This window comes from Alosa alosa, chromosome 19, assembly GCF_017589495.1.
Source record: "Alosa alosa isolate M-15738 ecotype Scorff River chromosome 19, AALO_Geno_1.1, whole genome shotgun sequence".
Taxonomy (NCBI): domain Eukaryota; kingdom Metazoa; phylum Chordata; class Actinopteri; order Clupeiformes; family Clupeidae; genus Alosa; species Alosa alosa.
The window spans coordinates 21,178,588-21,322,766 of NC_063207.1; the positions used below are offsets into that span (position 1 = coordinate 21,178,588).

A 144,179-nucleotide genomic window follows, 5' to 3' on the forward strand; every position below is an offset into this window, starting at 1 on the left:
GCAAAGCGCGCACGCCGCACCTCAACGAGTCGGTGCTGAACGAGAAGCTGATCTCCAGTCTGCAGCAGTCGCTGCAGGGTCGGAGCCAGAGCGTGTCGCTGGCCGGCGAGAGTCCCTCGGCCGGCGGCGGCCATTTCGAGGACCCCTGGGTGCTGCGGCCCAGGACCCACAGCAACGTCAGCGCGGCGAGCAGCGGAATGTCCGCTCCGGCCGCCATGTGTCCGGTCACGCCGCCCCCTCACAGCGATAACAGCAGCCAGCGCTCCGACTACACCGAGTCATGGGATTTCTGCTCGGAGAAAGGGCTCCCTCAATCGTCCAGCAACGGCATGACCGATGAAAGCTTGCCCAATGGTGCTGCCGTGACCAATGGCATGATGAGCAGTGATGGTATGACGAATGGCTCTTCACAGAACGGTCACAAGATGTGCCTGCCTCTGGTTCATGTCAACACGGTCAACGGGCCGAGATCAAAGACCACCTCGCCTGAAAAGATGCACCGCCTGACGTCTCCCTCTAGTGGCTACTCGAGCCAGTCCAACACCCCGACAACAGGGACCCCCACCACTTCGGGAATGAGGGCCAAGTCTCCAGGGAAGCCCCCCAAGCCCAAGCCCAAGCCCAAAGTGCCAGAGAGGTCATCCTCGCTGTTGTCCTCTCTCTCTGTGTCGTCTTCGTCCACTTCTCTGTCCTCCACCACCTCTGATACGGGCAAGCTCCCCATGCCTCCCCCTCCTCCACCTCTACCTGGTCCCACTCCACCTGCCTCGCCCTCAGCCACCTCTGACTCTCCCCCTCCAACCATGGAAAGCCCAAAATGTGACACAACTCTGTCACCTCCTCTCACCCCTCAGGCATCGGTCATCGACAACGACCAGACGTCTCCACCAGCTACTCCAACAGTAGCAGAGATCAGTATGGAGACTTTACACTCATCGCCTGGCTTTCCTTCCCCCCCACCGCCAGTAGAGGTCACCCTGGAGTCTCTGTTGCAGTGCAGCAACACCTCCCTACTCCCACCTCCCCCTCCACCTCCTCCTCTCCCTCCCAGCCCCTCCTCGCCATCTGGCCTGCCGACGCCCCCTCCTCTGCCACCTTTGTTGGGCATAAGACCTCCGTCTGCCCCCGTTTTCAAGCTCCCCCCCAGATCTGTGCAGCAGGCAGTGGACATGGAGAAGGTGACCACACCGCCAAGCCCAGGGCACCATGAGGAGACTGCGATGTGGCCGAGGCCGCTGATTACGGCGGAGGCTTTGCAGATGGTCCAGCTGCGGTCCGTCAAGAACCTCAAGGTGCAGGAAGGCCAAGACGAAGAACCGACAGCTTCGCCTAGCGCAGAGGAACAAGTGCAGGAACTGGATCATGATGAAAAGATTCTGGAGTCGGAGGAACTGAAAAAGTCGATCATCCCTGTTCACCTATCGCTGACCACATGCTCGAGTCCAATTGAGAATGGAATGGAATTTCCTCCTTCCCCACTGAGGGAACGCCTGCTGATTCCAGACAGAGAGAACACTCTGGTGATACCACACAGAGAGAACCCTTTGGTGATACCAGACAGAGAGAACCCTCTGATGATTCCAGACAAAGAGAACCCTCTGATGATTCCAGACAGAGAGAACCTTGTGGTGATTCCAGACAGAGAGAACCCTTTGGTGATACCAGACAGAGAGAATGCTTTGGTGATATCAGACAGAGAGAACCCTCTGATGATTCTAGACAGAGAGAACCCTCTGGTGATTCCAGAGAGTCTCAGTGGCCCTGAGGCTATGGAAAAGGGCACAATTTGCAATGGAAAATCCGACGATCACATTTCAGAAACTCACGATGAGCCTACTGGAGAGCCATCAGTGCAGCCAGATGACAAACCGATGTCACTGGAGAGTCAGAGTCCATTAATGGCCTCCCCTGTCACCCCTCGAAAGCAAAAGCCCCCCGTTTCTCCCAACAAGCCCAAGCTCTCATTGATCGTCCCTCCACTCCCCTCTCTGTCATGCTTGGAGGTGGAGTGTGTCCAGGTGCCGAACACTGACAGCCCCGTCGCCTCCAGCCCAGACGTCCCCCCTCTGTTCGAGGTCACTGGCGGCCAGTGCTTCACCCTGCACCAGGAGGATGGAGAGGACACCGACTCGGGGAGCTCCACCCCCATGCTGCTCACGCAGAGGAGGGACTCGCTGAGCAGCGAGCTGTCCTCCGAGGGCCTGCCCCCAGGGATGCACATCCAGGACCTGATCATCCAGGAGCAGGACCTCGGCCTGAGCGACGAGAGGAGCACATCGGACGAGGATGACCTGGCCGCAAGCTCAGGATCGTCTAGCTTCAGAGAGGAGGAACAGAGTGAGTTAAACTCCTGGGTGTGTTGTTTTTAGGAGAAGGGGAAAGAAAAGTGCAACACTGCTTTCTTCATGGAGCATCACATTTATTGAACTGACGTTTCTGACGTCAGTCAGACTTTTACCATCACTTTGAAATGTCAGTGCAATAAATGTGACACTGTGGAGGAAGCAGGATTGCGCTTGTCTTCCCTCTTCTCCTGAGTTATTTTGGTGAAATAGCTGCCCCTGCAGTACAGTCCATCAAGGTGTGCAGACTCCTCTTATGAAAAGCAAGTCTATCAAATTAAACAAATCCCTGAATATGAAAATACACAAAAAGTGATTATGAACACATATTGAACTTTCATATTTGGAAAGGATATTTAGGTGCAATATACATTCATTTTAGAGTTATAAAGTTATTATAAATCTTAGAGTTATGAAGAGTTATTATAAATCTTTCATTTGTCTATATATATAAGACTATATTTGATCCTTTCCCCACTGATTTTTAGTCTGACTCTGGTTTTCACCCTAGTTACCATATCAACACTAAAACTAGAGGAAGGTAGCAAATACAGAACTATTTCATGCCGACCAACTAGGAGATCACATCAGATGACAACTTCACACAATAAAGCACAATGCAGACTTTTATCAGATGCGTCCTCGTTAGAATGTAAATGACACTGGAGGTCCCCCAGTCGTTATGTACAAAGCAACTGTAGCTCTTGTTGCCACAGTAAGTGGGTGGGTGGTCAGACAGAGGGTCATAAATAGCGAGCTGCGAGCTGAAGCTCTCTCTGTGGGCTGCTGTGACCCCTCCCCTCCTCCCCGTCCTCCTTATGGTCAGTGATGATACACAGCTTATTGTACTTTACTGTAGCCACTAAGATACAGCAACATCCTCCCCCACAGCTCAGTACAGGCAAGCAAGCCATCTTCCTCCAGCATAGCTATATGAGGGTCTCTCTCTTCATCTCTCTCTCTCTCTCTCTCTCTCTCTCTCTCTCTTTCTCTGTCTCTTATTCTAGCTGTTGTTAGTTTGCGTGCTGATTGGTCAGTGTTCAGTGTTCACTTGACTGTATGAATTTAAGGAGTGAGAGAGGAACGTAGAGAGAGGAGGAAGCGAGAGATGGAATATGCCCCAGTAGCCTCTGGGACTTCCTAAGTACAGATGCTGAGAGAAAGAGAGGAAGGGAGAGAGAAATAAAGAGAAAGAGAAGGAGGGATCAAGAGAGGAATAAGAAGAGGGAGTGAGTGAGAAATATAGGGAGGGAGTGAGGGGGGGGTTGAGCAAGACACATGCGTAATCGCAAAAGCCGAATGAATAAATAATTTAAAGCATGGAAGAGTTGGGGAGCCTTCTGCAGGCTTCTGTGTGTGTGTGTGTGCGCGCGCACTGGTGGCGAACTGCAGCTGACATGCATCTCTCTGTCCCCCGGCTGTCGTAGGCGTTGTGGCGGACTCACACCACAGCAGCCCCGCACCGGACGCCAGCACCAACGGTGAGGCGCACGGAGACATGGTGACCCCGACACGCCCCCGCACCACAGAGGATCTCTTCGCCGTCATTCACAGGTACAACACTGTTTTTATGGTTAACCTTACACACTCATGTTGGATCTTTCCTCTGCAGTCTCTTATGTTGTGTAATGTTATCATCTCCAAGATCAGATTTTGTGTTGCCATTCCAGATTTGAGTGTGATGTTTTTTTTTATTTATCATGATAGAATAGGTCAGTTTCTAACTGTTTTTGAAGCTGTCTTGCTCACATCTAGATGTCTAATACCTCAGGGTATTTTAACTACTATGGAGAAAACTAATTGACTTATGCATGTTTATTATTTAGATAATGAACAATTTATTACCTTGCTGTGGATGCCCTGGTGAAGTTAATTGCTTTATGTAAATTAAACTGGAAAGATACTTTCCTTGGCGAGGTCAATATGCACATTTCACTTCAAACATGTCCCCACTGAGTTGTGACAGCATGTACAGTATTTGCCATGTTTGAAAACTGGTACTGTTACATTCAAATCCCACATTCCTGCTCTGCGTTTTCATAGTCTGTGACATGGTTTCATCATTAGAGGTGTTCATATTTCTGCGTTGACATATCCTGTCCAGTCCTGTCCATGTCTGCTCATGTACTCTTCTGTCCATTCTCTGTAACGTTCTTGTCCCGCTGGAGCAGTGCCAGACGTCAGACCGTGAACGCCCGCATACAGGCATGGAATGAGCTGGCTAATAACCGGGTAATTGGCTGGTGATTGTGTCCCTTTACTAGTGTAAAGGAGACTGCAGAGACTAGTGGCTATTAGCACCCCGGACACAAAACTCCCCCCAAGTCCCCTGTACTATCCTGTAGTATTGGATAGCTGTGTTTGTGCTGTTGGTGTGACTATAGATCGTAGATGTGTTCCAGATTGATGGTGTGGATGAAACGTGAGAAATTTGGAGTTGTACTTCACAGGCTTGTGTAACGGCACAGAGATACAGCTCTGTACCCTGGAGGGCTTACACTGCGCAGTTTTATTCTTAGCACTTTTTGACACAGTCAATATGCATTAATCAAAGTTTAATATCCCGCATAGAAATTTACATGCTTTAGTGCCTGCCGGCTAACGCTTGCTATTTCTATCCTGACTGAAATGGAATAAGTGGCGTACCTGGACCGCAGCTTTTAGTAGTTCTCTCTCCAACGTAGGAGCAGCATAAATATTTGAATCAAAGCGTCACCATGCAAGTTAATACCTGCATGGCAGTCTCACCTCTGAGTCTCTGTTTTGGATTTAGGCTGAACTCTTAACCTGTCTGATGAACTCTAGCCAGCTGGAGGTAGTTCACTTCAGATAAACATGATTTATGTGTTTTTCCTAGACGATAAACAGTACATCAAATCTCTGTGTTCAGGGAAAGAGCTAAGTAACTTTGAAGTGTTCCTAAGAGTGTGGATGAATATCACTACATATGACAATCCAAAAATACATCTGTTCTAAACCATTTAAAGCATACATGTGTATTTAAAGCATGAATTAATGCCTTTTCATTCAAAGAAGTAACCAACCCATCTACTATGTGGAGAATCAAAGAACCTCTCTCAGTTGAGGTTCATTATTATTGCTCTCTGGTGTCCACTTGTTCTCTGGTGTGTTGTTTTTTTATGTCCAGCAGTCATGTCATTGACCTCATTATTATTCACTTAATTTCACTTCTCGCTTAATTACAAGCGCCTAGTGACCTCTTGAGTAGGACTGTGTGTCTGTCAGGTTTATGACAGTAGAGAGCTGTGAGGAAAGCCCTTTATAGCCACTAAAGATGTTTCTGTGTTTGGGGAAAGAGCACATAGAAGCTTTTTCTACGGCTATGAAACAAATGAGGATGGAGGTGACGTAGCTGCAGTGTCTTACCACTCCCCTCTGCTCTTCTCCACTCACCAGGTCAAAGAGGAAAGTTCTGGGTCGTGGCGACTGTGAGGAGCTGCTCCTCTCCTCCCCGTCCCCTCCGGTGACCCCGACGGGTGTGTCTCCCGGCGGGCCCCCCCACCCCCACCCGTCCCTCTCCCTCCCGCGCCAGCCGGGCTCCATCCAGCGCAGCCTGCGTCGCTCCAGCACCAGCAGCGACAGCTTCAAGGCCCTGCTGCTCAAGAAAGGCAGTCGCACGGAGGGCAGCTTCCGCATGTCCGCCGCCGAGATGCTCAAGTGCACCGACCCACGCAAGCAGAGGCCGCAGCGGACGGACGCCACTTCCTCTTCCTCCACGTCCCCGTCGGTGTCCTCTCAGTGGCCCTCGTCCTCCTCCTTGCCCTCGCCCTCCCACGTGGCACCGCCCGATCCGGTAGAGAACGGCGTCGACTCGTCCTGCCTGTCCCCCGGACGTAGTCGCCGCGCCGTGGCGGATGAGTGGGCTCGGAGTGAGGGTCTCGTCCCTCGCCTCTCCCCCGGCCTCTGCTCCTCCTCCTTCTCGTTGTCCCCCACCTCCGCCGCTGCCGCCATGCCGCCCGGCAAGTACGCTCGCTCCCGCACGCCCCCGTCGGCCGCCAGCAGCCGCTACAACGCCCGCAGCCGCATCCCCAGCAGCCCCATGACGGCCATCTGCGAGCGGGAGGGCGAGATGAGCGACGGCTACGAGGACCAGTGGGAGTCCAGCGCCAGGACAATCGGGCAGCACCGGAGCCCCTTCAGCCTGGCCATGAGCCCCAGCCCCACACTCTGCAAGGGGGGCAGCGCTTAGGGACGGAACAACCTCCCTGGACTGCACTGCGCCCACAGCAAGGGTGCTTTTAAAGACTCTTTAGGATTTAACCACGACTTCACTCTGGACCTCTAAAATCACCTCATTTTTATTTTTGTCCCTTTGAGAAATGGCGTGTGCTAGCCCACACTTGAACATACTCACGCCAACTCTTTACTGTCAACCCTATTTGTTCAACTGCTTTTCTTTTCCTTCCATTTTCATCTCCAATAATTGCCTCACCTCAAAGGAAGTTATAACCATTCCCCCCTGTGACATTAACACTGTCTGACTTTTTTCCATGTGTAATGTCTCTCATACGTTTATGCTTGTTTTGCAGGTTAGGGTGTTTTGGTACTTTTTAGGCTTCCTTTTGGCTGTGATGAGTTGGACTATTGAAGAGGTTATACGAGTGAGACCAGGGAATGAGGGAGTTGAGTGGTTTGGATTGGAATGTTGTAGCAGGGATATATTATATGCATATACAGTTTGACTGGAGTTAGCTCTTGGCTAGCTAAAAGTGAGTGGGTGGTGGCATTCTTCACAGTAATCCAAATGTCACAATCATGTGCTAACGAGTTGAACTCAGAGTAGGTGTCAAGAGTGGAATACTCTATGCTGTGAGAAGATGGTGATAGGTGGGAGGTGAATGTTCATTTGCTGGAAAAAAGAATGTGAATGACAGAAACAAGAAAGGACTTAAAAGGGGGTTGGTGGAGAAGCTTGTAGAGCTTTCGTTTCAGATTGTAGATTTGCACTATATTACTGTTTCTTTTCTGATGTGTGCCGTTGTGTTCAGCAGTCCTTGATTCGAGTGGGGATCCAGTTAAGCAATTGAGCTTCTGAATACCATTGAGTTTTATTAAAGGTATTTAGTAGCCATGTCTGAAAGTAAAAAAACAAAATGACATGCAGTTAAAACTTATGCTGTATATATTACCAATAATATTAAGCCCTATTATACTGTAAGTCTTAGACTTATTTTCTATCATTGCCCAAAGTCAGTGCTTTGATTTATGATAGCATGTGGTTGCTATGGACATAACTATGAATAAAGATAAGCATTTTTAAAAATGAAATTACTGGGCCATACCTTGTAAAAACAATCAACGCTTTAATGAGATTCAAGCCCCCCACACACACACACACACACACACACACACACACACACACACACCTGACATCCAATTTTATTACAGGTGGTTTTGTAAATGAGTAAGACAATGTCAATATCAATGTCAAGCAACACCCACGTCCTTTGTAATGGGCCTTGGAGAAGAAGAAAAAAATTCCAACTTTGTACATTTTTTATAATTTTTATTTTTAACATGGGGATTACTTTCTAGTGTTTAGCACACTGAGATCCCAGACAATCCCAGTTCTATAGAGAGTACCTAGGTAAGGCGGTCTGGGTGCAGAGATAGAAGGTAGTGAGACCGAGAGGTGAAGGCTGTATGCTGATCTGAAGTTTATCTGTAATAAACAACATGGTGGTATTGATGTGTCGTGTGTCCTCTGCTGCCTCGCTTACAGTGTGAACATCAAACATACCATACCGTACCCCCCCATCCCAACCGCATGGCACAATGATTGAATCATATCCTGTTTTTGACTAAAAAATAGAGACAGATTTATATATAGATAGATTGTCTCTATAGCTGCTCAGGCTTCTCACTGTGTAGTTTTATGACACGAAAAACACAGCAACATAATTTTGAAAAGTATATACTGTATAGGACATCATTAAATATCACTGAAATACATGAGGTAATAAGAATGCTAGCTTTTATATACAGCAATTGTCGGTATCTGCTAATCAAGTGTGTTCATTGTTTGCTAGTCATGTTGCTACTTTTAGACTTTTAGACAACCACAATGATGTCTCCAAAACACATCAGTAATGGTGACCTTCCACCTTTAGCTGAAGGTGCAGAGATTTGATTATTTGTATCTGTCCACTCTTGTATGCTTTTGCATTCCTAAAAAAATGGTGTGATTTGAGTGTATTTGAGTACAACATAGATGTCTTTTCGTAGACCTCTCGAAATACACAGTTGCCTAAAAACATCTCTTTCATAATATAGTACATGCACCCCAGATTTTTAAAGATAACACTACACATGTAAGGACTGAGTTCTCCCCTGTGTGGTCTGTGGTGTTTATCTTGAGGTGGTGGGACTGAGGAAGGAGGAGCTCACATGAGTGTTGATTGCTGGCCACGCTCCTCAGACGATAAGTAGGAATTTCCTGCATTTCCAGTCGCTGGGGTTGGGAGTAAGTGATGCATGGCTGTACACACTACTAGACCGAGAAGGACCTGAGAAGCACTTCCTGACCCGTGGTGAAATCAACACTTCAATATTTTACAGGAAACTGTCTGAAAAGGGATACATACCCAAACCAGTCAAGACAGCTCAAGCAGCAGAGCAACACATACACTTATACTGATACTCTCACATTTGTGGTGACTATGAGGGAAAAATAAAATAAACATCTATTCCTTGTGCTGTCTTAACATTCTATATACTCCCTTTTAGGGATCGACCGATATGGTTTGTTGTTTTTTTCAGGGCCGATACCGATATCAATTATTACCAAAACAGGAGGCCGATAACCGATATGTAAAACCGATATGTCAGTTGTCAAAAAGGGGGGTAGATAGTAAAGGCTTAAGGTCTGCAAATGCTGCAAAAATTTAATTAAAAATAGTTTAATTATGCAAACTTTTCTTTCTTCTTTTGATACACAATTGTCTATCAACTTGCATCACTTTGCAAGTGTAAATCCTGTGTATCATATTAACCCTTAAAGGAGTACCGTCACACCGGTGTGACGGGAATGTTGGGAAATTAACATTCTAAAGAATATCTGGGTTCATTGAATTCAACATAAAATTTTAGAACCTTCAATTGTTGCGGAACTTAGAATGTTCAAAAACCTACACCTTTAAGGGTTAATCCAAGAGCTGAGTGATAGCAATTATTTTCATAGAGTAGGCCTGCACAATGGGCTATGTGCTTGTTAAGGGACCTGTCACAAAGAGGATGCTTTGCCATCGTGTGTGTGAGTGCACGAGAGAGGGAGAGGGAGAGGTGCATGCGTGATGGCAAGTGTTACGGTTGAATAGTTTAACAAAACAGTTTTAAAATAGTTCTTAGGCTATTTAAGCGTGCAATTTGTGTCCATGTGTAGGCTATAAGCTACACTTTTGAGAGCCTAAAAGGCACGTTAATAGCCAGCTCATGACGCGATTTTGTTATTCGCAATTAACGAACGAGGCGGAGGCAGAGAACTCCCGACGCGCAGCACCCGAGTTTGTGGGCTAACTAGTAAACAGCATCAGTAACGTGCATCAAATCGGGAATTCGCTAAATGAAGGAAGTGGGTGCTTTACTTATTGATCCGGATCAAAGAGACAATAGCTTACAAAGTGGTGTTTTTGTAACTTCAGTGTAGATGATTGTGATTCACTGCAACTTCAGCAATGTAGGCCAGGGGTTCCCAAACTTTTCCACGACAAGGCCCCCCAAATACCACTAGGTTCTGGCCAAGGACCCCCTTGATGTTTTATTAATTAAACCCATCGACAATACTACGGCAAATGTAAAAATACATTAAGCTAATCTAATAATTATTTTAGCCACAACCACATCGCGATGGAGCATACAGTGTGTAAAAATTTAATTTGGGGCTTTCTGCTATCACTCTACTATTATTCCCAGTCATTATCATGGGAAATATGTTCAGATATGCGTCACATTATACTATAATGGCATTGTATAACAACCCTCATAGTATATTTTAAATGTTTCAAATGTATTTATTTCTTGCTTTTATTTTTCCCTCCAACTTGCTGAGGGGCCCCGGCCCCCACTTTGAAAACCACTGATGTAGGCTACCTTCCTCGAAAAATAGCTCCGTAGGCTACAACTGAAGCCCAGTCTGCCGCAGTGAGAATCCTAAACTTTGTCTGTGTTCAGTCTTCGATCCTGATTGGCTGCATTCGTGCTAACTAACAAATCAGACGGTGTAGTGGGCGGGACAATGCTCTTGACCACAGAGTAGCAAATGCAAGGAGTGAGAGACGCTTTACAGACAAAATAGCGCGTTTCATTCTTTATCCATTTCAATATCGGCTTATCGGTGGAAAACATTACCGATAGCGATTATTAAAAAAATTCTAAATATCGGCCCTAATAATCGTGCAGGCCAATAATTGGTCGACCCCTACTCCCTTTGTCCTAAGGGTAAAAAGTGACCCGATTTCACTAAACCACTGAAAGAAGGCAGCTGAATTTTAAACTGCAAATCTATTTTGCATGAAGAAAAAACTGTCAATCATGAAGTTAACATAAAACTGGTTTCCCCCTATTTTCTGTATAGGCCTACAAATACTCAAATGGACAACATTTAGCTTCCTCCACAAAATGCTAGTTTGTCAAGAGTTCAGGCAGTAGTACATTTTATCGCACAATTTCAGTGTGGGATTGAGTGTGTGAATGTTTGTGGGGGGTCTGGGTACAGTATGTGTGTAGGTGTATGTTGGATGTACTAAATACAAAGGAAATCAACGCAAGTCATGTGTAGCTTTGTTCAAGACAAGCGGCAACATTCAATACCAACAATGAAGCCAACATGGAAGGTCCATAACCTGCAGTACCTTGAAGGCCCATCAGGGGTTGGTTCCAAGAGTGAGTCCATTTCCATAGACCCCCTAGTTAAAATGTCCAACTTCACAGCAGAAATGCATATATTTACAGTCTGGTACCAAACACGGTTTTGGATTCAAAAATGAGTTTCCTTGTTAATGACAACTGTTACCAACTGTTTAAATGGTAAATTTCATTTAAATTACATTTACCATGAATGAGCTGAAAGTTCAAAACGAGATAAACAAAAGCAAAGATGGCGGACCAATCACGTCACTTACGACTATGTTGATATGTTATCTGTTAGACTTTCAACCGGTTTGATTTTTCAAATGTTAGCGAGAAAGAGACGCTGTTCTACCCAATTGTGCAGTTATTGTAACAAGCAATAATTTCTTGTGTGAATTATGAGTTGCCTGTCAGCCCCCTTAACCTGCTAGCTTTCATCAGCCAGCATAACAAACATGGCGGCACCATAGGGCGGTACGTGATATTTATCACGTTATTACATGAAATTACACGTTATTTCATGATACTGATATTTTCACGTTATAACGTGAAAATATCATATTATTTCAAGATATGATATTTTTACGTTTTTACAAGATATATACCACGTTATTACATGAAATTATCACGTTATTCAAGATAATGAAACTAAACGAAATGAGAGGCAAGAATAGGATATGCTCGTTTACACGACTCAATCAAATTCTATTTTAAGTTCGCAAGACATTCTCATTGTGGCAATCAGGAGAGTCGGGAGGATTCCCGGTGGGGCCGGGCTGATTACTGTGATCTCAAAAAGCGCATGCTATTGCTGCTTGAATATTTTCTTTGCTGTGCTCTCCAGCAGCCTGCACTGTGCGCCTGCAGCGCTTCACTTCTCACTCCCCGTGTCCCTTCCCCACAGCCTTAGAAATGACAGCGATGACCTGACAGGCTACACTGTATTCCCCAACAGTGTTCTAAACTCAATAAAATTGCAGAGCTGTACTCAAAGCTGCCATATTGTTCAGGCACCACAAAAGTTTTAAGTTCACTCAACTAGTTTCCCAGTTATTGATTATTTTGACAAGATTAGCTCTTAGTATATGAGTAGAACTGACCCCCAAACTCATTTCTTTCAAGAGTGGATTGAAATGACGTCTGACGTAATAAAGACGTGCAACTTCATTGGTTAGGTTCATATCAACATGGCAAATAACCTCATAACCTACACAAACCAACATAAACCAATAAAAAATCGAAATCCCAATGAATGGTGAATGTTGGAGCTAATCTTGTTTGTTTGTTATTGTTAAAATAATCAATAACTGGGAAACTAGTTGAGTGAACTTAAAACTTTTGTGGTGCCTGAACAATATGGCAACTTTGAGTACAGCTCTGCAATTTTATTGAGTTTAGAACACTGTTGGGGAATACAGTAGCCTAGAAATCTAGACGCGCCCTAGCTGCCAGGGCTAGTCTACCAACTCTCCGTTGGCTTGTGAGCTCCAGAAATCGAAACTCAATCAGGCCAATGAAATCGTGTATAGAGTCGTTAGGTGGGCTTAACATAATGATTGATGGCAGAGTTGCAACGGTTTGGCTTGAATTCCCTGCTACTTGAAAACAAATAAGATGGATGTTGCTGCTGGCGAACAGTGTGACACGAGTTAAGCTTTTATTAAGTTGGCAAACGTTTGAACTAGCCAACTAGCTCCGCTGGTGGGAAACGCGGACTCATAGCGCTGCCGCTGTCCTATTGCGTGCAGAGGGAATTTGAAAGACAACTGATTATCCCGCCCCTGCGCACTGCCCACTGAGCACTGCGAACGGTGAGTGCCCAGACCCTACATTTTAATGTGGGTCTGGCTCGTCAGGCTAATGAATATGAATGAATGAATGAATAATTCCTACAGTGTAAAAAAAATATACTAACGTCTTAGAAACGTTGTAAAATGATTGAAATGAAAGCCACCGCTATGGTGATTTCTAATGGTAGATTGATTTGTTTAGATCCAGTGATATCGCTGCCTTGACAACGCTACAGTATGTCATGGCTTCGATACTCTATAACAGAGCCCGTCTACGGAGAGCCTTGCCACTCCGTATTAAGTCCCATTGTACTGAATTTTGGATGCAGTTCCACCAGAGTTCCACTGGGGGCGATCGCCATGAGTGCAGAATGAATGGAGTCAATGGAGCTAGACGGCTAAATTTGTCTCTTTCACCTGATTGTCGTTGACAAATCTCAGATTTGATTGTAGTTTGTATAACTTCAACATGGGTTATAGGTCAAAAGTTGAATGAACGAGTACTTATGTCCTTTTGATTTCTTACAGGTTGGGTCGTTGTTGCACATAACACGCTAGCATTGTGCTAATGAATTACGTCATTGACACATTTGAAAGGCTTTTTAGAACAATTAAGTGACTTTAAAAAATATAACACTCAACCAAGTGTATTTTATTTGCCTCCCCTTTCGAATACAATACTCAAATTACTTGAAAAAAAATATATATCCCGAGAAAAGTGGATTTTGAGGGGTACAGCTCCACAGACCTCCATGCATTCTGCACTCGTGGACGAGAGCCCTCATGTGGAACTACAGAAGGAACTGCAACCAGTTCAGAAACCGGAAGTTTTCCGAGAGTGGCAGTTCTCCCCTTATTAGACATTCTCTGTCTATAACTTGATTATGTTGAGCATAGAATTACACATCGTCACAATGTGGTAAACGCATTGCCCATCAACACCTGCTCTTCATGTAACCTATAGGTGATGTCACAAACGGTATGTCCACTTATGGTTCAAGACAACTCAAAGCCTACATAATTTCACTTGGCTCCTTGTGGGTCAGTTTGGCAGAGACAGGAGATGTGTGGTTAGCTGGCGACCATGAAGTGGTTGTTCAATGGTATTAGCCTTATCACTACTGGATTAATTCATTTATCAAAAACCCAAATAGAACATTTCTCACCAAGATACCAGCATTATATAGCTTCTGTACTAAAATGATGTGTTTTTTTTTACAGCACACTCAGAGTACATTTCACTCCTCAACACATTGCCTTAGATTTGAGTGCAAGAGTAGTTTTAAAAAAAAAAACAGAGAGGAAGCATGTTTGGTATCATTTCTTTCCTTTATAAAAAGAAAGTAAAAAGATGAAACTATATGCAGCATTAAAAAAAATCATATTTACATTTTCAAAAACATTCTGAGAGTAACTTGATTACATCAGAGATATGTTCCATATGAATACCAAACAACTATTGAGGATCTGGGGGTGAAAGGGTGAAATCTTATTGATATTCAGGCAAAGAGATTGTGTCAGACAGTCACACTCAAACATCTTACTGTCCCTTGATATAAAACGTTAAAATCCCCATAAAAAGCAAAGCGTAAATGTGCTGCCTCAGGCACGTTCCAGGCCCCAGAAGAGGGAATTAGAGGGTTTCTTTGGACAGAGCAGCTCTCTTGTACTCGGACTCCAGAGCCAGCTTTTCATTTAGGTCTGTATCTTCACCCTCTGTTGGCCGATCATTGGGGCGTCTTTTGAGGGGAAATAAGAAAGTTGTTTTGTTTTATGATAAGAAGCAAATATGGGACAACTGCAGTATAACTGCATTATATAAAATCACAATTAATTAAAATATAGTTAGATTATAGTATATTAATCTAATTTCAAATGTGAACTTCCATTCATAGCCTGGAAGCCAGCCTGAATTTATACTACCCACAATATTAGGTGCAGTCGTGGCCTACTGGTTAGGGCTTCGGGCTTGTAACCGGGAGGCTGCCGGTTTGATCCCTGACCAGTAGGAACGGCTGAAGTGCCCTTGAGAAGTGCCCCCTCACTGCTCCCCGAGCGCCGCTGCGGCAGGCAGCTCACTGCATCGGGATTAGTGTGTGCTTCACCTCACTGTGTGTTCACTGTGTGCTGAGTGTGTTTCACTAATTCACGGATAGATGCAGAGACCAAATTTCCCTCACGGGATCAAAAGAGTATACTTATACTATATTTGAGGTCGGAAAATTTGGTTTGGACTCCACTGAGAAGCCTTTATGCTCGTACAAGAACTGTTTGCACCAATAAAATCATCTGGGTGGGCTTTATAATGGTGGGCAGTTGAGCAACAGTGACTAGTCATTCAGCGTGTTTGAATTGATATAGTTAACAACATAAAGCCTGTCGCTAGAGATTGGTTAAGTTTATCCAATTGTGTGCAGAGGCATTTTCCCCATGTATTGGTTGAAACACGCCCCATAATCACACGGCGGTGCAGTACCAGACTCAAATTCTGAATAGAGTTGAGTCTGGCTTCGTCAGGCTAGTTCAAACATAAATTGCTGTTAGGAATGCATGTACATACAGTATGTCAATGAAATATATTAATAAACACACACACATAATATACAGCAAATATATGTGTGTATCTTTTTATGTATGTCTACAGCAGGGCCAGTTCTAGCCTACTACAATTGGGTGGGCTGGTAGAAATTTTGGGTGGGCAACATAGCAAAGCGGTCAAATTGGATAAAAATGGACATAAACTCAAAACACAAAAAATAAGTACTACCTAGCTCAAGTTGCTGGAGCCAACCGCCAGGGATGGGCAGTATTTCTGATACATTTATTTAAAATAAAAATAGTATTTTGTCATGGTATGTTATTTTGTTGAAGAAAATGGCTTCGTATTTTGTATCAAAATACTTTAAAGGTGTGTATTTTTGTAGGTTAAAAATACTGACAAATATTTTTGGTAAAACCAATAGCCTATGTTTAGTGATGTGAGGACATCATAAAAGTGTAAAACAATGAATGAATGTAACCTCTGACTGGTGCTGACTTAGTGACTTAGTGATTCAGGTTGATCCAGTGCAAGATGAGTAACTTGTACATTGTTCACACACAATACAGTAAGTTTCCTGGGAACTTTAATCAGTTGTTTTAAGAACTTAAGTCATCCAATCATAACATAGAGAACTGGTTATGTGGTAGCCTTGCAACACTGCTCAATCTGGTGATGTATTGACAATGTCAGAGACTTGTCTTCACTTTGTACCGCATGACCGCTTCAGTAGTGACTTTGATTGAGTGATGATTGAGTGCATCTCTGATACAGTATTTAGGCGATGAGATGTAACAGGCAGGTCAGCATAGTTGATCTGTTGACTGTTTGCAGGTTATGGCACGTCTCGTAGGCAGAGAAAAGCTGTTGCTCTCAAACACTGTCCACTTAATCAACAGTCAGTGTACTGATGAAGCAATAGATTAAATAGACAGATATGGAAGATTTGCAAAGTGATATCATGCTCCATTTAAAGACTATTTTTAGTACTTTCAAAATACAAAAATACAGTATTTTATTGATACATGGTGTGGCTAATGTATTTTGTAGTTTATTTTGATACACTTAAAATTATGGTATTTGATATTCTATTTTAAAATACTTTTTGATGTATTTGTGCTCATCTCAGAGCAGCAAGGCAGCTACAATGCTACACTCTGGGGGCATCTTTAAAATCATGCCCCCCCAGAGTGTAGCACTGTAGCTGCCTTGCTGCTCTAGCTGTTGGCTACAGCAACTCGAGCTACTGTAGGTAGCACTGATTGTTTGCCACAGGTAAAGCAACTCAAATTAGTCTATATACATACCTGGCAGCATCAGAACAACAGATATAGATAGAGATGCTGTAGAGATGCTGTTTGACTTGGTTCTGATGTCGCAATACATCATACTTTCATAAAATCACACAACATACTCTACCTTGTCTGTGGACATCGTTATTTCCAAACCCGGTGCTGGATAAACAAATAGCGTGCGTGCTATATAGGAAAAGTGCTTTGGTGTTGCTTTAATAATGTTAACGTTAACATTATTATTATATAATAATAAATGTTAAAGCTATTTTTGATGTCCTACTGGTCCACAATTTTACAGTAACAATTTCTACTTTTAAGCATGTAAACTATCACATAAGCAGCAGTCACGTTTGGTTCCTTGACACTAATGTTTTCAAACACATGCTCATAGCATTTTATTTATTTAGTGCCTTTCATGCACAATACAACATGCTTAATCAAAATATTGCAGAACATTCCAGAAATGCTTGAGTTTATGAAAGCAAAATAAAAGAACAGAATAAAGTACTGTAACAAAAACGTGCAGTCTCTCACCTGGAGCATGGCAGGCATCAACGCAAGTCATGTGTAGTTTTGTTCAAGACAAGCGGCAACATTCAATACCAACAATGAAGCCAACATGGAAGGTCCATAACCTGCAGTACCTTGAAGGCCCATCAGGGGTTGGTTCCAAGAGTGAGTCCATTTCCATAGACCCCCTAGTTAAAATGTCCAACTTCACAGCAGAAATGCATATATTTACAGTCTGGTACCAAACACGGTTTTGGATTCAAAAATGAGTTTCCTTGTTAATGACAACTGTTACCAACTGTTTAAATGGTAAATTTCATTTAAATTACATTTACCATGAATGAGCTGAAAGTTCAAAACGAGATAAACAAAAGCAAAGATGGCGGACCAATCACGTCACTTACGACTATGTTGATATGTTATCTGTTAGACTTTCAACCGGTTTGATTTTTCAAATGTTAGCGAGAAAGAGACGCTGTTCTACCCAATTGTGCAGTTATTGTAACAAGCAATAATTTCTTGTGTGAATTATGAGTTGCCTGTCAGCCCCCTTAACCTGCTAGCTTTCATCAGCCAGCATAACAAACATGGCGGCACCATAGGGCGGTACGTGATATTTATCACGTTATTACATGAAATTACACGTTATTTCATGATACTGATATTTTCACGTTATAACGTGAAAATATCATATTATTTCAAGATATGATATTTTTACGTTTTTACAAGATATATACCACGTTATTACATGAAATTATCACGTTATTCAAGATAATGAAACTAAACGAAATGAGAGGCAAGAATAGGATATGCTCGCTTTTACCGACTCAATCAAATTCTATTTTAAGTTCGCAAGACATTCTCATTGTGGCAATCAGGAGAGTCGGGAGGATTCCCGGTGGGGCCGGGCTGATTACTGTGATCTCAAAAAGCGCATGCTATTGCTGCTTGAATATTTTCTTTGCTGTGCTCTCCAGCAGCCTGCACTGTGCGCCTGCAGCGCTTCACTTCTCACTCCCCGTGTCCCTTCCCCACAGCCTTAGAAATGACAGCGATGACCTGACAGGCTACACTGTATTCCCCAACAGTGTTCTAAACTCAATAAAATTGCAGAGCTGTACTCAAAGCTGCCATATTGTTCAGGCACCACAAAAGTTTTAAGTTCACTCAACTAGTTTCCCAGTTATTGATTATTTTGACAAGATTAGCTCTTAGTATATGAGTAGAACTGACCCCCAAACTCATTTCTTTCAAGAGTGGATTGAAATGACGTCTGACGTAATAAAGACGTGCAACTTCATTGGTTAGGTTCATATCAACATGGCAAATAACCTCATAACCTACACAAACCAACATAAACCAATAAAAAAATCGGAAATCCCAATGAATGGTGAATGTTGGAGCTAATCTTGTTTGTTTGTTATTGTTAAAATAATCAATAACTGGGAAACTAGTTGAGTGAACTTAAAACTTTTGTGGTGCCTGAACAATATGGCAACTTTGAGTACAGCTCTGCAATTTTATTGAGTTTAGAACACTGTTGGGGAATACAGTAGCCTAGAAATCTAGACGCGCCCTAGCTGCCAGGGCTAGTCTACCAACTCTCCGTTGGCTTGTGAGCTCCAGAAATCAAAAACTCAATCAGGCCAATGAAATCGTGTATAGAGTCGTTAGGTGGGCTTAACATAATGATTGATGGCAGAGTTGCAACGGTTTGGCTTGAATTCCCTGCTACTTGAAAACAAATAAGATGGATGTTGCTGCTGGCGAACAGTGTGACACGAGTTAAGCTTTTATTAAGTTGGCAAACGTTTGAACTAGCCAACTAGCTCCGCTGGTGGGAAACGCGGACTCATAGCGCTGCCGCTGTCCTATTGCGTGCAGAGGGAATTTGAAAGACAACTGATTATCCCGCCCCTGCGCACTGCCCACTGAGCACTGCGAACGGTGGAGTGCCCAGACCCTACATTTTAATGTGGGTCTGGCAATCAGGCTAATGAATATGAATGAATGAATGAATAATTCCTACAGTGTAAAAAAAATATACTAACGTCTTAGAAACGTTGTAAAATGATTGAAATGAAAGCCACCGCTATGGTGATTTCTAATGGTAGATTGATTTGTTTAGATCCAGTGATATCGCTGCCTTGACAACGCTACAGTATGTCATGGCTTCGATACTCTATAACAGAGCCCGTCTACGGAGAGCCTTGCCACTCCGTATTAAGTCCCATTGTACTGAATTTTGGATGCAGTTCCACCAGAGTTCCACTGGGGGCGATCGCCATGAGTGCAGAATGAATGGAGTCAATGGAGCTAGACGGCTAAATTTGTCTCTTTCACCTGATTGTCGTTGACAAATCTCAGATTTGATTGTAGTTTGTATAACTTCAACATGGGTTATAGGTCAAAAGTTGAATGAACGAGTACTTATGTCCTTTTGATTTCTTACAGGTTGGGTCGTTGTTGCACATAACACGCTAGCATTGTGCTAATGAATTACGTCATTGACACATTTGAAAGGCTTTTTAGAACAATTAAGTGACTTTAAAAAATATAACACTCAACCAAGTGTATTTTATTTGCCTCCCCTTTCGAATACAATACTCAAATTACTTGAAAAAAAATATATATCCCGAGAAAAGTGGATTTTGAGGGGTACAGCTCCACAGACCTCCATGCATTCTGCACTCGTGGACGAGCGCCCTCATGTGGAACTACAGAAGGAACTGCAACCAGTTCAGAAACCGGAAGTTTTCCGAGAGTGGCAGTTCTCCCCTTATTAGACATTCTCTGTCTATAACTTGATTATGTTGAGCATAGAATTACACATCGTCACAATGTGGTAAACGCATTGCCCATCAACACCTGCTCTTCATGTAACCTATAGGTGATGTCACAAACGGTATGTCCACTTATGGTTCAAGACAACTCAAAGCCTACATAATTTCACTTGGCTCCTTGTGGGTCAGTTTGGCAGAGACAGGAGATGTGTGGTTAGCTGGCGACCATGAAGTGGTTGTTCAATGGTATTAGCCTTATCACTACTGGATTAATTCATTTATCAAAAACCCAAATAGAACATTTCTCACCAAGATACCAGCATTATATAGCTTCTGTACTAAAATGATGTGTTTTTTTTACAGCACACTCAGAGTACATTTCACTCCTCAACACATTGCCTTAGATTTGAGTGCAAGAGTAGTTTTAAAAAAAAAAAACAGAGAGGAAGCATGTTTGGTATCATTTCTTTCCTTTATAAAAGAAAGTAAAAAAGATGAAACTATATGCAGCATTAAAAAAAATCATATTTACATTTTCAAAAACATTCTGAGAGTAACTTGATTACATCAGAGATATGTTCCATATGAATACCAAACAACTATTGAGGATCTGGGGGTGAAAGGGTGAAATCTTATTGATATTCAGGCAAAGAGATTGTGTCAGACAGTCACACTCAAACATCTTACTGTCCCTTGATATAAAACGTTAAAATCCCCATAAAAAGCAAAGCGTAAATGTGCTGCCTCAGGCACGTTCCAGGCCCCAGAAGAGGGAATTAGAGGGTTTCTTTGGACAGAGCAGCTCTCTTGTACTCGGACTCCAGAGCCAGCTTTTCATTTAGGTCTGTATCTTCACCCTCTGTTGGCCGATCATTGGGGCGTCTTTTGAGGGGAAATAAGAAAGTTGTTTTGTTTTATGATAAGAAGCAAATATGGGACAACTGCAGTATAACTGCATTATATAAAATCACAATTAATTAAAATATAGTTAGATTATAGTATATTAATCTAATTTCAAATGTGAACTTCCATTCATAGCCTGGAAGCCAGCCTGAATTTATACTACCCACAATATTAGGTGCAGTCGTGGCCTACTGGTTAGGGCTTCGGGCTTGTAACCGGGAGGCTGCCGGTTTGATCCCTGACCAGTAGGAACGGCTGAAGTGCCCTTGAGAAGTGCCCCCTCACTGCTCCCCGAGCGCCGCTGCGGCAGGCAGCTCGCTGCGTCAGGCAGCTCACTGCATCGGGATTAGTGTGTGCTTCACCTCACTGTGTGTTCACTGTGTGCTGAGTGTGTTTCACTAATTCACGGATAGATGCAGAGACCAAATTTCCCTCACGGGATCAAAAGAGTATACTTATACTATATTTGAGGTCGGAAAATTTGGTTTGGACTCCACTGAGAAGCCTTTATGCTCGTACAAGAACTGTTTGCACCAATAAAATCATCTGGGTGGGCTTTATAATGGTGGGCAGTTGAGCAACAGTGACTAGTCATTCAGCGTGTTTGAATTGATATAGTTAACAACATAAAGCCTGTCGCTAGAGATTGGTTAAGTTTATCCAATTGTGTGCAGAGGCATTTTCCCCATGTATTGGTTGAAACACGCCCCATAATCACACGGCGGTGCAGTACCAGACTCAAATTCTGAATAGAGTTGAGTCTGGCTTCGTCAGGCTAGTTCAAACATAAATTGCTGTTAGGAATGCATGTACATACAGTATGTCAATGAAATATATTAATAAACACACACACATAATATACAGCAAATATATGTGTGTATCTTTTTATGTATGTCTACAGCAGGGCCAGTTCTAGCCTACTACAATTGGGTGGGCTGGTAGAAATTTTGGGTGGGCAACATAGCAAAGCGGTCAAATTGGATAAAAATGGACATAAACTCAAAACACAAAAAATAAGTACTACCTAGCTCAAGTTGCTGGAGCCAACCGCCAGGGATGGGCAGTATTTCTGATACATTTATTTAAAATAAAAATAGTATTTTGTCATGGTATGTTATTTTGTTGAAGAAAATGGCTTCAGATTTTGTATCAAAATACTTTAAAGGTGTGTATTTTTGTAGGTTAAAAATACTGACAAATATTTTTGGTAAAACCAATAGCCTATGTTTAGTGATGTGAGGACATCATAAAAGTGTAAAACAATGAATGAATGTAACCTCTGACTGGTGCTGACTTAGTGACTTAGTGATTCAGGTTGATCCAGTGCAAGATGAGTAACTTGTACATTGTTCACACACAATACAGTAAGTTTCCTGGGAACTTTAATCAGTTGTTTTAAGAACTTAAGTCATCCAATCATAACATAGAGAACTGGTTATGTGGTAGCCTTGCAACACTGCTCAATCTGGTGATGTATTGACAATGTCAGAGACTTGTCTTCACTTTGTACCGCATGACCGCTTCAGTAGTGACTTTGATTGAGTGATGATTGAGTGCATCTCTGATACAGTATTTAGGCGATGAGATGTAACAGGCAGGTCAGCATAGTTGATCTGTTGACTGTTTGCAGGTTATGGCACGTCTCGTAGGCAGAGAAAAGCTGTTGCTCTCAAACACTGTCCACTTAATCAACAGTCAGTGTACTGATGAAGCAATAGATTAAATAGACAGATATGGAAGATTTGCAAAGTGATATCATGCTCCATTTAAAGACTATTTTTTAGTACTTTCAAAATACAAAAATACAGTATTTTATTGATACATGGTGTGGCTAATGTATTTTGTAGTTTATTTTGATACACTTAAAATTATGGTATTTGATATTCTATTTTAAAATACTTTTGATGTATTTGTGCTCATTCAGAGCAGCAAGGCAGCTACAATGCTACACTCTGGGGGCATCTTTAAAATCATGCCCCCCCAGAGTGTAGCACTGTAGCTGCCTTGCTGCTCTAGCTGTTGGCTACAGCAACTCGAGCTACTGTAGGTAGCACTGATTGTTTGCCACAGGTAAAGCAACTCAAATTAGTCTATATACATACCTGGCAGCATCAGAACAACAGATATAGATAGAGATGCTGTAGAGATGCTGTTTGACTTGGTTCTGATGTCGCAATACATCATACTTTCATAAAATCACACAACATACTCTACCTTGTCTGTGGACATCGTTATTTCCAAACCCGGTGCTGGATAAACAAATAGCGTGCGTGCTATATAGGAAAAGTGCTTTGGTGTTGCTTTAATAATGTTAACGTTAACATTATTATTATATAATAATAAATGTTAAAGCTATTTTTGATGTCCTACTGGTCCACAATTTTACAGTAACAATTTACGAAGTATGTAAACTATCACATAAGCAGCAGTCACGTTTGGTTCCTTGACACTAATGTTTTCAAACACATGCTCATAGCATTTTATTTATTTAGTGCCTTTCATGCACAATACAACATGCTTAATCAAAATATTGCAGAACATTCCAGAAATGCTTGAGTTTATGAAAGCAAAATAAAAGAACAGAATAAAGTACTGTAACAAAAACGTGCAGTCTCTCACCTGGAGCATGGCAGGCACTGGAACTGGAGTCGGGGCTGCTTCTCGCAGTCCAGCACAGTGTCGGGGAGTGGGATGCCACTGGTCTCCGGCAGCAGTAGGCACAGGGCCGTGCCCAGGAAGGGCCCGCTGCTGTAGCAGATCATGGCGGGCAGCGGGATCTCTCCGCGTGGTGCCACGAGTGCGTTGACTATGCTTCCAATGCGGTAGCACACATTCACCATCCCAAAACATTTCTGTCTTTGAGGGGGACAAAAGGAAGGCAAATGATGCTGATGGTCTCAGGGTTAGGAAGTGGGCCATCTTCACAACACACAGGACAGGAAAACCTGTATCATACATAGGCAGACACTCCTGATTCACAAGTGTTTAGAGTGCTATTGTGTCATATGTTGATGCCAATATATCACTGGTAATAACATGACATGAAAAATAGATACAGAAAAGAAAGCACAGCTATAGCAGAGGTTTTCTTCTTCATATCTGGACGTCCAAGTGGGAAGGCAGGATGCTCTGGCAAAACAAACGTTCTCTTGTATACTGTACATCTATCATCTCATACAAGAGCATGTCATTCAGGATGAATACACGCTTGGCATGTGGTCCACACTGTGTCCAAGAAGGCTGAATGCTTTCCTTCCTTGAGTTATCTGACCCCTTCACTGAATTATCCCATTTGTAATGGCTTCAGATGGTTGCTGAATGCTTTCTGCTCCAATCGTAACATTCATTAGTAACAGATACCATGATGGTGGTGTTTCTCAGTACAGAAGCTTCTCTGATACTCTAGTATAAACAGACACATCCTTTTAAATTGTATAAGAAAGAATCACTTTAACCATGCTGATTAGGGTGCAAAAGGTTACTCTTACAAACTTTTGCAGATGATCTTCTGTACATGCTGAGTTACAAAAAGTACAAAAGTTGCTCATCAAACCACAAACTACATCAAATAGATTACTATTTAGATTATTACTCCTGCTGGAGGCCTGCCAACAGTTAACTTGACAAAATGGCAGATTTAATTTGGCACTGAATTGTCATTCTTAAACGAAAAATCATGGGACATGTGTCAATGACAAGCCAACGTTGTCAATGGCAAACTTACCTTATCACTGTTGGGAAAAGCTCTATTCCATAGAGCAGGGACACACAGGTTGTGGACTGCATACACAGTTTGGCCATGAGGGCCAGAGTCATCACCAACCAAGGCAAGTCTGGGACCAGAGAAGGAACCGGAAGTCATGTCTGACAATCTTACAAAGTTTACAGATATTACCCTTTACAAGTTCAACAGGGTAGTAAAACACTGAATGTATACAGAATCTATGCCATAAACCACTTATGTCTCAAATACGTCTGCTAAACTAACACTAAACTAAAACCTGTACCTTAAACTAAACTGTTAATACTAAAGGAGTAGTATTAAATGTACAAGTAGAGCTAATGCCATGTAAAAGATACAGAAGAGCTGTGGTTTAGCAATTTAGGAATGTGACTAGGCAATTTCAAACTGGCAGTCTGCAAGAGTTCTTCTTCTAAGGCAGCTTGTTTACAGAGTACCAAATGAGGCATGGCTTGGCAGGATCACAGCTTAGTCAGATGGCAAAGAGAGAGTTAGCTATTCAAGAACTCATGTGAATTCAGCTACTGTAGATTCCAGCTCGTTGTGCATGCGCTGGAAAGTTGCATGATGCAGTATGCCACGTGTAAGGCATTGCCCTCTCAATTATACAGTAAAACCCATTTCAGGGTTTCAATCAGCCTATTGTACCAGAGCTAAAACAAATATGTGTACAGTCTACACACATTACAAAGTTAATATTATCTAAATTATTCACTTGTATGTTTAATTTAACCACAGTATTGTAAACTTTGAAAGTGTACAGAGAAGTTATAATAAGACCTGTATCTAAAGGAAGAAAATTGCCTGGCTTCGTGTTCCAGTAGCGTCAAATCAGCGGGTGCATTCGATCTTGCAGATCTGGCTGAATTTTACAATACAAACATGCCTTACTGATTTGACGCTACCGGAACACAAAGCCCATTTAGTGTTAATGCAAAAAACAGTCTTGCTCAAAACTTGGTCTCATTCAAAAGTTTGTACTTGTTAACTACCGTAAAATAGACCCTAGGTTGTTTTTACTCCGGAGTTACGCTTTAAATTGCACTGCATTCTGTTGCTTTAAAGGAGAATTCTGCCGTTTTTTTACATAGATCTCTGTTTCTCAAGGTCAACGAGTACTGCAGGCAGCTACAGTGCTTCACTTTGGGGGCATGTTTATGAGTCCCCATGTTCATACCCCCATATTCAAGAGCCCCCATGTTGATGTCCCCAGAGTGTAGCACTATAGCTGCCCAGCTCTAGCTGCAGCAACTTGAGCTAGGTAAAACCAATTGTTTTCAGGGTGGCACCGACAGTAGCCTTCTCGGTGACCTCGAGAAATAGAGATCTATGTGAAAAATTGCCGGAATTTTCCTTTAAGGTGGCACCAAAGACACAGATACAAATAAACCCCCACACTCTTCAAATGTATCTTGTTGCTTTTATTGAGTTAAGTTATGTGTATGTGTAGAGTGTACTTATCTTTTCTCTCTTTATGTATGTGTAGTGTCAAGGTACTGTAGAGTGTACTTATCTTTTCTCTCTTTTTTTTCAAACTTACCACAGAACCTGGAGACCAGCAGCGATAGGAGGCTGGAGATGCCGCTGACCAGGAGAGATATCATGGTGAACGGCCTACGTCCACATCGGGCCAGCAGCAGGGGCAACCCCAGCAAGGGCGCCTCGGAAAGCCCTGAGAAGAACTGCGCCAGGTAGATATTTACCCCAAAGTGCCCCACGCTGTAGGAGATGCCGTAGTAGGTAAGCGCCGAGGCCAGCCTGTGACCGAGGGAAAGTGAAGTGAAGACAGACAGACAGACAGACAGACAGACAGATAGATAGATAGATAGATAGATAGATAGATAGATAGATAGATAGATATTTTATTCATGTCAGGGGGAATCTTGTGACAGAGGGAGCACTGTAAACCCCAACAGTTAAATAATGATTTAAGACCCATAACTTAAATAATGATTTAAGACAATTTAAAGAAGAAATCCGGTGAAAATCCGGCGAAATCCGGTGCCTGTGTCTGGCGCATCCCTATTTATTTGTTGTTGTAGTGTATGTCGTACTGTGCCCTGTCTTAAGTGTCAACTGTCCTACTGATGTATGATGTTGTGTGTGGTTGCCAGGTAGCAAAATAATTTCTCCCTTGGGGATTAATAAAGTGCAATCAATCAATCAGTCAATCAATCAATCAATCAATCAAGTGGCCCTTGGTCTGAAAAAGTTTGAGAAATACTGATCTAGGTTATGTCTTCCCTGCTTTATTGGCCAACTGTGTTCTACATCTAGGTTATGTCTTCCCTGCTGATGGCAGCTCAATGTACTGTCCATTGTTTGCAAAATGCTCTATAGTTTCATGCACAGTGAACTTTACTGAATTTATATTATTGACTTAATTGCCACCTTAAATATAAATACTTGAGTTACTGGTACTCAAATCTCAAATATTTGTTTTTCCTTAAAGGAATGATCCAGAGAATAAACAACTAGGGTCTATTTATGGATGATAAAAAGTTTAAACTTATGTTATTTGGAGGACTTTTTCATTAACAATGAAAAAGCTTTATAGTGAAGGTACAATTAATGCAATAACACCCTCATAATGTCTAGCTCAAAACTCCTCCGATTATTATATTCTTGCTCCAAAATGAAAGTATGAGCTTACACATAAATAGACCCTACGTTGTTTTCACTCCGGATCATTCCTTTAAAATTGATTGAGTAAATAAATTAGAAATGTTAAGGTAATTAGTTTCCTCGAATATTTTCAGTTAGTTTGACTGGGTTTACAGAAAAAATGAAGGAGGAGGTCTTCACATGAAGAGCGAATGAATGCATGAATACATGACCTCACTGACACTCCAGTCAGTAGAGGAGACAACTGATTCCACTTCATTTCAATGGTCCAACATAAACAATAGACAATGATGTGTCGGCAATGATGAATAAAATCCCCTTAGGGTGTTTTCGCACTTGGTCCCTTTCAACCACCGAAACAAAGACATATCAATGACTCAGCATTTATTGAACATATATGAACATTCCAAATGTACAACGACCCCTCTTAAACAAACCAAACCCAATTTCAGAGGGGTATTTCACAAAAGCAGAATTAAGAAATCCAAGATAAGAGATAAAGTGAGGCTTGACCTAGCGTTGTCGGGTCATCCGAGTTCGACACGTTTCATGAACGGCAAGCCAGGATGAATAGGAGCAACGAGGTCAAGCCTGGTGTAGGCTAAGTAATTCAGGATACGTGCATGTTCTAGACTTTCCTCAAAAGAACTCATGGTTGGAAAAGAAATGACGCAAAAAAATAGGCTCGATTGCACAAAGTGAACAGCCGCTTTTGATATAGGCTAACAAGGAAGTGAAGTATTTCCTTTTTGAGGAAAAACATGGCTGGTTTTGTGAAACAGTGAAAGTGGGCTTGGTGGACCAAGACACAGACATGCCCAAGAAAATGACAGAAATGATGGAAGTGTATTTTCAGGGAGAGAGACTACATGGAAAGTGGGTGAGGGTTAAAAGTTAATGTTAAAGATGTGTGTGTCAGTGTTGTGCAGGTTGCCCGAAATTGAGCATTCGTGTTACGTCCTAAATAGTCCTAAAACCTAATAAAAAGTCGCTCAGTAAAATAATGCTGATACTTAAACACCTCGCCTACCGGTATTTATGATCCAACATACAGTAGGCCATGTGTAGCCCTCGTTAAACGTTTAGCCTACAGCAGGTGTTCGTGAGCATTTCATAAGGGATATCATGGGTAAAGGGTGCCTGCAGAAATAAATGTTATGGTACACAGACTACGCACAGCCATCTATGCATAGGTTATGGTAGGTTCAAACATTGATACTGTATAAAGTTACCTTATTTCATTGTGTCTGGGACTTTAAACAGTGTATGTGCTTTAACACGGCATGGGCAGAATTTTAATTAGATGTATTTGAAATACGTATTTAATTACTTTAGCGTGTTTTGTAGTTTGTATTTTGCAGGATTGGAAAAAAAAGTTTGTAACAAAAGACTTTGTATTTAGAGTATTTCAAATACTTATACTTTAGAAAAATCTGTTATTTTCCCCCTCAAATAAGCCAAATACATTACCTATAACCACAACAATATACTGTATGCTTATTATAGTCCAGGAGCCAAAGGCCAGACCTGGTGACGGTTAAAGTGTGACATTGTGACCAACTTAAAAGTGTTAGATCCAACTGTTCTCTTCTACTCTCCCTTCTGGACATGTCTGAAGTTGAAAAAAATGAAAAGAAAAGTCAACTTGTGGTGTTTTTATGAAAAGATATTCTTTAGTTTTATGAAAAGATATTCTTTAAATTGGGAAAACTGTCTGAGGTTGATGTGGTGAAACAGCAGGGGTAATTTTAGCTAAACATAAATACAGGTGCGCGGGAACCTATTTTTGACCAGGGGTGCTGAATAACAAAAATAATGGATGTCCCCCCTCCCCTGGACATGTTTAGGATTTTGACTGCTAAATACGTCATTTTAGTGCGGTGTGCGGGTGATAGCGAGAAGTTTTAGAAAAGTCCTGGGCAGCCACAAATTCCAATGTTTCGCGACGGCACTCCGAATCCACTGTGCCCACCCTAACCCCACAGAAGACCACTTGACATTAGCCTATTTCAGTATAGCTAAGGAAAATTACTTTTCTGATCATCAAAACCACACCAGAGATGTTAGGCTTTAAATATAGGCTAATAATCAGGCTGCAATGATCTCGCAAATAATTTCTGAATAGCCTAAAGTGTGTCGTCTTCACAGCAAGTATGTGTCCTAACAATTTCTATCTTAGCGACTAGGATAGTGAATTGATTTCACTAGCTGTGCATTTATTATTTTTGCAAAACTGTAAAACACAATTAAAGTTTCTTTCAGCTTATCCATGGTTTTTTTGAACGTGTAAATCGCATAGAATATGTAAGCCTATATCAACCGTAGGCCTACACACTTGATCGCTATCACTGTTGATGAAACCACGCTACGGTTCTTACAGTAACTGACTCACGTTCACGTTGATCTCTATAACTGTTCATTTTTAGTAGCCTATATTCGAACCTATCCATAACCCTTTTTTGCTGTTTGATTCATCATTTCACATACAAAAATATAAATAATGTCAGACAGCGAATTAGAAATTATTTAAACATATATATTTTTTTTCTTTAAATCTATCTCCTGCCAGCAGGGGGCGCTGCAGCATCCTCAGCACCCCCCTTCCCGCGCCCTTGCATAAATAGGCTTGGCGCCATGAGTATACCTCCACTAGCAGATAGGAACTGGTCATCCAAAGCATTTGGTCAGTGGAGTCAGAGGTCATTAGAAGGAAAGTACCTACAGTAGGCACATATGTACTGTCTAATGTGGCAAAGACACAGGAGATGTTTTCTATTCTGAGTTCACACACAAACAAGTGACGACATGAGAAGGAAGGGTGTAATACAGAGCTTCAAGAACCAATGCTCTTGAATGAATTAAAGCTACACATCGTAAAGTATCCTTTCACTTTGTCTTTGAGTTTGAATCAGTTAATTACAATTCGACACCACAAACTGAGGGAGCCAAAATGGTCAACTTGGTCAATGGTGTAAACCCAATTGTTGTTTTTTTTGTACCAATTTTATGTCACCCTGTAGACAACTTAAAAGCATTAGATCTGTCTTTTCTGTTTCATCATCCCCTGAGAACATGTCTGAAAGCTGAAAAAAATTAAGAAGTAATTAACTTCAGGAGCTTGAATTGTCAGGTGTGTCAAGTGCTACAAGACTAAAACTTGAAAATGATACAGGTAAGAGATACTGTGGGAGAATATTAGGACATGAACTCCATATGACCGTGACCTTGAGTACCCAATAGCTGATGTTAATTCTCACTACAGGACAGTATTAAAACCACTTAATGGATTAGACATGAGGATTTATGTAAACAGGGAAAACATCCACCGAGGTTTCCTGATATGCGGAAATAATGGAGGAGACGGAACAGAGTGGAGTTTTCTCCACCAAATTAATTCATTCTGTGTATCATGACACTTGACAGGATGTTATTGTATGGGGTGTATTGTAACCCACCCCTGGCTTTAACTTCAGTAACGCTTTGTGCTTCATTCAGCCTGATAATCCAGTTCCTCACCAAAAGCGCACGTTTTGTAAATAAGCGGGTCGGATCGTGGGTCAGGTATCATTTTGTCTGATTTAAATATCGGGTGAGTGCAGACCGCATGTGACTGGACCGGCGCACCACTGGTGTGTGTGTGTGTGTGTGTGTGTGTGTGTGTGTGTGTTTGTGGTTAAGGGTAAAGGTTGAGAGGTGACACCTGAAATTGGATGGAATGTGTCCTTTTAAAACTTTTAACTTTGGATATGGTTTAACTTTTAAACCATATCCAAAGTTAAAAGTTTTAAAAGGATTAAGTTTAGGGTTAAGTTAGGGAAAAATAGGATCTTGGGAGTGATAATATTGTCTTTCTGTGCACTGGCCTATTGTAAGTTACACTCAACCCCTACAGTTAGTTTTTGATCACGTTATGGACCATGTGTTATGAATGATAAACAATAAAACCATAAAACAATAAACAATAAAAAGACAATACCAGCAATACGTGCAGCAATATGTTCAAATACAGATACTCCTTCCAGGTTAGTTGTATTTTAAATTGCCAACCACCACGCTCACATCACAATATTTCATAAATGTGTTATTCAATATTAGGAAATGCATAGCAATGCACCTTCAATGACAGCTGTGTCACTCAATAACAGTGCATGGTAAAGTCACAGTAATATGTGATGTAACAACTCTTCACTCCTGCAGAGTGTGTTGATGTAACAAGTATGGGTGTGACCTTTGTTATGGCACAACTGCAAGGGTTCCAAAGTGCAATTTACGTGTAACTTATACAGCAGCAGTAGGTTGACGTCAATACATTTATTTGGATATTAAAATAGATAATCATATCAACAGAGATTCTTGTGGAGTATAGGATTCACGTTATGTGTGATTTAATCCGTAGATAGATAGATAGGTTGATTGATTCATTAATTTATTCACTGATTGGTCAATTGATTAGTAAACTGATTGATTGGTTGATTCATTTATTCAGTCAGAGTTTACTGGCTATTTAAGTTTGAGCAACTTGAGAGCATGTTCACTTACCTACCCAATAAACCCCATGACCAGTAGTCGCAGTACGATAGTGGGAGATCTGAACTGTGCAATGTGGAAGTCTGGGTCATCCTGACTCTTCTTGCCTCTCCCAATCTCACTCTCCAAGGAATCTAACAGCTGGAAGGGCAGGGAGATGGACATATTTGAGTCACCACATCAACATTAGAACCACCAGTGTCGATGGATCTGATTTGACTTATGGCTAAGCAACAGACATCAAAACCACACCCAAACTAAATGAATACAGTATGCTACAGCAGGGTGAGCTCATGTATCTTGATCTGCATAACCAGTGCAGAGTTCAAAATGTAGCCTAAGCGACCTGTCAGTGTGTTACCTGGTCCAGCCATTTATTGTCCTCGGGGCTTCTGGCACGATACACATTAATCACATCTGCTCCTTTGTTCAATAGCAGCCATCTGGGGGATTCTGGTATGGAACTAATCAATACAGAAAAATCTGAGATATTTCTCTAAGAAGCCATACACACACGTGTTTGTACATTGAACCAAGATCAGTAACATGTAAATTTTCATTGCACTATTGTTTCAGAGATTCACACAGATATTACATTACTAAAAGCAGTGGTTAAAACTCAATGTCATTTTTTTGCACCCCATTTCAATATATGGCAACAAGTGAAAAGACCATATTAACTTGTAGAAAGCGGTGAGACGCACAAGTAAAGTGGAAGGCAGATAATCTGCGGAAAGGCCAGCATGAGGTGGAACTGCATCCATCCTCGCACAACATATGCCACGGCAGCCAAGCACATCATGCCGACGCTAAAGCTGAAGGACAGAAGCGTCGGTGGCCAAATCCGACCATCAGGAAGACTCCACTCCACCCCTGTGGAGACAATATTGTAACTGACATTTATTGTTAAGTGACAATATCATAAAATAATCTCTTTGCGCATGTTTGCACAGCACTGCAAGACATGGTTATTTTCAGTATTTTTTAAACAGGTTACAAATGGAGCTTTCAATAACACAACAGCCCTACCCAAACTAAAGCAGCACATGTGGATGCCGCAACAGGTGATCCCGGTGATGCACCGGGCAACGAGGTAGAAGGTTGAGTAAGGTAGAAGTGCTGTCGCCAGCGGCACAGCTGCCTGGACACAGCAGCAACCCAGGAGAAGGATTCTTTTACCATATCTAATTTTGAAATAAACAGATTAATATCCAACATAATGCATGTGAGATACTATCAATGTATTGCAGGGTAGGCGATATTTATTATTTCAGTTAGGGACTGAGAAAGTCATACACAAAACATTTTGCTAAGCACTTTTTTAAAAGCCAAAGCTGGACGTCATACCTGTCGGAGAGCACACCAGAAAATGCCGATCCAATCAAAAGTCCTATCATGAACATGGTCTGTCCATAGGCCATGATATGGGCATCCAAACAAGATGTTGAATTCTGCGGCACAACACATCGATGAGCAAATCAATTGAATCCATAAGAGCACATTGGTTGACAGTGATGTTGTATGAAGCATGAAGGAGACTTGAATGAACACAAAAAGTGTGTTTTTGAAACTATGCGTCATTTTCGTAATGCATTATGTGGGAAAAACTGGCGTTATGGATGTGACGGTTTCACGTTATGGATGTGACGTGTCTGAACCAGTCCTCGACAAACTACATTAAACACATAATTAAGTAGTGAATTTTGATATGAAACAATTGAAATAGTAATCATGAAAAACTAACGATGAAATTATTGCTTCCTCGGTGCCCACTAAGATCCACAGGAAAAATCAGGACAACAAGTCATTTAAAATATAAAAAATAAATTATTTTTTTTCTTTTACCGTCATCAATTTTGGTCAGTGATTCCCGGGTTACTGAAACACCAGGGAACATGAAACTTGGTGGCCACTCCCCTAAATAACTGGCCCTACCTCTTGAATTTCCCCTTGGGGATCAATGAAGGATCTATCTATCTATCTATCTACCTGAACCGTTGCACCCAAGATGACAAAATATTTATGGTATGTTAGTCTCAACCTAACATACCATAAATATCAACCTAACCCGCATCAACCTAACCCATATCACTCATTTGTGATTTGCACTCATAAAGTACATGCACGCGCACGTGCACACATCCGCACACACGCACATGCACACACACACACGCACGCACGCACAGTTGCACACATACAGACAGGCAAGCACACACACATAAACACATACAGACGGGCAAGCACACACACACACACATGCACAAACACCCACCCAGACACATAAACACACACACACAGGCACGCATACGCGCATGCAAACACACACACACACACACACACACACTCTTATAAACGAAAGCAAACTCACATATGCACACATTAATTACATGCACATGAGTTGCAGGAGTAGGAGATGGAGACAAATTGACAAGCGTGATTTATTTTTGCGAAGAGAAAATGCAGGACTGAGAGGCGGTCATATTTTGTAGCGCTATGCGGTACATCTAGTTTATTGCTGCCGTTACTCATGTTACTCTGTGGGCTACAGAGGACCTGACACTTCAAATACTGGCATATCGCGTCACATTTAAAATTAGCAGACGTGAACGGCAGGCTGAACAGATCTGCAACAGAAGGAGGTTGCTATGTTAACTCCAGCTGCAAAGTCAGCCATCTTCACCAGCTAACACGATAATACAGTTACTGTACAACAACAGTATGACAGTTACAGGAAGATAATCGCTCAGATAGTCGTTATTAGGCCACTTGAAAATAGGCTATGGCTAGGCTAATCACTGGAGGTATTTTAATATTATGTTTGTTTTGCTAATGGTTAGGCAAGGCCTCCCTGTGGTTTTGATCAACCTAATAATCTTTGAAATGTCAATTGTAAACACTAAGGTGAAATGCGTTGAAACAGACATGCCACCACAACAGACGTTTTATCGGTTTTGAGGTATAATAAAGTCTCCAGTCTTGTAAATTCACATTATGTAACATCCATAACGTCACATCCATAACGCACCAAAGGTTTTAAAAGTAAGAAAGGGGTACAATTTGGTCATCACACTTTACATTGATATAAATCAGCTTTGCACAGACACTATGGACATTGTCGCATCAACACTGTATGTGTAGCATAAACTTTTCCTATAAAACGTTATGGATGTGACATGGCCATGGAATTTGCTGACTTAAAAACAAAAGCCTTACAAATGTAAGGAGTTGTGCTCTTAAAGGCAAGCTGAGCATACACATTGCTCTACCATTCCCTTGTCAATCTGGAATTTGTCAAATTACACAATTAGTTTGAACCTTGGGTCCATTTATCCACTTTTTAAATATGTATAATATTACCATGTGAAAAATGTTGTTTCTGTATGGTTGCACACCATATTTATGATGTAAAAAGAGTGTACTTCTCCATCAAATTTAATCAGACCAGTTACAAACAATAAAATATAGACCTAAATGAAGATTTTAACAACAGTTCTATTTGCGTATTAGTTTTTTTGAAAATGAACTAAAATAAAATACATTTTAATTAAATACTCATTAATATTTTCAAAAGCTGAGCCGCATCAGAGGGATCAAAGAGCCGCATGCGGCCGCGGGTTGCCGACCCCTGCCCTAGGGTATTCTGTGTTGTTAACACAATAACCTACATTTAAATGTGAAACAATGCCAAGTTGTGAATCGTTTGTAAGTAGCCTAGTCTTGGTTAAAGTTAACACCTGACAAAGGTACATAGGCTACAAGCATGAATTTAACATATTCGCATAGTATTTCAACTCACTTGTGTATCTTCACTGCTGATGTTAACTGGCCAGATTTTATGTGACACGTTTTCTTGAGACTCCTGGTTGAAATCTAGATGCCTGATATCATCCACAGCAATACACAAACTGCTATGAGTTGCGAACACATCCAAGAAAAAAAGAAATGCCGTGAAAAATATGATCAGACTCAACTTCCAGCAGACGGTCCTTTCTAATGTCCTCATGGGAAAGCAACGGGTTGTGAGCGAATGCATTACTGAAGCGTTATGACATTACTCAGAGGCAGAAATACACTTTCTCAGATTCTTATTATATTAGCCTTCTGTGCTCTGTGTTTAAATATATATACAGACAGATATATATGGGGTACAGACACAGTGTCAACCCCAGACCTTTCAGAATAAGATATGGTAACCTATCAGTTCAGTTGGTAGACCCAACAGTTTGCTGCACATGTCTACAGGCACGCCCCTCTGTTACGTAAAACACTTCTAATTCGTTGATACAAAGAAAGGTCTCTGTAGCAGCGAGACACATGATTAACATGGTAGGTATTTCACATGGTTATGGTTATGGCTATGGGATTTGGCAGACGCCTTTGTCCAAAGCGACACACAAATACAAAACAATATAATACTTGAAATTTAACAGGGAACAATTTATAATGTTAGACTACATTAAATGTTGTATCAGCGATAGTGGGGGATATGTCACTTCTGTTGATGTTCAAACAAAACAGATAGCTAGCCCCTCCCTCCCGTGCAATTAAAACTCTCCTAAACGCGCATCTCATCGATTATTGGTTAAAACAGTGGGGGGGGCTTAAGCACATTTTCGCGCAAATTCATCTAAAAGCGCCAAATTTGGCACAGATGTAGCTCAGGTCATACTGAAATTATTTAGCTAGATAGAGCCAGCGACCCTTGGGGCCAAGATGGCAGCCAAATCCAATATGGCCTCTGCCAGAAAAGGGTTCTGGCTATAACTTTTGAACCACATGAGTTACAAATAGTGTTGGGCAAGTTACTTCAAAATCTTAATGTATTATGTATTACTTATTAGCCTACTGTCATTTCGAAGTAATTCATTACATTACAATATTACTGTCTCTGGATTGTAAGGCATTACACTACTATTGTATTACTTTTAAGTTACTTTTACCAAAATATCTAGAAATATGGATTTGGCATTCTAAATGCAGTTTATTATGCTCAATACAGCTCATTGCACTTCCAATGGAGGGTGATGTGGTATAGCATGACTGAGCTAATAGTCCAGGCAAACTAACTAATTTTGAAGCCAAAAATAGAAGTAATTGTAAAATATTTTTTGCAGCATAGATCATTTCTATGAGGTGTCCAGAGCAACATACTAAAAGTCCTAAGAAATCCTAGTTGATCAATCTAAGATGTGTGCCAGTAAGGCCAGGCAACAACACCCCAGTGGGGCTATTTTTATTACTTTACTCCTATCAAAATAAACCTTTCTACAATGAACGTATCCATGAAAAGTAACATTTTTTGTATTACACAAGTTTCTTTGAAAATGAATTTGAATATCCAAATGAGCTATACACTAATCCAATATAGGCTACCCAAAATATACCCGCATAGGCTTATTTTTTTTCTTTACTCATATCACAATCAAACCTCACACAGTGAAAGTATACATGAAAAGTAATGAATACGTTTCTTGGAAAAATCCATTTTAAATATGCAAATGAGCTCAACACTAGGCCTTTTTTGACTTATGGCAAGTAGAAAAAACACAAGTAGAAAAAAAAGTTACAAAGATGAAAAATACATAGCCGCTTTGTCCTAGACCTACGTTACAAAGTTTGAATAAAGTTTCCACGTTAAACGGTTCAAGCTGAATAGCAAAAACCAAAAGTGATCAGCGAAAGAAGAAGAACAGAACAGTGCATTTTCATGCACTGTAAAAACAGGGGCCAAATACTGTAACTAACACATTCATGTCACAACACGATAAATTTGAAGTCTCTTGCCACACTTACCTGGGTCACATGCCACTAAAAGACGTATAGTGACCTTAAAAATTGATTGCACAATCTTGCCTCCAGTTGCTTTCTAATTTTTATTTTATTTGCGAACGAGCCTTGTCTAATGACATTCCCCCACAGACAACATCAGAAGAAAGTCAGAATAGCCATCCCATCTTAGTCATTAGTAACGTGGTGAGATTACATTTTGCTGGTAGATTTACAAATGATTGGCACCACTTCTGGGCTGGATTCTCATACATATTATTTTTACGTGGAGATGGTTGGCCTCAGACACTGGAAACAGATACAGTGTGTGTGCGTGTGTGAGTGAGTGTATGCATGTGCGTGTGTGTGTGTGTGTGTGTGTGTGTAAAACCAGAAATACTAGATTAAGTCTGCTGTAGTTGCAAGAAAGACTACAGCACAAAGAGATGCACATGCTACAAGGAAGGGAATTCAAACACACTCAACACCTTACCATCTATTGTAGTCATTGTGGTTCAATGAGATATCTGTCATTTTTTCTGTTAAAGATTGGCATAGAGACAATAGGACATGGTTGCCTTCATGTCCCTTGCTCTGTGAACTTGCTCATCTTTACTTGCGTACGACTTTACACCAGTGCTTCAGACCAGAGCTGATGCTTCAGCAATAGCCGTCACAGAGACGGTTGATAAAGCGAGACGATTCACAGAAGGGTTCTTCCTTTTCCCAGACATGTTAGACATGTTAATGCATTTTCTGTAATTCACATGTGTTCCTTACATTCTGAGACCGACATGGCGTTTTTTAAATTAACAATTAAGGAGAAAAATGACTTTGTTTGCCACTTGTCTGTCTGTTTCTGTAACCCACTGGCACGCGATCTACTAGGTAGCCGAAGGTTCTCTGGAAGTTACCGTTGCTTACCACTTCGATGTTGATCGCTCAATCACGAAAATGCCTAAACTTTGGGTGCATAAACAGACACCTTTCTGTATCCTCCTTCCCTAAGGACGCAGACATGTACGTACCGTCATATCAGCATCATTTTTGATGTCTGGATTGCGTTCAAATAGGCTGTATCGCAGACGGCCTTACACATAAACTAGGGCAGTGGTTTCTCATTCTCAACCTTTTTTCAGTGATGTACCCCCTGTGAAATATTTTTTCAGCCAAGTACCCCCTAACCAGCGCAAAGCATTTTTAGTTGAGAAAAAAGACTTAAAACAGAGCACTGCGCCATCATTAAACTTTGGAACTGATAAACACATACAAAATTCAAACAGTTGGAAAAAAACTATTTTGAACATTTTAAATTTTAATAATCCATGACTAAATTTATTGCAAATGATTGTATATTTTGTACCCCCATTTGAGAACCACTGTACTATAGGCTACTATTGCATATTATTGTTGAACGAGTAAATCATATCACATAATCTGGACAGCCAGGGGTGTTTCCCAAAACCATAGTTTGCATTGCAACCAACAAAGTAGCTAAATTAGTTAGCAACTATGGTTATGGGAAACGCGCCCCTGGTTAACAAGTTACTAACTAGCACACCTAACCAGACGTCTGCTTTCTCAATTAGCCTTACCTCTGATGTTTGATAAAGTAGTGCCAATCGATGTATCCCACAGCGCCGCCACCCGGCCATATCTTTAGGCCTACTACCCACACAAATTACATTGAAAATACAATAGGCCTACATCACTTTTTTCATTGACATAAGGCTAAAAATATGATGAACACTGGCATTTCTCTTTCCTATACCATATTATTGAACTAGTAGAAGAAAGAGGTGGCTTGTTAATATGAGGAGTGCCGACTTGTCCATCTGATCCAAATAAGTAAAGCAGAGGAAAGGAGGGTATGGAGTGTGTGAGGCTAACTTTGAATGGTATGGTTTTATTTGAAATTCACATTTTCAACAAATCCCACAATTTAACTCCTGCATACACAGCCATATTCTGCAGTCTCCCCACAAGGAAAAGAATAGCACAATGTTGATAATTTATTTTACAGCAAAAAAGAAAGCGTCTTACAGACGATGCTGTTCTCACAATAATCAACTGCCCTAAACCCCCTCCATCAACTGCCAGTAGATGTGTCCTGCAGAGACATGGCATTGCATTGAGTGGTAGTTAAGCATTTACAAAACTAAATACTGTTCTTGTCTTTGAATTAACTAACATCCTCAATGGATTAGTGTGAGTGCAGGAAAGCAGGATCTCTTCGTTTGGTTGGATGAAGGTTGAAGTCATATGGCCAGCATTGATAGCACCTAAAACACCGCAAAGTAAAAAAAAAAAATACATCATGAATTACAATTATGTTCTTATGTTCTTGACATTAAGTTATTACACCTGCACATTTCTTTGCTTAATATGATCCTTCCTACTATAAATGCTGTGATGACACAATAGGACTGAAGACTATGATACAGCTGGAGAGGCTGCCAAGTGAGGCAAATACGACTGACTTCTTTGAGGCCATGAACAGGCTTTTTGATATCTTAAATTCACGGTATAAATGTACATTCAAATCCGCTACTGCAGTTTTAGCATCAGTCAAATTGTGAAAACAGCACTTGATTACAAACACAAACACTTACTTCTCAGGCGCATCTCTGACCCCAATCCATGGCGTCGTCCTATAGGACCACAAAGCAGACATCAGATCCACCATCTTACGAGAGAGAGCCTTCAGTGGATTGAGTCTTGGACCTTCAGGTTGCTAGAGAACAATACATATAGTGCAGCAATCATTCTCAGTGTGTTAACTAATGTTGAATAATATATATTTTTTTCCATACAGAGGGAAGTTTAAATCTAGTTACAGAGTTTCATAGTGACAGGCTATTGGTCGAAACATGTTGGCCAATGCAGCCAAAAAGGCTTTTCCTTGGAGTGCCTTTTGTAGAATTAGTTTCAACTTTATTTTGATTGCGTTTCATGAAGTCTTCAGGTCTGATTGTGAGTAGCCTATATGAAACTAGATGTACCGCATAGCGGTACAAAATATGACCGCCGCTCAGTCTTGTACATCCGTTCCGTGAAAATAAATCACACTTCAATTTGTCTCCATATTTTACTCCATCCCCCACTCTTGAACATTTTGTGTATGCTTGTTTGGCATGCCTGAGTGTGTGTGTGCGGCTGCACAGAAAGTAGCCTACTGGTGCTGAAAAGGTGAATAGATTGTAGAATAGCCAAAGAAGATGTAGCATTGTTATAAAACCTTTAAAATCTCTAAACAATCACAAGTAGGGCAGTTCATCACAGTTCATCCATTGCAACTGGATTGATGAAAGGTCACTTACACCTGTAGGCTACATTGTATTTGGGAAAAGCAAAAGGTATCAGCATTATGTTATTTATTTATTTATTTATTTATTTATTTATTTATTTATTTATTTATTTATTTATAAACAAAAAACATCTCTGTCAGTTCCATGCCGTTTTCAACAGCTATCAAAAACAAAGGTCATTTTTGGATGGATGGATTTTTTGTGAATGTTTCTTCTTCTACATAAGATTTTAGTCATCTTTAGTTCATGTGATACTTTATTGTCAATGCACAAATTAAGTAACAGTAGTCTGAAACGTTATTGTTAATGCACAAATTAAGTAACAGTATGAAACGAAATGCTAAATTTACATCTAACCAGTAGTGCAAATAACTGACATGTCCAAATGGGCCTTGATGAAATGCGTCGCTAGACTGTTCATACACATTTTAACGGGCCAAAGTTGAAGAGCTGTTGTCCGTTATTGTTCGTGCAAATATAGGCTGATTCTTGTTCCCTTGCATTGTGTACCTGAGGTCCATGGCTAGTCTGGTTTTCACCAGACCAAGCTCAATCTTTTAAGAAATCAAAAAATAAATAGCGGGCAAATCAGGCTGGGCTGGGATCCATAGGCACCCGATATTGTTTAATTTTCCGATTGAGATATCTCTGGCTATTCTAAATGCAAAAATGCATCAGGGAGTTAAGACAAAACTGTAACTAACAAACTAGATCCTAATAGAAAGCTGTTAGCTTCCCTAAGCTACAGGTAGGCTTATAAGGTAGGCCTATTTACAACATAAATTGTCAATAGGCTATGCTGGCGACACAAATAAAATCTCCTTTGGAAACCAATGGCTCACGCCTTACAGTATCAAGGATACAAGGATACAAGGAAGGATACAAGGAAGTTTATTGTCACATGCATATAGTTACCGGAAGTAAGAAATGCAGTGAAATTATGTCTGGTGTCAGCCTATTTGTGCAAAGTGGGGGGGGGGTAAAAAGTGCAGTAGAAGAGGGGTTTAGTAGATTAAGTGGCAAGGGCTGCATAAGAAAGGTGAGGGAGGATTGGAATTGGGGCACCAACAAGGAGCACCCAAGAGCAACAGGGGCAAGGAAAAAAAAGGAAGGAACCTTGGGCAGATCCACGGCTCAAGGGGCTAACCCAAAGAAAGGCTAGGCAATCAAGGACATGGGTAGATGGAGGAGAAATCAAAAATAATAAATAAAAAGTTCTATGGAGATGTGCAAAAGTTGGAGAAAGTCAGATATGTGTGTGTGTGTGTTTTGACGTGTGATGAAATAAGAAAATAATAAAAGGTCTATAGCATAGGGTGAGGGATGTAAAAGTGCTAAAAGTCTTGTAGGTGTGTGTGTGTGTGGGGGGGGGTCATGAGTGCTGAGGAGTGAATGAGTGCAAAGTCAGTATAGTGTGAGTTCAGAGTTGGGAAATGTTTGAGAGTGCTGAAGAGTGAATGTGTGCAAAGTCAGTATAGTGTGAGTTCAGAGTTCGGATGGCCTGGGGATAAAAACTTCTCCTGAGTCTCTCAGTTCTGGCTTTGTGACTACATAGGCATCTTCTTGATTTCAGCGGTAGGAATAATCCATTGTTAGGATGAGAAGAGTCCTTCAGAATATTTTGGGCTCTTAGGAGTACTCTTCTGGAATAGATATCTTGTAGAGCAGGAAGTTGAGTTCTTATAGTACGTTCAGCTGAGCGCACTACTCTCTGCAGAGTACTACAATCTCTAACTGTGGAGTTCCCATACCAGGTGATGATGCTACCAGTTAGAACACTCTCAACCGCTGAAGTGTAGAAGGCCTTCATGATGGATGTAGAAACTTTGAATTTCCTTAGCTGACGAAGGAAGTAGAGTCGTTGTCTGGACTTCTTCAGAACATATTGAGTGTTAACAGTCCATGTTAGGTCTTCAGTAATGTGGACACCAAGGTATTTAAAACTTGTGATTCTCTCTACAGGTTGCCCGCTGATCATTAGTGGGGTGTAACTGTAGTTCTGCTGCTGCCTTCTGTAATCCACTACCATTTCTTTGGTTTTATTGATATTCAGTGTCAAGCTGTTAGATTGACACCACTGTGCCACCTCATCAACCTGATCCAAGTAGAGCTGTTCATTGTTGTTACTAACCAGGCCCAAGATCACTGTGTCATCTGCAAACTTGATGATGGAGGTATGACTACTGTTGGCTTTGCAGTCATGTGTGTAGATGTTGTACAGCAGTGGACTCAAAACACAGCCTTGGGGAGCACCAGTGCTGATGGTTAAGAGTCAGATGTCAGACCCCCCACTCTAACCACTTGTGAACGGTTGGTGAGGAAGTCAAATATCCAGTGACACAGGGTGGTGTTTAGTCCTAAGGCCTTCATCTTTGTGACCAAGGTGAGAGGTACTATCGTGTTGAATGCTGAACTAAAGTCAATGAACAGCATCCTCACATAATTCCCATTCCCCTCCTCCAGGTGAGTTAAGGTGGTGTGCATGAGGTTTGAGATGGCATCCTCTGTAGACCTGTTGGCTCTGTAAGCAAATTGGAGGGGGTCGAAGGAGGCAGGGAGGGATGAGCATATAATGTTTTTCACAAGCTTCTCAAAACACTTCATCACTGTAGACGTCAGGGCTACTGGGCGGTAGTCATTCAGACATGATGGACTTTTGTTTTTCGGTACTGGAACAATAACAGACTGCTTGAGGCAAGTAGGAACTGTCTCTTGAGCCAATGATGTGTTAAAGATATAAGTGAACACGGGAGCTAACTGAGCAGCGCAGGATTTCAAAACCCTGTTAGAAATTCCATCCGGTCCAGCAGCTTTTCTACAATTAACCCTCCTAAAGGCATTGCTCACATCGACCTCAGAGACACAGAAAGGTGCATCCTCATTTGCTTCACATGCTGCAGCTAGTCCAATATATATACAATTATTACACGACTACTTGCCAAAATGTAAAACTCCACGCGATATGACTCTTTAGCCTACGCTATAACCTATTGGTTACCGTTTCATCGTGGCTTTTGCTGAGAAACAAATAGTTCGCAACAACACACACTGAACTTGAATCAAACATTCTTTAGAACATAGCTGATCAACCGTCTGCTGCGCGTCGGGATCCCATTCGCCCTGTCGGGACCTATTTTCCGATAATGACCAGCGTTCTATACATTATCCCGCTTATTACACGGCTACTTGCCAAAAAACGAAACAATAAACTCCCCACGATATGACTCTTTAGCCTACATAGCCTAGGCTATAGCCTATTTGTTACCATTTCATCATGGCTTTTGCTGAGAAACAAATAGTTCGCAACAGCACACGCTGAACTTGAATCAAACATTCTTTAGAACACAGCTGATCAACCGTCTGCTTTCACTTTTGAATGAAGTTCCAGTCCTTGCATAGTGATATGAAAGACATGAATTAGAAGCACAAAACCCATTTTCCTTGACAGCGGGAGTGAATGGTCTCACCTAAGGAAGTGGTGTAAATAGAGAAAAGCAGGGGCCCTAATACTGATCTATGAGGCATACCTGTGGTGAGGTCATGATACCTGTCTCTGCCAAGACATGTTGAAAGAATGCCCTTTAAGATGAGATTCAAACCAGTCAAGAGTTTTCCCAGAAATTCCCAGTTTAGATAGTGCAGAAAGGAGAATGTCCAGGTTAACAGCATCAAAGGCTGCAGATAAATCTAGTAGAATTAATACTGATTACTGAGCAGAGGACTTAGCTACTCTCAATGCTTCAGTCACAGACAGAAGAGCAGTTTCAGTAGAATGACCACACTTGAAACCAGACTGCATAGGGTCTAGCAGGTTATATTGTGATAAAGAAAGTCACATACTTGCTTGAAGACCACTTTCTCCAAAACCTTTGACAAGAAAAGAAGGGAGACAGGTCTGTAGTTCTTCACATCAGTTGGATTGAGTGTACTTTTCTTTAGCAAAGGTGAAACCCTAGCCTGTTTAAAAGAAGAAGAAACTATTCCAGAACTGAGTGAAGCATTAAACACATGTGTGACTGCCAGTAGAACAGCAGGTGCGATAGACTGTAGAAGAGTGGACGGGACAGGATCCAAAGGACATGTTGTTGGACGACTTCGCTGAAACAATTGAGAGGCTGCTTCCTCATCAAGAGCAGAGAAAGAGTCCAACGATGCTGTCATGCTAACACAAGGCAAAGCCCTCCTTATAGGTTCATCAAACTGAACACTTATTTTAGCAACTTTTTCAGTAAAAAATGTTGCAAAGTCATCTGCTGACAGTGAAGTAGCTGATGGCAGTGGTGGAAGATTGAGAAGAGACTTGAAAGTGGAAAAAAGTTTTCTACTGTCAGTGGCACTCTCAATCTTGCTCTGATAGAATGCCTTTTTTGCAAGTGTAACAGTGGATGAAAAAGACGACAGCAAAGACTGGTAGGTACTAAGATCATTTCCATCTCTGGATTTACACCATTTTCTCTCAGCAGCTTTATGACGAGGTTTAGAACGAGTGGGTTTTGAGGAAAGAGGACATGCTGCAGAGAAGATGGCAGTGTAGAGCAGAGAGTCTCTGTAGCATCATTAATCTCAAGTGCCAAGAATGAGCTACAGTATAGGAGAGGTAAAGCAGATGTTACTAATATTGCAAAATGGTCGCTTGAGAGGCTTCTGAGGTTACGCCGGAATTATATTGTCGGAGGAGGAGCAACTGGGTTATCCAGGAAATGCACAGAGAATCTAATAAAGTAATGGTCCGATACATGTAATGGATTAACCAAAATGTTGTCTGTATTACAGTTACGTACCAGAATTATATCAAGATCTTTACCAGCCTTGTGAGTAGGAGGACTGTGGACACGTGTGATATTAAATGAGGAGGGTAAGGACAGGAAGTGAAAGTGTTGTGAATAAGAATCCTTTCTGTAAATGTACATACTGTGTATTTCTTGTGCCTTTTGTGATTTTTTTGCCCATGTCCTTGAATGATTAGAATTCAGTAGGCAATAGAAACCTTTTGACTTATCCTCAGGTGTGACTGTCTATTGTATACACTAGGGGGGCAAGGATGGGGAAAGCAGACCTCCTATTGTCACCATTTGGCCATGAGCAAGTTGGGGTGCTAAAACAATATGTGGCCAGGCCTTTGAAGCTTAATTAAAGAATAATAAAGCTGACCAGGCCTGATGACACAACAAGAGACCACACCCCCACACACAGCACCTTTATATTGCATATTCATACTAGAGGTCACTCCTTCTCTTTGTTTGTAACTTACTTAAGGTTAAGATTTGTTTTGTATAGTCAGAGAATACTGGTGAAACCCATGATGGGGTGACACAAACATGTACCTCTCCCTTGAGGGGCATTGGCCCCTCATTGAAAAGAATAAAAGCCTGTATCCTGATTTTCCATTGTCTTGACTGAGTCTCCGAAATATGGTAGTAAAAAATATGCTATCAGACAGAAGTCAAGTGAAGACGAGTTATCCAAATGAATACTAAAATTGCCAACATCAACATCACATGTTGTAGTTTTTCCCAGTCACTTTGGTGCAATTATAGAATCATTAATAGTCAGACATTTGCACAGAACAGTAGTCCTAAGTGCATTTTTCGAAACAATTTGTTCAAACTGCACTTCACAGTGGCCTACCCGCAAAAGCTTATAGTAAAAAAGTTTAGTTTGTGTCTCAAAAGCAAAAATTCCTGCCAATCATGCCATGTAATTGCCATCAAAATGAAAAGGTCCATATCACTGTTCAATTCTATCAATTAAAGGGTTAGATTGTATAGTCTTTAATATCACTTTGGGACAATTTGGTGCACAGCAAGTAGCCAACACAAATATACTCAATCAACATAAGATAATAAATAAGGACATGATACACATATTCAAAAAAAATCACATTTACCTGTGGAAAATTGTAAATATGTTCTGGTCCGCATTTTAACTGTAAAAAGGTACACATTACTGTATGTGGAAGACAATGTGAAAAAAAGCTAGATATACTTGATTTTATCACGTACATTGGTTGCACATCAATGAAATGTCTAGAATTAGTTCAGCATTTCTCTTTCGGTTTACAAAATTGATTCATGCTATGATAACCCAATTTGATCAAGCAATTGCAATGAAATTGATTAGGCTTAGGCCAACATGAAATATTCATGGAATTTCAACATGAATGTGTTATACTGGTGGTATGTACTGAGAGTAGGCATTCAGCTGTACTTATTGCAACATTAATGTTAAGGGAAGATAACTTTGATATTTAAGACTTCAGGATGAAGTATTCAGGATGCCACAGTATTCAGAAGCATTCATTGATATTGAAAACATGTACCATGGAACCACTGATACTGCCACTGAAAACACTCATGGTGGGAAAAAAGCTTGGTTCACCTCAAAACATAACATAACTAGATGTACCGCAGAGCGGTACAAAATATGACCGCCGCCCAGTCCAGCACATTGTTTCCACAAAAATAAATCACGCTGAAAGGCCTATATGATTCTAACTGTCTCACTAAATTGCATTATCCACACTCAATTCTCACTGGTACCTGCTAGACAACAAGTACCAAAACATGATTAGTTCATAGATTTCACATGTAAAATTAATTTTATACAACCCCACCCCATCTTGCCTGTTTATAATTCTGAGAAATTCTTGTGTGCATGTGTTTGCGTGTACATGTTTATGTTTATGTGCGTGTGTTTGTGTGTGTGTGTGTGTGTGTGTGTGTGTGTGCGTGTTTGTGTGTGTGCCTGCGTATGTGCCTGTGTTTGTGCATGCATGCATGCGTACATATGTCTACTGTTTGAGTATGTGTCATACGTCTGATTACTGTGAATGTGTGCGTGTGTATCTGTTTATGCACATGTGTGCACATGGAATGGGTTAAGATGACCCCTGGAGACAAACATACGGAAAAAATTGGTCATCCTAGGCCTATGAAAACATCTAATTTTTTGCTTTTTAATTTTTAACTAGGTGGTGCTATACATGAAATAAGTGGTAATGGGATGGGTTCACATGTCCCCTTAAGACCACATACAAAAAAAGGTGGACCTCCTAGGCCCTACGGTTCTCGAGATATTCACAGAAAACTGTCTCCGGCCACCTACAGGCCAGTTGGTGTATAGTAACATAAATTAATTTATTGTGTGGCCCCCCATGAGCGGAATTCCACGAAACTTGGCATGCATTTAGAGGGTGTCATAATGATCCTACACTTCCAATTTCGTGCAGTTTTCACTATGTTAGGTCACAGATACCTGCGATTACAACAACTCATTTTTACTTTTTTGTGTTTAACTAGGTGGCGCTATACATGAAATGAGTGGTTATGGAATGGGTTGACATAGCCCCTTGAGATCAACATTCAAAAAAAAATGGTCCTCCTAAACCCTACGGTTCTTCGCTGCGCGGCGGTCATAATAAACTCTGGTCTCTATAGAGGGAGAGCAGCTTTATAGAAGAGAACTTCTGACGGCAAATTTGAGGAAAAGTTGGTAAACCACCTTTCTTACCTAATTTGAGGGTGCTGATTCTGAATATTTTGTTTACCAAGCTCAATTCTGAATTCTAAGCCGCATAATCAGCATTTTAACACAAAATAACGATTTGTTTGTGCTTATTTTCCCCTAAATTGGGTTGATTTCAAAAGTAATCACTAAAACCAAATAAAAGTGTTCTCTAAATACATATTTAATACATATTTAATGGGAACATGATTACAGTTAACATGTAATAAACTCGGCAATTCTAAACAAATACAACCATACTTTTATTGCTAACATAGTGAGCCACTCATGTGGTTTCATCACAATACGAGTTGCACAGATAACCTTCAACTCAGAATATATCCTACAGTACATGAACTTAGATAGCAGGAATAAGCCTAATGCAGAACATAGTGTTGTCACAATACCAAAATTATGACGATACAATACCTGCCATAAATATCTTGATACTCGATACTGAAACGATATCCAAATCCTAAAATATCTGGAAAAGAAAAGACGCAGGCCTCCTCCAAGTGTATTGAGTCATTTGTGTAGAATTTGGTGCACATTTGGTCAATTCTGGGTTTTAAACTTAAACTTTAAACTTTTAAAGTGGGTTCTAAACTTCCTACATAATTATTATTTTTGTAGTCAGTAAAATAGTAGTTTGTGTGTGATTAAGTCCTTTATTGTTTGTTATAGCTTATTTATATTGTGTGGCGTTTTGGCAATAAATTACCTTTAAATAGCCAAAGTAGGCTAGATCAAGGTCAGTGTTCAAATTACTGCATGCAAATCCCTTAATGCTATGCAGAAGAGCCTAAACTTTAGGCCATGTGATATAGGCTACCCTAGGCCTTCCCGTGTTTATGGGATTTTTTTATTTGACAGTTGCAAAGGGAAAAAAGTGATGGTCTTCTTTGCTCCCAGTGTAATCAGTGTAATTTAATAAGTATGTTTCAACCACTCAGGTCTTAATCAGATAGTACACCATTATCTGTTGCAATATCTGTGTGCATTCCTACAGTACATTAGGTCTATTTCTTTGATAGTTAACATAATTTGCTACCACTTAACAAATGCCAAATAACAATACAAAAGTTTCTTACAAACTTTCCTGCATTCTTCTTAAATGTGCTGCAGTCAGATGGGTTTCCTAAAGACATAACTAGATCTTGAGCATCTATACCTGTGTTGAATGAGCAGTTTTTGCAGTGATCACTACTGGACATTCCACATTGCTAGATAGCAATTAAGTGAGGATAGACTTATTTCCACTTCACAAATAACCATTGCTATCTGCAATAGCTACAGTACAGGGACATTAATCAGTTCATAGCTGAGGATTTGTCCTAGGTCCACTTACCTTTCAGCATCATATGCACTAATGATGCACTGGAGAATGTTTCTTTTTGTTGCACTATAAAGGATATCTTGTCTAAATTTTTTGCAAATAATGCAATCTCCATAGCACTCTTCAGCACTCCTCAAACATGCACACTCTTCCATTTTTCTGCATGGCTGGAATTTGAATGATAGGAAAGAGCACCAGTGAGATGTTTTAACTAGTCGCTAGCCAGTCGCCTTTACAGTAAAAAAAATAAAATACAGTGTAAATCCTCTATAAAGACTGACAACTGTTCATAATAGTTAGTGACAAAGTACTTTCTACAGAAAAATTAGCAGTCACCTACTATTCTATCAATTTATTATCAAGGAATCTATTTTGTTTCTAAACGTCATACTGAATTTTAGCTATTATTTCAATTTATAATTAAATTTTAGCTTATTTTCATTTGCTACTTGAGGGTCATTGGGGTAGCTATCTGCTCTCCCTCTACTAAGCATGATCCTCTTTAAGAAAACTCATACAAAAATGTTTGCCAACACTGTTAGCTGTGTGATTATCTCAGTGTTCTTGCAAAGGCTCATAGCAACACAATGAAATGCAACACTAAGGCATCCTACAGTATGTGTTCATTTGTCTTACTGGTTTAGTACTTAGGTGCTTCACATTGATCTTACATGATTCTGTTGGATAAATTCATTGCTGTGGCAAAATGTCAGTTCAATGTAGTAAGTAATGTTTATGAAAGAAAAACATCAGTTTGTTTAATTTCATGTATGGTTTAGTAACTGTGACAAACCCTTTTTTCCTTTCCCCCCCAGTGTATGCACCTTACGTGATTCAATTAGAATAGAGAATAGAATAGAATAGAATCTTTACTATCATTGCATATCAGATATACAATGAAATTGTAGTGCTTCTTCGGCCAGTGCAGCAGATATTAAAAAGAAAACAGTAAAACAGGAATAAATTAATTAATTAAATAGTGGATAATAAAAGGAGAGGAATAAGCAATGCATGTCATTTACCATCATAGCGCACACAGACTTTATGAGTTCAGGGACCTGATGGCCCAGGGAAAGAAACTGTTTATAAGTCTATTTGTCCTGCTCTTGAGGCACCTGTATCTCCTGCCAGAGGGCAGTAGGTTGAACAGGTGCTGTCCTGGGTGTGAGGGGTCGGCAGTAATTGCCCTAGCTCTCCTGAGACACCGCATGCTAGCGATGTCTTCTAGCGAGGGTAGGGGACTGCTAGTGATGTGTTGTGCCGTCTTTATGACCCTCTGCAGGTTCTTTCTGCCCGCCACAGTGCAGTTGGCATACCAAGCCGTAATGCAGTACGTCAGGACGCTCTCGATGGTGCTGCAGTAAAAAGCCACTAACAGTTTCTCCTCCAGATGGTTCCTTCTTCCTTCTAGTGGAAGTGGAGTCACTGTCGGGCCAAAAATGGATTACTCAATTGGAATGACTATTTGAACACAATACGGGTGTGTTTCACTCAAAGCTAGACTGTGTTGTCTATTGTAACGTAATATGGTTTGATAAATGGGACAGCCTTGACTTTTCTAAATTAGCTATGTACCAAAAATTACATTTTACCATGACTCGAAGAGCTGTAAACAGTGTTGTAAGGCTGTGTGTACACATCCGCTTGGAGCTCCAGTGGAATTTTAATTCATGTGTTCATGTGCCGTTGAAATGGCGTAAATAGACGACCCATCAGGCCAGCACTATAACTCTGAGTGTGGTAAACAAAACTGGATATTTCAGGCAGTAAATTAACCGTTAAGAACCAAACCAGATTTTGTTCAAATCTACACACCTATGGCTACTGAAAAATGTAAGGTTCATTTAGCAAATGTTATTTTGAAGTGTTAAAAAACATTGTTGTTTTAGAATTTCCGAACAAAAGTGGTGATAATTGGGGGTGTTACGATAATAGTATTACATATAGTCCTGTTCTTCCCCTTATGTTCTATGTAATGGCATTGATTAGGGATTAATACATTATAACCATAACTATAATGATGTACAAACATCTAAAGTACAAGCACAGGAACAGGTGCTCAACTCCAAAATAAATTCCTCTTGGGTGTGCGTTAGTAAAAACTAATGGTGAAGGATGGTTAGCGGACTTCTACTCTTTGTAGCAGGGTCACCTGCGGTGTCAACCGCCAGCTATAGAGACCCATAATGGGGAAATGTAACTACTAGGCTACATAGGCTACTCGGGCTCTGTTGTAATGACCGGTTTCCACTACCTCCTGGATTGTTGACTAAAGCCTACGTTTTTGTGCACACAATTTAATTTCTTCGAGCACACATTTTAATTATTCGTGGGTGCGTTTTAGTAGATCGAGATCTCGAATATACTATAAAGTGCTCATGTTTACATGTGTCAAGACAGTATTGAGTGCACGTTTTAAAAATTGTGGCCACGTTTAAGTAGATCGTGCACACAATGTTCTATAACCATGTTCACTAAATTGTGCTCTCGTTTAAATAAATCGTGCCCTCGTTTTAGTAAATCGTGCGCTCGTTTTAGTAAATAGCGCATTTGTTTAATAAATTGTGCCCTCGTTTTACTATGCTTAAAATGAGAGCTCAATTTAGTAAAATGAGCGGACACTATTGTAAAACGAGAGCACAATATAGTAAATTGTGCACAAGATTTAGTAAACCGAGCGTACAATTTAGTAAAACGAGCATACGATTTAGTAAAACAAGTGCACAATATAGTAAAAAGAGAGCATAATTTAGTAAAACGAGCGCACAATGTAGTAAAACAAGCGCACATTCTCTCAACATGCAAAACATTTTGCGATTACACCTCTAGGGCTCCTTACTATCCTGACTTTGTTTTTTTTTTGTTTTTTTTAATGTATGGTGCAAACTGTCGCAAATCTTATAACAAAATGGTCAAATAAAATTAATCAATATGATGATTCTTAGTCTTGACAATGATTAACAAATGATGATAATAAAACACAAATATTGTGCCTTAACTAAAATATTTATTTGTGACATGTTTTATTCAGTACATCATGCCCTTCATGTGAGAGATTTGGAGTGACACTCACTGCATTGAACATGTGTTGTGATCACAGCCCACTAAAATTGACAGTCAAACAAAAATACATAATGTGAAAGGTGATATATTTTTTATTCCTCATACAATGTGGCCTGACAATCCTATGGTTGATTATAGAAAATGCAACAGCCTAAGATGCATTATGTATGAGATAAACACAGGCCAAGTTTACTGTTTGCTTAACACATTAAAATGGAATATGATCATATATCGCAACAGTTGCAAAGATAATTTCGTACCCTCCGGATCCAGTTGTAGGAATACAGTCGTACAATACAGTCCAACAATAAACTGACTAGGTTTAACCAGTTACACGTCATATTACTTGTAGATGTTGAAATGGTAGCCTGCATGAATAGCAGGATTTGGGCTGCATTTATATAAATGGCAAATGGACTGCATTTATACAGTGCTTTCCTACTCCTCCAAGCATTGAAAGCACTTTACAAAGTCATGCCTCACATTCACCCATTCACTCACACACATACTGATGGCAGAGGGTGCCATACAAGGCCACAACCTGCACATCAGAGCAGTTTGGGGTTCAGTGTCTTGCTCAAGGACACTTCGACAGGGTGTGGAGGGCTCGAGCTCGAACCAGCAACCCTCCGGCTCCTCTACCTCTTTACCCACCGATGCCCCGTACAAGCTGCACAAGCTTTGTGTTTCATACTGTCCTTATTGCCAAGCCTCCGTGGTGGACAAATCTGAAGATGAACAGTAATCGGTGGAAAGCCTTTGGCAACCAGCAAATACTGGGAATCCAAACATTCCGACCATCTTCGATGTGAACGGCATGAAGTCACTACCTCTCCGTCTCAGTCGCCCGAAGGTCACTGGCGTGCGTGCTGCGTTATCACGGACGGCGTACATCTCACGTAGAGAGCACACTGAGGGCAGCCGGGTTCTGGCCCTGCGTCTGGCATCCGCGGTCTGGTCTTTGAGGCGCAGAACATGAGCGAGGGTGCTCTTGAGGCCAGCTAAGGTTTTGGAATAGGGGAAGATCCTTGAAAGAATTTCCATTGACGTTCTCCTCACTCGAAACCTCACTCGCCCCTGGAAAAAGACAAGCCCCAGAATCAGTGAATTAAGAATCCCATCAGACACTGTCATGACAACAATTATGTGCTCTTAATACTCTATCGTCAGGGCACAGGTCTGACCTTCTACAGAACTAGGGAGTCCTAAGAATAAATGTTCCTGTGTAAATGGAAACTATGACGGTCAAGCCAAAAGCTGACTAATCCGTTTTGCAGCTTTGTAACACCTCTTGGTTTTCCACTCTACAGATTCCAAATGAATCTAGCACACACTAGACTAATCAAAAGACTAATCACATTCAACTTCAATGTATTTGAAATCTAGCACACACTAAAGATTAATCACATTCAACCTCAATGTATTTGAAATCTAGCACACACTAAAGACTAATCACGTTTAACCTCAATGTATTTGATTTGATGTAGTTACAGGTGTGGAGTCACAGAAGTATATATTCTGATATCACATCTTACCATGGTAACATGTGGGCCTATGTTTTTTTTACCACAAGTAGCTTACAGTATGTCCATTTATCACTAACACTCTCTTACAGCTCTTTTGAATGTTCAACAGACTGTTCAATTGTTTTTGATAATGATAATCATTATATTATTGATAAGATATTATCACACATTATTTTACAATTAAAACATCAACTTCAAGACACAAGTACAGTTCTCACCCAATTTAACATCCAATTTTGACTCACCAGTCCAATGTGCAGGTACCAGTAGTCAGCCTAGTCAGGCTCAGTGCTCCACAGATGGTGTTGCTGCAGCGCCTGAACAAGAGGAAAGACGGCTGGCGTAGATGTGCTGTGCCTTCCACTGTGGTGTCCAGAAGTGTGTTCAAACCAGGCCGATGTTCTGAGATTACAGCAGCCCTTCCTCTGGACAGTCAGTGACCCAACAGGCTGTGAAGCTGTCAGAGGTATCTTTATCTGAGGGTGGCGTTAATTGAATGAGGGCATCACATGATTATGACACGGGATTAGTGGAACACAGCCATACCACAGGTAGCTCGCAGGAGATTCCTGATGGACCCAAACATGCAACAATACAATTAAGGAGAACAAAGTCAGGACAACAGAGCCAGCTGGACAAAAGGATTTCAATTAATGATTTGCATCAGACAAAGGGCCTCTACATCCTACTGACGTCTTAGACGTCTCCTGTTAATGAGGAAAACCACTCAATTCATTATTTGACTTGTTTCAGTGGTGACCCATGTAGTGATACCAAAGTGAAAAAGGCCATCTGGCGTGATTGAATTATCATCATGAACATGAACAAAACTGCTGAGTCATTGTCATGAACATGAAAACATAGTCTACTGCAGCTGAAGCACAGCATCTAGAAGAGAATGACCTCTATATGGAGTGCCATGATCGTACTGAACTGCACATTCCTACCTCAACCCTACTGTAGATCACAAAGCATTTTGGGCTACAGTGGACTTTTTACTGGCACCTGTTTAAACGACACGGCAACAGCTGTGAATGGCAGTAGCAAGATCCCTGTAAGTAGCCCTGTTAGTCTCCAGCTGGCTAAGGGCCTGCGGACTAATCTCTGTGTATATATGACGTCTGAGGCTATCTAGGGGAAGTTAAGCTTCCAGCGCTGCTCTGGCCAACACCATTGAAACAATGTGCTGGCATGCATTGCACCAGCGTCGTGAAGCTTGTGTTGTTACCTAAGTGTTTTATTGTTGGGCCATTACTTGTGGGGTTTTTTTTGGTTTACAGATTCTTATGGCCTAAGCAATGAAATGCACAATGGCTGTAGTTTTCAGTGTACCACCCACGGGACACCTCCCCCGACCCTCACTTCCCCCCAACATTCTAAATCAATTGTATGTGTATATTGTAGCATAGTAATATTATACAGCATTTGAAAGCTTGGACTCTTGGGAATCCATGCATGACAACCTTGTTCATGTACAATCTCTATAGTACTTTACATTGTCAAATTAATCTTAGTGTCTCAATTCAATTTAATCAAAAATGCCCCCCTCCCCATCCTCTGCTTTTGGTGCTTCCCTACCTTATAGCTGCAGTGTATATCCTTAGCTATACGTAGATACAGCATATTGGGTCTTAAAATATCCACATAAATCCATAGAAATAAAATATTTATGTTGTTTTATCCAACATAAGTTGTGCAGATGTATAGTCCATCTTACACACACCCACTGAACCAACAAACAAATGCAAAAATAGAATCTTTTGTGTAATTATTCCATATTTTGTGTAGTCATTCTATATAAGAACCCCTGACATACAATCAAAATACCAATAATAAAACTTCAAAGTGTTACCAAAGTGTCATTTGAGACCATAATTATGCTTCTACAACAAGGGGTTCATATACAGTAAGCCTTTTATTGTCAGTATGCATTTTGGGTAACCAAAAGTCCTACGGGGAGTCTCCATATGACATTGTGTAAACTACACATCTTTCCTTCTTAATTGATCTACCTTTACACACAGCTTCACAAGACCTGGTGCTAGGGCTCAGTTGTGTTTCTCAAGTGACTTAGAGGGCTGAAATGCAGTTCATAGATGTTTGTAACCCGGTAGAAAGAAAAAACAAAATTTTAGCCAATATTTTAGCCTAACTCTATGCCAGTACATCGCACAATAATTCTTGCCAAATAGGTGGGAAACAGTGTCCTCAGAAGTAAGCACAGTGCAATGTCGGGGGGAATGGCCCATCCCAGATGAAATTAAAACACAAATGTACCAATGTGTACATACACACACACAGGGTAGCTGTAAGCTGTCTGAGACACCGTCCTCACACACTCACATGTTAGATAAGCTTGGAAATTGGAATAAGTGGAACATGTTGGATAAGCTTGGAAACTCTCAGCGTACAGCTTAACTGCTGTGAATGACAAGAGTTGAATACACAAGTGTCAGAACCAGTCTCAAGCATTGCACACCCGACAGGCATGCAGACAAATGCTGTTGAACTGAGATTCTTCTTCCTCTATTTCTTTGGTTCAGAGTAGTGACATTGAGTTTTAGTTCAAAACATCATTTTATTTCATGCTCTTCATGCTCCCTGTCAAACCTGGAGCATTCTAATGGTCAAGCAGTAGAATTAGCATCGTTCTCGTTAATGGCTAAATACAGCCGAGTCCAATTCCATCAACGGTCATTATAAATAGAATATGGCTTCACACCTTTCACCAGCTAGCTAGTCCTCCAGACAGCACCCTGGTGTGTTCCCAGGGGCACTGCTGGGGTGGGGGTGGGGGGGGGGGGGGTTAGGACGATTCTTAGGACCCAGCACTGATTGGGGGCCGACAGAGAGCCCCCCCAATAATATTATATATTATCAGAGGGGCCAGAATTGTTGTCTGTCATAGGGCCCCTCTCTAATGACTGTTCATTGTGCTTCCTGGACAAGTAAGCAGTATTGTTTATGTAAACAGGTCAGCAGTATTGTTTATGTAAACAAGTAAGCAGTATCGTTTATGTGTGAGACATGTCAAGGCCCCAGAGCAAGAACTAAGAAGTATGGCAATCCCAGTGGTCAGTGCTGATTGGTCAGATGATGGTCCAATTGTCAAAATTAATCCAAAATATATGTTCATTGGGATGCAACAACTGGAAATCATTTCCAAAAGAGGGACACCAGACCCTATACACAAAGGGAATTTGTGTGAAGCTACACCAGAGGTTGCAATAGGATGAGACTTGTTCTTGTGGTTTTAAGATGAGTCACTTTGACCATTCAATAACATATAGTCTCCCTCACTCTTACACTAAGGTCATATGGGGATTAAGAGATCAGACTTGTCAGTGTTACCTTCTAACAATAATGAAGAACACAAACCTCGGATAATGTGAAATGAAGTGTAATATTTTACTGCAGACAAAAATTAATCCATTGACAAACACAATGGAGTCTTTCATTGGAAATAAAGAAGGAATACATCTAACAGCATCCTGAAAGCTCATCCTACTAGGCTTTATATCTAGGACAGAAACATGTTTGTTTGATAAGACATGAACCAGTGACCAGAGTTTGTTTTTCTGCTCCACATGACACATGTTCTTTAGGAGGGGTTTGTTTTGGCCAGACGTCCGCCACGTAGCCTGCAGGGATTCGTTTTTGGAGTTGAGCATGCATGTTCTGGTGTTTTGGTGTCTGGTGGCTTTTGGATGTCCCACGCTGCACTTACACTTGAAACAGCACCAAAGCAGACAAACACACCAAAGGCATGTTCATACAGCGATCAAAGCAGAACTATCTTGTTTTTACCCCTGTGTGAAAACACAAACATTCTCAGTGACCAGAGTTTGTTTTTCTGCTCCACATGACACATGTTCTTTAGGAGGGGTTTGGCCAGACGTCCGCCACGTAGCCTGCAGGCCCTTAATGCAACACAGAATCGGTCTGTCCTTTAGAATCGGTCTGTCCATGCATGCTTTAGTGAGTGTGAGCAGGTGAAACATTGAGCACCCTGACATGGCTAAAAATATTGTATAATGATTATATATGATTATGCACTGTAGCATGGTTTATAGGAAGACTGTAACACTCATGACTCAAGGCTTCTGAACCTCCTGTTGTACATTTACAAGGTGCATGCATGCATGCATAGACCAAATGTCAATGCATAAATTATTTAGTCTAATTCAAAGAAATAATTAAGTTCAAAATAAATTGCTTGGCTTGTTTATCCTGTTGCATGTCTGTCCACAACCTGTTCCCTAGGTCCCTCCCCATCTAAACAAAACAAATCACAGTTGTGCAATTGATGGTCCATCAAATATAGATTTTCTTTAGCTAGCAATCAAAACCAGATTTCTGTGTAACACCAGGTCCACAACTAAAGCTCTCTGTTTGTGGCACATAAAAATAATTTCAGAAGACTGGTTGCTTCTTGCTCGGTTGTTGCTAGGGTACATATGGTGGTTGCTATACCAAATACAGCAGTTACTATGCTGGTTGCTAGGGTAATCATGTTGGTTGCTATGGTGGTTGCTAGGTTGACCTTATAGTGGTGGTTGCTAGGTTGTTGCTTGGGTAATTAAGATGGTTGCTAGGGTGTTGCTATGGTACATGTGGTGGTTGCAATGTCAAATAAAGTGGTTGCTATACTTGTTGCTAGGGCAATCATATTGGTTGCTATGGTGGTTGCTAGCTTGATATTATAGTAGTGGTTGCTAGGTTGTTGCTAAGGTAATTAAGATGGTTGCTAGGGTGTTGCTAGGGTACATATGGTGGTTGCTATGCAAAATAAAGTGGCTGCTATGCTGGTTGCTAGGGTAATCATGGTGGTTGCTATGGTGGTTGCTAGATTGACATTAATGTGGTGGTTGCTAGGCTTGGGTAATTGTGATGGTTGCTAGGATGTTGCTAGCATACATATGGTGGTTGCTATGCCAAATAAAGCGGTTGCTATGCAGGTTGCTATGTTAATCATATTGGTTACTATGGTGGTTGCTAGGTTGTGATCTTTGTCATTATAGTGATCTTGCTAGGTTGTTGCTAGGTTAATATCTCAAAAAGTATAAAGTTTACAAAAATGAAAAGCTATAGCAACCTGGTAATTAGAAGACCTATGTTATAAAGTTTGAATGAAGTTTCTAAGTTAACCTGTCGACTTATGGTCACTTATTCTGATATAATTACAGACTGCTTTTAAGAATACCTTCCTCGTTTCCTTATTACACTTGTGTAAAATTTGGAATAATGTTAAACAAGTCTCATTCCTATCCTGCCGGTTAAATCGGGCGGCTCCTACTAAGGCAGAACATGTTACTAGTCTGAAAGAAGGTCAGAGGCTACAGACAGTGCTGACCCGGACTGCTGTGGTCATCAGTATGCTACACAGTCTATCAAAATCCTGAGCTACAGAGGCTTCAAGCTGTGCTAAAGTTTTTGTCATCTAGTCCAGACCACTGCTGACAAATTGTCCACCGCTATACAGTAGGCAGTTCTGCTGTAGCTTGCCACTAACAGTTGATTAGCTAACTAATCCTGACCATCAATTGCAGTAACACCGTTACCTTGAATGCTACTCTGGTCAATAAGTACATAGAAAGACTATACGAGTGAGTAGTTATGCATCCAAGTAAGTGCGCATCAGGTGTTTCAGGTTGTCAGAAATGCTAGGACAAGAGGTATCCTCAGAAGAGTTGGGTCTTCAAGAGTTTTTTTTAAGACAGAGAGGGACGCCCCTGCTATGGTGGTATGTGGGAGATCGTTCCACCATCAGGGGACCACAGATGAGAATAGTCCGGATTGCCGTGGGTGTTGGGACAGCAGTGCCAGACAACGTTCCTTGAAGGAGCGCAGCGGCTGAGGGGTAACATGAGTCTTTATGAAAGCACTTAAGTAAGTGAGGGCAGACCAGCAATCGCTTTGTATGTAAGCATTAGTGACTTGAAGGCGGGAAAGATAGATATAGTTATGTATCATATGCATAGCGGTGATGCCATGTGAGTGGATGATTGGGCCCAACATGGTGGTGAACACAGCAAAGAGAAAGGGTCCCAGCACTGAGCCTTGAGGCACCCCTGTGGTAAGGCAGTGAGATGCACACATGATTTTGAATTTGGTGCCACAGTTGCACTGCTTTACTTAACAATACCTTTAGGAAGGGTCCCATGGTTAGGTAGAGGCAGAACAAAATGCTGACTGCACTCTGACACAGTTCACATTTTGGAAACAACGTAAATAGTTTCAAGAAAACTTGAATGGTTAGGAAACAAATATCATCACAGAAATGAGAAGGCTTTTCCTCTAAGACCAACCATTAACATCATTGTGCATGTCCCTGTACCTTTTACCAAAGTAATTTCATTCCAGCTTCAAGTCCGTTCTTGCAAATTAATTTTGTTGTGAAATTTCCATTTATACTGTTCTCATTTACATCCAATAGAACTGGCTACACCAGAAATATTTATATTTATTCACTTGGCTGATGCTTTTATCCTAAGTGTTTTATGTCAGTTGGTAAAAGGACCAATCTGCCCAGAACAACTTGGGGTCAGGTGCCTTGCTCATGAGTAGCCTACAATGATGGTGCATATTAGCCCAGTTCTTTGGCCATTCACTACCACATTCATAATTGTCTTCATTATGTTAAAATACATAAGGCTACTAGCTGCCAAACACTCCAGAACATAGCAAACTTCTTCTATATTCTCATATTGGACAAAATAAATGTTACCACACCAATGGAAACCTGTGTTTCCAAAAAGAGGTCTTAAAAGAAAAGAAAAGCCTTTACATTGAAACACACATTAGCATATTTTTCTAGGTGGGAAAACATCCTGAAGCACAGTTTCATGCTTGTAAATGTCATACAGTTTCAAAAACTGTGTGAAAGTGTAAGATTACAGGGTCTTTGAGCCTGAGAGTGCCAATGGTAGAATGCTATTTAAGCCAGCTGTTCATAAGACTGTAATTTGTCATATCATGTTAAAAAACATCACACGGGCAAGTGTGACTCTGTATAAACTTAGATATATGTACAGATAGTTTTCATTCTTTCATGGTACATCCCCCATTGCAATACCCAAGGTCAAGCAGTAAGTCACTGTCAGAATGGCAGGCATTTCCTGCAACTAGTAGTACTGTAGTTCTAAGAGAGATTTTAATATTAAATCAATTTCCTCTCTTGTTATTTGCTTTGTCTTGTTATTTGCTTGCGGGTATCTCGCCTCTGTTTTGAACATTCTTTATGTCAGTGTTTCTTACCTGGGGTCAGGAAACCGCTCTGGTGGGTTGCGGAGCTTGTGGTTAAAAAAATAAAAAAAATAAAACAATCGCCCATTTAAAATACTACCCTATCAGATTTAATGTCAGACTTTTTTTTTTGATGGACTTCATTCGTATGCCAGTCAATGCCATGGCCATAGAAAATGTTTATGTAACAGGTCATGTTAGACATCATTTTATGGCAAAACAACCCTGAATATTTGAAGTATGGATTGACTTATGTGGAGGGCAAAAAGGGACAGAAAACCCAGTGTGTGGTGTGCAGTGAATGGCTGACACATGAGAGCATGAAACCATCAAAACTAAGACACCACATGGAAACAAAGCACCCTACTGTCTAAGACAAACCTGTCAAGTACTTTGAAAAGCAACACAGGAGTTGAGGACTTCAGAAATGTTCCACACAAGTACAGGCACTTTGCACGTCTTACCACATACACCGTATCAGTTGGCAAACTAGACAACACACTCCACATGAGCTAGTAGCAATAGTTTCAGCAGTGCCATACCTAGAGCCATACCCAGAGGGCACACACACACACACACACACACACACATACAGACACACACCACACACACACACACACTGTTACGAGACCATACAATTTTTGATGAGATGGCTCAACATAACATAACAAAGGCCAGAGAGAAGTGATGGTTTAAGGGTATTGTAACAAATAACCAGAAATAATAATTGTTAACAGTGCGTTGTTTAACAAAGATGAATAAAGCTTTGTAAAACAAAAGAACAAGGTGGTGTGTTGACGCTAAAGTGTAACAAAACAGAAAACAAACCCTGTGACTGCTTGACTCAAAAGAAAACCATGGTCTGCTGACTGTAAACAAAAGACAATACGGTTTTGTGAGTCTTCTCGAGTCTTCTACACTCCCTGGGCCTGCTTCTAATAACGTGCAATAACCCGCCACCAAACACCACCCGCTCAAATAAATACAAATAAAGGGTAAGTGCTTTGCAAACAGCCTGTGTACGTGAGTGCTGACTTAAAGGTGCTCTAAGCGATGCCACACATTTTTTAGGCTAAAACATTTTGTCACTTCTGCAAACATCACCTAACCAACCGCTAGCTGTCTGTGTCCTGAATACACTGTAAAAAAACGGCAAATCACAGACGAGATGCGCATTTAGGAGAGTTTCAATTGCACGGGAGCAGCACAGGTGCTCCCGTGCTGCATGAAGTAGCGACCTAGCTCTCTGTTTTGTTTGAAAGTCAACAGAAGGGACTTTAACCAGCATCGCTTAGAGCACCTTTAACGAAAGTACAATTCAAACAAAGGGAAAATGGTGAGGCGAGGCGACGACTGCTGCCAGCAGTTCAGCTCTGAGAGAGGCGAGAGTGAGGAACGAAAAGAGAGGGCCTCCTTCTAGGACAGGGGTCGGCAAACCGCGGCTCCGGAGCCGCATGCGGTTCTTTGATCCCTCTGATGCGGCTCAGCTTTTGAAAATAATAATGAGTAGGCCTAGGCCTATTTAATTCAAATGTATTTTATTTTAGTTCGTAGGTCTATCTGAGTAAGTTATATAACTTTCCACCTCACTTGATTCCGTAAACGTAGCCTGCACAATATAGTTACATTCGCGGTTCGTTGCCATGTCAATATCAAACAAAATCACAGATTTCCCTCCATTTCAGTCAACGAGAACACTTGTCTTTAATCTTGTTATTGTTGATGTATGCGCTTGCTGTAGGCTAGATAAGGAAAATGTCAAAAAGGAAACGTCAGCGACCACAGCTTGCGAGCGCAACACAAGTGGGCTGAAATGGGAAAGTTTCCAACCGAAGACTGATTCTGAAAACGCGAAATGAACTGCCCGTTATGTCGCACACTGCAACGAGTCAGTAGCCTAGGCTATTGCTGTGTTGACCCTATTCCACTTGCATGTGAGAAATCTTTCTCACATATGAAAAATAGAAAGACAAACCTGCGCTCACGTGTAAGGGCAATTCCGCGTAAAATTGTCACATCCATAACGCCAACACAATGTCATGGTAGGCTATTTAGTTGGCGTTATGGATATATGACAGTTTTGCGTGGAGTTGCCCTTAAATGATGACAGCCTCAATTCTTGCATGAAACTTCACCTCACTGAATATGAGCCAGCCAGACTCCAAGGCCATCACCAAATCTAATCTCTGGTAGGCCTAATGTTCAATTTCGCCAATGACATGTCAATGAAAATTGAGTTTTGTGTTGTGAACTATGATGTTATGACTTTGCATACCAAAGGACACTGGGAAAATAGGGGGTGGTGTTTAGCCTACATGGGAAGCCTAAGGCCTATACTTCTGTCATTCCACTTTACATTTCAAGTTACTTGTACATTACTTTTAAAATTAGTAGAAAATGTATTAAAAAATCCTCTGTTGAAGTTAAATATCCAAACTTTTCCTTGTAACCTTCTTTATGTGGCTCTTCTGAGATTAAAAAAAAAATTAATTTGGTAAAAGTGGCTCTCCAGGCAAAAAAGGTTGCCGACCCCTGTCCTAGGACGTGGCCGTCTTATATAGGCCCTGTATGGAGGTAAATCTGTGTCAAAAGTCTTGTGCACTTGTACATAGAATTTGTATACTTGTACATAAAAGTCACAAATGTGTATCACAAAATTTGAAGTCGCAGATTTTTTCCTGCCCTGTACATACAACATAGAGGTTACAAGTTCACAAATTCCTTATTGCAGGTACACAAATCCCATGCTACACCTCGCAAATGAGAAGTTTCCTCTGCTCATGATTTTGCTACCGTTACCTACACGTTCGGGCAGTTGAGCACAACTCGCTAAACACAACTGCTTGAATCTGCAGCTACGAGTCTCAAGTTCTATTTTCAGCAGCTCTCACTTCTGCACCATGCAGACTGAGATATGTGTCTCAAAAGTAATTTGTGTGGTTCAGCGAATCACCTTAAGTCTTTGGGCGGGACTTGTGGGAATTCGGGCCAATCAACAGCTTGCAGGAAGCCTTCTGGCCAGTCAGCAACTCCACATGCCTGGCACCTAAACCACAAGAAAACGAAACTAAACTAGAGAGACAGAAGAGATCGCACTGCACAGAAGAGGTATGTTTCACAATTTCAAATTTGTTTGAAATTGTCAAAATTGTGAAACATACGTCTTCTGTGCAGTGCGATCTCTTCTGTCTCTCTAGTTTAGTTTTGTTTTCTTGTGGTTTAGGTGCCAGGCATGTGGAGTTGCTGACTGGCCAGACTTTTGACACAGATTTACCTCCATAGCTCTGCCCCGCCCCGCAATCGGCCCACACTCGGGATGACCTAGAGAGGGAGACAGAGAGACAAGACAACCCACGCGCCACAGCGTAAAACAGGCAACACAATATTAATACTAGCAGCATCTGCATAACACACACACACACACACACACACTATGTTCCTGTTGGTCCAGGGTGTACCCAGTTTGTGTAAAACCAATGAAAAGAGCCATGCTCCTACCTGTGCATACGTGTGTGTGCGTTTGTTTGTTTGTTTGTGTGTGTGTGTGCTTGCTGTGTGTGTGTGTGTGTGTGTGTGTGTGTGTGTGTGTGTGTGTGTGTGTGTGTGTGCGTGCGTATGTGTGAGTGTGTGCATACCTGTTAACACAAAGTTTTAGAAGTTTCGATATTCATATGATTATTCCAAAACCTGAAGAAATTAGATTTCTGAAAAGAAATAGTCAAATGAGACAATGATCTCACCCAAGGAAGTGATGTAGAGAAAAGTCGGGGCCCTAATACTGATCATGAAACTTTGATACCTGTCCCTGCCAAGACACACTGAATGAACACCCTTCATCTTACGCCCTTTAAACGCCCTTTATGCGATTAAAAAAATATTAGCAGTAATATTACATTAATAACCAATATAATAAAACCATATCACAGTGAATATGCTAAAGACAGGTTTCCAGATTATTTTTTAAATCTGCAACGGATTCCCAATGCCAGCTGTGATGGGGAAGTGGATTCCAAAGCTTAGGGCCAGTGTGATAGTATACTTTTTCTCACATGGTGTTGAGTAGACCTGCTGAGGAGGATCGCACGGATGTAATTGTCCAGCAGGTCAGTGGGGCCAGTGGGAGCATACTTGCGTAGGGCTTTATTTACGAGCTGCACATAACATCACATAGCCAATGACCTGGTCTATTTCAGTGGGCATTGTAGTGTGCATTCTTTGGTTGTATGAAACAATAAACCATTTTCCTGTGAGAGAAGGCAGCAGCCCTGATGCACCCTATCTACAGGTGTGCAACACTTGTGCTCCAAATTGTATTATACATTCAGCAGACACTGCATGTTTTTGTGATCCTTATTTTCTCACTAAAATTGCATTGAGCAATATCATTTTGGATATTTTAATTGAACTCCTCTTATACAGTTGGTAGTCAGTAAATGTCAGAAGACCCTCATAGTGAAATTTTCCAACTTTTGTTTTGGAATTTTAGAAGCTTTCCTAGAACTTCATTGCATTGGTTGACTGACCCAAAGACAAAATATGTGGTTTAAAGTGGGAAGTCAGAGAAGATCAAGATGAGAGCCATGTAAACATGCTTCAGTTTCATAGGATTTCCCCCCTGATTTCCCCCTGAGTGGCCCTTCAAGTGGAAAAAAATGAAACACTCCCTCTGTTTTTTTTGTTTCTGTTTGATGTCTTCAGACCAGCCACTGAGGGCCTGGATGTCTTGGAAATTGTGGTAATCAAAACAGACTGATAGTGATGGATCACATCCGCCGCTGTTTGTGCCACGTTTGTAATACTGGGGCAGCAACTCTCTCTCCATATATCCTCTCACCTCTAAAAGCAAAGTAAAGTATTTTTATTTGTATTCAGCACCTCAAAGCGCTCCACACACAAACAGCATGCCAGACGGAGTGGCGAGGTAATCTCCTGGCCCAGGGTGATGCCACTAAAGCCCCTCTGGTTTCCAGCAACAACTCTAGCGTTATTCTACTGCTCTTCATTCCATTCTTGCTGTTCTGCTTTGTATTCTTTAATGTTTTTTATTCTTTATTCTTATACGTTTAGTGAGTGTTGTTGAATTTGAGAGCAAATTCCTTGTTTGTTTACGCAAACCTGGCCAATAAAGCTGATTCTGATTCTAATATGGTTTGTCTTGCACACCATAGTTACCTAGAATCCACCAGTACAGCAGATTCATTACCCACACAAATGACTGAATACTCCACATCTACACTGGAGTGGTGGTATTAAGCAAAATCTCTTAGTCTAACTGTGTTCCAGTTCCACTTCAGAGAGAGGCGCCAGATTCATTCCGCTGCCACGTGGGCCACTTGCCTTAAGCTGCTCTATTCCTCCTGCTGGTATTCAGAGTATTCCCTTCAGTCCCTGCAGCGTCCAGAAATCATTTCAAACTAATAAAAGACATTTTTGTCTCCAAGTATTTGTATGACTTCAGCTCAAGTATTCGTGTTCAATTGGTAGATTATAAGCAGTAAACGATCTGATCAAAAATATCAAATCACTAAAGCCAGTTCAAATTGGTATATTTTCTTTGTTAGAAGTATATTTTTCCCAAATAATATCTTATATTTATCTAATGATAAATCATTCTTCAAACCTGCTTTTTAAATTGGCTCAGCTACCTCTTAATACACAGCTGTTTAGTTGGGAATGCAGGCAATTGTCAGTGTATTAATATGAAAGTCGAAGAGTTTAAGGAGCCGGCCAAGGAAATCTTACAGTAGTTGTCAACTAATGAGTGTGTGTAATACCTTAAAAGGCAGCACGAGGGAGCCAATCTCAAGGTAGAATTTGAGGAATGAAGGGCTCCCTGCAATCTGCATCTCCACAAGAGGGCGCACCACACACACCATATGATCACATGTATGGAACAAGAGTCAGAGCGGTTTAGGGTCCTTAAGTCAGAGACGCAGGGCTCTCTCTCTCTCTCAGAAGGCCTTTCTGAAAATGGGATTAGGTGACAGGTCACAATTGTATTAGTGCAAGGTGCAGTGAAACTTCACAAAGCCTCATGTGGTATGGATGACTCACAGACAGACGTGATGCTGTCATTAACCGGAGAGAGGGTGGGTTTTGCTGGTTCATGATTCATACGCCAGCCCTGGCCTAAGGGCCAGGAGAGGAACGGCAATAAAAGCAATTCACACTTTCATTGTGCTAAACTGGTTAGGTGGCAAAGGGGAGATGTCAGAAATAGCCTCAGCAATAATACTTAACGGAGACAGCTGAAAATGCATGGAATGTATACTAAACTCACCATTCAAATTTGTTCGTCTTTACCAGCTGTCCACACAAAAATTATGTGATTATTTATTGTTTATGTAACTCACTGACAGAGCCAATGACACCGACACTGACATCAGGGGCAATAATAAAGGCTTAAGTTATTGCTTCACAACTAAAACCACTTGAATTAATCAAAAATGCATTAATAACCATGCAATTACAATTAATCACACAGAATTTTATTATCATATATATTCAAAAAATTACCATAAATCTGTAGATTGTATAAAATAAACATATCACAATGCCTTCAAGATATATGCAAGAATTGCAGGATCATACACATGATCTCTAACAGATTTGGCACAATTTGAATGATAAAAGGTATATATCAGTGAATACAATGTGTGTGTCAAGGAGGTTGTAACATCATAGTCTACCTGTTTGTAAAGCCTCTTTGTACTGCATAGTTACATAGAATTATTTTCATCTTGATGTTTTTGTTTTATCAGTTTTAACTGATATTATAGTTTATGCTAGTATTCCAATTAATTGTAGTATCTGTACTGCCTGTTTTCTTTTACAATTCCTCTACTCATTTAACATCATTAGTTTATAAAATAATAACAATTGAATGTGACCTATAAAACAAGTAAACTTTTTTCTTATATCAATGAAGGCTTCTTTTTTGTAATTTTATAAAATCAGCCTACCCAGTACAGAAGTTTGTCATGATCTTGTTACACCAATAAGACCAAACACAGGATTTTGTTTTGAGACATAAAAAACCTGGATCAGGCCTGTGTCTGTGGTAACAACAGCAGGACAAGTCAGACAACAACACATAAAAACAACAGACAAGTCAGACAACAACACATTAAAACAACTGAGCCTGAGGATATAACGCTCCATATACTGTAGTATGGAGCATTCCTATTAAAGCCAATGCTAAGATAAAGTGCATACAACACCAATCCCCTTAAAGATAAAGCATACACAAATCATATCATTAAGAGATGAACCGATGCTCTGTCCTTCAAACCTTGAAAATCTTCTTTAGATATGTCAATCAAAGGACACATTTTGGTTATATAGTGCCAATCCTTTAATAATATATAGTGGCAATTTCCTAAATGCATCTGTACACTAAACGTTTCCCCTTGTTCATGTCACTCTGAGTGTGCGGGTTGGTTCTACCAAGTCCTTAGGAACCAGTGCTTAGGAACTAGTCCTAGGAACCAGTGTTAACATACAAACAAAGCATAACCAACCAAAAGCATTCGTCAGCAAATGGAAGATCCCCTTTTGTACGGTTCCTCAGTTGTAGGTGACAAAGTTAGCCGGGAAGATCCCCACCTTCCCTCTCAGCTGGCCTTCCCACCAGTCGTATTGGGACTCGGTCTTCTGGAGTACCGTGATTCGGTCCCCAACGTTGAAGCTTAGGTCCCCGGGCTGCTGACCATCAAAGGCATGCGTGGCTGTGACGACCAAGGTTCCACTCGATGCAGGACCTGTGATGATACAGCACAGCATAGCAGTGCATGTCAATGCTGGTCCGACAAAGGTGATTACAATGGCAGATGCCTCGTTTGGTGTAACTGCACTTCATTTTCAATCACTCAACATAAACAATAAAGCCAATCTATGAGGGATTTGTGTTTGTTCGCATGTATGTCCCTGAAATCACACATCTTACAAATAAACCAATACAGTATATGTAAACCATATTATAATTGTCAGCTGATCTCTATGAATTCTGTGGATATGGTATTTGACTGAGAGAGATATCTCCCCAAAGGCAGATAAGATCAAATCCAGCACATGAGCAGTTCCAACTGCTTCATTGTCCTCATGTCAACAGGTCACACTAACTCAACAAACCCACAGCATCCCAACAAACCCACACCATCCCAACAAACCCACACCATCCCACAGCATCCAAACAAACCCACACCATACCAACAAACCCACAGCATCCCAACAAACCCACAGCATCCCAACAAACCCACACCATCCCACACCATCCCAAACGAAAAGAGTGCTCCCTTGTCTTCAGCACACTAGATGGCAGTGTGAGCTCTGTGTGTTCATCTTACAGCAGGAGATCCTCACGGCCACGTCTGAGATTGAGATCACCAAACTGGACACAGCAGTAGTACTGGCACCATTCAAAGGGAAGCACCAGCATCAATTTCATTCCCATCACTCTTCCCTCTCTAGCGCTGAGATTCCGTACATGATTCACTCTTCTACTTTCATTCCTATTCATGTGAAACGGAGTGCTGATAGTCATGTATAATGGTTTCCTCTTCCAGTTAATAGATTAATTGCCTTGTTGGAGGGCTCAAATATCAGAACCGAAAACTTTTGCTTATCATGGCTGATTTGATACTCCAAGTTCTTGCCAATACTGGATAAACTCACATGACAACTTATCACTTGATTACAAATCATCTTTGACAGACATCTAATACCACGTTATCTCCGGAAAAGCATGGAAAAGATAGATGATGACAAGTCTAATTTATGACAATGTTATTATCACCACCATCCATTATGAACCATTACTAAGTAATAAAACAAAAGGCACACTAATGAACTGTCAACGGAAACAGAGTGATGTCACCCAACACCCAGCCAGTGGAGTACATGCACCTGCGTACATCTGTTGTTTTTAAGAGTCAGTGTGACCAAGAGGGGGATGACAGTATTTCCTTTCATGTGCAAACAAATGAGGAGGAACTTCCACTTTCATCAATACCAATGCATCACCGGAATACAAGGGAAAGCAAGTCAGTTCCTGTGTGTATTGATTCTCTTTAAATCAATCAATCGATCAAGACATAAATATGTACTTGTAAATGAATAAGCTATACATATATGGGATAGTTACATCCTATTTCTGGGAATGATCTAAAAGCTGACGCTGAACAGAGCGCACACAGAGAGCCATGTGGAAACATCCTACTCAAACAGGTGGTCGAAATTGTTCCCTCGCAGTGAAAGAGAACCATATAGACAAATGGGACACAGCGGCGGAGGTGGAATGAATTTTCTCCTTCTTGGCACCCAGTCCATTCTCCGATCTCAAAAAAAAAAAAAAAAAAAAACTCCCAGGACATGCCAGAAAATCTCCAGTCGGGCAGTCCTTCACTCTTAAACGCTTTTGATTCAAATCCTAAAATAACTGCATTGAGTCTGTGTAAACCTCATTCCCCCGGCCACCGCCAATGCAAGACACAACAAGCCAGCGATTTAGACGACTGGGAACCCAAGCCAGGAGGAGCCTCTTCAGATCTGTCAGGTTTTTTTTCTTTTTTCAGTGTGTTTTGGCAGCGTGGAGACACTCGAGCTATGTGGTTTTCTGCTCGCACACGCAACCTTACAAACAAAAAAAAAGTGACAAGCCTCTGACAAGATGAGGCCCAAGCCATCGCCTTACAGCTCAGCGATTAGGAGCATTGTGGCATGACTAGAGTAGAGGAGAGGAGGAGAGGAGTGAAGTGGAGGAGAGAGAAGGACAGGAGAGGAGAGAAGTGGAGGAGATGAGAGAGGAGGAGTGGATAGGAGAGGAGATGAGGAAAGAGGAGGAGTGGAGAGGAGATGAGTGGAGGAGAGAGGAGAGGAGAGAAAAAGTGGGGAGGAAGGGAGATGAAGAGAGGAGTGAAAGAAAGGATAGAAGAAGAGAGGAATGGAGGAGAGGAGGGGAAAGGAGAGTAGAGGTGGGGAGAAGAGGAGAAGCTGCTAGTGAGCTTTCACGGAGTGTAGCCAGAGGAGTGTCCTGTTTTATTTTTGATCTTTTTAAATGTGGTGCCATGGAGAGAAGGGATGCCCACTGGCTTCAGAGAGGAGACGCAGCAGGAAGGGATCCAAAGTTAAAGAAGACTGACCCAATTTCTCCAGAAAGTTCCCATCAGATTTCTCATTAAAAAGTAAATCACAGTTGCTGTAAGTGAGCAGGGCGATGACCATATGTGATGCCCCTGAGTCTAGGTAGGTACCCCTGGCCTTTGAATACACTTTGTCCATGCTGCAATAATCTGTTAGCTACTGATTTGCATCGGACAACATCTTGGTGGATTTCATCTTACTTGTATCCATTTTAAAGTGAATGAGTTTTTGGATCAATCATCTGTTACTGTGCAATTTTACAGACCAGTAAGAATCACTCAGTAACACTGAGGGCACTCGGTAACACTGAGGGCATGCAGGAGATTACTGAATGAAACCACAAACCCAGTTTTCCTCTATTCAGAAGCTTGTGTGGGTTAAAACAGGTTAAAAGCCAAGAAGCCTGGGCGTCAGTCCCAGATATGCCAACAAGATTACTGCAAACCCCGGAAGTCATCTGACGAAAAGAGGAAACTTTACACTTCCCCTTTCTTCCCCCCGCCTAAGAACAATCGCTGCATTGGAAGCGTGCACATCTTTCCTCATGGCAGCTCCCAGGGCCAAGGATGAGTGTTAATTACGACAGCCTATAATGACCCTGTGGGTGGCAACAAATGAGACTCTGTTGAGAGAACGTTTCATGATCCCGCGCCAAAGTGGGAGCGAAGACGAAGCTGTTGAGAAAAAAGCCCGACTACAGAATGCACTGAGAGGTGGAGGTGGGGGGTGGGGGGGTTCTCGCATTTGCACACAACACAGACTCTATGGCAACAAACCTATTGCCACAGCCATAAAAAAGACAACCACCTCATCACAAGAGGTAATATGATGACTTAATCATCTGTTGGATCTCTCACTTTCTGGGAAAAGGACAACAATGCCAAACATCAGTAAAAGTGAATCTGACAGCATGAAAAGAGTTTGGACATGTGTAAAAAAAAATGTGATGGTGTGAATTGGAGTTGTCTTCAGTCTAAAGTGACGCATGATAGACTAATGTACCAATGTACGTACAAAGTTGAAAGTCTAGCAGTAGAGGAATCCAGGTGTTGCTCTACAGTACATCACTTTGAGAGTAAACACTGCTGGCAGTAATGCAGTCTACACTCTCACTGACTGATCTGTGTTTCATGGAATCGCTATTGACCATATCTGATTGGAGACTGATGGAGAGAGACCACATTGTTGGAGGACCTGAATGAACGGACCTGCGCGTGCTGAAAGACACTGCGTAGATATAGACAAGGAGAGATATACTAACATTTAATTCAAAATGCTACTTAAAATGTTGACTTTGAAAGTATCATTAAGGAAACCTGTGTAAACAACCATAAAATATCATTTCAATAATTAAAATGCTAAATGCTCAAAATGATTTCCAGGAAAACATACTTGTAATGGGTGCGTACAGTACATGTTGATCCGTTTGCATAACTAACGGCAATGCCTGAGGCGGAGTGCTGAAGTGCCCATCACTTTCCAGGGGCACAATCTGATCATGGTTTGGGAGATTTCCATTGGGGTAGGAGATTTGTGTTGCATGCTTGGTCAGTAGAGGATTGAAGGGCATTTATTTGAAGTAAGCTTTTGGCTCTTTAGCCATTCATGACAACCACACTTCCCAATGCTGTAATCATTCATGAAGTATGGCAAGGGTAGTGGCATGGTGCTCACCCCACTCCAAGATGCCAGGTATCACTCAGGTAAGGAGCTGCCAAGGTGCTGAATGGTTCAACCCTGTCACATTTCTAAGGGTGTTTTCACAGTGACTTTGTGATTCACTCAACTGGAACCATGCACCAGGCAGATTGTGACCTCTTTAGATCTATTTTCAAACTCTTTCATTTAAAGAGCAAAGACATCTGTCCAAGACAGAAATGCAATAATAGCATTTTTTTTTTTTTTTTTCCCCATCCCCTTGCTTTCCAAACAGGGCCTTTCTTTAAAACAGGGCCTCTCTGCACCACAGTAATACAGTACTGTCTTTAAATCTAGCCCAGCTGGAAGCGCAAGCTGGAAGAGTTTAGCTCAGATGTTCACCTCGGTGCACATACAGTACATCACACACTGAACAGGGCATTCTGTGGTACCCAGGACAGAGAGAGAGAGAGAGAGAGAGAGAGAGAGAGAGACCTTTTGCACTGTAGGGAATTTTTACAGTTCCTAGAACCTGCAGTTCCTAGAACCCCTTTTTCTTTGCACATTCGGACAGCATGGAACTGGGGATTATTAAGTTCCTCTGACCACAGTTCCTATTGAGCTCTTACTTTGGGGTATGGTCTCTTCCCAGGGCTTAGAAACCATGTCCATGACTAATATGCATGCCAAGGCAGCAGAGGCGCCATGTTTAATTTTTAATAATTCAGCTTCTGTTTAAATTTGTTTAACATAAAAACTATGAGGCTGACTACTGCCATGTGACAAATGCCTTCTGGACAGATGAGAAGAATAAGGATGAAAGCCATGCTGATTTCTTCTAGTTTGTCTTCAGTAGCTCATTACTTTATGTTCATGTAATAATTGGGCTACTAACATGTGTTAGGTCATTCAGAGTTCCTACTGTGTCCGAAACAGAAACAAAAGCCATAGGAACTGTGTAGTTGTAGCCTCTCCAGTTAGTAGTTAGCAGAACTGTGTTCTTAGAACTGTTGTGTCTGAATGTGCCTATAGAGAAAGAGAGAAAGAAGGAGAGATGCTGGATCCGGAGCAAGAAAGCATGACAGGATATGACGTCTGAGGGGGCTGAGGACAAGGACATGCATGATAGGATATGACGTCTGAGGGGGCTGAGGACGAGGACATGCATGACAGGATATGACGTCTGAGGGGGCTGAGGACGAGGACATGCATGACAGGATATGACGTCTGAGGGGGCTGAGGACGAGGACATGCATGACAGGATATGACGTCTGAGGGGGTTGCGGACGAGGACATGCATGACAGGATATGATGTCTGAGAGGGTTGTGGACGGGTCCCTGGGAGGAGGTGATGCTCTGCCACAAACATAAACAGACAAGACCGGAAGGCCCCCTGCCACACATGCGGACACACACACACACATGGGTGTATGAATGCACACACATATGCATAGACACAAACTCACACGCACATAGGGGTGTATGATAGAGAAACACATACACTGTCTCTCTCATATGCGCGCACACACACACAGACACACACCGATCCTCCTCTACACTCGTAAATGGCAAATAACTTGCTTGTTATCTTTGAGGTAAACTAGTCAATCTGTGTTTTCATTGCGCCGACTCAGTACCATGCTCAACCACTACTTTGCTTTACAAAAAAGTTCTAAAAATACAGCAAGCATGATTTGCTCACATGAGGTTTAACGAAGGGTGCAGAATGACTCCATTTGTAGAAAAAGCAGCATCATCCTACAGCACCTAACCTTAAACAGCTCCCTTGGGAGAGTGAATGTGGCAAATTAGCCAGATGAAAACATGAAGCTGAAACCTGAGAGCAGCGTCTGTGGTGAAAAAAGACAAAAAGACAGTTTACTTAAAAATGGAGGTCTCCCACATAAGTGAAACGGAGTGGTTTAGGGTGGGACGTGAGTGAGTGAATAGGATGCATTTGTATATGTTGGGACTTGCCACATGTACTACACTGTGGCTGGTTTATGTTCGTTTCTTTTACCACTTGAAAGGGGCATGCTACAGGGGCCCTCTTACAGCCAGAGAGAGAGAGAGAGAGAGAGAGAGAGAGAGAGAGAGAGAGAGAGAAAACACACACACACAGAGAGAGAGAGAGAGAGAGACACACACACACACACACACACACACACTTTTACAATCGTGGACTCACTAAAATTCATGCAAACACTACATTTCACACACACACATATCACAAATATCTATCTTACTAACATCTTACTCTAACATGTCCTCCAGTCTTACCAGCATGTTTTTGTCTTTCACATAAACACACACACACACACACACACACACACAAATGCTGCATGCCATCAGCGGGCAGCATGTGGTAGTGAGTCTGCACGTAGCAGTGCTAGTGTCACTTGTGTGTGGGAAAGTATGCGTTTGCCAGGCTGCTGCCTCCTGACCAGGCAGGGACCATGAAGGCTTTTCCTGTCCAAGCACAGATGGGACAAGGGCCAGCCCTGAGCCCTGGCGTCTGGCATGACCAAAACAATACAACTTAACTCCACATCACTCTTGCTCTCTCTCTCTCACACACATGCACAGACACACAGACACACACACACACACACGCACAAATAAACACACACACACACACACACACATAAGTCTTGGCTCCTACGAACCTCACTGAAGATGCCCCTCATCACCCCATGTTCTTGTATAATCCATTTCAAATCACTGTAAACACACACTTTCTGTCGACTTGACATACAAATAAACACCTCCCCTCTTTGGCCGTCCGAGAAGACGCTATTAAATCGGGTACAAATCACACATGTGCTTATCTCTAAGCTGACTTAATGAGATAAAATAAATTGTTCATCCAGAAAATCCATGCGGTGTCCACAGTGGGACTTAAAGTAATAAACATAGTCAGTGACAACGCATTACAATTAATTGTGCTTTGGGTTTGGTAGGGGAACCTCTGTATATGTATGTATATATGTGAGTAATGAGTATGTGTGCATTTGTGTGTGCGTGCGTGCATAACCATAGTGGTTAAGCAAAATATGCACCTCAGCTCACCTGGTGCACTGTCTCTCCTCAGAACGGATAGGCTGGGGTAAATGGCAGGCTTTGAATCTGTTGAACAACACAAAAAAGAAACCCAATGAAGACGTGATTACTGCCAATTTCAGCATGAACACCAGACAGGTCCAGACTCGACTCCCACACAGGCATTCCGTGCCAGTCATCCGAACCATCACTTTCACCTATAGCAAAAAAGATCCCTCCATCACAGGAATCTCTCGGGGCGGATTACACACCACAATCTCCCCACTGCCGATTTATGACTAAAAATAGACATGTAGCTAAGAGGCGAACTAAATGTTTGGTCTTGGAGTTCTAAAACATCACGCAACACCTCCGTCACAATGCCAAGCTTTGACACAAGAGAGCAGCTGTCAATAAACATGTGATTCTTCAATCTGAGGACGGGGGGCATTAAACTTAGAGAAAAAAATAGCTCCATTAGGTCCATTTCTGCAAAACATGATGGAAATTAAAACAATGCCCAGAGATGACGTGTTTCTATTCCTGGAGAGTTAAAGTAACACTCTCAAGCCACTTACAGGCATTTACAGCAGAAAGGACTAGAGATCAGCTCATCGCCGGTTCTCAGATGGCAGCAACCTTGTTCCAGTGAACTTGCATAAGGCTGTATATAAAAGCTCTTCCAGAGGTCTTGGACCATTTACACATAACACCTTACAAAAGTTCCAATTGTGTGGGCATAAGATTGTGGAGACTCTGGGACAAGGAGATAGTGGTTGAAGAGGGAGCTACCTTCGGCCCGGCCACTGTAGCTCGCTCCGGAGCTGGCTGACGGCTTCTGACTGGGAGGCCGAGGTCTCGCTGGAGGCCCACTCATCTGTCAGACCATATGGAGAACAATACAGGAAGTCCTTAGAAGAAAATAGTCATCAAGAAGAGCCAGAGATGTTCCTTTGGAACACTCTAAACATTGCAATTGTGAAATTTGAAATTGAAAACTGCACATAGTTCTAAGTAGAACCCAAGTTGCCAATTGATATTGAAAGGTGCAAGGCACATTCACCATTACGGACAAAAGTACTGGGACACCTGGCTATTGGAACTTCATGACATCCCATTCTAGAGGCATAGGACAGCTTCCACTCCTCTGGAAAGACTTGGATGTTGGAGTGTGTCTGTGGTATCCCCCCTCCCCATTCATCCAGAAGAGCATTTGTGAGTTCAGGCACTGATTTGGGATGAGTAGGCCTAGCTTGCAATCTCTTTGCACCTTGCTTATTGTGTCAGAGGATTCATATGATTTAAGCTGGCATAGCTTACATTGGCACTAGGGAGTGTTGCAGAACTGTTTAGATTTACATACAAGTTGGTCCAATATTGCAAACAACTTATCATATTTTACCATGTCTGCTCGTGGGCCATTTGGGATAGCTTGCGGACCACCAGTGGTCCCCTGACCACATTTTGAGAAACACTGTTCAACACTACCCCATTTGAATTTGCTCTGGCAGATCCACCTGGCCTTCTTCCCATTTACACCAATACTCTAAATACCAAAACACCCAGGAATTGATCACAACTGTCTATCCAGCATGCAGCAAGCTTTATATGATGACAACAGAGAGGGACCATTGGCACCACGTTGTACAAAACCAATGGCTGTGCTGATGATGTCAGCAAGAAGCTGTGTGGCCCTGGATTTCTTTGGAATTGAGTAAACAATGGCATTTTAAATCCTTTGTTTACAGGAAAGCTGTTTGCTGTATTTCCAAAAGGCTTCATTAAGAGTTTAATGCACAACTTCAGTTTAATTTCATCACCGGTTATGACGCCCTGCAAATTGAACGTGAACTGAGCGTGCCCAGACCAACATCTCATTTGAGAATTTGTCTGCTGTCAGCCAGGCTCATTACTAGCACCCTGTCTAATACACAAATTAGAAAACAGTTACCAAAACGTAAATATGACATTTTACAATAAAAACATGTGTTAAAGGTGTGGCTATTAGATAACAACACTGTTATTACAAGCATGTACAAGTTATACAAGTAAAACAAGTTGTATTCATTAAAACTGAATAATAGCTTCAGTCTCATTATTTAATAGACACACCTTGTGTGTGTGTGTGTGTGTGTGTGTGTTTGGAGTGCCAGACGTGATTGCTGATGGACACAACACCCAAAGAGACTTTTTTGAAGCATCTCAGTTTTGAGTTTTATATTGACTAACTCTTAAGAAGCCCTTCAGCAGGGAATGTGAACGCTCTAAATATACATCGATGGGAACAGGCCAAAAAGCCTTTTTATCCCAAGAACACGGAACAAAGGCATCTCCTCAGTACATAAACAGGCCAACTCCTAATCCGTCTTTCTGCCCTAGACCCTTTTAATGCACACTGTGATTCATGGGCCAGATGATTAGGGTCTCTTTCCCTCGGCTTAATCTGCATTACTTATGAGCTTAATTTAGATTTGATTTTAATAGCTGGGGCCGTCTCGATCGGAAAAAGTTTCCTGTTAGTGGCTGTTACTAACGTCTGGCACCAATGCAGAGCTGAAAAAATAAATACGACAGCAGGATGGAATAAATATATATATATATATATATATATATATAGGGCTTTAGGTGCCTTTACAGATACTTTTCTGTGTGTTTTACATACACACCACAATGTTAGAGGCCCTGCTGGAGGGCAGTCGTGCATGCCTGCTCTGCCAGTCGTTGGTGTACTTCTCCACGTAATCATCCAGTATGGTGTACAGGTCGAAAACGTCTGATGGAGGATCCACGTCTCCATTCAGGATGGCAGAGGCCCGGATATCACGTCCGTAGAACCTACAAACACACGCACACAGTATTTTTTCCAGTGATGCGTTATAATCATGATGCTTTTACTAGTTACTGTCAAGAGCCCACATAATGCTTGATAATGCTGTAATAGCTTATCATGCTGTGACACAGACAGTCATGACACCTAATGTCACGCGAGCATCAATTATAATTACTCATAATATCACCATAAACACTGTCATTTTATTGGCATTTATGGCACCTTTAGTGACACATTTATGACTTGATAACGTCAATCTTCTAATGGAAAGTTCAAGTAAGGCGTTGCCAAACAAACTGTTGGCCATGTATTTAGCATGGTGATGACGGGATGAGCTCACTTCCTATTGGTCTCCTTGCGCTCTACTAGGTATGAGCCCTCCAGCGACACCCCAGCGTAGAGGCCCCGGGACTTGCAGTAGGAGAAGACCGCAGCCGTGCTGCGCAACGCCACGTCTGCCTCCAGGTTCCTGTGAAAGATGACAAGTCTGACAAACACTCGGGGCTCCGTCGTGGCATTCCTAGCGTGACCAGGATGAGACGTCCTCATCTGATTAGGCAACAGGTGGATCTGTACCAGCATGATGTCTCATCTACTCCCCGCTCTGCATACTCAATTTATCACTTTCACAATGTTCATCGTGTAATAAGTACATTGTTTGTATACTGAGTACTGTCTATATCGGATGGTGCAGTTTCTGCTACAGTGTTATTCTGTAACAGAAACAGTATTGTGTTCTGTTTCTATTTATGATGAAGATTAAGGCTTGGGGTTTGGCTATGGTGATGTTTAATTGTTCAACAACAATTTTAAAGCAACACCAGAGTACTTTTCCTGTCGCACGCACGCTATTTGTTTATCCAGCACCGGCTTTGTAAATAACAATGTCTACAGACAAGGTAGAGTATGTTGCATGATTTTATTAAAGAATGATGTATTGTGACATCAGAAGCAAGTCAAATTTGTAGTTGCTTATGTCTCATTCCATTAAACTACAGATCCGCTACCCGATCTAGCAAACTTACATAGTGTGGTTATAGCCGATAGAGGGCCGCAAAGCGAATGCAGAAGTGCCGTTCACCCTGTTACGAGTTGATGAACCACTGAGACGATTTTGTTTTAAGGTACAAAAAAACTCTTTGGTGTTGCTTTAAAGGCTGAACTTTCAAACAATCCACTGTCCACTAGTGGACTATCCAAGTAAAGTGTTACCAAAATGTGAAAGTACATAGTTCCAATTGGATAGGTATCAATCAAAAAGTTCTTATGATTGTCATCCTAGACACCATCACACAAGCGGTATTTGTTACCTCGTGGGGAAGCCATGCACCCTAAAAGTGCTCTACAATTCCTTGGCCCCAATTGTACTTTCCACAGCTTGAGTTTGACATACTCTGTAGATGATGGAAAGCTGCCTTTCCCTCACGGGGGGAGTGCATATTTTTATGACCTGGCAGCGGAGCACAGGCAGAGAAACAAAACACACACACACACACACACACACACACTCTAATATATTGCCTTGTGCATTGTCACCGAGCCCTGTGCCTCAATACCCCTCACTCGGCCCACTGCAAAACAGAGACGTGAAATTGCTGCTCCCAAATTTAGTCCGCTGGCACCAACCTCACCCGAACACCCCAGCTTTTTTAAGTGCTTCTCATAAAGTAAATACATCAAGTTGGCTAAGCTAAAAATAAAGCGCACGCTCAAGGCATCATTCCAGCCTGGCTTGTAAACAATAATTATTCTCTGCCAGTTCTGAGCATTAGGATCATACTTAGGCAAAAATGCACGGTGACTTGCATTAACGCAGCCGCACTCGACTTCACTGTGAGCGTGCACGGTGTGAACAAGGACAAGGTCGGGTATGGAGGTGGTGCCCGTTGCAATCCTCTACTTCTGCTAGTTAAAAAAAAAAAGAAAAGAAAAAGAAAAATGTCTTTTATATGATCCTGCATGTCACAGCATGATGAATGAGTGTTTCTGTTGAGACTAGCGTTGGCAGGAACACTGGATTTGTCTTCTAAATAAATCATAATTCATCCAAGTCCCTTAGGTCTGCAATGAAACGGCAACCCTGGAAAAAGGAGATGTATACTCGAAAGGGAGCAAACCCTTTTGAAATGGAGGTAAATTCTCACTTCAGTCTTATACATAGAGTAAAAAACTCTCATGGCTGGAAAGGGCAGCTAATTTATGGTCCCTGTAGTGCAAGACTACATAGTGAATTGTATACTGCAAACAAAGGTTTGTTTTTCTCTCTTCTACTGTTCCTGAAACCCATTGGAGAATAATAAACAAACAAAAAAGATACTTTGGGTAAACGAGAAGGATTTTAAAAACAAACAATTTGCAAGGAAGTGGTGTTTGTGTGGGCCTACTGGTAAAACCAATAAATAATCTTGAATTGCACATGCCTAGAATATGACTCCTTAAAAATATTCTGCAGATATAGTCCAAGCACTGAGTGCTGCTTAATCAATGACATAATGCATCACATCTGCATTGTTCTGGAAACAGAAAAAAAACATCTGACTAAAAAAAATAAATGTTTTTTGCAGTCAACTTCAATTACAGTACACACATTTTTACCAGGCTACCAGTAGTGAGTAAAAGAGTGCATACACAGAGTTCACAGTAGACTCGAGATGAGTGGGGGGTCAAACGGGGGGCATGCCAATGGCTGTGAGGTCCAGCTGCCTACCTGCCAAGGGGCCCCACCGCCACAGTGCAGTTGCCACCAAAAGTCAGATTCCCTCCTTTACTGAAGGCTTCCACCGCTCTCTTCTGGTACAGAATGATGACGAAGTCAGACGCCTAAAGACAAGACAGAGGAGCACACAGAGAAAGAGAAAGCCTGTCAATAGAGCGAATTGAATAGAAGGCAAGCAAGTCAGAAGCAAGGGAAGAGAGCAGAACAGAAACCTAGAAAGTAAGAAATAAAAAGGAAACTTAAAAATAAAATAAATTAAAAAAATTAAAAAAATCAAGTCAGGAAGCGAGAAAACCTTGCAACCCAACTGAGGGTCAGACCGACTGAGACAGGTATTTGTCAGTAAGTCGCACTGCTGCACCATTCGATCACTCTTGTCACCGTGCCTGTGCAAAGACCCATGCCAAAAAAAAAAAAACGACAGACAAAACAGAAGGCGCGTGTGACACATGAGCCCAGAGGTCCCCTGCTCTCCGGCGCTCACCCTCCCTGCAGCCGCACGCTGAGGCTCCGACACAATGGCATTCTTCAGCGCTTTCAGAGCGCTTTCATCGCACGCTTTGTTTTTACGAGCCCATCAGAGCTGACTCAGGGCCTCTGCTGCTGCATGCGTGCCACCACGGAGGAGCACCACGACAAACAAAAAAAAAAGAAAAAGAAACTTTTAAAGCCCTCAATTAATGGGCGAAATATCCAGGAGACATACATCACACATGACACGGACGATGGTATCTTATTGTGCGTCTGTCGTCGATGTGACGACATTTGATTCCTAAGTGTTTTGAGAGAGGCCTGGGCAACTTCAGGTTTGTCTAGGCCCAGAGACGGGGCGTCACGTTTATCTTGGAACGGTGTCAGATGCGTAATGGCTTTGTACGCCGAGGGGGATAAAGTCGAGAACAACGCCACCTTAATTTTGTCAGTGGCTGCCGTTTTTAACGGAGGTGCACTGTGAGGCCATGGCTTGATGACTGGGGCAGTGGCAGCAGCACCAGCAGTGACGGAACAAACAGCAGCTACCGCTGGGCGTGATGATGACCAAAGTAATAATAATAAAAACACACTGAGCCAATACCACATGGTACATAATGAGTCATCCTGACCTGAAGGACGAGTAGAGAAAAGAGAGAGAGTGAATGAGAGAGAGAGAGAGAATGAGAGAGAGAGAATGAGAGAGAGAGAAAAGAGAAGAGAGAGAGAGAGAGAGAGAGAGAGAGAGAGAGAGAGAGAGAGAGAGAGAGAGAGAGAGAGAGAGAGAGAGAGAGAGAGAGGAGAGAGAGAGAGAGAGAGAGAGAAACCCTCAGCCTTTCCCCCTGTGCAGACGGATGAGAGCTCAGCTGGGCCACGTGCTGAGTGATTTCCTGTGCAGGCACTCTGAGGAAGTTTGTGGTGAGCATGAAGGAGAGAGAGAAGGCGGAGGAAGAAGAGAAGGAGGAAGAAGAATACATTCATGATGAAACTGGGGTAAACCTGGATCAGAAAGAGTTCTTGGCACAAGGGCATGAACCATCAATCAAAGAAGAATCAAGCTTCAAGTCAATTGCCCTGGCCCAAGAGTCAAATGATCGTCTGGCTGAATGGTCATAGGATTTGGTGCAACGCATTTTTTTAAACCATTGTGACGTATGGAGGAAACAAACAAACAAACAAACAAACAATCACAATCAGTCAGAGAATTACACCCAACACACACATATACTATCTCATCCTTTATGTAGATCAAATGATAAGCAATTGATCATATCTACAAGCAATTGTAAAGCACAAGAGCACTCTATTCAGCGCCTGCACAGCATCTTAGCACCTCCATGGAAGGAGCAACCATGCTCTTCTAACTCCATTTCCAAAAACCTTGGACGGTGTGTAAAATGTAGTTACAAAAGCAGAAGGCTATGATTTGCAAATAATAAACCCTATATAATTGACAATAGTGCAAAGACAACATATCAGTTGTTGAAATAGAAAATATGTTAATTTTGAATATGAAGCAAGCAACACGTCTCAAAAAAGTTGGGACAGGGGCATGTTTACCACTGTGTTGCTTCACCTCTTCATTTAACAACTGTCTATAAATGTGTGGGTACTGAAGAGACCAGTTGCTGGAGTTTTGTCCCATTCTTGTCTGATATAGGGTTTCAGCTGCTCAATTCATGGGTTTCATCAGGTCCCTTTACACAGGTGTATTAATCAAGCACCATGCAGTCCGCATTCATAATCAAGGTGCATGATTGTATACACCTGTGGAAAGGGACCTGATGAAACCCATGAATAGTCTTGGTTCTTCTGAATCTTGTTTTTCGTGCCATGATGCACCCAATGTGACATATCTGGACTGCAGGCAGGCCATTTTACGACCTGGACTCTTCTACAATGGAGCATTCTGTTGCACTATGTGCAAAATACAGTTTTGGCATTGTTTCCCTGAAATATTCATAGCCTTCCCAGAAAAAGACATTGTCTGGATGGCAGCAGAAGTTGCTCAAAACCTACATCATTCAGCATTAATTGTGCCTTTCCGGGTGTGCAAGCTGCTAATGTCATAGGCACTGATGCACCTCCATAGCAGCATACATGCTCTGCACTAATAACAAGTTGGATGGTCCCTCTACTCCTCAGCCCAGAAGACGCAGTCATGATTAAAAGAGAACTACACATTTTGATTAGTGTAACAGCAAGACAGCGTTCCAGGTTTCCAGTCCATCTTAAAAGAGCTTTGGACAAAAGACAGATAGATCATGTCTACATCAGATTTCTTCTTTGCATGGTTTGCATGTTTATTTTCTTTGAGACAGAGTAAACAACTGCATGTAAAACCTTTTGCTTTAATTGCATTAAATGTCTTTTCTGTACTTGGGAAAGGATTTGGTAAGAGTTTAATGTACCAACTTCAAGTTAATGTCTTCACTGGTTACGCCCCTAGCACACTGTAGGAGAACCAAGGAGACCCAGACCAGTTCTCAACTGAGAGTAGGTCTGCTGTGAGAACCAAGGAGACCCAGACCAGTTCTCAAATGAGAGTAGGTCTGCTGTGAGAAACGCTAGATTGTACATGTACGCCACACACATGCATGTCCGTACAAATGACCTTCTTCCATTTAACCCTGAGAGGTGAAGGGACACTATGACAACAACACAGAGAGAAGAGGAAGAGTATGAGTGTGTGTGTGTGTGAGTGTTTGAGAGAGAGAGACAGAGAAAGAGAGAGAGTTAGAGTGAGAGTGTATGAGAGGGAGAGAAAGAGAAAGAAATGAAGGGAGGTCTTCTGCTGATGGATTTACTATGTGATTGTGTTTAGATAATGTGCAAGAGAAGAACTCACTCGTCAGACAGATTTATTTCGACTCATGACCCCCTAATGAGATCACAACATGGAGATTTATTCAGCTTTTCATGGAAGTTTGAGCGAGAGAGGAAGAAAAACAGCAACCTGATGGCATATAGATAGAAGTAGAAAAAACAATGTATCACACAAACAAAAAAACAAAAAAGCAACACATCGCATAATATTTAGATGTCGAATTAAAGGCTGGGAAGTCAAGTAAGAGCAACATTCTGAATGCCTTCTCCATGGTATGTCCACATGGTTGAACTAGTCATACTTTTGGCATGTGTTGGTTTAGCAATTTCAGACTATTATGGGACTTACACTTTTACACAATTCTCCCATGTGCGTTTAAGTCCTTTATTACTTGCCTCCAGTTACACACTTTTGAGTAACACACATCTTCTCACCAGCAATTCTGCCACACTCATAACACGCATGAATAAGTTCAGAATCAAAGGGGCCTTATAAAAAAAGTGTGATGTATTGAAAATAGAACCAGACTGAGCCACCACCTCATTAATTAAGGCTGTTGTGGAAACGTGGAACATAGAATTTCTCACAAACCTTCTCAATGCCATTTAATTCCAGGAAGAACATAAACCTTTGGAAACGTAAGCCAGGCGAACTGTGTAGCGAACAACCTCCACTTCAGAGATGGGTCATTAACTGCAAAGTGATGGTGACCAGTACCAGAATGATCACTACATTGGCCATACAGGCGTCTGAACAAGCGTAATGGATAATGACTTCACGTCAAGTTAAATCTGAAACCGCACTGAGTAGGTAAAGTCCTTTAGATTATACTGAGAGGAGGCAAGAATTCAGCAAAGCTTTTTTCTGTCTAATAGATTAGTTAAACAAGTTGTTTTGGCCCTACTGGGTTTGTTCACCAGATAATATGACTAAAATGCTTTCCCCTGTCTATCACTGTAGCCTGGCATGGGTTGAAGGGATGCTAGAGTGTTAAAACAACCTAGGGTATATTTATGGATGATACATTTGGATAAGTATGGGAGTAGTTTTTGCATTAACATGAAAAGGTTTATAGCTTGTAGTGCAAGGGGCTTTAAATCACATGAACTCAAATCACTATTTTTGAACCACTGATAAGAAAAGCTCAGAAAGAGCACTACACTTCGGTGGTAGTGTGGAGCGCTCCAACAGACAAAACAAAAATATTGTAAACTTAACTCGTCTTCCGGTCACTGCTGTGATGGCAAGCATGTGCCACTTCAAGCATCAAATCTGACCATGTAATACTGTTCTTTTGTAACACTATTGGTACATGCACGTACAACTAGGCTGGCTGCTGACTCGCAATATGGTGCTTCGCCTTGTAGTGGCGCTTGACTTAATACTGCCCACAGAAGGGCTTAGCAGTAAAAAAAGCACTTATGTCTGGGGCAGAATACAAGTGAGAGCAGTTTACATAACAATCAGAGTTGCTCCTCCCGAAGTGCATAACTGCCTTCGTGACAGCTTAAGTGACAGAATGCATGCAGGCTGGAAAGTCTATTGTTGTGCTTGGGAGAAAATGGCTCTAAAAGTCCACAAGTTGGAAAAGTGGAGATGGCTGAATTGCCTCCAGAAACAGCCAAACAGTTTATCCAAACAGCCGTGTGGTGATTAAAAACTAAACAAGTCAATTTGGAGAGAAGTCCTATTCTTTGTTTTTCCATATTCCCTGTGGTGAGGATTTAGCATCTAGTTCTCAAGTTGTTGGGGGAAATTGAGTGTATTATATTGTGCTGTTTTATGACTTACCTCCAAACCAATTTCAAATCCTCCTCCAAGACCAGCAATGCCAATGGCAGAGGGAGCTGACCACCCTTAGAAAGAAAAAAAAAGATACCATTTTGCCATTTTTAAACCATAACCAAAGGGGGATAACAGCTGTACTTGGATCAGGTTGATGAGGTGGCACAGTGGTGTCAATCTAACAGCTTGACACTGAATATCAATAAAACCAAGGAAATGGTAGTGGATTACAGAAGGCAGCAGCAGAACTACAGTTACACCCCACTAATGATCAGCGGGCAACCTGTAGAGAGAGTCACAAGTTTTAAATACCTTGGTGTCCACATTACTGAAGACTTAACATGGACTGTTAACACTCAATATGTTCTGAAAAAGTCCAGACAATCCACTCTACTTCCTTCGTCAGCTAAGGAAATTCAAAGTTTCTACATCCATCATGAAGGCCTTCTACACTTCAGCGGTTGAGAGTGTTCTAACTGGTAGCATCATCACCTGGTATGGGAACTCCACAGTTAGAGATTGTAATACTCTGCAGAGAGTAGTGCGCTCAGCTGAACATACTATAAGAACTCAACTCCCTGCTCTACAAGATATCTATTCCAGAAGAGTACTCCTAAGAGCCCAAAAGATTCTGAAGGACTCTTCTCATCCTAACAATGGATTATTCCTACCGCTGAAATCAAGAAGACGCCTATGTAGTCACAAAGCCAGAACTGAGAGACTCAGGAGAAGTTTTTATCCCCAGGCCATCCGAACTCTGAACTCACACTATACTGACTTTGCACACATTCACTCCTCAGCACTCAAACATTTCCCAACTCTGAACTCACACTATCCCCCCCACACACACACACACACCTACAAGACTTTTAGCACTTTTACATCCCTCTCCCTACGCATTTACAGACCTTTTATTTATTTTTCTTATTTCATCACACGTCAAAAACACACACACACACACATATCTGACTTTCTCCAACTTTTTTGCACATCTCCATAGAACTTTTATTTATTATTTTTGATTTCTCCTCCATCTACCCATGTCCTTGATTGCCTAGCCTTTCTGCCCCCACCCCCATCCCCAACACACACACTTACATCATCACTGTCATCACTTCACATACATACAGCACACTGCTTTGCTACAGTAAGCCTCCTCTACATACTTGCTGCACACTGCCCCCTTCTACATACACAGCACATTGTCTTCAGGATCTTTCAACATACATCCTCTACATACTTACAGCACACTGCCCCCACCTACACACTACACACACACACACACACACACACACACACACACACACACACACACTGCTCCACTCCCCTCCGCACTTCACACACATCTTCACTGTCATTACTCACATACATCATACATACAGTATTCTGCTTGCAATAGTAAGTCCCTGCCCCCCCCCTACATACACAGCACATTATTTCATCAGGAAGCTTCTCCAACACACATCCCCAACATACTTACAGCACACACCCCCCCAATACACAGCACATTGTCTCATGAGGAAGCTTCCCAACACACATATTGCACACTGCCCCTCTCCCCCACATACACAGCACACTATCCCATCTCCCCTGTCATCCCCCCAACACACACACCAAGACCCCCGGCAGTTGGGTTAGCCCCTTGAGCCGTGGATCTGCCCAAGGTTTCTTCCTTGGTAAGGGAGTTTTTCCTTGCCCCTGTTGCTCTTGGGTGCTCCTTGTTGGTGCCCCCCACCCAATCCCAATACCCAATCCTCCCCCACCTTTTTTAGGCAGCCCTTGCCACTTAATCTACTAAACCCCTCTTCTACTGCACTCTTTACCCCCATTAATGCACAAATAGGCTGACACCAGACATAATTTCACTGCATTTCTTACTTCCAGTAACTATATGCATGTGACAATAAACTTCCTTGTATCCTTGTAAATTACCACCTTAAAAGATACACTATTTATGACTCACCATCTGTCCACACAACCCAGGATGTATCAGGGGACATGCCCAATGTTTGAGAGTGTTAGAGGACTAATGAAGTGCAATAGCCATCAGGTACGTTACGTTACCTACATTAATTCTCAAATAATCAGTGGTGAACCCCCCCAAAAAACAAACACACACACACGTCTGAAATAAAAAACCTTGTTATTGGAAGAGAAAAGCTCTTTTGTACTTGCATGTGAGGTATCCCTCTTTACACTGTGTGTTGGGCAGCCAGCTGAGCCCTGAGGAAAATATGGCCACCACAGCCAGGCTGTCTGTGGGGCGCGTTTGGTGAAGGCAAAAATGCAACAAAAAAAGTTAGCATACTTACGTCCATCTGGGAGCCTTGCAATTACAATCCCACTGCCTCCCCGGGCAGTGATCATGAAACCAGCGCGGATGACCGATATAATGGCAAGCCCCTGGGCTGTCGCAATTATATGGGCTTCACGGGTATCACAGGGAAGAGAAAACAAAAACAGATAGAAATCAGGAGAGGACAAATACCAATGATGGCTTAATAAATCCAGTGAAGCACACTACCAATTTGGAAATATTGTACAGGTCTAGTTCTGCTCTATTTGAATGGAACCTTGACAAATTGAACAACAACTGGAACAGCAAAACAAGCCCTGGCAAAAATTACGGAATCACCACTCTTGGAGGATGTTTTTTCAGCTGTTTTATTTTTTGGTGATGAAGTATCTTGCCACAGAGCAAAGAATGCTAAATCATGTCTTCAGGAAAGACATATCAATCAATGGCATGGTCAGCAAAAAGTCTGGATCTCAATCCCAAAATTAATGGTGGAAACTAAAGCAAATGGTGCATGACAAGGCACCATCCTGCAACGCTGATCTGTCAACTGCTATTCAACAAAAATTAAACCTGATTGATAAAAGTACTGTTCTACATCAGTGAAGTCTAAGCCTCAGAGAATTCAAGCTACCATAAAAGCCAGAAGAGGTGCAACAAAGTACTACCGGTAATTATGATTTTTTAAGTTTGTGACTCCATCATTTTCTTCTCAGGCAATTTTTTGAACTGTTTCACAAACCGTCATTCACAGATGTTCATCTGTTACATAAAAATAGTACTGAGGCACATCTGTGATTTGTTTTATTTTCTTCTAAAAAATAAAACAGCTGAACGAACAACCTCCAAGAGTGGTGATAATTGTTTGTACTAGTTCTACTTCTAGAGATCTAGATCATCAAGTTCTTGATCTACAGTTCTAGCTCTGCTCCATTTTCATGTTTGAGAGCTTGAGCCACAGTCCATTTACAGTATACAAGGGTGGAATCTAACAAAGATTGTGAGAGGTGAAATAATAAAAACATTTGATAACCATACACAGGCATAATAGCACAGAAGATACATCAATCACAATTAATCAGCTGTTCAAGTCTAGGTTGAGAGTTGGTAACATCATTGCAAAGAATCATTAGCCTCGTTCACACCAGATCGCATCAGTTGAGGTTGAGAGTGGTTCTGGAAAGGCTTCATTGACTTATGACTTCCAGGGGTGTAACCAGCAGTGAAATGAAACTTAAATTGGTGCTTTAAACTCCAAATAATTTCAGAAGTGAAGCAATGAAATTGTTCGTGTAAACGAAGGTTTTGAAAGCGGTCATTTACTGAATTTCAAAGAATTTTGGAATCCCACCAGCAACAGTACTGATTCCTAGCCTAGCACGTGAAACTGAAACTGGGCAATTTCAGTCAGGTGTAAAATCGCCCAGATTTCGCTAATAGATATGTTTTTTTTTTTTTTATAAAAACTGCATTAACTGCAATACACTCTCTGTTCTGGAAGGGCTTGCACCAACATGCTTTCATCATACTTATCCTGGGTATAGCCAAGGCAGCACCTCGATCTAGTCACATTCAAGGTCAAAAAGGCTAGTGTTCAGAGCAACTCCATTGCTTATTTAAGAGTTCATTAAGTTAATTTCAGTCATCATAGTACTGAAGATAAATTGGCAATGAAACTGTTGGGAGACCCAAATTTTAACATTAAACAAGTTTCTATTAAAGGGGGCCAAATCAAATAACCATGGATTTTTGCGGAGCTAGTACAAGTTGAAAACCTAACTAGCTGATATGAACATATGATAACATATGTTTCAATAGAGACACAGCTGGTGCATGTGCTGAGGTACATCAATGACAAGCATACAGTGCAGAAACACGCCTGTCATGGATTCAAAATCCAAATTAATTGCCAGTATGCTTTTTTGGACAGACCGAAGAGTCTTTTTTCCCGATAGTGACAAAGAAAAACTTTGAGGAAGTCATTGTGAGGAGGGGAGGGAGTCCACTGATAATATATTGCTAGCCTAGTGTTCAAAACTGATGTATTGTAACTGATTATAACTGATGTCACAAAGGATGTCCTCTTGTAAAAATCTGTCAATGATGCAAGGGGAAGGAGAAAATATCCTTAGAGAATAGCCAAAATGATATTCTTTTGACGACTGTAACAATTTTAATGGCACAGTGAGACTTAATCTGGTTCAAATGATGAACCTGTAACTGGAACCTAACTTTGTAACTGGTCTCTGAGGGACGAGTTCCTCCCTCAAGGTATTATTACAGTTATTTTTTTTTTCATTTTGCAGTCTGTAATGACTCTGCCTGAATTACATCTATAGCACGGAAGTATGACTAACAAAGTGATTATCACGCAAATAACAAGTACAAGGACAAGCTTGATAAAACAATAAGGTAGGTGCTGAGTGATGATGTGAGTGACAGCTGAGAATATGACGATATTACGTCTTGAAATAACATTATAATGTGTGCTGGGTCACACCTTCTCACAGATAATCACACTCAATTCGAGGAAAAGAGAGAGAGAGAGAGAACAGAGCCTTGGCAATGGTGAGTGCTCTGGACAAAACCCACATGACATCAGTCAGTTAAAATGATTCATCTCATCTCATCTGAAAGCCTCTCCTCTATGACTGCTTTTAAGATAGAAGACAGATATGAGATCGAAATGTCATGGATGGAGTGTTTTCACTGATGGTGGACTATCAGACTTTATATAGCTTAAGTCAATTAATTAATAATTAAGTCATTAATTAATAATATATCTAAGTGGAAAACATAGAAAAAAGTAAGTAAAAAGACAACAATAACAGCAACACATACAGTATAGATGCTATATAGGCAGGTGTTTACTTATACTCTACTGTGTACCTGGGATGAGTTTATCAGGTCCAGTTCTGTTGGATATTACTGTGAATTCCCGCAGGATTTTGGCAGCCTTCTTTGCCTCCGACTTCAAGTTTGATGGAATGGGATTGTTCACTGAAGTCAACAGAAAAACCCACAAATAACTTTTTTTGCAATACATACATCAAACCATCACCAGAAGCAGTGCATACATCTTGAACATTTGTCTGATTATTGCAAAGTTTCTAACAAAAGTCATCAAGATTAATGAAGTCATTTTGTTATTTCAAAAATGTAGTCTGAAACTAAAGCTCCAAATTCTCAGAAGTCTGGGTAGATTTTGCAATATCCAACTGCAGAAAAAAAACAGACAGCTGGCACACCTATTCATATGACTGTGATGCAGCGATGTCACTTAGATGGAATCCCTCATGTCCTAAGGCTGATTCACCAGATCAACCTTGACATCAAACAGTCCCCTGGTGCAGCAGGAGTTTTTCTTGACTGACACACACACACACACACACACACACACACACACACACACACACACACACACACACACACACACACACACACACACTCACACACCTTGGCTGATGTTTCACCCACTGCAGTTTGCCCAAAAAGGTGTGTTGCTAAGACGTCTCCACTCAATGCAGTCCTACCAGTTTAAGGAATTCAGGTAAAACCAGAACCGTGTCAAGAGAACAATTCCCATTCGCACCTGCAAGTCAGCTACCTTATGCAGAAATCACAATCAGAGGCCAACACCAATTAGAAAGCTGTGAAAAGCATGGCAGGCAGAGGGGGGACTCTGCCAACATTGCTGCCTCTCCTTAGTGTGTCACCGGTCTCTGACAGGCCAGGACCTGGGGAAGCCACTCCAACCAAGAATAATGGCGGACTTAATTCAAACAAAGCACACTTAGTAATGACATCAATTTATTTTTCCTAATTACAAGGGTAGAGCCGCGCAGGACCAAGGCCCCATTGTTGTTGGTTAATTCTTGTGATGCCAGCGCTGTTATGAAGCATGGGCTGTCGCAGGCGTCTCGAATTATCTTGTCTGACGCTTAGCCCTGAAAAGGCAAATGTGTGTCACACTCACACAACGGCAGGTGTCAAATCTTGACAAGGGAGGAAGGTCTCAGAACACAACAGGTCTGGAATAGATCCACCTTGGAACACATGGACATGCTGGGAATGACCTTGTGTCAGTGCCGAGGCTAGAACATCCGACTAGTTGCTGTGGTGCTGCTAAAATTGGACGTTAACGTCCCAGTCAGACTCGGACATATAAATTAAATCCATTTTTTGTCTAATTCCGCTCTTTGTCAAATTCAACTAATTGTTCCTGATGGTCCACTAACTGGCTGTGCTGTGTTGTGTGTGCGTGTGTGTGTATAAAAACTGGTTATATACTGCTTGTTGTAAAATCCACATACCTACAAAATAGGAAATGCCCCTGGACCTTTCTGCAATCCTGAGGGTTATCCTGGTGCCATCAATCTCTCCATATCTTCTCGTAATATATCTCTTTAGCATTTCCTGGTCTGTCTCTAAGAAAAGACAAATTCCCTCAGTTGACCTAAGCTAGATCAATACACGCCAACCCCGATAGCAACCACAAAAAGAAATGTGGGAAAAACAAACATTCTATTCCACCATGGAGCAAAACCACATTTACAAAAAAAAAAAAAAAAAGTGTCTATCTAATCTGATCCTCTCTCTCTGTCTCTTTCTCTCTTTAAAAAAAGACAAATTTCACAATAGCCATTTTGGGTGTTTTGCATTGGGGCTCCATGGGTCACGTTCACCATCAGGGCCAAGGCTGAACATCACATGAACAGGCAGATGACTCACAAAGAAGTCATTCAGCGCTCCGCAGCGAGTGGTGGCAGAGCACATGGCAAACATAAGGAATACGGGTGGCAGAACTAAGCTTGATGACGTACAGGAATGAAAATAATGTGCCATGAAAAATGCAGAAGCAAAATGCGAATAATAGCACACAAATAAATAGAAATGCTGACAGAAGCTGGGGCGGATTCATTTCCTTCTCCAAAAAAACAAACACAACAACAACAAAAAACTTTTCAATTATTTGATCACATAAATTTCCCCAGTCTAAAAATAACCACACAACAATAACCTTCCTGCTGCTTTTCCACTCCAGACACCCTAAAGCCTCTCTTGTTGAAACTCAGAGATGAGTTATCTCTTCTGGTTATCTAATTAACCACAATAAAACAAGACTTCTGAATAGTCATAAATTCCATAGCATTAATCACGGTTGCGTTGTAGCCGGTGGATGTTGAGCAACACTGTCTGCTGACCCTCAGCCACTCCTTTAGGCAACTCCTTTAGGAACCACCGTGAAACCCCCAACCCTCCCACCTAACAGACGCAATCTGGGTGGGAACTCCTTTAGGAACCACCGTGAAATGCCACAATCTACAGATTAAAAAAGTAAGTTGCCAAGAGGCAGACGAGGAACACAGACAGAGCTGACACAATTGTTAATTGCGTGTGCTCGGGTGCGTAGGGTATGAGGTCATGAGTGTCACCTCAGCTAGAAAATATTTGGAATTCTTCAGGGTTCACTTAGACGAACCCATGTGGGGATAAAGGGCTGTAAACATCACTATGTGTATATCATGTCTTACCCCAAAACACCCTGTAGCCCACAGTCAGACATCATGATCATTAACAATAACTGTGACCAATTCATATCTATTAATGTCTTCGCATTGTTCATATTTATTAACATAGTGATATTGGTAAAGAATACTGAAATCATAAAACCAAAATGTTTTAGATGTGATTTTATTTTCCGTGTCAGACTGTGAAACTTATATTTAAAAAAATGTGTTGTGCATTTTCTATAATCAGTCTAGTCAAACAAGGCTGAGCATCACAAATTGGGTGCCTGCAGTAAGCACTGTCCTCCATGTGCTCTCTGGTTCTCTGCTAACAGACAAAGCACCCATTCTCAACACGTATCAGTACCAAAACACTTCCAACATTCACTACCTTGACAACATATCTTGCCCAACCCTGAATCTAAAGACAGATGCAAACAGTAGCTTTACAGATAAAGAACACAGCTAAGAGAGACCACACCACTCTTAGGTTCCCCTCATTCCTTTCAGTTGACTACACAACTGATGAAATATGTATGGAAAATTATGATAAATGAACAGTGTTTATACACAATATGTCTTTAAATACCTCTATAGAATGGAAATGGCATAGAATCCCAAAACGACAAAACACACAATAACTGCAATAAAAAGCATTATAATCCAGTTTTATGTTATTGAGAAACACACCTTGTAGTTAGAGTTTTTTTTCCACTGGTGCCCTTTATTTAACCTTGACTCTTGACAGCAATGTTGCCAACAATGCAGGCCAAAATGTTGCCCTATGAATCACTATTTCTGGTGTGTCTTCGAAACCACTGTCATCACTGTCCAAAAATAGAGCCATGCAAAACAACAATATCCTTATTTATCTTGCCTGTATTGACAAGAAAAGACTCCACTCCATCCATTTCAGTCCCTGTTACACCTAATAAAGCAACAAGATGATCCACAAGATAACACTATGAGGAACTTCAAATGTGCATAATCACATAAAAGAACTCATCACTCACTGCAAGGCAAACCACATAATAGAAGCTGTTATCACACAGTATTTTTCCAGAGACCCTGAACAGGTAACCTAAACCGTCACCCAACTCACTTAGCGGCCTGCAAAGAGTAGGCAGGTACCGGAATTAAATGATGCAGAGGACAGTCTCAAGAATAACAATGAGAATACGATTTTTGTCATTACTACTGTACAAATAATTGGTGCTTACGCAGATCTACAGCATGAATTAAGCCCTTAATTAGTCAAGAGTCATTAACAAAACAAAATAAAACAATAAGGCATGTAAAATGCAAATGCTTGCGACAATGCAATTATTTTCCAATTTATAGTTGACAGAGATAATGACAAATTAGTGATGCATCATAGATCTGGAAAGAGAGCGCAAACATCTGTTGCCATCAGGTCCAGTATACATTTTGACACAGAATTAATATGAAAAAGGTAATTCTGCAAGGTCATTGAGTCCTACAAGACCTGCTTATTGAGAAACCATTTATACTATGACAAATAAGGAGGAGCCAAGTTCACAGATAACTAATAACCGACAGCGCAGTACCTGTTCAAACAATGCCTTTCCAATGTCCATTGTGCTAACCTGCCAAGAATAACTAATTACAACAGAGTAGGCTACACATACAAAAAGTATATATGAAGGGATACTGAAAGAGTCTAGGAAAATGTGAATAAAAGCAAAATTCCGAGGGAAAGTTGGCAATGCTTGGATTTCAGCACCACCGTGCCCAGGCTAGGCTACTGTCCATGAACAATGGACCACAATGATTTTCTCACTTTTCAGTAAGCCTTTGTTGACTTCAGATGCATGTATATTAAATTATGCAAAATACTCTTCATTCAAGCCTCCCTGACAACCTGCCATTTCACTTGAACAAATTTGGGCATAATGCGCAAGATGACAGAAATATATTGAATTTATATAGGTTAAATTGGAGAACTTTAAGCAAGGGTAGGCTACTTTTTCGACTTTATATAAGTAAGTATCCCGTGAGGGAAATTTGGTCTCTGCATTTACAGCACACAGAGGTGAAGCACTCACTAATCCCGGCAGTGAGCTGCCTGCACCAACAGCGGCGCTCGGGGAGCAGTGAGGGGTTAGGTGCCTTGCTCTGGTCGGGGTTCGAACCGGCAACCCTCCGGTTACAGGTCCGAAGTGCTAACCAGTAGGCCACGGCTGCCCCTAACATTCCCGTCTATCAACGTCATGACGCGGGAACGTGTGATAACATGTCTTGAGTAGGGGAAAAGGCTCAACACGAAAGGCTGAAATACATACCAAGTAATAGAAGCAACAGTATAAAGTTACAAATCAAATTCATATGAGTTGACTAATACGTTGGATTTAAATGTTTATCAAACAACTATAGGCTACACAAGTGGTTGTGCAAAGTTGTAGACCAAAACGTTCTTATTTCAAACAGGTGACATTGGTTGTTGAGTAGCCCAACAATTAAACCAAAACGTGTGAAGTCGCATTTTTAAAGAATGTCGTATAGGAATCAACACTGAACAGAAAAAACTGATGGCAACTCCGATGACCAACACAAACAACTGCTGCTGAGCTTCATCGATCTCGGTGTTGGTATTCAGTTTTCATGAAATGGAAGTTAGACCCACACCAGGAGCTAATTAACCAAACAATATTGGATCCGTTTGGGGAAACGATACAACAACTGGCTACTTACTGTTCTCAAGAATGGACAGGACTCGCTTGAGGTGACGCGTCAACTTATTGCTGGGCTATAAGCCTCCCACACCTGGTGCAGGTAAGATAGCCTACTTGCTAAGTATCGCTACACCTGCCAAACCTGTTGCATTTCTCAAGCGCTTCCCGGACCCAAACACATTTAATAAAATGTGTCATTATTTCGTAAGAGTGCAGTGGTAATAGAGTCAACTGTAGAAAACGAATTCATATAGCTGGTAAAATGCATTATTGGTGTCAAATGCTTCGGTATTATTGTATTTTTAAAGTCAGGCAAGGCATGGACAAATATATTGAAAGGAAAAGTGACGTGATGCCTTTCACACTAGGACCCATACATGCGCATGCTCGTGAGGTCGCGCATACGCTGAAATGATGGATGCTATTTCTTTTACTGTGTATGAATGTAATAGAAGTAGCCGATAAACTCTCTGAAGCGTAATTTTGGTCATGTAAACAGTTTTAAGGCATTCTCTGACTTCTTTTTTGCGATTAGTTACAGCTGCAGTTGCATGCTGCAGTGCAGACAAACTGTCTAGCCTACTACGTTTCATGATTTGTAGCCTTCGTGTTGTCACAAAACCGAGTTACAATGAGTTTTTACCATAGAATAGGTGGCAAACAGTGTCAGTTAAACATAAACAGTGGATATTGCATTTGTGCTGATTGCTGTGCAAATACGCATCCATCCATAAACTGTTTGTTGAGTGCCTTTTGGCAGTTGGCAGATGTCCATGATGAGACTTCACAATGCACAGGTGATGAAACTACGTCTTTTTTCGTAAATGCAGCCTATTACCAAGTTACCGCAGCTCATTTTTACTCAGCGAGAATGAGCTGTGACCAACATTGTATGGACTTCTCTTTTAAGTTGATTAAAAAATGAAACTATAGGAATCTAAACCATCATATGTGTTCATGCAAACAATTAAATCAATTAACCCCCCCCAGGCAAAAATATTTCCATGTCCAAAATATTGCTTTTCTTGCAGTAAAGTAGCCTACTATATAGTGTAGGCTTATACAAATTGTAACGCCCAAATATTGTGTTTCCTGCATATGAACTGCAAATAATTTCTCCAAAACGGCAGTTTTAACATTTGACGTAGTGCAGTAATTTCTTTGTAAGGGATTTCTTGTCATTTTGTCATTGATCCTGCCAGCAAGCTGAGTCTGGTGTTATGCTAATCATTAATTGCCTTATCATTCAGCTGTAGGCTATCACAACTGAAGAGAACTCACATAAAATCCTTATTAGGGAACACATCTAAATAGGGACTGCACCCAGAAAGGGTATGTCTTAACTGGGGTTAGTGTTATTAATTCAGGAACATAGATTGATAGATGATTTTTACAGTTCTCGCTCTAATTCTCAGAAACTAACCGACACATAAAACACATTGTGATGCTACTGATAATGCTGAGGCTTTTCACAGGGTGTGTTGTTAGTACTTTAAATGAAGGAATCATTGTGTTCAGAAGCCAGTCTTGATGACAGGATTTCTCCTCTACAAACCCTCACATATATTTAAGATTTAATTTCAAGGAGTGGATTTTGTGTTCATATTGTGTGATGTGGTCTAGCCCCACATTCAGGCTGTCGTCACACATGCCCACTTTCCAACCATGCCATTTTACTAGCCTCTTGTCACCGTGTTCAACAGAGTACTGTCTGTTAGTTAAAAAAGATGATGTCTTGTGTCCCGAAATTCAACTCTGAATAAACAAATAAATTAGCAACTTCCACAATGATGACAATCTGAATACAGACAAAACACACAGCTATCTGTTTATTTACATCTAGCCTTCAGTTCCATCTCCTGTGGCAACATACATGCCCGCTTGTTTTTGATCTGAGAAGACAAATCTGTATGGCACTTGCACTCAGACGATGAAGCACGTCAGGCCGTCGACCACACGTCAATCCCTGTAAAGGCGTCTATTGGAGGATTAAGTAGCGTGTGTTAGTGTTGTTTTCTTTACTAAATTCCCTCCTACTCCTGTCTGTCATCCACGTTAGGGTCTCTTGAAATCTCTTTTGAAAATGTGCCGCTCTACCGGCTGTGTTTTGGCACACAGTGTCAACAGGAGTCCCTGTGCAGCTAGGGCACCTCTGGAAAAACCAGTCGCTCTCCATGCATGCTGTCATATCTGTTTAGGTCTGATGCGTTGTTGCTGTAATGCTATAGTCCTTACAGAATGGTAGAAGAAAAAAGAAAAAAGTTGGCATGGGTCCTGGAATGACCCAGAGTTCTTTATGTTGCATGCTTATGTCAACTGCATCTCAAAAGAGTTGTTTTCTAATGCTTGCAATCCTCGCATGCCACTCGCATGGATCGTTTGTCTGTGTTGGCCCACGACTTTTCCATTTTTCTTATGGTGATAATGAAATATACAATTCAGTGAAGACAGAGCCATGCTTAATTCAACCAGAATATAAATGTAAATTGACTTCGATGTGGCAAGTTTTGATCAATTAGGTTTCTGGATAGCTGTGTTCATTTTTGTCTATGCTGAGCTTAATGCTGCATTCTCATGCCCTGGCCAAACACTGGGAAACACTAACGTCTGACTTTACTCTGTGTCTTAAATGATTTGCATCACTTTCAGTTGCCTTTACACCACAAGTATGAAATGACAACAATTTGGTATCCTCACCCTAAACGGGTACTGTTATATGGGAGGACCACACAGGAGGTGTGAGTGAGAGAGAGCAAGAGCAAGATTTTGAAACTGAAATAATTGAAAGTAGGTCAGGAGGATTCAAGGCAGGCCAGGTGAATTTCAGACCCATCCAGTATCATTTACTGGTTAAACCTACAGTATGCAGGTTTATGAGAGAAAACAGAAGGATTCATGAGTGAAACAAACTAAAGTAAACACTTATAAAAGTGGTGCAGGGAATGGGGTTATTTTAATGTCAAACAGGTTTTAAACTCATAAATAAATGTTTTCGTAGCCAAGAATAGATATCACTTGCACACCTTATGATCACAGATATGCTTTTACACGTGATTAATGACCTGTGACAATGTGACAAGTACATAGACTGCACAATAAATCATATAATTCTCCATATTTTGTAACACAATATTTTAATTTTGTTTCATAGTGACAGTGCTGACTGTACATTTTAGAAAAGTTGGGGAAAAAAATAGTCCACCAAACCACAGACTTCCTGCAGTGTATTGAAGTTGCCATGGGTTAACTGTTGAATTAGAAATAATTGAAACTAAGCCAAGATTACATGAACCCTTCCTATTACATTTTATGTTATTGTTTCACAACTTACTCATATGACTGACATATGCTTAGTGCATTGGAAACTTTCTTATCTGGCAACTTGGTTTGAGTAGGAAGTGCAGTGTCTGGCTCGTAGACAACAGTCCAACAACTGCCTGACAGCCGAACAGTTACTTGACTTTAACAGATAATAGTTTCATTGCATGCTGCTGCTAATTCATCCCATATCGTTGAGCAGAAAGGGATTTTTTTTTGGACTGTCTTTGATCAGAATAATACTCTTAAAACCTGCCCCGCATTTATGGAGACAGGGATTCTTCATGGGCTTACATATGCATTTTATTAGTCAAACAAGAGTGCATCTGTTACTTGTCTTTTATACAAATTATTTCAAGCCGGGCCTCATGTTCTTGCCAAGTCATGCAGTCCAGAGCTGGCTAACAGAACTCATCCTCAGATTGGGGGCAGCACCGTTAATGGTGTCATGAACCAATCCTGTGTGGCCTTGAATGACACTAGTTTTCACCAAAACAGAGCTGCTATGGATAGCATGGCTGGAAGCATTTCTGAATTTTGGCATTCTTTGGTGGGACCGCTGCCATCATCGTCTGAGGAACTTGGCCGAACTGGCTTGTCGTGTGTGCTCCATGCAGTCCTCTAAAAAGGAAGTCTATGGACCCTTTCAACAATAATAACAAAAACAATGCTTGAACGTTCTATTTGGGCCCCAATCTACTTCCTCTGCATTAAAGGTGCGATTTGTAGGATTGTTACCGAACGTTCTGTTGGCCAAAATCAAAACACTGGTGAACGTTCTCAAGACTACCAGACGCGAAGCCTCTTCTGGGTTGCCAGATGTAGCCTAATGAAGACATAGCTAACGTTAGTTGACCTGCAGCTGCTTTAACGTTTCTCCAACCATGACCCAGCTACACATTACGGAAACAGTGAAAACAAAAAATACCTCTCTAACCAACGTAACATATGTAGCTGAAGTTAGCGATGCAGATGAAGTTTAGCATAGGCTACCTGTTGTGGAGAAATATGGCCAGCTCTAAGGCCAGACTTGATATTCTTCGTTTGACGAAGACGTCACCATTTCAGGAAGCTCCTCCGATGTCCACTTAATTTGTTTCTTGTTTTAATTTTGGAAATTTGCCTGCCTCTTGTAGGCGTTCATGACTACAACTGACAGCTGTTGACAGTTGGCCTTTGCTAATTTGGCAACCCAAATAGGAGGACGCGCTAGCCCATTATTAATACGCTATTCTAGAATTAATCGTTCAAAACATAAACGAAAATTCCAAGAGATTCCGCCCGTAACTGATTTTTTTTTCATGGGTTTTTACGGGTTTCACGGGTTAGAGTAATGTTGTCAAATAAGCGATTACTTCAATTCATCGTGTTTCCTCACTCTCTGACAACATATGGTGATCATTTTTGGAATGGTTACAGTTTATTTTCCATTATTTCCTACATACTGAACCTTTAAGATAACATATGGAATGTTAAAAAGGAAGTCTTGTGGGGCCAACTATGATGCTGATAATGGAACTCTCTTGAAAGGGTCCATAGGAAGAAGGAAGATGTGGTGGAGAATGCACATATGTGGACACCAACGTATGCATTGCATTACACACATACACACATACGCACAAACATGCACAGACTCAGAACACACAAACAGACATTCATACATTCTCATATACATACAAATATGATGTAGGTCTAACTAAAGAGAAACACACACACGCACGCATTATTAATCACTGCACATAAATTACAAAACAATGAGGCAGCATGTCCTTTTGGACTGACTTCCTAGTCTTCCGTGTGATACAAAGCCACAGCTTACAGAATGCAGTAGCAGCAACACACCTCCCCAGGCCCGACCCTAAACCTGGAAGCCTTCAACACGCACCCAGTGCACCCGTCTGGACTTTATGTAACCACCCCTTTTGATGCCAATCACACACGCCCAGGTATGCAAGAAATGTAACAAGTTTCTTTTCCTGCATGCAAGAGAGAGAAAGACGTTGTTGGCATTCTCATAGTGATCCGACACACAGACATAAACAACTAGGCCTGTAAGAATCGAGAGTGGGGCTAGGTAGTGTTTACGGCACCCTCCACATGCTAAATGGAGAGTGGTGCTAGGTAGTATTTACGGCACGCTCCACATGCTGAATTGTGCAAACTAGTAAAAAGTCAGCTGTAGGTGTGTGCTGTGTGTGATTCATGAGCTGTTCAGCTCTATCATGAGCACATGGTTATCAGTGAGGGGGAATAACCCCTGATTTCTCCATGTGCAAGAGGAATAACAGATCTCTTTCTGAATGACACTAACAACGGGCTTACCCCTATTTCCCCAGGATTGGAGATCACTAGAGGATTTGTCTGCCATTTAGGTAATCCTGTCACACTTAAGTGTGGTTTGTTCTGGTTTGACTAAAATTGTCTTGGCTTTAGGGTAAAATTTCTGCCTTACCAAATGTTGTAGTATGTGAGTAAAATTTGATCATATCTATCTTTTGATCATATCTGTATATTCTCATACTTTTCATGATGCCGTTGTACATTCTTACCCTCTTTGTGTATAACGGTGCCAGAGGCAGGAGGGGTTTGTAAGGTTTCTTGTTGTATCACAGTTACACATTGTCCTAATATAGTTCACGCTCCTGGGCAACCATGAACTGTAAAAGAACATGAGAGCCTCTTTTCCCCCTCAAAGGTCTGGGATAGCACTTGAAGGCATAATTAGCTTGTCAGAGACTTGGAATACAATATCAAGATAGAGTTTTTGCATCAGACATTTGAATGCTGTGAGGCTGCCCTGGTTTCATTTTCAATAAATAATTGTTAAATATCAGTGTTTCACACGTCATTCAGAACAAAATATATGTTATTTGGGTCGTAAGGTGATAGTGACGCGAGGTTGAGTTCTTCTGTTGTTCTACAGTGGTTAGCTTTTTTTAGTTAGATGGGTTTGGATTGAGATATCCATTGTTGAAAAATGTTTGACTTCCTCCTAACTTTCTTGTGGCTCTTGCTGCTGGGGGAGCGGTCATGGCTGAGACCACATCATTTGCTGCTCTAGTGAAGACAATAACCTCTATTGGGGAGGGATTTAGAAGGTTGCTGAATGTCACTCCGCTTTAAAGGCATTTGTTGAACTGAATTAGTCCAATGGGTAGAGACGTTTTTTTCTAATTCCTAGCACAGAGACATAGAATAGAAGTAAAGCTTTACCTCTTTGCCATAGATTATAGTCTTTGATCCAATTTATCAGGCAATTTTTGAAGATGTATAGGAGCAGCTATGTTAACTTTGACATATAACTGACCTACTTCCTTCCACTTGATTGCAAGTGCTACACTTTATAACATGTCATGACTATAACATGTTAAGACATTAAAGACCTGGTAGCTTAGTCCTGAGGAAAGGAGCATGCTTTGTGAAGCCTTGGATTAAGTGTGTCTATGTCTTTTTTTCTGTCATAATCTGTGCAACAGTTTAAGATATCCAGTGACACAATTATGACATTTATATTTATATTTCTTTATTTTACTGATGTTTATATCTAAAGTGACTTTAAAAGTATGTATCATTGCATACATTATCATATATTAAATATTATATCGTTTTTCATGGATGGTTTCCCCATAAGGTTTGCAAACACATTGATCCACATTGGATGCACGTTGATATAAATGTGGGCACATACTGTACATGTTGGCCCACTCCACTCCCCTAAATGTGGCATCATATCTGGCATCCTTGTTTCTGTTGCACCTTAGCCATACCACATGTATGGTTAAAGTCTGTAAGGATAACAGCAAGGTATTCAGTGGCAAAATGTTAACCATTGCTGCTTTGAACATTGCCCAGATCATGTGCTAGCTCGAGCCCACTCCAGTAATCAGCTTATGGAGTTCTTTGAATGCTTCATGTCACTTTGGGAAGAACTTATTTTTCCAATGCCTTGCTAACCAGATTGAGAAACGCAGAAAGGCATGGACATCAAGTTGGAAAATCATTTCATGGGGAAGGTAGAGTTTTTTTTGTGGTGGTTTACTTTTGTCCTTTTTGATGTTTAACTTTTCCTCTTTCTTCTTTCTCATTATTTACCTTTCTTTCCCTCAGAAGAGAAACAAAACCTGCACATGTTTAAAAAACCCAGATTTCTACTATTTCTCTCTGTCAGCTTTGGTTTATATCACTCTCTCCTCCCACTCTTGAAGGTATATCTTGCATACGTATACACCCCAGATTTATGGATGAGGAGGATTTAGAGTTTTGACCTCTCCTGCACAACAGTGAGGAGAGGCTTTGATTTGGAGTGCGTTGCTGAGACAGTGGTGAAGGCAGACTGGGGTGTTACCCTCGCTTTGACTCTAGCAGTAGTTTCATTGGAGTTACTGCCGGCAAGACCTGCTTTGGTGGAGTTGGGCAGCTGGACCGCTCGTGTTAGAAGGCACAGGGATTGGCGAGGGAGGCGGAGAGGCCAGAGAGGTGATCTGGGTGTCCACATAGTCCCCTGGTCAGGGTTTTGATTATGTTTGAATGACATTTTAATACAAGTAGGAGTATGTCACAAGTGGAGAGGGTGCCAAGGTTATATTTAAGTGTACTGTGTCCATTCAGCATAACAATTTCACACTCTCACAATTTCACTTTTCTCTCTCTCTCTCTCTCTCTCTTTATATCTTGTGTGCTGCCTTTTAGCTGCCTCAGTTTAGTGATCCTAGAAAGGGGGGCCAAATGATTGTTGGAGATGACAACAAAATAGATCCATTTCCCCCCATTGACTTCGATGGATGCTGTGCATGAAGTGAACTCCACACATCACATCCTGATATACCTCCCCGACCCTCGTCAGTCATCGAGCTGTTGTAGCCCCCATCGCTATAGCCTGAAAAGAACCGAAGATGCCAGTTTATTTCTCCAGAAACATCTCCTGCCTTACTGTATAACATTGTGTGTTGTGGAGTTGGCCTGGGTCCAAATCGATAGTCAGACCTGCCCAACCACAGCTTTGGCATGGGCCTGCAGTGGGAGTTCCCCACTTGGGAGGCTGCACTAGTAAATCCTTTCCAGGTCATGGTGTAGCATAGCTTTAGCCTGAGACTTTTAGCCACAACAACTCCACATACTGCTGTTATACCGCTGAGAAGGCCACAACTACGCTGATTGCTACGTGCATGTGTTTTTTGGAATTGGGGGCAAGAGCAAATGAGGGGAGAGAGACACAAGACTAAACAGCACTGATAATGATTAACTACACTGCCATTTGTCAGAGACTTTGGGACAACATTTGAGCGGATTGGAGACCCTGGTTACTCACATTTTGGGAAACGTGGCATATACATTGTTGGGGCGTTCATTCTGCGATGTAGAATAAGAAAACAGTTAAAAACAGAAAAAAGTAGACAACCTCTACTAAACAACAGAACCATCTATCTTCCAAACAATCTATTCATCCATATATCAACACTAAGTGGTCACAGTCAAGAATCTTCTTCTGGGATTTCTCATTGGTGGAATGATTTACCTAATGCTTTGTTCTAGCGATACTTTTGGGGTCTTTTAAAAATGCATCGTTTTCCCTTGTATCTAATAAATGACTTCTTACAGAGCCATATGTTTGTATAGGTTTACGGTTAGTTTATTACTATTATGTGTTATATTTTATATATCTGTCTGTCTGCAAGGTTGTCCCTAGCTGACTGCTTGTGCTATATATGCCTCTATTAGAATGATCTTCTGAAGGGATCTTTTGCCTGTTTGGCTCCCTCTCTCTTTCCTATCCCCAGAATCTTCCTTTCTCTCACACATCTCCCATCCCTCCTTCTCTTCTTCACACGCAAACACGCACGCAAAAGCTTTTGATCTGACACCTTTGCCTGATCCAGACTCTAATGTATTGTAACTGGGAGCTTTTTTCTATTCCCCCCCTTTTCTTTTTTCTGAACAGTCTTGCAGGGGATAATTGCATGTTTGTTTTGAGGCTTTACTTTTGTGGCTGACTCCTGATTGAGGAATTGCTATAAACTTTTGTGAGGGAGGGAGGGAGTGTTATTGTGGCATGCCTGGACGCATAACACGGGAACGGCTCTTGGGGAGCTGGGGGCTAGGGGCTCCACGCCCGTTCATAATGGGCCTTTCTGTGTCGCGCTCCTCGTGAGGAAACCCGAGAACGTGCAACACTGGGCAGGCAGCACGCTTTCCTTTGGCACGGGTCGGAGCCGGGCTATGCTTTGCGGCTTTCCAGAACACTTACTTCTCTCTAAGACCTACAGAGTCCACACTGATTGCAGATCAGCGTCAGTGGACATAGGGACAGCGCCAAGCCCCTATTTCATCCTCGATTTATCCCCAGTGAGCAGTTGGAGGATGGTTTTTAGTCAAAATCAGGCTGCAAGGAAAGCATCCTGAGTTGCCTTCTGCATGATGCAGTTCAGGGAGCAGGCCTGTTTTCAATCAGATACACTACGCCTGATCTTTAAATCTGACATGTCTGATCAGCAAGGTGTCAACTCCACATCAAAACCACATTATCATGCACTGAGTTTGAAAAAATAAATCAGTTAAGATCCCTATCTTGTGCTTCAATACATCTATGGTAATCACTTTGTGGAAACTTCAGCGGAGAGATAATCAGTAACTCTTCACCAACAGTGAATAGCTTTATCTCCATTCCTGGGCTATAAAAAGGTTATGATTGAGATGGATAAGCCCATCAGAACACAAGTCATGCAACGCATGGTGGCTTTCTCACCATTTAGGAAAAAAAGAGCAGAGACTCAAACTGTGCACAGCTTTCATACCCCATAGTTCAGTGCCCTCGAAAGCTATAGCCAAAATACACACGTTATTTATGTGTGCTACAGGCTCACCAAACTGTGTCATAATTTCCCACACTGCCCCTGAAAGCCACCCAGAGTAGGCCATATGGGCTTTTTTGTTTATCCAGATGGAATAAAGTGGCTGTTTTGTAGGCTCTCTATTTATTTAAATACAATTATCTTATGCACTCATACTTCAGCATCCATCCAATATAACAAATTGTATATATATATATATATATATATATATATATATATATAGTGTCTTTGTATTTACAATATGTACATATTGCACTCTAGCAGGGATTTCATATATTTAATGTGCAGAAACAATAGACAATAGCTTGAATATATAAATATATATATTATATAACATTCATATTCAGGACAACTCTGATTTTTCTCTCAATATAAACTGTAATCAGCTACTCCTAACTCAGCTCTGTTTAAAATATCTCGCATAGTCCAAAAGAAGGCAAGAGAAAATCGTGCAATTCATAATTCAATCATAGGATTTACTTCTGGCTTGGAGGAATGTGACTGAAGTTGTTGGGAATATGGATCGAGAAGCCTTCTTTAGCAAAGGAATAGCCGTTAGCACTGAGCATACACGATACACAGAGAGAGCGCTATAGGAAGGCAAGTCGCTGGAGCATATACTGGTCGTAGTACCGTCCATGTAGCTTGTCTTTTTTGGCAGCAGGACATAACATTTTGCTCTTCTCGTCTTTTTTCATCTGTTAAACATCTTCATTTGCACCATTTTTCATTAACAGAGAGATCACTGGTGAGATCACGACTTGTCAGCAGACAACATTGACAATGCACCGTATTGAGAAAGTCTATGGACATTAATCCACTTTGTTGCAAAAAACAGAACAAAAAAACTTCTTCACAAAGACAAATACGATTCTGTCGAGTTCGTCTGATTTCCCTGTTTTTGTCCAAGGCACTTTTTTTTTCTTGTTTTTCTTTTCTTTGCTCTTGTCTGTTGAAATCTGAAGAGGCAGAAAACAAGTTGACATTTAGTGAACCTTGCACTTGGCTGTCTGGGAAATTCCTCCTCTCTCCAAGTACCATGAAAACATATGAACTCTTAATAATTCCTTGCAGATACAGAGTGATGTTAGTGGTGTAGGCTATGATATACATGCATAAATACACACAGGCTCATGGCGTACATTTAATCGTCATTCACTGAGTGAGTGATAAGCTTAAAAAAACATACTGTGCTTTTTCACACAGATTGCTCCACCTTAATGTCTCTTAACATACTCTTCACATTTTATGATTGCATTAAATCAACATTTAATGCCCAGCAGAAAGTATATGATAAGCTGCCGAGTAGTTTGTTTCTAAATTTCAGGAGGAAAATGACTGGGCTTCAGCATGATGAATTATACCCAGAGACAAGCGTATGACTATAATTAGTTTTTTTACAAGAGCGGGAATCAACATGGTCTACTTTAGACCTCATGATTATGCTATTTCAGCGCCACTCCAAAAGCACAATGGTATGGCTGCACAGTCACAAAGCACAGCTAATTGTACAATCCAATGACAGCATGAGATGAGACAGGGGAACGGAGAGGTGTAATGTTTCAGTAAGTGCCAGCCTGCTGTCACTAAACACCACATCATTCACTCCAACTCCAGCTTGTCCATGCTCACCATGCCATGTATAGATTTTTCATGGACACTTTCTTTTTCTATCAATACACACAATCTGATTACCTCATGACATATTTTTCCTGTAACATGGAGTATATTTATCATACATAATTTAGTTTTTTTTTTTCCCTTGAAGGTTGAACTTTCCACACTTATTCTTTTGACTGGCACTGACTAGCCCCGTGAACCCGAACTGGCATAGTATGCATACCTTAAAGGCTGAATTTAGCACGTTGGCACACAAGCCAAAACACTGATTTGATATGAATGATTGCTTGCACTGGCTACTCTGCTAAAGTTATGTTGTTGTGTCCAGGGGACTGTCATCAGACATTAGAAAATATACATTTAGCAATGTGCATTGATTTATTTTCTCAATGACCCACATAATTTCCTGAATTTCCCCTTGGGGATCAATAAAGTATCTATCTATCTATCTATTATCTATCTATCTATCTATCTATCTATCTATCTATCAAATGGGCCTGTTGAATGTTCTTATATGCTTACCATATGTGTGTTTAGTTCTGTGTTTGTTTGTGTGTGTGTGTCTGTGTGTGTGTCTGTAAATGCATGTGTGTATGTAAGTAAGTATGTGTGTACGCTCTATTCATGTGTGTATGTAAGTAAGTATGTGTGTACGCTCTATACATGTGTGTATGTAAGTAAGTATGTGTGTACGCTCTATTCATGTGTGTATGTAAGTAAGTAAGTACAGTATGTGTGTACACTCTATGCATGTGTGTATGTAAGTATGTGTGTACGCTCTATGCATGTGTGTATGTAAGTAAGTAAGTATGTGTGTATGCTCTATGCATGTGTGTATGTAAGTAAGTATGTGTGTACGCTCTATGAATGTGTGTGTGTAAGTAAGTATGTGTGTATGCTCTATGCATGTGTGTATGTAAGTAAGTATGTGTGTACGCTCTATGAATGTGTGTGTGTAAATAGGTATGTGTGTACGTCTATGCATGTGTGTATGTAAGTAAGTATGTGTGTACGCTCTATGCATGTGTGTATGTAAGTAAGTATGTGTGTACGCTCTATGCATGTGTGTATGTAAGTAAGTAAGTATGTGTGTACGCTCTGTATGCATGGGAACTGAGGATAGAACTGAAAGGTTTACCCACCTGTTGCTATCTATCCGTCTGTGCATTTCTGACTCCCTGCTAACCTGGTCAGTAGTCGTGCACATCTTTTATAATCTAGAAATAAAACAGATGCACTTTTACTCCCTGAAAAATAAGCATTAAGGATGTCAAAGAAAAATCTAAAAAGGGACATTTCCATTCTACTGTTTATGCTGGCAATAAAGTAATGACACCATAAATACCTTAGCCTCAGACATGTATAAATAACAATACTGGGTTCAAACGGTGTCACAAAAGAGGCAGGTATAAGAGCTATATATATATTACTACATCTTAACATCTTAAAATACATACTTTTGAACACTCATTAATAATATTATTAACAATATTCTAATTAAAAAACAGAAGTTTGTTTAGCAAATAGTAAAGAGGTTGTGAAGTAAGTCACTCACAGGCAGGTATTGTGCAGTCTCTGGTATTATGATATAATCTATAAAAGAGTTTGCTACACTTTGGACTGAAGTATAGCGGCCCTGGAAAATACAGATATATGTCAACAGTGAAATCAATTTGCCCAAGATCCAACACACAACTTGCCAAACCAATGCATTTGAACAATACATTTTAAAATAAGCATGTGCTATCGGGCTTACCTGTTAAGTGTTTCAAAAGTTTATCCTTCTGTCTAAGATCTCTTGGAAAAATTTCTGCCAGGGGATGGGTAAAGAAAGGAAAGGAGAAAAGGGATAGATGCAGGGAGAAGGATGGAGAGCAAAAGAGAGAAATGCATGATCAAATCGAGTGGATATGTATTTCCTGATTACAATGATTTTGGCAGCAGATCATAGGCAACACATGACCACCTAATTAATTACATGATGTTCACTCAGGTTGTAAGCTTCATCAGTTAGGTTACTTCCAGTTTAAAATTGGACGATGGATGTAATGTAGCCTACTGATGCAGTCTTCTCCACTTTCACCTAAATACACTTGATACAAAAACCAAAAAACAATCTGTGGATAGTTCCGTTGAACCTGATGGAAAATGAACAAACTTACCTAAAATTTGCTCGTTGTGTTGTGATTTGTTCACTTCATTCACTTCCTTTGTCTCGATAGAATATTCTTGTTTTCTGGACGCATGCTGCACGCTGCTCTCGCTGTCCTCCGTGTGATGCTCCCGTGCAACTCGTACTTTGTCCATGATGAGCTCCAAGAGGCTCCGGCCGTCCCGGACGCCCGTGGGAACGGCGCTCTGCTTGCAGTATCCGGCGGTGAATATCAACAGTAGGAGTCCAATCAAGACAGGTGTGCGCAGGGCGCTCATCGCTACCGAGGAGTGAACAAGGCGAGACCCTCCGTCCCGCGTCTTCTTTTAAAGCCCTGATAACACAACATTGATTTAGGGCAAGGGGTTTTTCTTGGAATCGATCCAACTTTTCATTCTTCCAAGTCGTGATTTAGCTATTGAATTAAAACATAACTTAAGACATGCCAGAATCGATAAACAAATTGACAGAGAGCTCACCCTTTAGTGTCATGTATTTTTAACAGGGCTAAGGGTTATTTCTGTATAGGCTACACGACATGGCCGATGTGTTACTTACTTGATAAGAATGTAAGTGTCATGGGGTTAAATGTGAGTAGGAGTGAACACCGATTGCAACTAGGCTACCCAAAATGTCTTAAATAAAAACTCAACCAGCGTTAGACATAGTACACGATCACAAAGTTGCGCATTTCCCCTTCTCTGTAGGTCAGAAAACTGGATAGAAACTACAAGCATGTCTCAGGCACATACTGCGCCGCACCTCGGTGGCATTCAACATCTTGTCCGAAATGTACAATGTACAAATAGGAGAAATTACCTGTGTTTTTCCCGTTGCGAATCTATGTCACGTTTGTTTAGCGGGACTCCCTGTGTGTTCGAGGATTATAAAAGTTAATGCCGTTCAAACTAAACAGATTCTGTCAGCGTAGCCGTGTTCCCCAGGTAGGTTACTTCCAGGCGCTAGTGCACCATGTCAGACGGAGGAGCAGGTTCTTATATGTGTATAATGATGAAACTTCAGTCATCTGTTGATTGTGCCGACTTCAGAGTGGGAGGAAAATAATGCAAGTCCGTCAGGAACTTTTTCTCCGCTGCGTCTCTTGATGGAGTTTGTCGCATCCGGCATGGGTTCCCTGACTTTTTATTCTCTGTTGCAGACGTAAGGAGTTGTCCCATGTGGATTACCCCGGCATGTCCTTAATTAGAAACGCGTTAAGAGCGCTCCTTAAAAAATGCATTTTATTCGCGCGACCACCGATTCATGTCGCTCTTTTTGTAGAATACCCTCTATTTCGATAATCCGGTCGGAATGGAAGGCTTGCTTTTACCAGGAAATTTGTTTCCTTAGACTGGAATCTGAAGCTTCTGTCTAATTAGCATTACCAGAGCATGTGGGTTAAATGGTCGTTTATCGTTTTAAATTTTCCTGTAGAGGATGCTGTAATCGATTCGTGTCTCACTTATATTTCAGTGCAATTACAGGAAGTCCACACAGAAAATATAATTAGAATAAATTATGGTAAGTATCAGCATTGCCTTATGGTGAACGGGAAAAGTAAACCTGTTTCTGAGCAAGAGTAGCTCTGTTGCAGTCTGTTCAAATCGAACTGGAGTGAACGCCTGGGCCTCCTCTTCCAATATTGGTTTCGTTTGCCTAACCTCCTATACCACTCCCTTTAGTAAAGTAAAAAACAAAGCATGTTGCACTAAGCTAATTCTTCAATTTCACTCCCTCCTTCGGCGCGTCCATTTAATGCTGTCATTCAAGTGGGAGCTGAGATCCGTGTGCTGCGTGTAAGACAGTTTCCAAAGAATGTGGTTGGCTAATCGGGATGATATAGTCTTAGCCTAGAACTATAACTGAACTTGAAAGAGTTGAACAGCCTAATATAGGTTCAGGGAGGTTCTTTGAAAATATTTCATTTGCCAGGCGAGCTCAACAGTGCCACTCAGCGAATTATCACCGGAATCATTGGACTACATTTCCAAATGAATTGTGCCAAGACATTTGTCATCAGTAAATATGGTCACATTATGTCTAATGCATTGCAGTGATCTAGTAGTCACTATTAACATCGTGGGACACTTACTGAAGGTCTGTTGACCATCTAGTATGTGTCTGTTGCCAAGTTGCATGCAACCTTTGAGATTTTAGCCACCGTTAGGCCTATATATAAATGCTAGTTCCTTGCCAGAGTGTCACAGACAGGGCGGTGCTGAAAGGATAGCGCCCACTCGTCCAGTGCTTACCTGAACATGCGCGTTAAAAAAAAACCCTGTGATGTTGAAAGGTTTGTTGTAACATATGCTATACCTATAGCCTACTGACGCTCAATCGTTATCCACATTGTTTATAGAATAGGGCCTAATAGCTACGTTTAGATTCAGATTTTCTTATCCGTTATCATTACATAATCGTTTAAGCTTTAGGCTGAGCCCTAATGCATGTTAATAGACTACTAACAGTGATAGCAGTGTGCAATCATCTCCATGTAATTACTGTCTGTCCTTCTAACCCGTAACCCTCACTCTGGAGGCAAAGCAGTCTTCTCGTCAAATGTGAAGTAGCCGCTCCCTGTCCGCCGTTGTCACCTGGACTGAGGGGCACGGCTGTGGTCATGGTTTGCTTAGGCTGTTCTTTTTAGCGTTCATTACTACGTTTCAAAGCATTACATGGACGCACATTAAAGTAAAATACAACTTTAAGGAGAAATACGTTTTTAATTGTTACATATTTTGTTTGTATAGGCCTGTGCACTTACAGTAAATTTGATTGTGGATGATGACTGAGTAGGTTAATAGTCATAACAGGCTACACCATGTCTGCTCTCTTCAGTTCGATATTATGTAAAACTTGCTTTAGTTTTTCTAGGGTTCTACCTGTTATGTTCTGTGTCAGGGTTGTCTATACGTGCATACAACTGTTGCTAATATATTGCCCCCTAGGGGTAAAATACACTAACATTTCACCACTGAAGATGCGGCCCATGATTCGGTTTTGGTTTTAGGAAAGATTATTGACATTTCAGCTCATCAAATTACACAGATCCCTACTGTTGTTTATGAAGCACCTTGTTGAGTAGCTTCGATAATTTATGGCTTACTTTGAGCCTCTATGTTCACTTCCAATATAGCCTACAGTGCAATCACTTGACGGATAGCAACAAGCAATTTTTGCAGTTTGACAAAAAGTGTATGGGATTAGAATCGTGGACAGTAGGCCTACCTTTAATTCTGCATTATTGTTGTATTGTAAAAAATAAAACAGAGAATGTGAATTCAGTTGTTTTATATTATGTGTAGGCCATCAAAGGTGAGACCATTAAATGAATATGAAAATATTGTTTGATGGATATGATCATCAATATTGCATACACTGACACACACACGCGCACACACACACAGACACACGCGCACACACACACACCGTAAATAAGTGCAGTGCCGTGGGCCACATAAATAAACAGAGACAGCTTGAGGGATGCCCAGGCAGGCCCCAACATTGAGTCTGCCTCCTCTCCTGCCTGAGCCCCCACGTGTGGCCTTATCTCCTCTGACTCTCTCCTGTCTCGGTGCCAAGCTGCTGCGCTGCTTAGATTTCTGTCCCCAGCCATAGGTCAAGTTCCTTTGTGCCAGCCACACAAAGCTCAGACCAACCTCACACACAGCGGGGGAAAATAGAGGGTTTTGTTAATTTTTTTTTGTTTGTGTGTTTGTTTTTGGCTTGGTGGTGGTGGCGGCTTTCCCGTGTAACCTTGTTGTTGCCTTGCCAACTGGAGGCCTGAAATACCCTCTCTCTCTCTCTCTCTCTCTCTCTCTTCACATTCATCTGGAGACGCTGATCCCCAAATCCACTGATCGTCTTTTGGTCATTAACTCATTAATCTTGGCTCGTACCAGTTCTCTCCCCCTGGCTCGCCCTAATCCAGACTGACCTCGTTGCCGTTTTTGATATGGACCGCTTCCCCTCGGTTTTTACCACACCCACCCCCCCACCCCTCCAAAGTCCCCAAGTGATGGCCAAGCTTTCATTTTCCTCTCTGACAGTAACCTAAACACTTGCTTATTAGCATGTTGAATGGTTTTGTTTACATGGCTCGGGTTCAAAGGCCTTCCCTTTCCTTCCTCCCTCCCTCCCCCTCTCTCATTCTTTCTCTCTCCCTCTCCACCCTGATCTGTTGTGATCTTTGACAGACACAGATACCCCCCCCCCCACACACACACACACACTCAAAGCTTCCTCATGCTGTGAAAATGCAATGCTGTGTCTAATTTTAAGAGAGGGAACCCAGAGCTGCTATCATTTTATATGTGTTTAAACAAGTTTTAATGGCTGTGCAACATTTACAGGGTTTTTAATACATTTTTAGACTGTATTTGCAATTTCACCACCCACAAAATGGTCAGGTGGCACAACCAAAAGTTTCACACTTGTTTTTTTTGTAAGTATACCTGAGAGTGTCTACAGTGCTTAACACATTATTATTTTGTAGATGACCTTGGTATTAAAAGTAACTTATTAATACTTTATTATAAGGGGGCAGGTTTTGGTTTTCCAACATCCAACTTTACATTTAAAATGTGAATACATTACAAATTGAAAAAGTATATTGTTTAATAGAGTAATTAGGTACAACAACACATTTTGTTTCACTTTAATGTTCTATTGGTTATCTTGGTTTAAATTAGTATTTTACCTGGTTGCACCACCTGACGATGCAGTTGCACCACCTGACTTTTGCTACTAATTTCAAATCATACAGGCATCTTTTGGGGGACCTATATAACCTTTTGACTTTTCTAGCAAGTTCATCCATTCAATTTCCAAAACAAAAGAGTTTTATATTAAAATATTTTTTTCTTAGTTTTACATTGGTTGTACCACCTGAGATGTAAACTGTAAAAGTCCAACTACATGCAACTATATACTGTATGTACTAAGTAGCCATTTTTTTATCAATCAATTTAAGAGAGATTTAAACTTTTCACATCAGTTAAGGTCACTTGGGGTGCTCTTGATGAGGCAATAACTCTTTTTCCTCTTCAATTCAAAATAAATGTTCTATGAATGCGGTTGTACTGCCCTGACATTTCAGATATGTAAATTTTTCGGACAAAAGTTATTTTTATTTAAGAGCTATTAAACTAGTAAACTTTTTTTTGGAAAGTCTTCAACATAAAATTATGCCCCCATATTTATTTTTAATTTCCTTACCTTTTAAATTTTACATTTATTACTTTTCACATAGTGTCAATTTGCTCGGACTGTTGCGGCACCTGACATTTTGAAGGTTTGAGATGACAAAACATAAAATATATATGTTTATGATAAATGGAAAATATGTTTAAATTTTACAGGTTTTATAGATTAAAATGATGCTTGTTATGAATCATTTAAAATGATTTTACAAGACGTAAAAAGTAAAAAGTAATGGACTCGGACACAGAAATCTGCATGTCACATCATTCACATACACACACACACACACACACACACACACACACACACACACACACAAATGCACACAGAGGAAACTCTATGCCTGACAACGTCGCTACTGAATGGATTGGTCTCAGTCATCACTGTCCTCAGTTGACCTCCCTGCACTGAGGGCAGCTGCCGTGCTTTTGGACGCCAGAATAAGCTCAGGAGAGTACGTTCAGGCAGCTGCACATTAATGTCTCTGGGAAGCTTCAAAGCCACGGCATAACACATCTGAATGAAAAACGTATTACTTTTCTATGCCTCATGAAGAAAGAATCTTTTTTATTATTATTATGGCCTGTTCTAGTGTTAACGGTCAAAGACATATGACATGTGTTGTGCCTCTTACCAGTTAAGAGAGTACATTTTGAAAGATGTTGATTTGCCTGAACCGACCGGATTTTGTTGTTAATGTCCGGAATCTAAACGTCTTATCTTTGAGGCCTGTCCAAAGAATGCTGGAGGGCCCTCTTTCTCTTCCGACTATGCACCCTGCCACCAATGCTACATGTCCGACGCAGCTCGTTGGATCATCTCTCACTCCGATGGAGCTCTGATGTCAACCATGAAAAAGCCAGCAGCACTTTTTTCTATCGGCTCAGTGTCCTTAAAGTAGCCCTCACTAATGTATCCCCTTGTAAATATTTTGACTGAAGGGAATTTTCTTTGCACGCCAAGATGGATTTGACTTTTTGTTTTCAGTCAGACTTATGATTTCAAATAGCAAGTGGCTCAGGCGTATTCGAATTTTGTGAAGCGCTGCAGATGAACGTTGTGACTTGTAATCATTCTGTTGGTGGTCTGGTCTTCAGTGGGTGTAGGCGTCTGCCTCGCCCTCAACTCAGTGCTGTTCTCCAGAAGTTAGGGAGGTAGGGGACTGTCCAACACGAACACCCCAGGAGAGTTTGCAACATCACTGTTTCATTTAAGCTTTGTTTTGTCATGTGGTTGAACCTTTGCACAAATAAATATTGGTTCTGTTTTATTCTTAGATTAAAAAAAAAAAACTTTCTGTGGTCCAGAAACATCCACACCCATCATCAAAAATGGTCAGCTGTACATTGCACTTTAATAATGTAGTAATTGTACAAGACCTTGAAAGAGCCAAGCAAATATCTTCTTCCAATGCCGAGAACATATCAAGTTTTGGGCAAGTTTTGTGGTTGAGAATGACATCCAAAAACGGCTCTTCTGATCAGTGCCAAAGAGCTGATTTGTTGCAAGTTGTGCGATGGTGGTCATGACAGGACTACCACTTTGGAAGACAGGCTTGCTGGATCTCTGTCAGTTTCAAAAAGATTGATGATGGCCTCTTCAAATGAGCTGCACAGAGATTCAGTCTCTCTTTGTCTCTCTCTCTCTCTCTGTGGTCATGGTGAACACAAATATATTTTTAAAAGATTATGTTATAGTTTTTCTCAGTCGCTTTGGTGCCATTCTCGGATCGGAATTGGTATTCTCAAAGCTGTTTGTTCAAACTCCATATCATCTTATCCTTGTGCACATCATTAGAGCAGTTTATATCCATCTTGAACAAACAGCAGTGCTTTAGTACGTCAATACAACTGATTATGTACAAATGTCTGCTGTTTTTTTACATTTTCAATCGCTAATGTCATGTTGGTCAAAATACACTATACTGGATCTATGCTGAATAGTCCTACCCCTTAAATCAAATTGGCTTTATTTAATCGCTTGAGTCATTGCTTGCAAATGTGAATGAACTAGCTATCATAACTAGTTGCCTGTCTAGGATATACATATGTATGTGACCTGACCGATAGGGATGTCAGGATGTATATAAAGTTGTAGTGGTTCTGTGTGGTGCACAGATCTGACCAAGGGGTGTATTGGTAATTTTTCAATTGCACAATGCTGTAAAAGCCTTTGTCTTCTGTATACTGTCCCAAAGTCTGTCAACAGTAAAAACTTTGAAACATGTCCACTTTCTTGCAATCAACCCCCTCCACACACAATAATGTGTAACTTTGTAGTTTTGGAATAGCTATGCCACATAGAAAATAGTGATGCATTGCACATTGTTCATTAGAAAATACTATCATATTGACAACTGTTGTATTGACAACAAGACAAAACAGCTTGACTATCTTGACATAAGCAGTGGTGTAAGGACTTGTCATTTTCATTGCACTGACAGTTTCATTGGTGTAAATACTTTTGAGGCATAAGCAAAGACATTTTGAGCAAGATATGCGCTTTTGCAGGTAATCCACTATGCGGTGAAGTTTGCACTAATTGTTTTGAGAAATGCACTAACTGTTGTGCAAACGTTAATGATAATTTGAGAAATGTACCAAAGCGACTGAGAAAATTGTAAACATGAGCTTCTACTTTATATTGTACTCTGGTCAGTTTGGGGCAAAAATGGGGTCAAGGCTGCAAATCATGATTAACATTTGAGCCAATGTTTTTCTGTTCATTTAGGGCCCAATAAAGAAAAAAATGCAAGAAGCCCAAAAAATCCGGTGGGGGAAGGCCCTGATACGGCCACGCCCACTCTTTAGACCTGAAATGCTGTATCTCGGCTCTTGAAGGTCGCAGGAAGGTTATCTTATATTGTCCATATAATTATACTATAACTGTTATATTACCATGCTTATTGTTTTCTCTTATATTGTCCATATTTAATGCTGGTCTCTTATATTACTATTATATTATTATATTATTATTATATTATTATATTATATTACTATATTACTGGTCTCTAGACTTTATCCCTGCACTGTTGGACTTATTTGTATACCACCATGACACACACCTCATACAGAACCACTGCATACTGAATCACAGGGTCAGTCCCTGCCCTGTCACTGCAAGCGCCTCATGCTTATACATCCTTAGTACATTCATGTGGATCCTTGATTTAGTATCTTTTGTTGTCCTTATTAGTCATGTGGATTTGTTATTTATCATCCTGTTTATGTTGTAGTGTAGGCCTATGTTGTGTGTGATGTCTTAAGCTACTAGGACCTTGAATTTCCCCTTGGGGATCAATAAAGTATCTATCTATCTTTGTTATGTAGCTTAAGTTCCTGTGGTGGATTTAAAAATGAATATGTTGCACACAGTGCATTCATTTACATGACATTTCTTAAGGAATAACTGTTAAAATGAACATGGCAGACAATGCACAGGGTCTTGTGATTCACCAGTTCCACAGTTTTATCCATATCAAGCACATGTCAGTTCAGTCAAATGGGAGATCATCAGATCAGGGAAAAGCAAAACTTCACAGATTTTTTTAGTACACGAGTTAAAAACAAATAGTCTGATAAAAAAACAATACAGCTGTTTTGAACTAAAATTCAACAGTAGAGGTCAACTACATTTCTGCTATCCCAGATTAATCTGATCCATCCAAGGAAGTTCGGCAACTCAGAATAAATTCAGTAGATTTAGGTGGTTGTCAAAGCTAAAATACAGATTTTTGAATCAGTGACAGTTTGTTCATATTCATTTTTTGCACCAATATTTAAAATAAATTAAGGTCATTTAAGGACTTTGGTGCTTTATAACATTGATATAAGATGAGATTCATACTAAAACCTAATATGATTCTCAACGACCTTCAGGGGCTGATACATGAAACGTGGCCTGTGCACCATGTGAAAACTAGTTTTTCATGAATATCTCAAAAAGTAAAGGTTTTGGGGCTTATGTTTGATAGGCACTAATAAACACTAATATAAATGTGGTGTTTCCACATCATTTAAGCCCAAAGGGAGCTGAGATATAGAATTTGGGGTCTAAAAAGTGGGCGTGGCCATTTCAGAGCCTTCACCTACTTAAGTTTTTGGGCTTATTAGGCCCTAAATGAGCAGAAAAACGTCAACTTAATGTTAATCATTTTTTTGCAGCCATTTGCCCTAAACTGACCAGACTAATCTATTTATATAGTTTTTTACTTCTCTAAATAAAACAATGCCTAGCAGGAAGTGCAGACAAAATGTCTGCGTTAAGACTACACAAGTGAAGTTGCTCATGTATCTGGATTTGAATTGGATCACCAGTGTTAAAGGCCACATGCATGTTGAAATGGCCACTGCCCTGTGATTATCTATTGTGAATATCCAAAGTGTAACAGTGCATTTAAACTCGTAAGAGTGGTGAGAGGCCCTCAGGCACACAAATGCTTCTCTTGGCAGAACGGCAGTCTAGAATTTCAACACTTCTTATAAGAGAATCTTTTGTCTGACCATTGCACTTTCATGGCAAGGCTGACTACAAATCTCCGGTCGCACAGCTGAAAGTAAAAAAGTTTTGAACTCTTGATCTGTGCAGTAATCAATTGCAGATCGCTCCCCCTTCCCCATCCACCAAGATTTGTGAAAAATACGTCAAATATTCAGGGAACTGCAATAGACTTGTTATGTATTTGTAAAATATAAACTTGTTTTTGGCCGCCACCGTGATGATGATCGGATAAGTTCAGAGCTCCTGGGATCACATCTGCGTTATTTACTCTATTCAGGTTCACAGGTGCCGGTTGATGTCACTCTTGATGGCCGTTGAAAGACACTCACATTCATTACATTACATTTACATTACAATACATTACATTTGGCAGACACATTTTTAGCCAAAGTGACTAACAACATGGTAAACAGTTTAAGCTTTTTAAAACAATTCTCTCAACAATTCTAGGACAATTAAAAAAAGGTAGAGTACAATAGGAATAAATGCATCAATGAGTGTCAGTTCTATTCAGGTGGTAAGTGCTAGGATCAGCAAGACTAGTTGTAACTAGTGCTATGAGAGGAGATGTTCTCTGAAGAGCTGGATCTTCAAGAGATTTTTGAAGATGGAGAGGGATGTCGCTGCTCTAGTAGGAACTGGTAGCGCGTTCCAGTCACAATGCTTTGCATGGTCATGTGAGAACAAATTAGATATCTACATATTTTATTTTTGAATAAAATGTGCAGTAAGTGTAATGTATTGCATTTATACGTGTCTCCTAGCAAACGCATGTTGTGCCACCGGTAAGGCAGTCGCTATAAATAACATTTGTCCACCTTAAACTTTCTACAGTTGGACATAATGCTTAGTAGCACATGCTCCGGTCAATTAGCATCGGCACAAAGAGACGCAGTGGGGAACCCCCTTAAGAGCCCTTGCGTAACTTTTCTCATAGCATTATATGGAAATGCAATTCTGTTCCCATGCATGCTGCTGAAATGCTGGTGTGTGGAGTGTCGTTTTTAATGAAACTGTTGGATTGAAGCATACTATAACGAGGCATGAATGTTGCACATGGTTTGATTAGGCGATCGATTTATATTATTATCTCTTATCTGTAAGTAATGAACAGTACGGTGCAGGTCTACAGAGATGCACAGTTTGAGGTTAGAGAAATCTGATGTTTTTTCTCTTCCCATATAGATGATCATTTTCCATCAGAGAAATAAGCATGGGAGGGGTACATGTGTTTTGGCTCCAAACAGAAAAACATTGAGCATGTGAATAATCTATCTGACCGACAAACCATTGAATACTACTGTTGTGTTTACACTGTACTGTAACTTGGCAGTAACCAAACCTGCAGTAACACCGTTGCACCCACATATTGATGAAAGGATTCTGATTTACCGAGTATGAACAAGGCCCTGTTTGGGGATATATATTATATTCTCTTTCTTCAACAGACCTACTGTAGGCCTATATACGTTTAAGTATCACAACAAGTAGTACATACAGCATCTAACTGAATTCTGTGGATGGGGAACTAAAGCAGACTCGTAATAGTACATAGATACACAGCAGCACATGGGTACTAAAGCACTCGTAAATATAGTACATAGGTACACAGCAGCACCTGGGTACTAAAGCACTCGTAAATATAGTACATAGGTACACAGCAGCATGTGTACTAAAGCACTCGTAAATATAGTACATAGGTACACAGCAGCACGTGGGTACTAAAGCACTCGTAAATATAGTACATAGGTACACAGCAGCACGTGGGTGCGTTTAGTTGGGTTCATCTAATCACTCTTCTCTTGACAGCAGCTAAAAGCAGTCCAAGGACCACGTAATTAATGTGCTTCACACACAGAAGCAGCCAAAAGGAGAGAAGAAATATAATTGCAGTTGTTGGCTTTCCCGCATAAACTCTTGGACTCCTATTTGAAGGACAATTTAAACAGAATCAATGACCCTTCAAAATCACCAAATAGTTTTTTAAGACTTTTGAAAATTGTGTATGGCAATCTCGCCCCCCCCCCCACACACACACACACACACACACACACACACACACACACACACACACACACGTGCATCTACGTCAGGACTGTCTCAAACCCCAAGCGATGCTTGTAAAAATCACCCCCACATGGAAAATTCCTTATGGCCACAACCATTTTTTTAAGCCACTTTTGTTTGATCTGACAGCTTAACATCATGTGGGAGTCATTCCCAAGAGTCTCTCCATGGTAAAAGAGCATGGCTGCATTCATTTCTCATCACACCTAAACCAGGGGCACACGAGGACCGCAGCCATTGTAGTTGAGCAGTTGAGTGAAGAGGAGTAAACAATGCAGGGTTGAACACTGCGATGACAGACACAGCGACTGTGTAAATCACCTCACAGACCTCTAATCTGCTGAAAAAAAGATGGGCAAGGCTGAGACTATGGCTCAATGCGTGTGATTATTCAAGGCTGTGATGATTCAGGTTAGAGCAAATGTGTTAATGTCGTCTGCTTAAGTCTATTCAAGACAACCACAGTTGTGAGAAGCTATTAATGGACCCCATCTTTCCATTTAATTGGAAAAGATTTTTAAGCAGACTGCTGTTGAAGACATCTCCAAAAATAACAATACAGACTGCTTAGCAGAAAGTGGAGTCCATGCATCAAAATGGCTTTTCATTGTCTGCAGAGTTTCGATGCTTTCAAGCGAATGAATCTCTACTTATCCACTGTACAGGCGTGGCAGAAGCCAGCAGACAGTGAAGAGTGACTTCAACACAACCAGAAACATTCTTCTCTGGCACAAAACTTCCTCTTATCCAAGACCCACAACTATTATCACTTATTGTTAGTTTTTATTGTACGTGGCACTTTAATAATGTGGTTGAATAGAAAGATAGTAAAAAGGGCAAAAAACTCAGTGTCTGCCCAGCGCCTAATGGCTAGTACATCTCTTCTTCCAACACTGCGAATATATCAAGTTTCATGCAGAATAGCAGTAAATGGCATTCAACAAGCGCTCTCCTGAGCAAACCCCAAAGAGGTCATTTGTTGGGATTTTTTAAATGGTGTTCATGACGACTACCACCTAGGATGACAGGCTTGGATGTCTGTTTACAAGGATTAAAATGAGCTGCACTGGGTTCCAGCCATTGTCTCCCTCCCTCCCTCCCTCCCTCCCTCTCTCTCTTATTCTCTCTCTTTCTCTTTCTCTCTCTCTGGCAATGAGAGCATGCAAATACACAGAGATTTTCACACTAAACCCCATTCTCTGTACCAAATGCTAAGTTTCCTGAACACAATTATTATTGAATCAATCACTCTTTTGGCAAAACCATAAACTGTTCTCATCTAGTAAAACACAATTTCCAGATCTCATTGACTCTATTGGCAAAACTCTAAACTCAGTCTCATGCAATAAAACACATTTTGCACTGTGATGCATGTGTGATGCATAATGGTTACCACAAGTGGCAAAAAGTAAACACAAAGAAAGCACAAATGTTATACACGACTCAAAATTGATCACACTCGTTTCAAATGATGTGACACAACCAATATAAGCTAGTTCAGAGTGCAAACAGGTTGGTGAACAGTGCAGGTTCTTATCAGCAATGGACAGAAACTCAGTGAGGCATTTAAAGTACATTATAGACTGTAGATTGTAATGTACTTCTCATTTACAGTGCTGAAATGTCTTTATTTTTCTGTACATTTTCCAATACTTTATTTGTACTGAATTTACAGTATAGTACGATGTCTTGTGTAAACCTGCTGGATTTTATGGTGATTTTTTTTTTTTTTTTTTTTTTTTTTTTTGCATATTTTGCTAGTATAGAATCTAAGGAACACATTTTTCTTTCAAGATCCATTTTCACACTTGATGACATCATCATTTATATAATGCATAATTAAGACTGGGACTACTATCACTTGGGGGTCAAATGTGAGAAAATACTGGTAAAGAGGGTATTTTGTCTAATTTTTGGGTGCTGATTCTGAATATCATATTTACTTAGCTGATTTTTTTTAAACCTGCTAATTGGCATTTGCAGCCTAAAACTGGCCTCCATAGGTAACAGAACGGGTGAATGGGGTAAAAAATTTAACTCCTTGATATTCTTATAAAACTTTACTAGTTGATTATTTATGTAGAGACAATATTTTTTTGCATTACAAGTTTTCTGAAAATATATGTATATGGATGTAATTTAACAATATCTCATTAATTATGCACTAATTTGCATACATTTCAATTACAGACATCTGAATATTGGATAGTTAACATTGAATGTAGTCAGGTTCAGGTTTGCCTTCAGAACTTTTCTGGATTCAGAGCCTTAAAAGAACGGCTTGTTCAACGGCCAGTCCCCTCGGTTATACCGATTTCAGTCGTCCCTTTATCTTAGAGACGGATGCAAGCCATGCAGGATTGGGGGCAGTTCTGTCACAGGAGAAGGATCGGTTACGGCGACCAATAGCGTTTGCTAGCTGGGACTTGCGGCCAAGTGAGAGGAACATGTCAAATTATACTGCCATGAAACTCAAACTCGTTGCAGTCAAGTGGGCAATCACAGAAAAAAATTCTGAGTATCTCCTAGGCAACAAGTTCACCGTGTACACTGACAAAAATCCCCTCCAATACCTGCAGTCAGCGAAACTGGGCGCTCTGGAACAGTGCAGGATTTCTCAGCTTGCCCTCTTTGATTACAACATCAAAAATCGCCTTGCTAATCGCAATGCCTATGCCCTTTCTAGGCTTCCCACAATCCCTTTGCGCTCTTTGTGATCTGTGTCACACGGCCTGGACGTCCCCCTGCCAATTGCCATAGCATGGGGCAAGGGACTGATTCCTGTTTTCCATATTTCTGTGGTTTTGGCGACAGGGACGACCACCTACCCGTTAAGACAAGTGGAGTGAACCAAGGGAAGTCCAGCAGCTGATAAAGCAGTAGTCCCAGATACAGGAAGTGGATAGGACCTTGTACCAAGCGATCCAGGCTCCTTCTTCCAGGGATCCAGTGCTGCAGCTTTTACTGCCCAAGGTGTTGCGAGTCGAAGTGCTCACTAGCCTACACAACAACCATGGCCATCTGGGGGTTGACAGGGCCACAGATCTGATAAGCCAGAGATGCTACTGGCCCCAGATGTGGCATGAGGTGCAAAAGTGGTGTTCTGAGTGTGAGCACTGTGCACTGTGTGGTTGATAAAGAAAGACAAACCAAGCCAGAACCTTCTTGGGAAATTTGTTAGCCACTAAGCCTTTGGAGATAATCGCCATTGACTTTACTCTCTTGGCTAGCACAGGACATGAGAATGTTCTGGTAATCACAGATGTTTTCTCAAAGTTTACCCAGGCCTTTCCCACCCCTGATCAGAGAGCTTCCACAGTAGCTAAGATTCTAACTGAGAGATGGTTCTATGTGTATGGCGTGCCAAGGAGAATCCACTCCGATCAGGGGCGCAGCTTTGAAGGGGAGCTGTTGAAGCACCTGTGTGACATCTACAGCATATCAATGAGTAGAACCACCGCTTATCATCCAGAGGGGAACGGTCAATGTGAACGTTTCAACAGGACACTTCATGACTTGCTCAGGACCTTACCCCCTGAAAAGAAGCGTAAATGGCCCCAGTTGCTCCCTCAGCTCCTGTTTGCCTTTAATACCACCGTGCACCAGTCCACACAGCACTCCCCATATGAGCTGATGTTCGGTCAGAAGCCACAGTTACCAGTCGAAGATGGTGTTAACTTTAGCCTTGACCAACTGTCCCAGGCTCATTTGGAGGGTGTACCAGATGTCCAACCCCACACTAACAGCGCCAGCCACCCAGCAGCGGCACCATTTAGCACAGACACTTTGGAAGAACCAGAGCTGGCCCCAAAGCATAGTTCTCTGCCAGTGTAGCAGAAGTAAATGTTTTCCCCATCCCCTTCAGGCCTTGGCAGTAGATAGATGCTACCAGGACGGTGAACTTTAAAGCCAGGGGTGTATGTGGAAAGGCCCACATGCCCACCCGTGGGTGGTGATCATATACGTAGCTTCCTTTCTGGGAGAACAATGCAGGTCATTTGAAATGTTTGGTGCATGGGTGCTTGTGGTTGTTGTTGGAAGAACATGGCTTTATTCTTTATTCTAAGACTTCATTGCTTCTCTCGCACGCCCGGCCTGTTGGCTGTGGATAACCCGTTGCTTTTAAAGAGAGCAAATGCACACTGTTTAGTGTCTTGACCAATGTCTTCCCTTGAGTTATTTGTTATTTTGTATTCAGGCTGTGAGAGGGCCATCTGTGGTTTGTCTGTTTGTAACTTTTCTTCTTTTGTTTGTTAATTTTGCCTACTGCTACTTAACTACCCATGCCTATGACACCTAGTGGTGTACTGTGTTGCCTGTACTATTATAGATTATTTCCAAGACAAATTTATCTTAAGGTAGACAATAGAATGACATGGCAGGTCAAGGAAAGCATCAAGAAAAGCAAAGATTAAGAAATCGTTTTTGACATAGGCAACAAGGGAGGAGGAGTTTTTACACTTTTCAGACACTCAAAGTTTGAAAACTATGGATATTGCTTTAGAACCAACAACCTTTCTACATTAGAAATCTGGGGGTTTTCTGTGCAAAAAGTGGAATTAATTGTCAAAACATTAGAAGAAAATCCGGTAACACTTTATTTTAATGTGTCGCTGTTACAGTGTACCTACCTAATTAGGTACAGTGGTACAACCTGTGTAACAACATGTACTATCAGGTACTATCATTGTACTTGCATTATGTATTTGTGGGTACAAGGTTGTAGCAGCACAGCTGTTACATGTACACTGAAGACAATGAGGCCTTGACTGGAGCTAAGCATGCTTTGTATATCAAATCTATCATGACCCGATTTACCCCATCCAGCAGGTCTCAGGTCAGCTCTTTGCCTCTGATGAAAATTTAGGCAAATTGGCAAAGTTTTGTAAAAGCACTCAGTATTACAATGTAACAACTATATGTAGGTACTCACAAATACATAATGCAAGTACAATGATAGTACCTGATAGTACATGTTGTTACACAGGTTGTACCACTGTACCTAATTAGGTAGGTACACTGTAACAGCGACACATTAAAATAAAGTGTTACCGAAAATCCTTAGATTCTTTATTAGCAAAATATGCAAAAAAATCAATTTTCACATGAAAATCCAGCGGGAGCCTATTTTCCAAACCCAGCCTACTGTACTAGTACACGTTGAATCCACTGAGTTATGAAATCTTATTTGCTTAGTTATTTGTTTTGTTTTGTTTTGTTTTTAGATGGGAAATGCACTTACTGTTCTCCTGGAGCTATATGCCTTGCCCTGAACACTGTGTTATTCATTTATTTGATGTAGTGTGTCTACTGACTGCTTAGTAGTGTTTTCATTTTGACTGCTGTGTGAATGATCTGAAGACATTGTTTGGTTTTGGGCACAGGTAAACTGTTTTGAGGCGATTGTTCAGTTTTGCCAGAAGTGTCAGAGATTTTGTGACTGTGGTTTGAGAATGGGGTCTGTGTTTACAGTTTCGAGAAAAGGGTGGAAGGTTTCAAAAAATGTGTTTTGGGCAGTTCCAGCGTTATGTATGTGACAATTGGACTCATTGGTAAACAAAATGCCTTAGAGTGGGGGCAGAATTAGTATCAGTGAATTAATTTGCATAACTTTTAATGTAACCTCTGTCCTCTGAATACTGAGAAATCCTCAAATTTTATATTTTCACTTTTGTGAGAGATTACAGGTTTTCTACAAACTATGTGAATTTTGAAGGAAACTGCCAAAACTATGATGTATGTAGCATGAAGGAGACTTGAATGAACACAAAAAGTATGTTTTTGAAACTATGCGTCATTTTCGTATTATGTAGGAAAAACTGGCGTTATGGATGTGACTGTTTCACGTTTGGATGTGACGTGTCTAAACCAGTTCTCGACAAACTACATAAAACACATAATTAAGTAGTGAATTTTGATATGAAACAATTGAAATAGTAATCATGAAAAACTAGCGATGAAATTATTGCTTCCTCAATGCCCACTAAGTTCCACAGGAAGAATCAGGACAACAAGTCATTTAAAATATAAAAAAGAAATGTATTTTTTTTCTTTTACCGTCATCAATTTTGGTCAGTGATTCCTGGGTTACTGAAACACCAGGGAACATTAAACTTGGTGGCCACTCCCCTAAATAACTATCCCTACCTCAACCGTTGCACCCAAGATGACAAAATATTTATGGTATGTTAGTCTCAAGAGCCTGCATCAACCTAACCCATACCCACTCATTTGTGATTTGCACACATAAAGTAGGCTATATGCACGCGCACGTGCACACACGCACATGCACACACATACACACACACACACACACACACACACACACACACACACACACACACGCACAATCGCACACATACAGACCGGCAAGGACACACACACATAAACACAAACAGACAGGCAAGCAAACACACACACACACACACACACACACACACATGCACAAACACCCACCCACATGAATGCAGACACATAAACACACACACACAGGCACGCAAACACATACACACACGCACACACACACACACACACACATAAGCACACAAGCACAGGCACGCATACGCACATGCACATGCACACACAGACACACACACACACACACTCTTATAAACAAAAGCAAACTCACATATGCACACACTCATTTACATGCACATGAGTTGCAGGAGTAGGAGATGGAGACAAATTGACAAGCATGATTTATTTTTGCAAAGAGAAAATGCAGGACTGAGAGGCGGTCATATTTTGTACCGCTATGCGGTACATCTAGTTTATTGCTGCCGTTACTCATGTTACTCTGTGGGTATTAGCTACAGAGGATCTTACACTTCAAATGCTGGCATATCGTGTTGTACCTTTGTCAATAGGGGAGCGACACTTTTAAAATTAAACAGTTTAAGCAGATGTGAACGGCAGGCTGAACAGATCTGCAACAGAAGGAGGTTAACTCCAGCTGCAAAGTCAGCAATCTTCACCAGCTAACACGATAATCCAGTTACTGTACAACAACAGTAAAGACAGTTACGGGAAGATAATCACTCAGATTTTCGTTATTAGGCCACTTGAAAATAGGCTATGCCTAGGCTAATCACTGAAGGTATTTTAATATTATGTTTGTTTTGCTAATGGTTAGGCAAGGCCTCCCAGTGGTTTTGATCAACCTAATAATCTTTGAAATGTCAATTGTAAAAAAAAAAAAAAAAAAAAAAAAAAAAAAAAAAAAAAAAAAAAAAAAAAAAAAAAAAAAAAAAAAAAAAAAAAAAAAAAAAAAAAAAAAAAAAAAAAAAAACACTAAGGTGAAATGCATTGAAACTGACATGCCACCAGAACAGACGTTTTATCAGCTTTGAGGTATAATAAAGTCTCCAGTCTCCAGTAAATTCACATTATGTAACATCCATAACGTCACATCCATAACGTCACATCCATAACGTCACATCCATAACGCACCATTAAAGGTTTTAAAAGTAAGAAAGGGCACAATTTGGTCATCACACTTTACATTGATATAAATCAGCTTTGTACAGACACTATGGACATTGTCGCATCAACACTGTATGATGTGTAGCATAAACTTTTCCTACAAAACGTTATGGATGTGACATGGCCATAGAACTTGCTGACTTAAAAACAAAAGCCTTACAAATGTAAGGAGTTGTGTTCTTAAAGGCAAGCTGAGCATAGATATTGCTCTACCATTCCCTTGTCAATCTGGAATGTGTCAAATGACACAATTAGTTTGAACCTTGGGTCCATTTATCCACTTTTTAAATATGTATAATATTACCAAAAAATGTTGTTTCTAGTATGGTTGCACACCATATTTATGATGTAAAAAGAGTGTAATTCTCCATAAAGTTCTATTTGCGTATGCACAACCTTTTTTTCCATGGTAAGGATGACCTTTGCATGAAATTGCTCTTTTAGCAATTGAGAAAAAGTGCAATATGAGCTCCTGCTGAATAGGATCCTTTGTTTCACATACAAATACACTGGTGCAGAAACAAGTGAGTAATAGGGGACATGCAATTTTATATAAATGTTTACTGATGAATCAGAATGGAATTGAATCTGATCACTGTCATGAGAGATCACATTAGTGAGGAAAGGACAACCGTCGCACAGCTCAAAATTTCACAAACAAAATTAAGAAAACTGTATCTAGTGTGCGGATCCTCTCTTATTGTTTTGAATACCCAAGGTTTACCAGTGTGCTCAAACTCTAAGAGCGGGTACCAAGTGTTCTCAAGTACGAACAATCTCCTCTTGGCAAAAAATGTCTAAGATTTCAACACTTCCTGTAACAGAATTCTTTATATCACCGTTGCACTTTGATGGCGAGGCTGACTAGAAATCTCAGGTCGCACAGCTGAAAGTTTGATCTGTGCAGTAATCAATCACAGATTTCTCATCCTTCCCCATCCCCCACTAGAATATGTGAAAGCACATCAAATCTGCAGAAGTCAAACAACTGGTGTGGGCTTGTTATGTTGTCATTTATTTCCAAAATGGACATATTTTTGAATGCCAGTGTGATGGTGATGCAATTACATCAGAGCGCTTTGGAAAACATCTGTATGGTTTTCTCTGGTCAATTTCACTGTCTGTTATTTTCCCTTAATGACCACTGAATGGCATTCAAGTGTAGTATTTTTATGGTTTTGGTTAACTGATACAGTAGGTGAGAAAGGTCATTATTAGTTACTCTTGCTCTGTGTGCACAAATCTAGTATGCTAGCAAGTTATCTATAGTAGCTTGTTGTTTTTTTTGTTGATGTACAGCATCTATTGTTTTTTGTTTTACTATTTTGTCACATTGGAGGCAAAGAGGAGACCACAATGAAAATAGAGAAACAGTTAAAGAAATCTGCATGGCATGTCTGCTTGTGTCATGACATTGTGTGATTGTGAAATACTACAACACTGCATGTGCCATTTGTTTATGTGTATGTTTTTGTTTGTTTGAGGTTTTTTTAGCTTTTATTTAGAAAGATGAGGGTGGAAAGACATGACGAAATTGAACAGTGGGATTAGGAAATGACCACAAGTCGGATTCGAACCTGGTAGCTCTTTTCTGAATGGTGTTTTAAGCCCCCAACGCCGTCTTCCAGGCAGCGCTGCATGGAAGGCACTACGGTTAGGCAAGGGTTAGGGTTAGGTGCCTTGAAGTCGACGGTGGGGGCTTAAAACACCATTGAGCGAACTCTTTGGTGCTGAAGACACAACACAACGGCTTTCATAGTACCCGCTGTACGTGTGAATTTGGAGGCCAGACATTATCACCATATCAGTCGTGTTGAATGGGTTTTCTTTTCAGAAAATAGATTTGTGCAGAAGTTGTGCTAAACCACTGTCATGGCACCTGTCCTCAGTCTTTGAGCTGCAGAGTATTGTTTTTTCCCCCATAAGAAACACCAATGCTTTAAAACTCAAAATAATTTCTTCAAGTGCCACTAACAAAGCTTTTGTGTGTGTGTGTTTGTGTTTGTGTGTGTGTGTGTGTGTGTGTGGGGGGTTGTTTGTCAACTGTAAATATTTCTCTTTGATATGATGGGTTACTCTGAGACAAGAGAGGGCATTCCTTTTAATGATTTTTTAATGGGGCAGAATCTGCTGGGGGCTTATCACGATGCCATCAGTGGGGATGTTCTAGTGACGCCAACGCACGCGGGAGAGAACACCAGCTACACCGCCGTAAGCCTGCGTGCCCCGCATATTAACAGGGGTCATGTCTTTCCATGCACTGGAGTGCCCTTGTGGAAAATGGGGCGATTTCTCCATTAAATGCTCTTTCTCTTTAAACTTCTCTTTTAATGGTCAAAATAGCTTTGTTATTCCTGTTCTGCTGTGTGTTTTCATAGGCTGTATGTTTACTGTCAAAACAGTCCAACGGTTCTGCTGTCACAGTAAAGTCATTTTTTTAGTCTAAATGTCTTAAGGAAAGTCAAGCTGCAAGCAGGCTGTGTAGTCTACACACACATATGATGTGGACGCTTGGCAGAGCAGCACACATGTCATACTGTAGTATGACATAATATAATATGTATTGCACAACATGGAGAATTGTTTTTGAATGAGTGACTTGCTCTATTCAATCATGTCATTGTTCCATATCATTTGGTGGAAGCCTGATGTCAAGTCTCATGTTGATTCTGCGTAGCAGGTTGCCTACCTGGAATGATACAAACGTTGAATGTCACAACAGCGCTGTCTTTGACTTCCGTGCAAACACTTCTCTGCCTCAAGTGGGTGGAATTTTTTAAAAAAGACATAAGCTGGCTACCGTACATCTGATATGATGTCACTCTCTCTATTTACATTTTGACCTCCGAATCATGCTTTTCAGCGCTCAGTGTTTGCTTATGTGCAAAGAGGAGTAACTGGCTATCAATCACTCGCACAGATACATGCATTGGCCCACAACCATGTGTCAAAGTGTATGCATTTGTGAAAACAAAATCCCTGTCTTGTAATGAAGTGAATCTGGCCAAAATCAACATATTCTAAATGATACCAGCTGCTCGAGCTATATAGCTCCTCGTAATCACTCAAGATACCGTGCCCTCCCTACCTCCCTTCGATAAGTATTTTATCAAATGTCCCTTTGTGCCAAAACATACTGTCACACACGACATTCGACTTGCATGGAAGTGACGAGGCCAACTTTTGATTTGCCAAGAGACTTTTTTCTTTTCACTCTTTTTTTACTCTACACATTTTTTTCTCTCTTTCTCTCTCTCTCTGTGTCTCTCTTTCTCTCATTTTTTTCTCTGAAGGATCCCAAAAGCTTTTTCCACTCAGTTCACTGACAGTTGATGATTTGTACGTGTTCCAGCCTAACCCCGTTGCCTAATAGGAATAGCTCATACCTCGCTGAACTTCACTTCGCCGGTGTGGGAATGCGGATTGCGCTATTGCGGCCATCCACCCGAGCTGCCCCTGTTGCTACGGACCCGGACCTGTGTTTTGCTCTGCCTAGTTACTCCCTCAGTCAACAGGCAGTGTGTGTGACGCTCATGTTTTTTCCCTCCACCAGGAGGTCGGCTGAAACACACATGGTGACAGATGGGAGGCCCTCTAATGGGATGGAGTGTGTAACACAAAGCGTCTTTTTTTATTTTTAAAGATTAAATATTTGAAATTTAAAGTAACCCTTTTTCTTAATAGTTCCTCTCTACAAGTATAAGTATATTTTTCACCACCTCAGAAAAACCACACATTTGCACCAGAGTTGACTGTTCCGTTGGCCACTGCTTCATCCGTATTTTTCCTTTCCTGCTACCATGTGGCCGGAGTGAAGGATTCCCAAACAGCAGCCTAAGAGTTCTTGGTAATGGCCCTCTGTTAAGTACTGAAGTACTCAAGAGCACTTTTTCACTGCCATTTTCGAAATGTTTTTTGGCCTGTGGGTTCTGTTTAATCTTTGTTCACTCTTCGTACAAGCAGTAGTGAATTCTTCAAACACTTCAGGTCAGAGGCGACATCTGCACTGACCTGTGCTCTGACCGATTTAGCGGCAAAACACATGAACCACATGATTTCAGCAACTGTTAAGATATGTGGCACTTGTGGGCCTACGATGAACTCCTTTACCACCTACCTGTTCTAAAAGCGCACACAGTATGTCCCTCCAGACCATAAATCTCTGTCTGCTTTGTAAGTACTATTCCTTCCTAAATGTCACGTTTTTGAAAAATACAGTCTTTCCCATGGCTAATCTTCCGGCATGCATTCCAGGGTGATCCCTCAGGTCTCAACTGTGTTCAATCATGGAGAAAATAATTCTCTGTATCTTGAATCCATGCCCAGGAATTATTGGTGGGGTCCAGGTCTGGCTTGTAACGGCAAGATTCAGGAGGTGAAGAGATTCTTGGATCCATCCAAGATCCGCCTGTGTTAACCACAGCGCTCGGACACCCCCACAGGGAATGAGTAATTCCAGTCACACCTGTCCTCCCCCAAGAATAAAGGTCATCTGCAGACCACAGCGCAGGCATCACATACAATAATGATTTACCCTAAGGTCAACTCGCTCGCTCACTTCATGTCAGGCGCCAGAAACTCCTTTTTTTAATGAAAGGTGATTGCCTGGTCTGAATGTCCACATCAACACTCTGTCACCTGAAGCCCATTCATTAACCATTAGCCAACCTTCCCTTGGTCAGATTGGTCAGATTTGGATGTGTGACATCTGAATCTTTATTCCCTCAAAACATATACATAAATAATAAATCAGTCCTTGTCCAGGTACAAAAGTGAAAACATTACATAGAAATGAATTACTTGCATTACTGTAATGCAATACATTGTTAACATTTCAACTAATTTCAGTGAAAAATGACTTATTTCCTTAGTAGTGATGATCTCATAGTATGACCTGTCTACATTATCTGGGTACGCTAGTGTGGGTCAGGTCAGATTTAAAGCCATATCTATCTGCTCATAGGGCCTGTTTTATATTTGTTTTTAGAGTGTGATCCGATCGCAAGCGGTCAGAAGAGACACATCGCTGTTTATGTATGGATTCCCCGCAGTTAAAAGTTCTGCTTCAGCATGATCATGTGACTTGAACATTGTTACATCTACCATACATTATTCAGTCGGTTAAATTTAACGTATTGGACTAACGCAGGGATTTCTTATTTGTTTGTTTATGTATATATGTCGCTGGCGAGTCAGGGTGCTCCATCTGGCATGTGTTTGTTTTGCTTATTTGTCTGTACTGTAAAGCACTTTGTGCTTGAAAAGTGCTATACAAATAAATTGTATTACATTATTTATTATTCAAAGTGTACAGCCAGAGAAGTTGCTGACCACTTGTGTTTAGGTTAGAACTCCAGGTTCAGGCCGCACAGAACCCAGCAACGTTTACACTACATGAGATATGTGGTCAAATGTGTCTCAGACCACCTCAGCAAGGGGTTTGAATGATCGGATCACAATGTGTGTTGATGATTGTTTACACTTGTATTTCGAACTGATCACTGGTGATTGGATCACCCAAGACTCATAGAATAGCCTCTGGCAACGCAACCATGAATGGTAACACAGCCCTCTTGGCCTAATCTGTTTCAAATCTGTGTTCATGTCCATGAGCATGTGTTTGTGTGTGTGTGTGATTCAGTGAGGAAGTGTGTGTAGGTGTGTGTGTTGGAGAGAGAGAAAGATATGCAATAAGCCATTTACCCAGCATGTTTTCCAAGGATTTCCCACATGAAAGAGTGAATGTACATGTTCACCAACTGGTCCATGTGGCGGCTGCAGTGGCGTTCTTAGTGGTGTCGGGTTCCGGCTCCTCTCTGTTTAGTGTTCCGTTCCGTTCTCTGTGGGGAACGTGGGTTGTGGGCGTTGTTTCTACCCCCACCGCTCTGTCCTAACAGACGTCTGCCCACACTTGTCCGTCAGCTACTGCCGCAACGGTGACGCAGCGAACAAGGAAACCCTGTGCTCTGCACAGAGATCAAAGTCTCCGAAATGGGGATGACACTAATGAACCTCGATTTCTGCCGGCACCTCATCCTCCACCACCACCTCCTCATCCCCGTACCCCTCTTCTTCCTTGTCCTCCTCCTCTTCTTTCTCTTCCTCCTCCCCCTCTTTTTGTCACTGAGCACAGCGGCTCATGAAGTATTGATTAACTCGGCACACGCCTACTCTTTCGCTGTGTCTCCGTTCCAACACTTCAACACGTCTGTGTGAGGATAACCACCTGCGTCAGCCAATTACGATGCCCACCAGGCCCACTGGATGCCCAGGGTCCAGCTGCAGCTCGGTCACCTGAGAAAGTCATTCATCAGCTTTTTTCCCCTTACTCGACATCACTAATGTGGACGTTCCTCATAGGTGATTGCAAGAGGCTGGCTGGCCAGTTGAAGGAAAACCACTGAAGTGTGCTTTTGTATGAATGGAGATGGACTGCATTTGTCAATGCTGCCAGGGACATTCATGGGTCGTCAAAAAAGAAATACACCTTTCCTCACCTTGGCACTAGTAAAATGTTAGCTTTCAAACTGGTCTGAATTACATCCACTGTTTCCACAGGGCTTGTTGCCATCACATTAAATAGAATTACCTAATTGACAAATTAGGTGTAACTGCCTAAAAGCACGCTAGGATTAGCACCGGAATCTTTTCGCAGGAACTGTCTCAAATGGGCTCTGACGATCTAATGTAGCCGGCCTCTTCAGATATGTGAATGAGAGATTTGAAGCAAATCTTTCACCACGCATCATGTCACAGCGGTTACCCACAGAGTGGCAGCAGGCAAAGAACTGCTTAATTCCATTAGGATGTTTTGTCTGTGTTGTTGAGCTAAATGTCTTTGTGGCCCTCACAACACCACCTCGTTAACTGATGCCTGTTTACAGTCACAGCGGCCTAAACCCCAGATCAGGTCTGGCGTTCATGATAATCTGTTGCTGAGGCCACTGGCCTCCTCCTCCGAGCTAGTCACGACCTTCCTACTGTGCCCCATCGCGTTGTGCAACCATGCAAACAAGCGGCACAGTGTAAAGAACACACATGCTTGTATTCTGTTTTCTTGGGCAGATTTTGGATTTTGGTCCCTGCCTCTGTCAGGCTGGCTGTTCTCAGCTGTTTTCATAATTCTCCCAAACATACAGTATCTGCTGAAGATTGCATTCTTCTTGCACATTTTGGCTTGTGGCGAAAAGGAGGAAAGCTAAAGACTTCATGAAATATGAAGCATGAGTAGCATTCCTGAGGCAGATGTAGGATGGGGTCACCGATTAGCCTGCTAACGCTTCTCGTGCATGACACCGATTAGCATGCTAACGCTTCTCATGCATGACTTTGCACGCTAACAGTTCAGCTGAGGATGTGGTGTTGTGCCATTAGATGGAAACGGATCTAAGGATACACTATATGCTCATTTACCTGAAAGTGCCCTTGTCATGTTTGGACGATATCTTCAGGCATGATCAAATGCCAATGCAGGCTCTGCAATTGTGATAAGACCCATATGCCACACGACACAGTATTGATATGCATTACAAGAGTGCCCTGCATAGCAAGTATGTGTAAACAACTGTGTCATCTACCTGTGCACATAGATGTAATTACTAAATGTCATGTTTCTTCCGTCACGATAACATACTTGTACATACATATAGCTTGGATAGCTTTTTTGCACTTGTGGCTTCGGGAAATTCTTATTACATCAGGCACATAGATTGATCTTATCTACCTGAATGTGCAAACCTCTAACAGTGTTTCTCTATAACTGATCATCCATTCTAACACCTCACAACACTGGCAAACCTGGTTTATGTTTCATAGGAAAGTAGATATTTATCAGCAATCTCTCTTATCGCACTTGTGATTGACAGTGTAATTGACTTCTGGTGCAGGTGTCAACATAAGAACATGAATCCAGTAAAAGGGTATTAAAAGAGACATAAAATCAACATAAAATAAAAGCATTACAACAAACTACACACAACAAACTTAGACAAACAGTAGACATGGCTAGCAGCAAAGGAACGGTAGAATGGTCTTTGTTCAGGAGGAGATAATGCTATCGAATGGTGTGATTTAGAATAGTGTATAGAATGAAATTCATAGAATGGTGGTGATTTAGATTAGATTTCCCATCATGCAGCTTGTTAAATCTCAGATGACATACTACGGTTCCATCACACACATGCCTGCGCTTCACTACCGTTGTGCTACTTTGTTCACATCCCGAGGGCAACATTAGCTGGTTCAGAGCCACTGTCTACAATCAACACTCCTCTCCCTGGGTATAACAGCCGGAGTCTTTTGGCTTCTCCTTGACTGATCTAATCCAAATAGAGGTTGGAATCAGAAGCTTACGTGGATTTAGTGGATGTCTTTAACAGAAATTAACTTGATGGCTTGACCATTTCAAACATGTCCAGTTCAAGTTTCCATTTGCTCAAGGACAGAGCTTCTCATTGCCATCGATAATGTAAACCTGTCCAGCCGATGATGGTCAATCTAGTCACACTGAGTGAGGGTAGGTGTGTGTAACGTTCATAGTATTTTGCAAATAGTGTGTCTGATCATAGATTAGCTACATGGTCCATGCTACAACACAGATGACTTTCCAAAGCAAAGCCCAAAGTGTCATGTCAGGAGTTAAGTGATCTGTTAAACACCTGTGTTGTTTAACAGGATTTTTTAAATCCTTTTTTCTTTGATGTACATTATTAATCAACCAACTATTACTTCGGTATCGGATGTCTTCAATACATCTCATCTAAATGAAGTTTCCCTTAAACTTTTTAAGTGGTTAGATGAGGACATCCATTCTTCAAGTACAAAGATAAAAATGCTTGAGGCTGTTCAGCTAAAGAAGGCATAGGCAACGTTCCTGGAAATGTGGAGCTACGTGCCCTAAGTTTGCCTCTGTTTCTTCTTTTTTCCCCAACGCAACAAACACTCCCCCATTCCCGTGGGCCCTGGCTGGCCCCCTCCCTGCCTGTGTACGGAAGGGAGAGACACCGACCCTCATCAGGGCTGCTCCCTGTCTGGGGTAAGTCCAGGTGCTCACCACCTGATATCATCACCCTGCTGTCAGTCTTTGCCGCCCGGGCGAGAACCCCAGTGGCCTTTGATGCAGGGCCTGTGTGCTTTTTGTTTATGTAACCTCGCTGAGGCATTAGCACCTCGTCAGATAGCACCCCGCGCTTGGCAAGGGCGCGTGTATTTACACAAGCAAGCTGACCGTGGAGTACGTGCCGACATTCCGTTGCACAGCGCTTTTGATGTTTTGTTTTGTTTTGTTGTTGTTGTTGTTGTTTCAGTTGTAGCAATACAAAAAGTGTCGCTGTGTATTCTACCCCAGCATTTGTTGTCTTTGCCTCCGTTGGATAGCGTGATGTTTAATGTGGTGATATTGTGTGTGGCATGCCTGTGAAAACACACAGGAGCAGGTGAGCACATCTGCTCTGAATAAGGCAATAATTTCAGTGTTCACAGCAGTCCTGATAAAAAAAAAAAAAAAACATTGACATTGAGAAACAAGAAATATTTGGGAAAAACATGCTGTATGCTTGACGTGTAAGACTTGAATGGAAACTGTAGTGCCTCTGTCAAAAGATGAAGGATCAGTGGAACATAAGGCTCTGAGTCCACTGACTGGGTTGCTTTCTTTGGCTTGACATTAAACAGCTTATACGTTGATGGTATGTTTCTTGTATTGCTCAAGCTTTACTCTCCTCAAGCTTACAGTGTAGCTTCACAGCCTGCTGGTGGCGCTGTGGAGTCCTCATTCTGGAGACATCCCACATTCAGATATCCCCCCAAAAGTTACTGTGTCAAATACTTTTGGAATAAAAAAATAATGTAATTTCAAGAACTAAATGAGAAGATATTGAAAAAACACTTTGAAAGAATGACAACAATGTGAAAATAGAAAAGAAAACTTGAAAAGCTGTCCTCTCATGTTGAACTTCTGATCTGTGAGGGTGTGGTGATTCATTGGGCAATCAAGTCATTCTCGTGACTGTGCTCATGTCAATTGGTAGGTGGCGTCTTTGAGGTGACGCTGGGTTAATCTCCAGTAAGCCTGGACAAAGTGTTTGATGTTTTAAACTGGCCAAAGGCTGATCCTCTTTGGGCACTGACATGGGGGAAAGGCAGGATGGGGTAGAGTCTGTGTGTGTGTGTGTGTGTGTGTGTGTGTGTGTGTGTGTGTGTGTGTGTGTGTGTGTGTGTGTGTGTGTGTGTGTCTCTGTCTGTCTGTCTGTCTCTGTGTGTATGCCTCTCTTCTGTCTCTCCCTCTCTGTGTGTCAGTGTGTATTTCTGTATGTCTGTCTGTCTGTCTCTCTCTCTCTCTCTGTGTGTGTGTGTGTGTGTGTGTGTGTGAGGCCTAGATGGATGATGAAGGGGGACTAAGAGCCTGGGAAGTCGGACAGGCCAGGTCATTCATACCCAAATTGAAAAGCCATTTTCCTCGCTCTTTTATGAGGTGGCATGTGACAAAGAAACAGAACTTACATGTGATATTTCTCTTTTTTACGGTTTCACTGATGTCATTCTTGCACATTGGCACAGAGGCCAAAGCATTTGCTCAACATTGGGGACATTGTATTAGCAATTATAAAACGGCCTACAAGCTATGCCTGCACTTATGATTATTGTTTGGAAACAATATGACCCCATACCTCACTATTACTCCCATGGCTACGCAGTGCGTCACCGAATATTACAACTCTGCCCTATTTAGCCCAAAGTCACTTTAGGATCTGAGTACTTGTGATGTTTGCATAAATTATCAACTTTGACTAAAATAGAAGTGTTTTAGAGGTAAAAGTGCCTTTTTTTACTAGTCACATGACATTGTGTAATAGATTTACAAAAATTTCCAAAAAAATCTGATATACTATATCTGTTTTTCAGTGCCTTTATCCTCGCACCATCTTCCATCTTGGAATGATGTATTGTGAACTCAACTTTAATGAATATGATGATATATATGTGTATATATATATATATATATATATATATATATATATATAGTAATATATACATACATAAATAAATATATATATATATATATATATATATATATATATATATATATATATATATATATATATATATATAATATTTACATTCTAGTCATTACCGGTCAAAAGATTAGGGTCACAAAATTTCCATTCCATTCCATTAGAGACAGAATACCAGCTGATCAGAGATCAGTTGCATTGTTTTTTTTTAATCAGGGCAGCAGTTTTCTGATTGCATTATGTGCTAACGTAATTGCAAAAGGGTTCTCGACTGTTGTAGAAAGAAATGGCTGATCTTTAACACAATATCAACATTCTATTTACTAATCTGATATCATTTTAAAAGGCTAATTGAGAAAACATTGGAGAACCCTTTTGCAATTATGTAAGCACATACAGTAATGTAATCTGAAAAACTGCTGCCCTGATAAAAAAAAACAATGCAACTGATCTCAGCTGGTATTCTGTCTATAATGGAGTGGAATGGAAATTTCTAAGTGACCCCAAACATTTATGATGACAGTCTCTGTTATCTCTCTCATTTTCAGGGGTGCAATACTATGTTTGACTCATGCGTAACACATTTGCCAGTTCATTGCATCTCTGTGGTATTGTCCACTCAGTCAGTCTCAGGCTGTGTGATGGCATGGTCAGTTGGGCCGAAGGCGAGATGTTCACTCAGTTCAGTTCAGTGCAGTTCATGCATGCTGGAGTGAGACCGGAATGCAAATGTGACTTGGGAGGTCAGTCATCATATATTTGTATATTTATATATCGTAGGTTGTTCTCAAAGACAGACATGATATAGACACAATAGATTCCATAACATAGAATAATTTTGTCAGAAGTCTATTTAACTACTGTAAAATCATATATCAAGCTAAGCCCAATTTGCTTAGTTTACAGATTTCTATGAGCCCTACAGCCAGTGGCTTTGTGTGGTTTGGAATAATGTCTTCCTGCAATTTTGTCTTTGAATACATATTGAGGTTTAGTAGTCAAGAGAAGCTTAAAGCTTACAGCCAACCTCAACACAAGCCTGAGCTTACTCTTGTAGATCAGACATGAGTTTATCCTTAGGGTCCCTGCACGCCCGCAAAGACTTCCTGCTGCGTTCTCGTTCAGACCTTCTCACCGCCGTTCGACTTTTTACTATTCTGACAGATCAGGTGATTGTTGCCAAGGCGGAGTATGGAGCATGGAGGCGTGGGCGGTCTGGACTGAACTGGTCCTCTTGTGAAGGCTATTTCCAATTCCACCAGAGCAAGCCAAACAGATTGTTTGGGAGGGCGCCCAGAGTGAAAGCCTTTCAATAAAGCCTGAAACTAAATCGTATCCCCCCAGAGTAATGGAAATGCTCAAACATAAGAAAATAACTTATTTTTCAATTAGGGTTCTACTTCATAGGTACTACTGGACAACATCTCCCTGTTGGAAACAACAAAAAAAAAAAAATGTTTTTGGCATGATCTATGGCAGCGGTTCCCAAACTTTTTTTACCGCGGATCACCTTCTACATCCTGACTCGGCTTGCGTACCCCCACCATCCGACACATAAAAACGTAACACATTCTATTGACGCATTCCAGGCATCATGTTTAATTGGATGCTAGTCACCAAACCCCAGGAGGAGCTAACATTGAACTCTTCATCTGAGTTTGTTGAGTAGAATCCACAAAAATTCTAAGCTCACAGAATCATTAATGGTTCCGTGTTGCACAGTTATTTTTTCCCAGAGCGTTGTTCAGTGCTATGTGTAACTTGAAAGGCATCCTCCTTCTCCTCAGCTCCATAGTGTCTTCTCCATTGGTTTTCACTGGGTTGCAGAGTTCAAAACATGGCACACAGTATCTTAATGGCAAAGGTCAAGACAAGCCTTTGATTGCTTCCACACACTACTGGACGGTTGGGGCTGGAAAGCAGCATGCTCTTGAGAGTATTTTTCCGTTTTGCTCATTTCTTTTTGAGAAGGAACTATGATTCAATAACATCTGGACAATGTGATGTGTAACTCAAGACACCGATTGGTTGCATTACATATCAAAAACAGTAAAGATCCTTAGCCAGTGGCTTGACAAAAAAGGAAATGAATGATTGCTATAGGACTAAGAAGCACACATAGCAACAAAATTTGGTCAATGTTTCTTCCAGCCATGGACCGCAGAACCAGATGGTCTAGGGCCCTATCTGCTTTTGAACATAACATCTGTAAAGATAAAACTGAATCCATTAATATTTGCTGCTGTTGACTGCTATCCTTGATTGTAGGCTGTTAATTTATACATGGATCTGGTTAAAAATTAACTATAAACCTGGCAAAGTATAAACCATGTATTTCTTGGATCCTTGTCTCATAAAGGTT

General features: G+C 41.1%; 4 protein-coding genes and 1 long non-coding RNA gene across 12 annotated transcripts in view; 1 reads left to right on the forward strand and 4 right to left on the reverse strand.

The window, feature by feature from the left end:
• Positions 1-8,052, forward strand: part of nhsl1a (NHS-like 1a) — a 73,196-nt gene extending 65,144 nt beyond the window's left edge. For 5 of the 6 annotated variants that reach the window (XM_048227747.1, XM_048227749.1, XM_048227751.1 and 2 more), the window contains 3 exons: positions 1-2,337; positions 3,770-3,896; positions 5,760-8,052. The exon at positions 1-2,337 is cut by the window's left edge and continues 1,230 nt beyond it. In XM_048227747.1, coding sequence (XP_048083704.1) covers positions 1-2,337; positions 3,770-3,896; positions 5,760-6,552 — 3,257 coding nt within the window. In that variant the 3' untranslated portion in view covers positions 6,553-8,052. Of the gene's footprint in view, positions 2,338-3,769; positions 3,897-4,513; positions 5,732-5,759 lie in introns of those variants that run through there. The other variant, XM_048227752.1, reaches the window with a different exon arrangement.
• Positions 8,053-20,630: 12,578 nt separating this feature from the next.
• Positions 20,631-36,126, reverse strand: LOC125284146 (solute carrier family 22 member 13). Its single transcript, XM_048227930.1, has 10 exons — positions 35,721-36,126; positions 33,272-33,375; positions 32,954-33,108; positions 32,629-32,797; positions 32,286-32,388; positions 31,941-32,065; positions 26,313-26,530; positions 24,755-24,863; positions 23,650-23,886; positions 20,631-21,009 (listed from the first exon to the last, which is right to left on the reverse strand). The coding sequence occupies exons 1-10, from the start codon at positions 35,955-35,957 to the stop codon at positions 20,904-20,906; spliced, it is 1,563 nt and encodes a 520-aa protein (XP_048083887.1). The 5' UTR covers positions 35,958-36,126; the 3' UTR covers positions 20,631-20,903.
• A 16,843-nt stretch (positions 36,127-52,969) lies between these two features.
• Positions 52,970-54,872, reverse strand: LOC125284530. The gene is made up of 2 exons (XR_007191889.1): positions 54,672-54,872; positions 52,970-53,977 (listed from the first exon to the last, which is right to left on the reverse strand). It is a non-coding gene; the product is annotated as an uncharacterized LOC125284530 (long non-coding RNA).
• A 13,271-nt stretch (positions 54,873-68,143) lies between these two features.
• sh3yl1 (SH3 and SYLF domain containing 1) lies at positions 68,144-97,899 on the reverse strand. Of its 3 annotated transcripts, none has more exons than XM_048228672.1 (10): positions 97,636-97,899; positions 92,303-92,413; positions 89,430-89,543; positions 87,124-87,188; positions 82,026-82,138; positions 79,659-79,787; positions 79,155-79,323; positions 77,281-77,365; positions 76,519-76,575; positions 68,144-69,431 (listed from the first exon to the last, which is right to left on the reverse strand). In XM_048228672.1, coding segments are annotated over exons 1-10 (1,038 nt in total). In that variant the 5' UTR covers positions 97,637-97,899; the 3' UTR covers positions 68,144-69,237. The 3 variants fall into 3 exon arrangements, with proteins under 3 accessions (XP_048084629.1, XP_048084628.1, XP_048084630.1); XM_048228671.1 differs by lacking the exon at positions 97,636-97,899 and adding an exon at positions 93,727-93,841; XM_048228673.1 differs by lacking the exon at positions 97,636-97,899 and adding an exon at positions 93,727-93,841 and having other exon boundaries at positions 69,284-69,431; positions 77,281-77,399.
• A 10,146-nt stretch (positions 97,900-108,045) lies between these two features.
• alkal2b (ALK and LTK ligand 2b) lies at positions 108,046-113,331 on the reverse strand. Its single transcript, XM_048228410.1, has 6 exons — positions 112,374-113,331; positions 111,565-111,888; positions 111,159-111,212; positions 110,958-111,038; positions 110,545-110,619; positions 108,046-108,741 (listed from the first exon to the last, which is right to left on the reverse strand). The coding sequence occupies exons 2-5, from the start codon at positions 111,830-111,832 to the stop codon at positions 110,555-110,557; spliced, it is 468 nt and encodes a 155-aa protein (XP_048084367.1). The 5' UTR covers positions 111,833-111,888; positions 112,374-113,331; the 3' UTR covers positions 108,046-108,741; positions 110,545-110,554.
• Positions 113,332-144,179: the final 30,848 nt, after the last annotated feature.

Excerpts from the sequence above, each read along its gene's own strand:
- LOC125284146 (XM_048227930.1), bottom strand. The coding sequence starts at position 35,957 with ATGCATTCGCTCACAACCCGTTGCTTTCCCATGAGGACATTAGAAAGG. Across the intron at positions 33,109-33,271 it reads TCTGGTGTGCTCTCCGACAG|ATATGGTAAAAGAATCCTTC; the intron begins GTATGACGTCCA and ends TTTCAAAATTAG. Across the intron at positions 26,531-31,940 it reads CTGGTCATGGGGTTTATTGG|GCTGGCCTCGGCGCTTACCT; the intron begins GTAGGTAAGTGA and ends CCTCGGTCACAG.
- sh3yl1 (XM_048228671.1), bottom strand. The coding sequence starts at position 93,826 with ATGCTAAAGAGATATATTACGAGAAGATATGGAGAGATTGATGGCACC. Across the intron at positions 92,414-93,726 it reads GGGCATTTCCTATTTTGTAG|TGAACAATCCCATTCCATCA; the intron begins GTATGTGGATTT and ends TGTTGACTTCAG. Across the intron at positions 69,432-76,518 it reads GAGGAGAGACAGTGCACCAG|GTCCTGCATCGAGTGGAACC; the intron begins GTGAGCTGAGGT and ends GTATCATCACAG.
- alkal2b (XM_048228410.1), bottom strand. The coding sequence starts at position 111,832 with ATGAGCGCCCTGCGCACACCTGTCTTGATTGGACTCCTACTGTTGATA. Across the intron at positions 111,213-111,564 it reads ACACAACGAGCAAATTTTAG|AAATTTTTCCAAGAGATCTT; the intron begins GTAAGTTTGTTC and ends ATCCCCTGGCAG. Across the intron at positions 110,620-110,957 it reads AGACTGCACAATACCTGCCT|ATTATAAAAGATGTGCACGA; the intron begins GTGAGTGACTTA and ends TTTTATTTCTAG.